Here is a 125,684-nt window from a genome sequence, read left to right on the forward strand (position 1 = left end):
AGAATGCTGATTCTCTTCATCAGCGCCATAAATATGGGTGCTTAAATGGTTAATGCAATTTCTAAAAAAGCAAAACCATAAATGGCACAAACAAAATTCAATTTGTTTTTCTGTCTCTCTATGTGTTTTTACCCAGAAGAACTGGTTTTATTCCACTTGCCCACGTGTTCAAAATTATCCATTTATTTAAAACAAAAATTTAAATAATTTTTACCATAACGAAAACTTTTTTATTTAACCATTTGTTCATTGTTATACTTGATGTATCCTTCCTGTCTAGGAAGGTTTTCTTTTGGAGCTTTAGTTTAATACTATGTTGCAAATTTCTATTTCGTACGTATTTTTTAAATTCCAAACCACACCGTTTACCCATGTCTATTTAGAACCACTTTTATTCCCGTTGAAACCTCAGTTTAGTGTCACACCCTAACATCCTTTAAATATACGATAGTTTTAATAAAGACATTTTGTTTTTTTTATATAAAATCATTGATAATAATAGTAGTAACAAAAATACATTTTGTAACCTAAAGAGTCGGCACTCTTAGAAATAAAAAAAAAACATCACAAAAAAGAAATACGTAAAGTGAAAGGAGCTGTCGGATGTCTACCGTAAAGCTTCTTCAACTGTCGCGCAGCGGCCCCTGATGCTTGGCGTGTGAAACCCCATCGGCCTCTTCTTGCGGCACCCTAGCTGAGAACGGTGTGTGACTCTGGTTGATCCGCCGCGAAATCTCTAATAATACCTTAATTTGTTGCTTTCTGACGTGGTTGTCGTCTTGTTTGTGTTTCAGAAAAATGCCAGCGAAAGGTCCACTGCAGTCTGTCCAGGTGTTTGGACGTAAAGTAGGTGTTTTTTGCTGAATTGAATCCACATGTGGTAGTGTAGCTAAACTGCCTCGCTAGCGGACTTGAGCTAAAATAGGAAAGACGAAACACCAACGTAGCCTCGATTTAATAAATATTCCCCACTCCTGTGTTCGACCTGTGCTCTTATCTAACCCGAATACATTCCCGACACTATTTTTCAACTTAACCCCCCTTAAAGGGCTCACTTGTAGCTGTTATAGCCGCTTGGTTAAGCTAATGTAGCTTAGCTTGTTAGCCTTGTTGTTACAGGTTTCCTTGTGGCTCAGAGTGACAACGTGCAACACTCATGCATCGGCCCATAAGTTTGGGTGTTTATAACTGATCTAATACGGTTAAGAAATCAAGTTTCACTGAAGTACAGTTTAAAGCTTGTAAGGAAAGTCGTAACATTTGAAGATGCTTAGATTAAGTATGATGGAGAGTTAGCAGAAGCTCGTCAATAAAAGTGAATGTCGATTATTTAATCATGTTTTCTGGGAGCAAAATTAGCTTAGGTGTGTAAGAGTCTTTGTGATCCATGATATTTGCTAATAGTATAATTGATGCATTTCCACTTTTGAATATATTCTTAGAATAATTACTAGCTGGTCGTTATTTGGCCATTTTTTAAGACCTGTTCACGTTTCTGAAATTGAGGAGAAATCTTTGCAGTTCGCTGCTAGATTTCTTGGGTTCCCTTTGGTTGACGTGCCACTGACCTGTGGTTTGCTTCTACAGAAAACGGCCACAGCAGTCGCCCACTGCAAAAGGGGAAATGGCCTGATCAAGGTGAACGGCAGACCCCTGGAGATGGTGGAACCAGCAACCCTCCAGTACAAGGTAAGCCCCTGGAGAGGACCGAGTCCTCAATGGAAGCTGGAGCCTGAGTGAGCGGCGCGGCGTCTTCAGATTTTGTTTTCCTGTTAACAGATTTAGATTTTTGTGATGTTTCAGTGTAAATTAATCATGATTTAGTTAGACTATGAAATGTGTAAATTACTTATTTAAGTCTTTAATTTTTTCATTAGTGCGTAGAACATTTTTGTCTAAATTCCAGCTGCTTTTGTTCTCGTTGCTGAGAAATCAAGCTATGAACCGAGGGCTTTGGGTTTCTTTCTCTCAATGAAATCTTTATGTTGTTTACATACAAGGTTACATTTAAATCCCCAATCTATTGGAGTTTGGGGTTTGACACTGGCAGAAGAGCTCTGACTCTTTAATTAGAATTTATCTGTATATAAAACTTATAAAGAGGACATGGGTTCACCCAGGCTGACTTATTTGGGTAAATAAAATGTTCCTTTGTACATTTCAATGAGGAATTCTCGTTTGTATTGTTTCCAGCTTCTGGAGCCAGTGCTGCTGCTTGGAAAGGAGCGTTTTGCTGGCGTTGACATCAGAGTCAGAGTGAAGGGTGGTGGACATGTTGCACAGATCTATGGTGATGCTCATCTTCTGCTTGAGTCCTGCGATTTAATTATATTTATTATGTCTAGTTATCCTTTAATCATGTTTATTTATTTTTTTCTGCAGCCATCCGTCAAGCCATCTCCAAAGCCCTGGTCGCATACTACCAGAAGTGTAAGTTTCTTCCCCCCACATGTTAATTTGGTCGCATCATTATTATTATACTTGCAGACAAGTTGCCCTTGTTCTCAAATTAGAACAGGAGTACGCTTTGAAAAATGGAATATAACATGACCGACATCTGTCCTGTGGTGCAGTCTTGGAGCTTTAGAAAATATTAGTTTACAGCTGAGTTCAAACACACATTTTTCCAGAAATATTTCAGCTGAGATCTAAACTCTTCAGCCAAAAGAAGTGGGGTTTTATCATAAATGTTTGAGCAGGAAACAACTTTACAAACAGACAAATCGTCCAGTTTTAAGAATTAAGGACTGTGTATTCATCTGGGGGCACAATCTCAGGCATGGCTTTAGGCAGATGTGCCTTTTAATAAAATAGGGAGATTCGGACTGAATTCAGGCTTTACGAATGAAATGAGATGTAGAAATTCAATGACATTAACGTTAAATGTGGAGTTGTTGAAAGAGTTTCTAACCTGTTGGGTTTTCCTTGGCTGTAGATGTTGACGAGGCCTCCAAGAAGGAGATCAAGGACATCCTGATCCAGTACGACAGGACCCTGCTGGTCGCAGATCCACGTCGCTGCGAGTCCAAGAAGTTCGGTGGACCTGGAGCCCGTGCCCGCTACCAGAAGTCCTACCGTTAATGGCTCTGTACATTTGGCTAATAAATTGGAGGAACACGAATGTTGGAGTTTTTCTTTTGCCTTCTAATACTCTCCTCACTGCGTTAATGGTCCAGTTCATCTTAAAGGCAGGGTGGTAATCTGGTTCCACAAACAAACCTTTATATCTGGAATATCTACCCCAGCAGTAAACTGATCAGGCCATGCGTAACATCTCAAGGCTTCATATTCCAGATATTTAAATTGCGTTCTGGGTTTCATAATGTTTGGGGAAATTTTTTTCCTGCCTTTGATTCAATAAGCTGGATGCTCTTACTGCAAATTTTTCTGATTTTAAAAACAATCAACCATCTTGGATCTAATAAGTGGGGGTAACTTGAAGTTGGTTGAAGTAAAGGAACATGAGAACATGGTAAAGTGTTGGATGATTGTGGTTCTTGGGAACCAACAACCTGCAGTTGTATTCTTACAACTTGCTGGACTTAAATGGATCAAGTTATGCAGAGCATGATGCTGCATGGAGGAGAGGATTGTGTTCATGTATGTTTGGGCGACAGATCCAGAATTCTGGATCTTTAGCAGCCATATTGGGTTAAAGGACTTTTGAACAAAAACGTCCAAGGTTGTTCACGGCTACCAGTAAATTGAAATTAAAAATATAAATTGTTTATTTTTGTTAAAAGCTGATGTTTATTGCTAAAGAAAAAAGTAAAATTTAGTTAATCAAAATATCTAAATATTAGATAAACCCAATAAAGTCTCCCAGTACAGCTATATTAAAAAAGAAAATCTTGAAGGGACTTTGTTTCTGAATTCTCTTAAGGATCCAGTTATGTTTCTTGGACCTCTCACTACTGCACTTTTTTCTTCCACTCAACTTTGCTACTACTGTAAATCAGCAGTCCCTATGATTTCTGTACCAATCATTTTTCCAGCTCAGTCTTTTCTGACAAACTGAATTTGGTGTTCGTTAGCTGTGAGCCAGAATCAGAGATATTTTAATATTCCCAGAGGGAAATTACTTTTGTTACACGCTTATATATATATATATATATATATATATATATATATATATATATAATGTGTGTAGAACATTCCACACAAAAGTAATATAACTATATAGATGTGTAACTATCTATCTATCTATCTATCTATATATATATATATATATATATATATATATATGATTATAGATCTAAAATAAAGTGATAGTGACATGAACGGAAATAAACACCTGGGTTGTGTCACTGTAAACACATTGATTTTTCAGTAAGACATCATCAAGAGCTCTAATGATAAATGAATCAATGAATGATCATTGAATCAGCAGTTAGGGCACATACAGGCATATTCAATAAAGTAGAGTATTATTGAAATGGTGATTTTCTTTTTAGTAACTTTGTGCCCTACGTGAAACACATACATTAACTATACACAGAAATATCTTGGTATGTCTTTATCTCTTGGTTATGATGACTTATCGCTATTGAGCCTCATTAGAACCCGTATTGTAATTTATTGAATACAACTGTACCTGGTGCAGCCAGCAGCCTTTCTGTCACATAGTCATAGGACAGTTAATATGAAGTAAACTAATTTAATTTCTTGTTGGTACTCTGGCAAAACTGTAAATAGTTATCCACGCAATCAGCTTCCTGAAAAATCAGTTTTGCTGTTCTTGCAGTTCCCAGGTGTCCCCAGCAGGGGGTGCTACATGGCAGTGTAACAGGATGATGTGAGGGATGCACATCTGGAAGCTGTTAGAAAAGTGTGTTCAGCTGGCTCACCTCATCGTCTCTCATAGAACAGTGTCACTTACCAAAGGAAAATATAGAAAATCAGATTTTGGTGAGAAAAAAATAATCATGCACTCTTGGCTGATTGATTTAAAAGCATTGCTGTTTTTTTATTTCTATTTTAAGAGAAAAGACTAGTAAGCACTGCGGTAAATGTGTCAGTCCTACATTGTTTTGCTTTTTTTCTTCTAGCAAAGACCACACCCTTCACTCCAGGTGTGATGGACATCGTAGCAAATTTCATTATTCTGTCTCTATTTAAATGTTATTTTAGAATTAAATGAACTGCATGTTCTTTTTGATCAGACCCAGTGTGCCGTTTCACACAGAATCTCCTTCTTCCCGTCACAGCAGCTGATGTACAAACTCACACCTCTTCATCGGGGCAACAGAAGCCCAGTGGGGTGGGCTCAGGCCCAGATGTTCCTGGACCTCTCTGTCGATCGTCTGCGTTAGCCGTTCCCACTCGCTGAGCTCCCAGGGAAGGACAACGGCTGTTTACGGCCCCTGATAATCAACCCAGCAGGGGAAGCCCTGCTCCCCCACTGCTGCCGTTGTTTACTGCTGTTTATTTTCTGCCCCTGCTCCACCGCATCACCCTTGGAGGCCGTAATGTTACGCAGGGGACATTCTGCACCTGTGAAAATGGCTGTTTTGTCCTGCAGGAAGCCGTGGTTGGGGCAGACAGTAAATTAATGCAGTGTACAGCAGAGCTAAAACAACAACAACAACAGAAAGAAAAAAAAAACTCCTCTGAGTCTTTGTTTTTGCACCTTGTTGTTAAATCTTTGAGAAATGCTTAATTTTCCAACAAACTTAATGGAACTGGAATAATATAGCAGTAGAGCCGCTCTTTAGCTTGTCAGACACGTTCTAAGATGAAGTTATAAAACTCTTTTCATTATTTTTTATTAGGAGACCAACAAGTCACGCACAAGGACCTTTTATACGACCTGTACTTGCAGAGATCGTCATCATATAAACTGAACATGAAGCTCATTAAGATATTGCAGCCTAATCATAACGGAGAAGTTTAACAACATGATTTATACATGTTTCCCCCAGTATCCAAAAAAAAAAACATCTAAATGGGGCTAATAATGAGCTGAAAACATTTGCAAGAAAGTCTCTAGCTTTGGCCCCCAACAAAGAATTTAACTCTCATTAGACATTATGCAAACTGCTTAGTTTTTGAAGGGAATCCAATTATAAGCTGCAGGAAATTGAGCAAAATGAAATATCAGTGTGGTACACTGATAAAGCAAACTGGAAGGATTCAGTCAATAAAACTGATTTGCATAAATTCTATTTGGGTAGGATTAAATCAACATTACTGAGTAGAAACTATATTAGTTTAACTGCTAAATTATAAGGAAAATTGCCACCAATTTTTGAAATGCACTTATTAGCAGCATTACCTCCAGCTCATTGAACAAGACATGAAATATGGGATCGGAAAAATGAGACGGCACAAAATTTCAGCAAGAGAATAAAGAAATTAGTCTAAAAAAAAGTCCAGTTCAGGTTTGGCTTGCCCAAAGTATGTGTTTTTTGTAGTTTATCTAATCCTAAAATGTTTCCTAAGCTGAAAACAATGCTGGAGAACTTTATTTATTTGCAAGCACAAGTAAAAAATGTGATAAATCTCAAACCATCTTCTAAAAAAGAAATCCCTGAATTATCAGATTTTGTAGTAGAAGTGTAAAGATTTTCTAGAAACAGTGAAATAACGCTCCAGTTTGGTGCCAATGCTGAGCCCAGAAACACATGCCAAGATAGAAGCTAGCTGGATTCTGGACATTTTCAGCTGTTCACCCAAACGGATTCCCCATAAAACGATTTAAAAGAGCTCAAAGCTTCTTCAATGCTTATGTTGCAGTTTTTTCAGCCAGCCAACCTGCGGTCTTCCTTTGTTGTCGACTCCATTGAACAACTAAAGTTATTTTTATTCTTCATTATAAGAAACTGATACATAAGTCCCTTTCACAAAACATTTTAAGGTGGGACATAGACACCCTTTATACCTGCCATTACACCCCGACTCACTGAGCAGTCATAGCCCCATATCAGCTAGCAGCTGGATTTAAGGCAAAAACACAGAGAAACCACATCCGTGCTTGATGCATGTATGTGTGTGTAATTCATCCAAGTACTGTATAGTTTTGCTGGGAACCTGAATCGTCACAGCTGCAGACAGCAAAAGGTGCATATAAAGGAAGATAATGTATCATATCTATCATGATGGATATCAGTTTAGCCGACGTCCTCCTCTCCCCCGCCTCCACTGTAGAGTCTAGGGGACAGGTCATGACTGCACTGGCCCTCCGGACCAGCTTGTCCAGTTTATTCCTGCCCCACTGTGTGCAGCAGCTCCGCCAGCAGACCTCTGAACACTGCATAGAACATCATCAGCAGAGCCCTGCAGACACTGACCCTTGTTGTATAGGGAGTTGGGTTGTGTCGCCACTCTAGCTCACAGTGTAGGGAAACACCCATGGACTGCAAAGGATCCTCCGCAGTCTCATTGTCCAAGCCCTCGATGTCCACCGGTGAGACGGGATTGGCCTTCTTGTTCCATACGCACCAGCCAACCAAGTCCGTGACGACCTCCGTCATCTCTAGACCCTCGCCCTCAGACAGTGGAGAACCTTTGAAGGTGACACTTGGCAGTGTTGTGTCTGATGTCTGAGGTGTAGAGGGTGAAGAGGAAAGATGAGAGGACCGTTCCCTTAGGAGCCCCTCGGCTGCAGATTACCACATCTGACACACGGTCGCGAAGTCTCACCGTCGGTGATGTAGTCAAGGGTCTGCACAGTGAAAGAAGCGCCCATTCCCAAACTCTGCATTTTCCCTTCAGCAGTGAAGGCTAGTGTTAAAAGCACTGGATAAGCCAAAAACCAGCACTTTTTTGAGTGGCTGTTATTCTTTACAAAGGAACAAAACCAATACATCAATGATGTGTTGAGCTCTCTAACACGTATTTTCCGTGTAACCCTAAAAGACCCTGCTGAGCTCCACTCCGTTCCTGTTTCAGCGATGTCGGCTTGATTTTAGAAAGCTCTCATGTGCGGGACTCGGTTGAGTTCATTTGTGATTTGTGAAAGCTCGGAGAACGGCTCATTTGGCACGTTTATGACTGCAGTGTTTACCGAAAGAGTGTGTTTTGTATCTAGGAAGCCATAATTCTCAGTAGCAAGACCTGACAGAATAGCTAGCGCTTCATAACAGACTTACTTTTGGCGAGAAATGTCACGGCGATGATCATATACTGTTAGCTCCTAATATCCTTGACCAGGAGCTTATGACTTCCTATTGTACTCACTAAGTGCATGTATTTTGTTGTATAGTTTAATTTAGTTTTAACTTTTTGTTTATCAAATATTACTGACAGCCTCAGGGTTAAGTAGTTCAGCTTGCTAGCAAGTTTCACTTTAGCATTAGCATTTTTGCTAAAGTAGCTAGGGCCGTTTCCAAACCTAAACTATTGCTCCAACACAGACACTTTCTCAGCCACAAGTAATATGATAGTTTTTTGTTTTAAATGAGCTGATACTTTCATTCAAACGGCAGGATAATATTTTACCTACCTGCCTAAATGCTAATTCTTAGCTGGACACCGGCGCACACAATCTAAAAATACTGTAACTAACTGACTAAACCCTCATCTTCAATTAAATTTTGTATCAAAATGTTATTGGCCATTACATGAACAATGATTCATTAGTTTAAATAATTGTAATTGCCAATATCTAATATCCTCTATAATTACATTTTACAGCGCACTGCTTCAGCTGTTTCCCAGTGCGTTATTAGCAAAATACAATAAGAGGAAAATAAAGGAAACAGGTGCCTTTCTTTCTCAACAAGTGGCTGTTTTGACTTAATTTCAATTTAATGGTCATCAAAAACAGAGATGCAGCCAGGGTTCTTGGATTTGCTCCTTTTTAGCAGATCACACACACACACACACACACACACACACACACACACACACACACACACACACACACACACACACACACACACACACACACTGAAAGCTGGCACCTGCCTTTCCTCTGTTAACACCTCTACCTCCCCAGGTCTTCTAGTCCCACAAACACTGAAGTGTAAGGTCAGGATGCACTCTGTCATCACAGTTACCCCCCCCCCCCCTTACACCTCTCCTCTAACACCTTTATGAGCACACACTTTTCAGTTAACACGTAAAAGCAAATAGTCACACCCATTACATCAGCCTCAGATATTAGAGCAACGCCATTTCAGTGTCATTTTTGCACGTCGAGAAGTGCACGAACAGTTGGTGAAAGGTGCAAGGCCCTCAGGATCCAGGGACTGCACAGGGTACCAAATGTTGTATTTTTGTCAGGGGTTGCAGCTCAGCACGACGGCACGCTTCTGTTTGAGCTGGGAGTGCTAATGAGGATGTTAGAGCTCATCTAATGCCTATGAGCGAAGATGATCTCTTCAGAGTCGTGCGTCCCTTTTTGCGGGTGCAGTTAGAGAAACAGCTGGCTCTGAAACAAAGCTGGAAGTTTTAACTGTGACTTATGTCTTTCTGCTAAGTTGTTATTAATTTACCAGAGAAGTAGAAGTAATTAGACACAATACTGATTGATTTGCCATTTGGTCTGTAAGAGAATTATTTTAAGGTGATAAATGAAACAGCAGCTGCTGCAAATGCAACTAATGGGGCTCCTTTCTAATGTCTGTACACTGAAGTCGCAACTGAGCACACGTTTGGACATTTATCATCACTAGTTGCTTCCTGGAGTCAGAGCCGGTTGCTTAGCAACTGTTCCAGTTAAATAAATCTCCCCTAATTCAAATAAAGTTGCCAATGACTGTTTTTGTATTTCAAGTTTTATATTGGCAGACTAAATGAGATGCAGAGTGGTTGCTTGTGAGCTTCAGATGCCATTAAGTTGGTAAAGGATCCTGAAAGAAGAAGAAAAATAAACCTAAACCGTACTATACTGGCATGTATATAACAATTCATGCCAGTCAGAGGACAACGTATAAAATGTTTAGATTTGCATGAAAAAGATGAACTCTTTATTTAATACTATCTCTCAATAATATATATATATATATATATATATATATATATATATATATATATATATATATATATATATATATATATATAGAGAGAGAGAGAGAGAGAGAGAGAGAGAGAGAGAGAGAGAGAGAGAGAGAGAGAGAGAGGAACCAGAAAATTGCAAAGTAGCTGTTTATCTTTGAAGATTGTCAATCTCAAGATGCAATCAGATCTTTTTAAGGAGTAATTTAAAGTCTTCATTAGCAATCTATATTGCTAATGAAGCTTAGACTTAGCCTATTAAAAAAACCTGATCTCAATAATTTTGATAACTTTGATAATGGGGTCTTCCAAAGTGGTCAGATTGTAATGATTCTACCTGATCCTGTCTACGAGATCCCTGCCTGCAGTGACGTCACTCTTTGTCTGCTCAGCTCAGAGCAGTTACACCTGGAGCGGCTCTAATTAAGCCGAGTCGCTGCACCTGGGGAGACCAGTATATATTCTCACCTCTCCCAGTGTGTAACTGCCAGATTCTTGAAAGACTTCATGTAAGTAAACCATCCAGCATTCCTTGTTTGCCTGCCTGTTGTGACCAGTTATCGTCTTGTGGATTTGTACCTGTTTGCTTTGCCCGTGTCGGATTCTCCAGCTGGCTTTTGATTCCGGACATTGAACCGCTGAATCGTCATTCGACCAAGCTTTTCTGCCTGAGCCCCTTTGGAAACCGCAAATCATTCACTCTGTGACTCGGTCCATTCTAACAGAGCCCTTGGACCCACCTATCAGGACCAGTGCAACTTCTTGGCTTCTGAAAAGTGGTTCCAGCATGCGCTCCAGTCAGTTCCCGATCCAGCTACACCAGCTTCTCAATAACCTTTTTAAATCCATCCTGTTGTCTGATCCAGCTTCTGGTTCGTAACACAGATATTACTTATCCTTTATTATTAAATCCCAAGAGAATAACCCCACTCTTTGAATATCACCTCTGATTGAGAGACATTACATATTCCCTTATGTTTGCTTAACCTTGACTCCTGTTTGGTGATTTAATGGTTGTTGAGGCCAAAGAGCAAAATATTCCAGCAAAAGAGCCTCATGTTGTGGGTTTAGGGTGTGGTAGTATCATGGTTTGGGATGGTTTAGCTTCTTCAATGAAAAAGAGATGTTCTGCTTAAGGAGCCTTGAGCCAAACTTTTTCTGAGCTGACACAGACTAATTAAACCTGCAGGCTGCATCGTCAATTAAGCAAAAAATTCTACATGGTCTTTATTTTTATAATTATCTGTAAAGTCATTTTGTTTTTCCTGTGTCTTCATATATAACTTCTCAATAACAGGGACTAAAATGACTGCTGTTTTTTTTTTTCCGCAGGTCCTGCTCCAAGAAAGGAAAACAACAATTTTCATTTCCCCGGGTGATCTTTCACTGCAGCTGCTAACCTTGTTCGTTTTTCCTGCTTGCTCCACACTTCGCTGAAGACAACTGCTTCGTGTAGATTTACTCTTCTTTGTCATCGTTTTGTTTCTCCGTGAGTGAATGAAGACTTTCAAGCCACATTTTCTTCTGTTTATGCCACACTCCCACGCTCCCATTAGTCCCAGTTCCCTTAAAGCCCCTTCGTTAGCGTCGAGCTTTGAGAGGGAACATGGGGCTGATGATGGATTTATCTCATATGTTTCACTCTGAGTCTGCTTTTGGTCCGAAAACAGCCAGAAAAGGGCTCCCAGTGACTGACCCGTTCTGTTAGTCACACTTTCTGCGCCCAGCATTGACTCATTCCCAACGTATTTAACCTAGACTTGAACTAAAGCAGAATTAGTCCCAGAAGACTCACACGGCTGAACCTTTGTCTCCCATTAAAATATCTGTCTCTACTCTCAGCCTCTTTATATGTTGCATGTCTCTTTCTTCCTCCACGTTTGTGCGGGGGAACAATAGCCGTGGCCCTTCGGTACTGGACACTATGAGCCGGGTCATGCAGGGGTTTCCCCCCTGAGAGCTCGGCTTTTACGCCTGAGCTAAATCAAGGGTCATAGGCTACCTCGCACACCCATCCAACCTTTAAACCTCGGCTCAGGCTGATGCCCTGTGACAACCTGCAGAGGGCCGGTGCTGATGCCCCCTCAGGGGTCAGACTGGATCTCCTTTACCGAAAACACACGAGAAACCTCGCCTCCTTCGCTGCGCCAATGAGAAGATGAAACAGGATGAGATTAAAGACACCTTTGAAGTGCGGAGGTCGCCAGCTTTCACTCGTGGCGTATTTGTTGTTGTTTTCCGTTAACGTAATGATTAAAAGAATATGTCAAGACTGTCACTGAGAGGAAAAACGGTTTGTATAAATTTAACAATATGCCACAAAGCACAATGTAAAGCAAACAGTCCTCACATGGGGTTTTCTTTTGCATGACTGCCATTTAGAGCTTGAAATGTATGGTATTGCTTTAAGTATTGATGAAATTGGAAATAATTGTTCTTCCAAATTGATGGACTCATCATAAACACGAGTTCCACCAAACAGGCTGAGAAGAATCATTTGGCTTACAGCGCTTTCTGAAAAAAAGGTCTAAATAATTGTACGCTTGTTGGGGTTGGGGAAAAAAAAAAATCCAACCTTAAATCTAAGTAGATTTATTTAGCGGTGGGAAAGCAACACATCCGTCGTCTGTACCTGCTTATCCGTGCTGGGGTCGCGAGGGGGCTGCTGCTAATCTCCAGCAGTCATGGGGCATGAAGCAGGGTACGGCCTGGACAGGTCGCCAGTTCATCACAGAGACACACAGGGCAGAAAGTAACGTGAACTCTCTCATTCCTAAGGGAAATGCGGAGAGACAACTTAACCTGACAGTCGTGTTTTTGGGCTATGGTGGCTTTGCCTACAGCACAGCCGCACATTTGAATTAGTAATCCATAATGACGCTTTTTTAAAGGGGTTCGATGTGGTACGTCTCTTTTTTTTCCTTGTCACTCTTCAAAATGGGAATTACAAAATAAAATGCCATTCATTTTATTTTAAGTGTTCATCGGCATAAATCAGCAACTGGCTGCAAGTAGCTCTCGGCGGAATATCTACCATCTTAGCAACAAAAACTATTTAAAACAACTGAAACTGTGACGGTTTTTCATCCAACTTTACATTAAAAAAAATCTTTAACAAACATTACATGTCAATACATAAAACATTGCAGACTTTAATCAAACATACATAAAAATAGTGAAATAACCGGATACAATGAATGCAACATTCAAATTACAAATTACAAAAAATGCATTAACATTGAAACGCTGGTTAAAGGTTTGGTTGTAGAAAATCCTCAGGCTTAAAACAGCAATTTTACTGAAACAGCATTTCTCTTAACAAACATATTTGCACTTTCCTTTAGTATATTTTTTATTGTATTATTGAATTGTAAATTCATACCCATCTTTACAAGGGATGCAAATAACTGCACACAGTGCTGTTAATGTCATAGAACCAGACAATGAATACTGAAAAACTTGGAAAAAAACAAAAACTACAGAATACACATTCAAAAAAGAAAAAAAAGTAAAACAAAGTGAACAAATCATAGAAAAAAGGTCTCTGTGACAAGATAAAGAGCTCATCGTACGGCTCTTGTCACAGAGCCAGCTGTTTTCAGCTTTGACTAATTTATTTTACAGCTGTTTCCTACCTCAATACATATCTGCCTTGATTAAATGGCATGTTCTCTTGTCTTTGCCATATAAATAAATGGCTAAGAGAGATTATCTTCTGTGTAATGCCATTTATCAGTCCCAGAGAGATACAAAGTCATGGATTGGGATTATACATTTCTAGACCAGCTGATCAAATTTAAAAAAGTAGAATTTGAATATTCAGAATATGAAGAATATTTTCCTCCACTGAACAAATGAACCGAAATGAAATGTTGGATTCTTCAAAAGATTAATTCAAAAACATTTTGTATTACCTGTGTCTGTTTCACATCATGATAATGCTCGCACTCAAGGACTGTCAAGAGACTCGTCGGTGCGGCTTTCGTGCCTCTGCAGAAAGCTTAGGATGTGTTTAAAGGAGCAGTGTATCTAAATCACTGACACCTAGTGGCACAAACTGTGAAATGCATAGTTTCTCACCTTTATCTCCTTTTTTCCTGCTTGTTTAGAAACCAGAAGTCCATTACTACCAGTGGTGTCCCGCTACACCGATACCACCATCAAGTACTCCTACTCCTTTTGTGCTTGATTTTCCTCCTGGGCTACGAGTGGCCACATACCACTCTATACCATGCAGTGTTGCCGTACACCAGGAGGTTGTTTGCTGACCCTCCAAAAGAAAAAGAAGGAGAGAAGATGACTGAAGCTCTAACTGAATTCATCGCCCTCATTTTCAGTGATCAGTGATATTGTTATATGGGATCTAAGTACCAATTTATTAAGTACTCAGTATCGGTACTTGGAATCGGCAAGTATCTAAACCAGGGGTGTCAAGCTAATTTCTACTTTGGCATCATGAAGTCACTAAAAGGGCCGCTTGCATGTATAGAGACGATACTTTTCATTTCATAATTTCATTCCAGTTCACATAGTAGTATAAAAAAATGCTCAGTAACATAAAAGTAGCACCCTTAGGCCCAGTTTATACAGTTTATCTGCAAAAAAAGTTGATATTGGGGTGAGTTACACTTACAGGAGGCACAGTTTTAGCCACTTTATACACTTTAAAAGGATATATGCCTTTTTTTTTTTGGCTCTCGAGGGCCCGATAATTTACCTTGACGGGCCGGATTTGGCCCGCGGGCCTTGAGTTTAACACCTGTGATCTAAACTGATGTACTTGTACTTGTACTCTGGAAAAAAAAACTGGTATCTGGACGTTTCTAATTAAGACACAAGGACTAAAAATAAATCCTGGATGTAAATGACTTAATGTCTGAAAAAAAACCAACAGTGAAAAAAAAAAAGAAACAAAGAATTGGCAACCTGACAAATTAGAGTAAAAAACTTGTTTTCTTATAAAAAAAATATATATATTAATTGAGAAGCAAAAAGCTAATATTTCACTAAATGGCATAAACTGATAGGTTTTGCTTTCTGATCATCTGTTAAAAAAAGAGTTTTTGAAAGAAAAAAAAAACACAAAATGAGATTTGAACTTATTTTGTCCAACAACTGCAACCGAGTAAAATGTCTTCCCCATTTATTTCCCCTGACGCCGTCATTAAAAAGTCATCTTTTATCACATTACATCTAGAAAAGCATTTACAGCATTAGGGGGGACAGGTGAATTTTATGGTCATTGCTCCCATCACGCCGTTGGCACCCCTCCCAAAAAACCTGCCGTACCACAGTGAAAGATTTGATCCCGGAGTCAGCTTCGCTAAAAGCTGTGGAAAACACGAGCGGCTTTACTCGGACCTGTCAGGAAGTGCCGTGAAGAATGTTACTGAAAGCGAAGGCTGTGAATTGATTGCGCTCCGGCCGCTGCCAAAAAAGGCGCTCGGTGTGCCATCCTGTGTTGAGTACGTGTGTGCGTCGGCCTGTCATGCCCCCTATATGTGGAGATATTGGGGGGGACATGGCTAATTAAATGGAGTAAAAGCTGTTGAAAGGGGCTGGACACTGCCAGCACGAGAGGACTTGACACCCATGTGTTTCGAGAGGCGGAGGGGGCAAGCGTGACGGAAGGAGGAGGCCTACCTTACTGCACCCCGCCTGGCTGCAAGAGCTCAGTCATGGGGCAAAGACCCTTTGGGAGCAGGAACAGGCGGTAAACCATATTGTCGGAGGCTGGTGTTTGCATTAACTGCAATTCCAGACACTTTTAGGGCAGTCTTCTCTATATTTTGCCCTATCCAGCGCAGAGCTTTAAACCCCAACACCCTATCCCGCTGTGACACAAACACACATTCCAGGAGAAGGAGATGGGAGCGTGTCAATCGGGAAACAACGGCTGTTAGTTACAGAAAATGCATTACGGCGTGGGCCCCGGCGAAAGAGCGAAGGAGAGGAAGTGGTGAGATTACGCACGGGCCTGTACGAGAAGAACACGGGGAGATTTCCTCCCCCCCTCGCTGCCGTAAACTGTCCAGATTTACAAGGACTCCAGGGATGGGGATATCTCATCCTCGTCCTATCAAACTTTGACAGTTCCTGATTTAAAAATAATCCTAAATCAGCGTGTGACGGATGTCAGTGAGGAGGTCAGAAGAGAAAAGGCGCCCCTATTGCTGTCCTAACTACCTTTCCAGCACTAAACCTGGTAATGTGAACTTAAGTTTAATACTTTACATATGGGCAAAGAAGAATTTATGCTTTTTTTTTTCTTCCTTTGGCAAGAAAGTTTATCTGTTACCTAATGTTTAACATCCATATTATGCTTTTGTAAAGTGCTTTCTTTTTCCCCCCCTATTGTTTAATGTTCTTTACAGCAGTTATAAAACACATCCATACATTTTTTACTGTAGTTTCCCACAAGATTTCTTGCTGGCACCTCAAATAAAGATATGCAAAAACCCTTGAAATAAAATTGTGCTTTAAGAAAAAAAAAACGATTTGTAATAAAAATCGCTGGGGCTGCAATTACTAGCAACCCATACAATTCCTCTAAAATACATTTAATTGGAGCATTTTTCAAGCAATAAAGGTGTCTTGGAACTTTTAATTAGTATGCTGGGACTTCCTGTTTACCTGGGGAAGAAATAAAACGTGACGCAGAGGCCCATTTGTTTAAGCAATTCTTTAATAAGACAGGACGTGACATTCAAGTAAGGCTGATGTTGATTTTACTTATCCAAACTGGCCTATAGCTACTGTTCTTGCAATGATTAAAACGTCTGAGATGAGGGCAGAATACGTGGCGTTTACTTAGAGCTACTTGAACTTTACTCGGATCCATCTTCTTTGGTCAGATGAGACTTTGGTTCAGCTTTCAGGCAATAAACACTTGGAGGATGAGTATGTGGAAAAGCACTGTCTACAGTAATTTAAGGTAGGAGACCTGATGCTGAGGGCCCTTCTTCTCTCCACAGTCCCTGGAAACATATCAGAGTGAACGGCCTCATCAGCCTAACATTGTAAATACAAATCTGGTGGGCTCTGTCAAAAAAAAACCTGAAACTGAATGCTGATTTTGTATCACCACCAGACATGAAAACCATCATTCTTTCACGGCCATTTCTTAGTGTTTTTTTTTTTTTTTTTTTTACCTTTAAAACCTTTTTTTTAATTGGCAAAAAAGCTTGACATTGTACTTCAAGACATGTTTTTCTTCAGAAATGTCAGTTGAAGTGGACACAAGTTGACAAATATACACAATCTGATTGCAGTTTCAGAAATCTTCCATGGCCTAAATGTGTTTTAACACTGTAATCTATTTTTTTCATGGAAAGTACTCCTAGCTCTGGCCGTCTGTGTATTTTCTGCGTCTCCTTCCTCTCCTGTCAACCCATGGCTGGTGATGGTGGACACTGAGCTCATACTGAGCCTGGTTCCCTCAAAGGTTTGTTCCTGTTTAAAGGGAGTAGTTCCTGTTCACTGTCGCCACATGCTTGCTCAAGAGGAGCAATTGAGGGAAGGTCAACAAGTCCATGTAATTAATTAGGCTTATATAGATAGATTTCCCCCCTACTGGCATTGTGGCATTGTTTAAGTTTGAACATGCTTTATTGGAATTGGTTTGAGAATCTAACTGTAATATATTGAAATGAGTGGAATTGATCACAGTTAATTGAGTGGAAGTGTTGTCATAAGATGGCGGAAAAAGTTGATCAAATCAGGATTTTTTACGCTGATATGACCTTTTGCTGACAAAGCCCAATGCCATTTTGATTTTTGTATGAAACTGAATAATAAAATAACAGAAGCACTAAAAAAGCATTAAAAACAATCATAAGCACTGTCAGAAGTAGATAGGATAAGATAAGATAAGATAAGATAAGATAGACTTTATTGATCTCACATTAGAGAAATTCACTTGTCACATCGGCTCAATAGTCAATCAATAGTCAGAAGAAGGTGCCAAAAGTAGGAAAAGGTGCATCAGTTATATACAGTGTATCTTCATATATACAGTGGATCAAAAAGAAAATGAGAAAAAATAATAAAAATACAAAAGAAATCGTAGTAGGCAGATGATGTCATATGTACATTCACAGTTATATATATATTATTGTGACAGATACATTCAAAGAATAATTAGGTTCATTTCAATGCAGATACTGATATAAAGGTAAAAAAAATCTTAAGCAAACAATACTACTACACGTTGCAGACCGACGTGTTCCAGCTTCAGCATTTGCGTGATTACTACCAATGTTTTAACTTCTCTTTTGATAAATTGAGGGATAACTAAGGGAACAACATGCTTTCCAAACATGTTTTAAACTTGATGTTATGACTGAAAGTAACAAAGTTTTAGAAACTTGGATAGATGCTACACATTTCTTGTGTAAGTACCGAAAAACATTCCTCCTTCAGCCGCTTGTTGAAAACTTCCCCCTCATCTGGTGAAGATATTTCTCCCTTTATTCCACAAGGCAGTAAATAACAGTAAATAACTGTCTCCATTCTCCCTTGTTCCAGCTACTGCTGCGCTGATGTATGATTTTTTTTTTTTTTTTTTTATTGCGCCGGCGGCATCACCCTAAACCGGATGTTGCTCACCTGCCTCTCCTGTGATCACCGCAGGCCTCTGAAGACCCCTTGAAGAGAAACAGGAAGCACTTCATGGCTCGGGTCGCGACCCCTCTCACTCAGCCCCATGAGTCAAGGCAGGGCCCACCCCGGCGAAACACGGGAAAGTTCCGGTCCCATCAACAAGGTGTGGAAGGATATTCACGGGGGGAGGAGGCGCACGGGGCTTCACTCCGTCTCTCTGAGCGTTCGGGAGTCAGACAGCGAGGGGTGCACATCTGTGGAGCGGTAGCCGTGTAATACTATTACACACACGGCCCGGCGAGGCACATCTAAATGACGCTACAGCTGCATGCAGTACAAAGCTGGACATCTGATTTAAGGCTGTTAAACAGCGGGAAACTGTATACAACGTGGATGCCTGTAGTAAAACTGTATTTAAACACCTTTTGCGTTTGGTCCTAATTTAGATCACTTATGTTCTTTCTGTGAAGCATTTTGGGCTTAATGCCGGCTCTGATGTGCGAGTCAGCATTACCGCTGCAAAAACGGATCTAAAAACAAGTAAAATGTTCTTAAAGTTAGTCTATTCGTCCTTGATTTAAGCCAGTAAATAGGATTATCTGCCAATGGAATGAGTATCTTTGCCGCTAAAATAAGATAATTAGACATCCTGCACTTGAAATAAGATGATGGAGATGAATTGTTCCTATTTTAAGTGGAAAAATCTTACTTCCATTGGCAAAGCATATGCACTCATTTCAAGAAGATTTGACTTATTTTTAGTTCTGTTTTTGCAGTGCATTAACATGTTGGACATGTTAAATGGCTTTCTAAGTCTCCAATGATCTTGTTTTTGCTGTAAAACAGGAAAGTGAGATATCAGGCAGAACTAAATATATTGCAAAAAAACAACACAATGAACACAAAGGGCCGGCTCAGAATAAGTGGCTGTGCCTTGAAAAGCAACAACGCATGGAACGAAAAAGTCAATCTAATTTCAGAAAATTAGGAACTTTTGAATATATATAGAGAGAATATAGAATAGAGAGAGAGCATATAGAAAAAAAATGTGTTTTCCTTTTAAATGTACATCTTCAGTCATGTTGTATAATATGGTCATTTCCAGTCTGATGCTTTTCAGTGAAAGGGCAAATATCATGCTTTCACATCCTTCCTTTTCACATTCAGACCCTTCAGTTCAGGTCTATAAAAAGTGAAACTTCAATGCTTTGGTCTGAATTCTTCGTCAGTGAAGAGACCCCTCGTGTAACCCTTTACCAGCCGCCTCTGAGACCGCGTCGTCTTCATCGCGTTTTGATGCGGCCCTGCGCTCCGCCACCACCTTCCACAGCGATCCACTCCGCAATCCAGCCGCTTCACCATTTTTGTAGTTTAATGGCTGAAATACTATTATCTAACCCAAAAGAAACATTTTAGTCCCAAGTTTGTTAAAAGATGTCAGCGGAAGATGTTTCCATTTAGCCTTACATGTTCGAGCCAGAGTCTGACCCAGAACAAGAGAAAACAATGCTGCTTATATCAAAATGCTGCTCGAAATAGGCCCTACAGTTGTGCTCTAAATAAACTACAGCACACAGCAAGTGCTATGATAGCTAAAATAAAGTGTTGAAATTTCAGAGCTATCAGCAGCGCAGCGCTGTGCTCCGTCCTTCGTTTCCATACTCGGAAGGAACTGAGCCCTCGATCAGACGAAGTCCCTTTTCATTACTGGCAAAAATTACTGAAGCTTTCATCCATGAAGGAGGACTTTCCCCACCGATGCGGGTACACTCCCACAGAAAATAAAGTTTAACCAGGCACTTCGACAAGGTTCTGATAACACCCAACAATACAGCGTATAGACGTGTTCACTGACGGCTTCGGCATGCTTAAACATGGCGAAAACAATGGTGGGACGCTGTAATGGAGATAGGTTCCATTACGTCAGGAAATTAGATTATTGGTTTAGTTACAGACCAAGCAGTTGAGTTGTTTTCTTTTTTATTGTATTTTTATTTAGATATTTAAATATAGCTTCTGTGTCTAGGAAGTGTAAATATAAATGTCAATTTATGCTTCCTTAAATTTCTGGTTGTTTGATTTCTTGCTTTAACAATAAAGCTTGTTTAGTTAAAATCATTGACCTCTTCCTGGTTTGGCTCCTCAGCAGGGCCTGGCAGCAGAATGGAGAAAGAAGCTGCAGGCATTGCTGAAAAGCTGCTGGAGCAAAGCTTTGGATGGAAGGTAGAGCTTTAAGGAATTATGTTATTAAGTATTCTTTTGATTGACTTTAGATTTGTTTAATTAAAATGATTTGTATTTATGCAGATATTTATTATGTTTCATTTATTGTCTTGGCTGTTAGTTTTGTGGAAGTATTGTTTATTTCTCATTTTCTGATCATCCCCTTTATTGAGTCCTTTGAGCAAGACACTCAGGTTACACTGGTATAAGACATTGTTGTCGGTCAGGAGGGTATTGGTGCAAGTTTTTAAACTTTAAGCCACCTCCAATGTAATTTATTGTCATGCCTCTACAGTCGACTTTGAGCCTCTACCGGCCAAATGCTGACAGACGCTTGTTACATTATTCAGACGTTCCACGAAAAGAGCTGAAAAACAGAAAAATCGGAACGCTAGCAAAATATAACCCACAAAGAACCCAAGCACGCAAACAAAGGTATTTAGGACTGAAAAGTGTTTTTTTTTTGCATGTTATGTCCCTTTTGAACATCAGCAAAAATCTTATTAAGGTTAAACAAATGTTTCTTGGTATAATCTTCAATTTTTGACATTGGGGTAGGAACTGGATTCTTGGCCAAATCTGCAAAAACAAACTATGGCAAGTATAGTGCACACTACATACTTTACTTTCTTATTGGGATTAGATCATAAAAATAATCAATAAACTGTTTTGCAACTAGTTGGTGTCTGTTTTTAATGGAATAATCCAGGAATTGTGATATGAGGTTGTGTTGAAAGATCATCTTACTTCCGGTAGGGGATTAATTTTGTTCAAATCCAGATTATTTGGTCCCAGAGATTGAGGCTAACAGCTAGCCGTCCAGTCTAAAAAAATGGCTAACAGTTTACATCAAAGCTGTTCCACGAACATTTCAATCATCTTGACATTTACACAAGACTGCAGCTGTTATTATGAACACCAGAGGTGCCCAAACCCAGATGCCAAGAGCTACTATCCAGCAACTTTTATGCTACATGCAAAACCTTCTAATAACAGCTCCTAGCTCCTGTTCCTAGAGCTTTTCATGAGGTCAACAGAAAAAAGAGCTTTGGACTGCTGTGCCAATTTTGGACAACCTTTAACTCCAACATTACTTGACAGAAACATTCGTTCTAGCTCAAGAGGTTCCCGTGCTATAAGAGCTACAGAGGCCCCTTTTTCCTATTTTCTTATTTAATGACGGCACTATTCGGACAGCACTTATTATGGCGAAGACTGATGTTCTTACCAATTAGACATTTTTAGATGCATCCCTGCCCCTACACACCTGAATCAAATCAATTCATTTGATTGAACGGCTCATTGCTGATGAGGGAATTCAGCTATTTGATTCAGGTGTGTCGGAGCAAGGATGTGTTGACAATTTGCCGGACGGTAGCTTTTGGCACCCCCTGATTTACTTAGTAGGTGGCGAAGCACCACTAATGATCTTCCTGTCTGACACGTGCACTGAGAGTTGAACATGCAAAGTATTTCCAGTCAGGATATCTGTCTGGTAAAAAAGTAAAGCGGTAAAAAGGACTGAAAAGTTATAGCAGTTTAAGTAAATTCTGTTTAGCACTATTTTTATCTGGTAGTTACTCTGACCAGTTATCCCCAAATTAACCCATTTCAAACCCACACGATGACATTTTGTCCCCTATAATACTCGTAAAATTTACTGAAATGTCATATCAGTTTATTTATCTTGGTAGTTGAGTAATTTGTTGAATTAAAAAAGGAAATAACATGTTTCTCGGCTGGTCTGGGAACGCCTTGGGGTTCCCCCAGAGGAGCTGGGGAGAGGAAAGTCTCCCTACTAAGGCTGCTATGGATGGATGGATGGATGGATGGATGGATGGATGGATGGATGGATGGATGGATGGATAAAGGTAAATAATGAAAAATATTCATAATCATAATATCAGATTCATAATCAAATCTTATCAGACTTATGACTTAATTTATTTGCAATGATTGCTGCACTGACCCTTTTCGGGGAAACTTGACTCTTATGAAATATCACAGAAAAAATGTCCAGTGATCAAACAAAAAAATATACCCATATACAGATATATATCTGAGTACATACAGGTACGTCTTTTAATTCATCCATTTAGATTTAGGAGCTGAACTATCTCTGAATTATCTCTGTTATATTCAATTCAATTTATTTATATAGCGCCAATATTCTTTTCATTACCGACTGTTTCCAAATGTAATACTGTCTGTGCTGCATTTTACTTTTTTTTTTTCTTTAAAATTTGTATTCTGTACCACATCCCCCCCATAATAGTGCTCCGATGTGATGATGCAGTAAATTAAACACGATCTCTATTAAAGGATGTCCTGAGCATATCCCCTTGCTGGCCATTTTGCATTTCTATCGCGACATGACTCTGACCAGGTTGCCTTCCCTTTATGCATATTAAAATGAAGTGAAGCCCAGATTTCCTGAGCACGTCCCCTCATGTAACATGACAAGTTTGGACTTGCCAGGAAAAAACAAAAAACAGAACCAAACACACCATTTGGTGCCTCACAGACTAAATTACTTTTCAGTAAGTACATTTTCTCTCTGTTTATCCTCACACAACTATAGTTGCAATCTTTTTGAAGGATTGAAGCTTTTTGGCCAAAACACGAAGATGATGTCATGCGAGCAGCGAACCCTCTAAAAGCTCAGCTCACATCTGATTTTTCACTTTAAAAGACGGATGTTATGGGTGTAAATGGAAGAAAAACGGAAATCATCGGGCTTAACAAAACAAAGCTATCCTCCTTCCAGTGTAATTTTCTCCGTGACCATCTGACAACATTATCTCCCCTCTCTTGCCGGCAACTTTTCAGATAATCTTTGCTTAATGGGCTCCTCTCTGGAGGAATTATGCAGCCATCTTCCTCTGACTGCAGCCAGGTTTATTATAACGTGCCTGAAAAATGTGTGAAATCAGTTCTTGGCAGCAGGGCACTTTCACTCATAATAAGACTCAAGTCTATTTAAAACATGCTGGCTTCAGTTATCACAATGTTTCCAGTTAGAGATTTTCCTAATAAACATTATTTTTACGTTAACTGTAACATCCACAACTCTATGCAGTTAAACACATGCTGATCATATAATAAAGCTAAACAAATGACCTCCAGTTTCTTCAATTTCCTTGAACGTCTTTAAGATGGCACATGACCCAGCTGATACCTAATGTTGTGTTTAAAACAAAAATGTCCTTCTGTTTACACAGATTATTCAATGTAAACACTTTCTTCTGTATTTAGATACATTTCAAATGCTTTTAGCTTGTTTTAGTCTAATAAGTATAACAAAAATTGATTTTGTACATGTAAAATCCTCTTTATAATGCCAAAGTTGGATTTTTGGGACAAAATTGATTTAACATACCAAAGGGGAGCTTAGAATTATTATTTATAGTAGCACATAAAATAACAACACAGCTAATATTAAACTTATACTCTTTTTTTTTATATTTTTTTTTACCCATTGAACAAAAATCTGATTAAAAAAAACAGCTGAATCTTCTTCAAAAACATCAGTTGCATGTATTATATAAAGTGACATCTTTCATGTAGGCTGTGTTGTATATAGTTTTTTTTTTAGCATCAGTTCTTAGTTTCGTTTTAAATGACAAGCAGTTATTTGCATTGGACTTTATTTTAATTCAATTTTATTTATATAGCACCAATTCACAACACCTGTCATCTCAAGGTACTTTACAAAGCCGAATTCAATAAAATCATACAGACAGATTGGTCAAAAAGTTTCCTATCTAAGGAAACCCAGCAGGTTGCATCAAGTCTTGACAAGCAGCATTCACTCCCCTGAAAGAGCGTAGAGCCACAGTGGACAGTCGTCTGCATTGTTGATGGATTTGCAGCAATCCCTCAAACTGAGCATGCATGAAGCGACAGTGGAGAGAAAAGCCTCCAGCAGAACCAGAAGCAGGCTCAGTGTGAACGGTCATCTGCCTCAACTGACTTGGGGTAGAGAAGACAGAGCAGAGACACAAAAAGCACAGAAGCACACATTGAGCCAGGAATCCTTTCTATGTTATATGGTAATGACAGATGATCCATGGATGGTGTCACAGCTAACAGAACGCCAGACCAGGTGTACCTACTATGTAGGGAAAAAAAAGACGGAGAACAAAAAGTTTAAAATTGTAAACGACAGACAATACGAAATCGGGAAACAGTAGGACAACTCAGCAGTGAGAGAAATAGGCCCTGATGTCCTCCAGCAGCCTAAGCCCATAGCAGCATAACTATAGAAGTAGCTCAGGGTAACTTAAGCAACGCTAAATATAAGCTTTGCCAAAAAGGAAAGTTTTAAGATTATTTTTAAAAGTAGGCTGGGTGTCTGCCTCATGGACCAAAACTGGGAGTTGGTTCCACAGGAGAGGAGCCTGATAGCTAAAGGATCTGCCTCCCATTCTACTTCTAGAGACTCTAGGAACCACCAGTAGACCTGCAGCCTGAGAGCAAAGTGCTCTGTTAGGAATATATGTGGTAATTAGAGCTCTGAAATATTTATAGGCATCACAGTGAGGGGGATTAAATACAAATGCACACATCACTTTACAGATGTTTTTATTCATAAAACACTTTGAAAACAATAATTTTCCTCCTACTTCACAATCATGGGGTAAGTTGTGTTTGTCCATCAAGTAAAATAACCAAATCCATCTGAATTTTTTTGGTTGTTACATGTCAAGATGTAAAAATACTTAAGAGGTGTGAAAGCTTTTGCAGGGCACTGAGTGAACTAACAAGGAAATGGAGAACTGGGTGATTTTGCATGAATGCAACCATGCACAAGCTGCTCTTTGCCATTCCTATAGTTTTTTATTGATAGATTATACGTTTAATGCCAAAATGAAAATATATTTTTTAAAAAGCTCCCTTTGTGCATTCACAAATAGGAGAAAGGTTCTGTAAATTTCATACTGTGTTTCAAAGAATCTCTCTTAACGGTAGATCAGTCCAAGCACTTACATAGAAAAGCACCTAATTTAAACATTTTAAGTAGGTTCATTTTTAATTTTTAGGAAAAACCTTCTGCTTTTATTGTCGCAACGCCACATATTGCGTAATCCTATCATGTATCCACCTTAGGAATCCTCTTTTTAACAAATGAGCTGGCCTTTCTCCAGCTAAATTTATGCCTTGCCAGTTCTGGTATCTGTCCTTTTGCCAGCTGTTTTCTTTCCTGAAGTAAATCTCTATAAATCAATGGGAGTTAATCTGCTGAGAAGACTGTGTGCTCACCCTGGTTATGGGTGCACTCCTTCCCCATTGGTTACAGAACATCCATCAAGTGCTCAATGAAGGCTCCACGGAGCAGAGACACCCGCAGTCCCCTTGTAACCCCCGTCACCCCACCACCCCCTCACCCCCCCGTCGCCACCTCTCACTTTTTCATATTCTTCTCCTGATAACTGGATTATGAAAGCTGAATTGTTCTCGTGATAAAGAGTAATTGCTTCATGATTGGGATCAGTCGTTATCTGTTGCTGAGTCTCACACGCTTCAGCTGCTTCATCTTTATCTCGGTGTCCTTTTGGCCTCATCTCAAAACATTTCCTCCTGCAGCGCCGTCTCTTGGGCGGCGGTGTCTCTCTGCGTTGGAAAGTTGATCTGATCGCCCCATCATTCATCATGTAACTTTAACTCCGAGGGCACAGTGCGGCGAAGGAAAAAACCTTCGCAGTGACATAAAGCCACGGCCGCATGGGTGCAAATCATCTCCGTACTCTGTATTTGCTGAAAGAAGATGTTTTTTTTTGTGTGCAGGAATGTCTGGGTGGATGAATCTTACCTGCCATGATGGTTTCAGTTACACACAATCCAATCCTGCACACTGCCTTATTGTTTTATTAAAATGTTTAAAGGGGGCCTCATCGCATTTTTTGGAGGTTTCTGACATGCTGAGGCATGTTAAACCAAAAGAGGAGAAAAGCCACTCTACATGAACCCCAAACGACCCCTCTAGGCTAACCCGAACTATCCTACAACCCCTTCTGCTTAAACATGCATCCTAAATCTCCATCAAAGCCAAAATATGAAAAAAAAAAATACCCCTCCAGTCAGAAGTTTACATCTTCTCATCAGTGACATAAATGTCATCTTAATGTTTTGGATTTTCAGGATGCATTTGAACTATAATTTTTTTCTGGAGTAGAAGATTAAATTTACCGTATAACTTCTTTAAGGCAAGCAGTCAAAATTATAGATACATACACAATACCATACTGTCAGAAGTATTCATTTGTTTTCACAACACACTTAGGGGACAAGGTTTAGGAATGTCTTTATGATGATTTTTAACCATTATTCCTGAAGCGCAATTGTAAGGCAATACATTGAATTTGGATGAAACAGCCTGGCTTGCATTTCGTCCAATTCCAATCTTTTCACCCACAAAAAAAAAAAAAAAAAAAAAAACTAAATAAAACATCCAATTTGTGCCACCTCCATATGTGCTACTATGGTAAATCAAATACGTATGGGATATTTTTCAAAGCATCTGAAGTCTGAGCGGTCATGTTGCATTTCATCTGTCTTTTACGTCACTGTCCTGGATCTCACTTCGAAACAGAGAGACACCGGAATCTGCAATTGCATTTTTTTGTTTTTATTGAACACTTCTGGTAACAATTACATCTGCCTTTACTTCTGTAAACGGTGCGCTGCTATGTGACGTCTACTTCTGTTCGCCTTGAGGTCTTGAACCGTTCAGACAGGACTCTGATGGTGGTCGCGTTTCATTAGCAGTATGAATGACCATGCAAAAAATAAAATAAAACAAATTTTAGTGAAATACTGGAATTGCGCATCAAGACCTGCAGTGTGAACAAAGCATTGGATTCAGCTACTCAGGTTTGGAAACCAATTTCATGAAGCTCTTTGCACACTGTTCTTGTGCTAATCTTAAGGCCACATGGAGTTTGGAAGTCTGTAGCGACTGACTCTGCAGAAAGTTGGTGACCTCTGCACCACAATCTGTGATTGTATACAACCTACCACATGTTGCCTGAGGTTCTATCATTCCCACTCACTTCCACTTTGTTACAATACCATTATTGCTTGACTATGGAATATTTAGTAGCGAGGCCATCTCCCCACTGGACTTATTGCATCATGGCCTGAATACCAGTGGTAAATTACTTGAATGGGGAAGGACATTTCTTTGGCAATAGGTTGAATATACATATTCACTCACACTAATATCTGGTAAATATCCCTTAGGAAGTTGTCTCCCAACGACACACCTTTGTAACCTTCAACAGCTTTTATGTATGATGAAATACGCTGTAGTGTGCTTGATAGAGACCAAAACCAGTTTTACAGTGTATGCTTGAGTTCATCGTCCTGTTGATTCAGCAGTCTCACCCAAACTACCCCCTCCAATAAAATAGATTTGGCCTGTATGTTCATGGACCTTCAAGGATCAAGCTAATCATTAAGTGTCACTGTTCACCCTGGAGCCAGCTTTACACCATTCCATGAGAGAGTGCCAACCAAGAAAGAAGCCAAATCTGCTCCAAATCTGGCATCTTTAAGATGAACCGAATTGTGCAGGTGTCCCCATGGTCGAGAGAGAGGCCTTCTGGAAAACTGTTTTAAGTCCCCAGGAGACAAATATTTAACTGCAACAACAAGAAGTATGTTCCAAAGAGCCGTTGTGAGGCTTGAAAAACTTTACTTCCTGTCAAAACGTACAGTGAGTATTTTCAAGAAGTACCAAGGAATAAAACAGTTCCACCATCAGGCCAAGGAACTGTTTTGTTGATAGTGGTGCTTGAATGGAGTGGGGGAACAATAAAAAAGGCAGAATACTTTCTAAATTTAGGCGGAAATAATCTGGTGCTTCAACCGGACAGCGACCCAAAGTCCTCCTAAAATGTTTGGCTGTCCCAAGTCCCAGACCTCAACTCCATCAACAATGTATGACCTGTGAAACCAGCCATTTTAAACGAGCAACACCAATTCTGGGAAGTAGTTTCGTGCCTGAAGCTTGCTGATGGCCACGGAGAGTGTGTGGTTCAGTTTCAACTGAGCTAAGTGAGATTTATCCAAATAGCGGTGGGGGTATTTGTATCAATTTAAGCCTGTATGTTCAAGTTTGAGTCTGTGTGAACTAAAATACACTTTGGATTCAAACTTGTGCACCTAATATTTGTTTCAAAAACATCGTAGTTGTATGTTGCTAGGTTACTCATTCCGCACTTCAAAAAGAACCGTTCAAATAAATAATTTAAAATCTAAAAACATTATTATGCTGGAGTCATGCCATTGAAGAGTGTACTGCGTGTAAAGTTATGATTCGAGCTAACAAAGAAACGTCATTAGACATTATGCCCATGGATGCTGTTGTGGATTTTTGAATGAAATTGACCCTGGGGGAGCGTCTCCTTTTGTTCCCTGCCTTTCGCTGGCTCACACAGTACAGACACACATGCAAAACCAACAAAGACCGCACTGTGAAAACCTTTTTCCGATAATGGCAGAAATGCCCTTTGAAGTAAGAAAAATAAACTTGTTGAGAATTGCTGCGGCTACATCACCACAAGACAACTTGATACGGACGGAAGAGTCTTTTGCCATCAATGGATGACAGCTTTTGATGTTTGTTTATGGTTTAAGCTAATAGATTTAAACATTTTCTCATTATCAGACTCTGGAACCCAAATTAAATCCCTGCAGTATTTTTACTAGCATAAGGTTGAAATGTAGATAAGGATTAGATATAATCCAAAGTGAAATCGCTGAAACGGTAAACCAGTAGGGAATGAGTTATGGAGGAATCAGTGGCTTGGATTTCATGCATGCCTGTAAAACAGCCGTAGGCCTGCATGTGATTCACGTAAGTCAGACGGCTCACACTTTATTACAAAATGTAATTGGAATTCGTATCTGTCCTCTGAGCTCATCACTACTTGCTGTTATGCGTTCATTTAGAAACTCGGACTCATGAGGAACATGTTTTTCCTCGGAGAGCCTAGAGGTGGATGCTGGGATCGAGCCAGACTGAAAACAAGTAACGAGTGATGCAGCAGCAAATAAATGCCTGAAGGAGAGAGGAGAAAAGTGCATCTCATTGATTCCTGAAGAAAAGCAATGACTTACACGTCGTTATTGCTCTATTATAGAGGAGCAGATGTATTTATTTAACATATTTACATTGTTTCCGTCACTGTGAATGTGTTGATTTTTAGACTAATTACTGTTTGTGTCACAGAAACATCTACATGATGAACAAGACTCCTCAGAGCATTCTGGCTTAATTTGTTTTAGAACATCACAAAAGGTCGAAGGGTAAAAAACAAGGTATCTATCTTGAAAATCAGAGTAAAACTTTATTTGAAACACTATAGATTATATTGCTGTGACTGTACTGATGCTAGTTACTCAGAAAAGGAAATAATGGCCATCACAGTTGAATCAGGTCAGTTTGTGTGGCTCATTATAGTATTTTCAAGGTTATGTGGTGAGATTGTGTGTAGTCAGTATCTTATCTACAGAAGAAAGGTCTCTGAATTTCATTGCTTCGATTAAAAAAGATGAAATTTGGGCCGTAGGCACCAGCTATTAGCTAATCACAGGGTGGTCAAGTCCAGAGCGATAATCTACCCGGTTAAAACAAATCCAAACTGAAAAGTTTGCAAGCAGTTCCTGCAAAGCTAATTTCTACTTTTTTGACCACAAAGATATTTTTTGTATTAGATTCTGAGGGTTTTGCAAAACAGAATACGTTCAGTGTAATTTGGAACAGTAACGAGCTATAACACCAACAATTTAGTGAACAGATTGTGAGACCATATTGGGTCAAGCTGCTGTTTTATTGAATTTTTATTGAATTTTGTGCCACATTACTTTCAATCAGTTATCACGTTCCAATATATACACATTACACATGGTAGCTAAAACTGATAGCAGTGTCAGAACACATTATATTATAGAATTTTTCAGTTCCATTTATTTTTGACCAGTTATTGTAGTTTCTGCTGAGTTTTGCAACAGAGACCACAGAAGAAGAGCTGATCAGATTCACTAAACTTAACGTATGCTGACTCCTGGTTAAAAAAAAAAAAAAAAAAAAAAGCTAAATAGTTTAAAAGAATAAATTAAACTACACCTAAATAAATCTGACTTATTTAAATGAAAATGTCTTTAAAAAGTTCATCATACACGGTGGAAAAACAAATTTTACTTCCCAGGTACTCTAGGCCAAACTCTCTCATCAGTATTGGCGTATTAGTCTGGGTAACTCATGCATCTGGAGGGCGTAAGTAAACACATTTTACTGACTGATTTCATGTTTTCTGGGATTTGCACACACGCGGTGAGCTTTGGATTTTCATGCTTTCCTGCTCCAGGGGAGATCCTTGCTGTGACATCTTCCAAGTTGAGCCTCTTTTCTTATTCAAATCGCTGCCTCTCCCCTGAGCCAGGAGGCTGTTTGTGAAAGCATGGTCTGTGGGGACCACACAGGGAGAAGGAATCAAGAAAAACATGTCCGACAGAAACAACCAACAACCGCTGCCGTCACCTTTCATCTTCCTCAGGACGGGACAGAAAGCGTAGGTCGGGCAACAGGATCTTCTCTGGAAACGTGGATGACTAAACTCTTGAGTTATGAATAAAGCGATGGAAATACTCTCTTTTGTTACGAGCGGACGCTGCGAGCAGGTCGGCTCTGGACGGAAGTGGGTAGAGTGTCCATGTCTGTAAAATTGTATTCAATAAGCATAGTAAAAGAAAAAAGTAGTCATCTAGGAAATTACTCAAGAAAGAGTTAAAGAGTGCAGTCCTTAAAGTACTTAAAAAAACATACTCAAATAAATGTATCTGAGTACATTTAAACCTATTACCACCCTCTGCTTCTAGACAGTAGAGCCGGGGGGAAATAAGGGGAAATCACCAGTATGAGATGACTCAATTCCTCTGTATTGTTCATCATCCTTATATCCTTTCATTTGAGAGCCGTGAAGAAATGACTCAGAAGTCAAACATGACCCCTAAAGGGAGTCACTGGCAAAGAATGTCCAAATGAGCAAAAGCATCGCTGTCATCAGTGCTGCTTTTTGTAAAGTAACATCTAAAATCCCCCCAAAGTGGCTAACATGGAGATTAAATCGACATTTTAAACATTTTTTATTTATTTTTTTGCTGACTACATAATCTGGTTTGTGGGAAACTGGAAAACTGTCTAGAAGACGATTTGTTTGGGTAATTTGACTGGCCGGAGGGTTGTTTAGCCTCAGCGATCTGTGATCGGGGTACGGTGATTAGTTAGGGGAGTCAGAGATGAAGAAGGGGCAGCGCAAGGTTTCAGCTTCCCACCGGTGTGAGCGGTGGGTGGTGAAGAGATAAAACACAAGGGACGCTCCCGGCATTGTTTACGCTGCTTGTTTGTCTGCATCTACGCAGGAGTGTGTGTGTGTGTGTGTGTGTGTGTGTGTGTGTGTGTGTGTGTGCAGCCCTTATGTCTCTGCAGTTTAGCATCGGGATGCTAAAACCTCCCACCTAGAGAATGAAGGGGAATAACACAGCTTTTGTTGAGTCAACATTTGCAGTCAAGACATCCGGTCTATGAAACGGGTTTTTCTGATTATTTCTTTCTGCAAATACAACGAAACCGCAAAAAAAAGAAAAGAAAAAAGAAATCTACCTGAAGATGCACACTAGAGAAGACAAGTATGTCCTCCTTGCTGGGGGTCCATGAGTGAGTATTGGGGGGTCCTGCCCCACCTGTTTCCCTGCCCCAAGCAGCCAGGGTCAGCCACCAGAGAGGTGGTCCTGCTTGGCTCTATCCACACAACAAGCCCACCATATCAAGGCTAAACAGTGTGAAACAACACATTAACTAGCGGCCTGTCCAAATGTCAGCCAGGACAAGTGCTTGCTTTAAAAACGACCACCACTGATCCATTTGTCTTGCTGTGTGGTCCCCACGTTAAACTTAAGTCGGATTTTGTTGTCGTCGTCGTTGATTTGTTGTGAAAATCTGCATAAAAGACTCAACTGTCTAATCACTCTTCTGGAAATGTCAAAGCTGGATCAGTGAACCTCATGGATATTCGGGGAATCTTAACCATTACATGCATTAGTGATGCATTAATGCTGAAAATGCTTCGATAACAATGCTGGTGTACGGGCAAAGAAGGAGAATCGTGTTGGATGTTTGGAAGAAGAATGGATTTAGACACATTTTTACCTCTCAAATGTTGGCAGATTTTTAAACAGACATTTTTTTTATACAACTTTACATCCGCTCAGTACAATTCTCCACAGATTAGCATTAAAACCCAACTGATGTTGCCAGTGTTGATTCATATCAGTCTAAAGGTTGTTTTATAAACCTGCCCAATAAGATCGCTGTTAAATAAAATGCTCGTGTACACGTCAGCCACACACACAGCACCTTTAGACAGTGATCTGAAGGTCAGGTAGCCATCAATAATGGTAATATGACATCACTGAAGAATTGCGACGCAGCAGGATTCTTACAAAAAATATTAAAGATCCCAGTCTGAAGGCAATCCATCTATCTAACATAAAAAAACAAAATATAAAAAATAAAATAAAAAAAACTTCAGCTTCCAATTAGTTAAGCAGGGATCTGACTTTGTTGGGATCAATTGATAAAAACTGGGTGAACGAATCCAGCCTTCACCTCAACAACTTTTTCAGGTTGTTTATTCAGAGGATTTCCCACACGGTTTTAATCTAGAAAAAGACAAACGCAAGTTTTTTTTATCCCCCCGCAACTGCTAAACCTGCATGCATGCGGGAGGCAAATAATCGCAACAGACTAAAATAAAACATAAGCTAAAATTTAAAAGCTTTTGACACCAAAAGGAGCTTTAAAGGACTTGTTTAACTTTAGTCTTCATGATGTACAAAGTAGCAAAACAAATACGAAACCGAGACACAAAAAAAAGGCATTCAAAACAAACACCGCATGTACGCAGGTAAGGCACTCAAGAGCCAAAAAAGAACCAGGGAATAAACATAACACATTTTACCAGGTTAGAATAATCAAAATGCAGAAAACGTAACTAAATTCAGTTTATGTACATAGTGCCAGTTCCTAACAGATGTCATCTCAAGAAACTTTAGAAGATAAATAGGTCCAAATCATGTTCAGCTTAACAGTACTAATTTCAAATAGACACTGAGAACAAAGTAGGGAGACACTAAAAAAACTAACCAAAAAAAACAGAAACACTCGGCCAGGGGTACTTTCTATGAAAAGCCGTTATACACTGGACCTGTCACTGACTCTCTCCAAGAAAGAAACAAGGCAAAACACACCAACAGGTATAAATGTGGATGTTGCTTTCAAACAGAAGGTGTTATACCCCGAGAGCTCAATTATCTGTGACTGTGTTGTCAACTTGTAGCGGAGACGGAGTGAGCAATACCTTCTGTAAAAAGGAAAACAAACAGAATGGACAAAATAATGGCAGCAATCACTCCAGCAGTGACTTTGTGCAGAAAAGTAGAACTAAACACAGAAGAGCTGGGCCAGGAATACTTTCTATGGAAAAAAAAAAGATTATAGCTGAGAACAAACATAAACCACGGCAGCAATCTTATTTCAAATTTTCCAAAATCAATCCAACACAAGGGCAGCAGTGCTATTTAATAAAGTTATTGCTCTCCCAAAAATAATGTATTATTCTATGGGCTATTTAGGCTTTTAAAGTACGAAAGGTTCGATTGTTTTACTGCTTCTTACACGTTGTCCCATATAATTTCACTCCTAATTTCACTCAAACATTGAATAACCGAGAATGGAGGATGATGCAGTTTTTAAAAAGCACAAATATTTAGGCAGAATAACCTTACAGGTCCTGACATGGGGGCAACCCATGCCTTCAGATAATTAGCTTGCACACGACAGCCCAGAGTTACATAGTGCATCTTGTTTTGTTACATCTTCCAAACTGATGTTGCTTTGTTTGTGTTGGAATCCACAACGATTTGGATAGCTTGTCGGATATTTGCCGTTAATATAAAGTATCACCACGTGTAGACGTTGTTTGCTTCCTCTTGTCAAGTACATTTCCAAGGCAAGTCAAACCAGGGCAAGAGGTTTCCTGATTCTTATATAGACAAGCTGATTATGGGATGGTCCATTTCCAATGCACTTTGTAATTTTCCTATGGTGATTTAATTCCAGTTACTGATGGGTTTAAGCCTGGAGTAGAAGCTAGGGGGTTGTGCAGTTTGAGCCTCAAGGGGCGCAGAGTGCTGGAGCTCCTTTGCCAGGGGCCTAATGGATGTTTGTAATGTTCATATGGACTTTGATTATTTTGAAGGTTTCTTTTATTTCCTTTTCCACTGTTTTTAGTAAATATTTTACGCTCCATTCTTTGCACAGTTCCCTTTCCCTTGCTGGGAAGGCAAAAAAAAAAAAAGGAGAACAATCTATTTAAATGTGTGGCCAAATCCTACAGGTACAATAGACAGCTCAACCTTTCCTCTAACTTGCTAAAATTCTGTTAGGTTTTGTATGATCTTCCCGGAAGAAGAACTAATCATTTCTTATCAGGAACATCGAAAACACAATGATTCCAATTTTCTGAACTCTGCGAGGAAAAGAATCTCACTTTTTCTTTTACCTCTCCAAAGCGTTAAGGGACTGTGGGGAAATATATTTCTTATCACACGGAGACAGTTTCGAGCAGCAAGGGAAAAAAAAAAAAAAAAGTTAATTTAAGAGCAGAGGATGCAATTAAACTCTACATGTCTTGCGTCACTGACAGCGTCGGAGGGAAACTGAATTTAAGAAAAGTAATACGTGAAGCAAAAATGCAAACTCGGTTAAAAGCGATGCATTTTATTTATCTTTCCCAAACTTTGACACGCACATGCATCTTTGGCATTGGAAGTCCAGTCCTGCTGAGGATCAGCATCGCGACACTTTGGTAGTATTGTGCAACCCAAACCCTCACTACTGTTCCACACATAAATCTCGCAGAGCGTGACTAACCCGGCGGTAACAAGATCTGGGGACTGGCGGTCCCCGTGGACCCCGGCCTGCATGTCAGTGTTTCAGACTGCAGCGCTGCAAGAAGCGGCCCCAGAACCTCCCCGGGCCCCCGGACACCCTGTGAAACCAAACAGTGAGGTCAGCCCTGGGCTCCCATCTCACTGTGAGGATTACACAGTCTCATATGCACACACAAAGAACTCGCACCGCCAAGACTGAACTTGGATTAAGTCATTAAGAGCAACGATCCACTAAAACCTCAGCCTGGGGCTTTTTCAGGAGAAAAAAAAAAAAAAAAAAGGAGCTATTTTTCTCACAGCAGCCGATGTTCTGTTTGTACGCTAGCAGCTGGGCCTTTTGTAGATAAACACTTTCCGGAGCCGTTATTTCATTTGGTCGGCTTCTTTTACTGTAAAAATACGCCTCCTTGAATACTTCCTACAATAAGACCATGACATTTATATTAAGCTTATAAAGCCGGCCTTCTATCAATAACACTACAGCCGTCTGACCATTTTCCTGCGTGCACCTGCATCGCTTTTAAACACACTATGAAATTCAATCTCCAATAACTTCCACAACAGTAATACAAGATGTTTTATAGAATAAAACAGGTGGTGATGATCTTCATGCCCAGTGAAATGCATGACATTGGGCACGCTCTTCAAATTTGGACTGCCTGCGTGTGTGTGTGTGTGTGTGTGTGTGACAATGTGTGCTTGTGTATCGTTCCGTTGCATTCTGTTCCAGACCTGCATGCAACCGCACGCATTCGCCCTCCCTGAAATAAATACTTCAGCCCAATGCAGCGGCCCACTAACCAGGATGATGCGCATGCGTCTCGTCTGCGGATGTTGTTTTCACTCGCTCGTGTGCGGGGAGGCACGGCCGTCAAAAGTCGACGCGTTTCTTCGTTGTTGTGATTGTAACGTTAGTCCAAAAAGTCAAAAAAGGTTTCTATTGGGGGGGGCGTGGCGACAAAACCTGTTCAGAATAATTCATGCAAGTGTCAAAAGGGAGGATCTCGGGGTTTTCCTTGTGGGACCACACACGTATAGATGGAGCCCATTTGTCCACTTCCTAGAGATCAGCTTTAATTCCCATTTTATTTACTGCTTTCACATAAATAACCAGGTGAAGGAGGTGGTACAGGTTTGGGTTTATTTGATATGTACAATGCGTATGTTTATTGAAAGAGCCCATACTAAATCCATATTATATCCAGTAAAAAATATATAATTTAACATTATCTTATTTTATTTATTCAGTTCCTCAGAATTTGCAGAATGGCATGGAAAAAAAAGTCAATTTAAATTTAATATTGTAATCTAATCAAATGTGAAAGGTACATTTTTCTTTCTGTCTTTGATTTTTTTTTTTTTATTATTATTTTTTTGAGAGAGAAGGTTGAGACAGCGGTGTACCTACCAGGAGTTTATATCCTGTCTTCTTTTGACATCACCTTCTGAGCAGCTGTCAACCCAGTCTGTTTGCAGAACCCCGATTCTGGCTCTGCTCGTCTACAAATATGGTGACGGCTCTGGCAACATGTCTGAATTGCAATTTAGATGTCAACACCTGATATCCACACAGACGTTTGTTTAAAGCTTCTCTTCAGTTTAAACAGTGAGAAATAATTAAAATCTTGCCAGAATAGACAAAAAAACATAATCCTTTAAAGATCATTTGTATAAGATTTATTATATTATTTATTTGTGTGAATGTAAGCAGCTGTAGACCAGCAACTTAGGGCAGCAAATTTATTAGTATTATGTTATTATCTATTAAATATTACATCAAAGAAGTAGATGCATTTTAAATCACAACTTATTCAATTGTGATTTTAAGCTTTTAATGCAATTCTTCTTGCAAAGAAAGCAAATAAAAGAGGAAAAAAAAGTTAATTTAACAGAATGGTGGTACCTTGGCATTAACAATCACAGGTAACTGAATTACAGGACTGTACATTTCATAAACGTTTTTAGTTAACATTCATTTTTCAATTCCAAAAAAAGTAAAAAACAAAGCAACTGGACTTGTTTTTCGTAGTTGAAGACGTTTCGCTTCCTCTCAGGGAAGCTTTCTCAATTCATTAAACTTCCCGGAGAGGAAGCAAAACGTCTTCAACTATGAAAAACAAGTCCAGTTGCTTTGTTTTTTTTACTTTTTTTGGAATGACCATGACCTGGATGACTGAGAATCTTCACCAGCATTCATTTTTCAAGTTCAACAAAGGTTTAAAAACTGAAAAACTTCCTCATCTAGCAGCAAAAAATTTGCTTTTTTGGCCCGGTGGGCTCTACGTCTATTGGCAGTCAGCTGTGACCCTATTTGAACTGATGACGTAAGCCTTTATACTCAAGATAGACTGTTTTTCATTTTTCTAACCATGTTGACAACCCAAAAGGGCTTTACACGCGTTCATTGTGGACTAATACACTCATTGCGCGCTTCCATGGCTAGGGAAGAGTCTATCTCTGGGTGTTTTCAGATCAAATGCTGTAAATCATGTAAGTTTTGACTCACAAATATAGTTAGATAGACCGTTTATAGATACAAATCTTTGTTTTTTTACTCCAACAAGCCTCCAAATGTCTCACCCTCTGTGAGGACACGTTCACAACGAAAGCACATTGTATAATCCAAATAATAGGAAAGGATTTTTAATTAAAGAATGGCTTCCTAGCTGCGTTGGTCCCACTGAGGCTTCACGGCTATCGTATTATTACCCTCAGTCAGCAAAAGCTTTCTGCGGCCTTATCTGTTGTTTTAATGGCAAACCCCCGTATAACCAATTGTACGGCGCAGCAGTACCACTCTCCTCGCTCATCAACGCTGACATTTATCAATATCCTATTAGTTTCTCTTGGAGCCGGGTACTTTATCCCCCCCTGAAAAAAAAAGGCCTCCTCTCGTTTTTGCGGTCTAATTTTCATTGTAACAAAACTCGCTTTGTTCTGGGCTCAGACGCTCCGGGAAAAAATAATATCGGCGGATCACTGTCACAGGGGTTGCCATGGCTGCAGTCACACTCGCCGACGAATGGATTCATCGTCGTGTCGTCACTGGCGACATCCCCGGCTCCCATAGGCAGCGTGGTGCTCTTCATGTTAATGCCTCGTCGTATCGTTTACAGGCCGCCGCATCAAAGACGCGCTTCCCTTTTGATTTTGGATTTAGCTTCCAGTTTTTGGTGCGAGTCGCTTTTAACAAATGCCTCGCGACGGTTACCTTTATGAAAAAGCACACGGCTATAAAGATGGATGGAGGGCCAGACGCAAAGAGGGCACCGGGGGTCAACGTCTCACATCACCAGGCCAGACAGAAGATCTCCTATCGTCTGTTGCCGGGTCAAGGCCGGCGGCCCCTCCGAGTCCCCATCAGCGGCTTCGTCTGGCGGGCGCAGGGGTACGACACCAAGCGCACACTGACCGGCTAGCGAAGGGCTAATCCATCACTCTCCTGAATGAGGACAGAATCAATCAGGAGCGGCCTTCAGATCACTCCAGACTAAATTACCATTGGATGTCAGGTGATAAGCTGCGAAGGGTCACTCTCAGTGTTTGTTACAACCGGGGCAGCGGCAGGGCGGCAACGCGAGCAGCTGGGGGAAATCTGCCGAGCCCTTTGGGGTGGCTTCAGAAAAACCAAATAGGGTTATTATTATTCTTTATGTCCATTTGCGGGAACAACCCTTTAAGCCACTCCATCACTACCAGGCCATTTGCCAGAGGGCTATTGACGTCGCCTGACCGGCGTGCAACACAATCATCATGCCTCATAATGCAATGCTCTGAGGTCACGCAGAGTTTGCCAGCGATCGGGGAAGTTAGCGAGCTCTTTCCCTCGCTAATTGATGCACTTCAGCCGCTGTGCCTTTGAACCGAATCCTTGCTCCATCCGACAGAGAGAAGGCAGATGCCATCAGTCCCCCGCCTCCTCCTCTTTAGTCTTTGAAACCCAAACCCCCCGATCTAAACCACACAGCTCAGGGCACGAGTGAGAGGACCCGTCTGTTAGCTTAGCTCGGCAGACAGTTTCTCTCTGATTTGTTTGGCCACCACAGAGTCTGGGCGGCGGGCTCGAGTGAGCCTAGCGAAAAAAAAAGATTAGAAGATGGTATCACACAGACAGTCGGACCTGTGATACTGTCTGTCTCTGAGTTCCTGCTACCCTAAGACGAGGAGGCCTTTGTTTGCTTTAGACTTTAGCCCCGTCTGGCCCTCCTCCATGCAGAACGATGTGTGCTGCCCAGAAACAGGGCCGGTTTAGCTGTCTACGGGCGTAGACAATATTTTTTTTTCTCTGCTGCATTTCTCCATCTCTGCCAAAGTGGTCTAAAGCTGATAACAAAATGTTCATTTTCAGCCAAAGTCCCAAAAATGCAGCAGGAGCCCCAAAGGCTTTGGAAGCTTTTAGAAAACACAACTGATAGCCTGCTGTGGAAACGGCATATCCAGTTCACGATAGCATCAACTTTCTCATTTCTTGAAGACTATATGGGTTAAGTGGCTGGGCTCTGTGGCAGAATGATTTATGGACATAAACTGGGGGATCATTTTGGTTGAATGGCCACAACTGACCACACCGGGCGAGTATTTTTACTTCTCCATGAATACCGAAGAACATCCTGCATTTTTATTTACCGGCAAAAGGCTGGAAGGTGTAAGTTATCACACAACTTTTTCAGTTCCCACCTATTTAACACGTTTTATCGCATTACACAAGCACAAAATCCACACGAAGCGTTTCAGACCAGCAGGAAGTAGGAATATTGGTGAAGTGGAAAGTGGAAGGTAAATGATCAACATTTTGTACAAATAAAAATCTATAAAATAAGACATGCATTTGTGTTCAGCCAGCCTGGTTCAGCCCCCCTGTTGAACAACATTTTTTCTGAATTGCATCAAGTCTTTAGGCCACCGCTCTACCAGCTTTGCACATCTGCAGACTAACATTTTTGCCGATTTCCAATTTGCAAGCTTAATTGAATTGGATTGGAGAGCGTTTGTGAACATCACCTGTCAATTCGCGCCACAAATTTTCAATTAAATGTATGTTGGAGGTTTTAACATATAGATATAACATAACACATACACGTAGTTTAATCTAAACCATTGCATTGTTGCTCAAACTGTATGTTTAAGGGCACAGTTTCATGGCTTTTGCAGCCTCCGCCCAGGTTTTCTTCCAGGATTGCATTTGACTCTGTCCTTCTTCCTATTAACTTTGACAAGCTTTTCTGTCCATGCTGAAGAAACCAATCCCCACAGCATGATGCTGATGTGGAATATTAGCTTTTACACATCAATTTTTGTACCAGACCACTTTCTTCACTCGTTTGCTGTGTTGCTACATGGTTTGCAAACTGCAAACAGGAAATCTTCTGACTTTCTTTCAACAATGGCTGACTTCTGTTTGTTTGCCTGCTTATGTTCTCCAAAAATGTCTCAGGCCTTCCCAGAGAAGTTGGATTTATGCTAACCTAAGATGACACCGTTTACTAATGAGGTGACTTCTTTATTGAGTTGGTCGGACTGGAATGTAATTTGGGGTATCAGATATAAACGCAACCCACAGTTTTCATGTTTGTATGTGAAAGAAATATTTTTAAAACTTGTATAATTTTCCGTAATCAACCATAGTGGATTACATAAAATCCCAGCAAAATACATCAAAGCTTGTAGTTGCAATGAAACAAAATGGAAAAAGGTGTTTGGTGTTGAATGCGTTTTCAAGAAAATGTGGCTTCAGTTCACCAGCTAACAAAGCACTGAATCAGTTCCAGCTGTTAAAAAGCCTGTCTTCTCCAGTAAATATCAAACCAAAGTACACGTTTTAGGATTTAATGTGCATGAATGACACATTTGTTTTCTCGCAACGCCACCGACACGCAGCTCTTATGTAAAAGTGGCAGCTACTAAGTCTGAAAGTGACCCTGAAAGCAACACCTGCAGCCCCACTCTGAGTTTCAACACATGGTTTTTAGCCTTTTTCTCGCGAGAAACAAAGAAGCCATCGGACGTGTCGCGAACCAAACACTTCACACGGCCATAAAAGAGGAACATCTGGTTAATATCATAAAATCAAAATCCATTTATTTGGAGACACCAAAAATGTATAAACTGAACATATATAAGATAAATGTTTCCAAAATGCAGAAACCGCTCCTTCTAGTCTAGAAGCTAAAGATGTTTACAATGAGCTAGGAAAATGACCAATGAACACTTCCTATTAGTTCTTAAATACATTTTTGTTCTAAAGGATAAAAAAGTGACACAAAAAAACAAAAAATAAAACTCATTCTGTTTTAAAACCACTTTTTTCCCCTCTACCATTCATAACTGTATTGAGATATGATCCGCTTTCCTCTCCTCACAGCCTGAGTCCGAGGTCCGGTGACCCTGCAGGTCAGAAGGGTGCGATCTCAGGTGAAGTATTGTCATCAAGCCCATGACCAGAGCACTTAACCCCTGATTGGCTAATTCATATCCCAGGTGTGGAGCTGGGTTTTATGCTGTGTGTCCGTCACGGTGCTCAGCGTTTCCTCTCCAGCAGCCCGATGAGCCCGTCTGAGACAGGGCATGCTGTTAGGACATGGTGGGGGAGGTGGGGGGGGGGGGGGGGGTAGGAGGTGTTGGAAAGGGTAGAAACTGAGGTGGGAGTAGGGGGGCATGGGGGGGGGGGGTGTAGGAGGAGAAGAAGGGTCTGCTCGAGGTGGTCCTACAGTTCATGTTAATTATCAGTTCTTTTTGTGACCCTCATGTCAGCAGCCGCCCTAACTGGATCCTGCTTCTAACACCCCTCTGAGGGAGAAAAATCACATGGACGTGACATGTGCATACGGGGCGTTAGACGTCGGAGAACATGATAGGCTTGGAGGCCCGCATGCTTAAAAGACTGTGAACGGTCGAGAAACGCTAAGGAGAGGCGATAAAAAGAACTCTGGCGTCCAGCTGACAGATGCTGTCCTGATTTGTTCGGCGGGGACAAAAATTAATCGGGTTTCAGCCCGGCTCCTGCAAAAAAAAAAATATTCGGAGAACGTTTGGTAAATGTTTTAAGAGTAGGGATATTTTACGTCGCGTACAGCAGAAGTAGGGCCTCTGTCCTGCGGGTTGTGGATGAGCTCCTGCCGCGACGCACCTGCATTAAATAGTTAAATCCTTGTCCTGTAGTCCAGTGTTTCACTACAATGTTCTTTGGTTTATTTATATAGCACTGATTCACAACACACGCCACCTCCAGGCACTTATATTATATTTAGAAAAAAATCCAACATTATTAGTCCAATCATGTAGACAAATTCAGATTCAGACATTAAAATTAGATCCTAATTTCAACACACTGCTGTCATGTTCAGCTTACAATGCTAACTGGTAAAACGTTATCTATCGAAGGAAGCCCATTGGTTGTCGGTGAGCTTGTCTAAAACCCTCATCCTGAGCATGAATCTGGTAAGAGTGACATGGAATAGCTTCCTTTTAACAAAAAAGGACCTTCACCAGAACCAGGTGCAGCATGAGAGACCATCTGACAGGGGGATGAGAGTGGATACATACAAAACTACGAAAGGACCGGCCCAGGAGTAGTTTTCTGATCTCCATAATGACTTTATTTGGTGTATTCAAGAAGGTTAACATTTAAAATCTACAAAAAAAAGATTTCCTACAGGACAATAAGCGCTTAACTCTTGCAGGGGGCTTTAGTTTAATCTGCCTCCTTGTATTTCTGAGTGACTGGTAATATCACAGGAGCCCTGCTTTCCAAATTAAACGGCAAGTCTTTGCTCTTTCTTTGGCCTGTTATCCAAAAGGAGACTGCTAACCATGAAAGGACGGGGAGAAAACGCAATCTCAACGTGTCAAAAAGGTCCCAGAGGGGATATGAAAGTGGGAGCAAAAGCCACAGGTCCAATTTAAATCCAGTCATATTCCTTACAATTCGATCCCACCCCAATATAAAAAAAATACAGTTAGAATCAGTTAAAATTACAATCCTGATTCTATCTGAAGCAGCCGGGGGATGCAGGATTCAAACGGTTTGTTTAAAGGCAGTTGATCTGCATGACACTTTTTATCATAAAAGGAAGTTGTTAACTTAAGTCTGTTTAAATCTTGAATTTCTCAGTCAGTGTCGCTGAAGCCCTGTGATAGACCCTCGACCTGCCCAATGGTACGATGACAGCTGTAGCAGCGTGACAGCTGGCAAAGGCCCCAACAGCCCCCCCTTTGACCCTGAACAAGGTAATTTCTTTTTGGGAAAACAAATGCCGTGTGGTCGGATTGCTTTAACCTGCAGAAATATTGGCAGAAATGACTTTCTATAACCAAGCTAACAGGTTATTCTTCAGTACACAACTGAATTACTGGTGGGAAATGACACTGAAAATGGCCAGTCGCCAACATGTGACAGACGTGACGCTTTTCAGAAGAACCAAACCCCACAGCAAATCTTTTTCAGGACCGTTTCCTGCAAAAATGAAGCAAACAAGGTCCCATGATCTGGCATGCAGCGCTTCGCATAAGTATTTAAACCGCTTTGCATTAATTTTTCAACGTTTAATGCATAAATGCAAGTTCTGCCATGCTGTCTTTACTTTGAGAGCATTAAAGCTGTTGTTCTGTGAAGGGCTCAGAAGTTTGTTTGAGAACATTAGTAAACAAACAGGATCACAAAGCACAAGAAACACCACAGAAAGATTTAAACATCTCACAGAACTCTGATAAAATCTACCTGCACACCTTCCAAGACATGATGGCTGAGACTGACAGGCTATCTAAAAGGCCCATGGAGGAGGAGCACAACTCTACTAGCCTCGTGAGACCATCCTGATCTCGCGAGCTTTCAAGGTTTCACTCGCAGATCAGTCTGGCTACTCTCCGTTAAAGAAAATTTGGAGCCGTTCACCAAACGAACGTCCAATCAGCGTTGGCTTTGAGGCGGGTTGAGGTGTGACGCAACGGGAAGCGCGTCAGTTCAGTCTAAACAACATGGCGGTTTCAGCCGATGAAACTAGCGTTAGCGTGGCTATCGAGCAAGTTTTATCGGAATTACAGAGTATTTCTTTGCTGAGCTAACGAGCCTTTACCTGCAGCAGCAAGAGTAGCTTGGCTTGTGGTTGTGTTTTCGTCGTCGCTCGTAACAGAGCGACGACGAATCTGATTGGTTCATTTGGCCCGTCTATCACCAACATAGGCCAATCAGCTAACCAGTATTTTCGCCCCTTCCCAAAATTACTTCAACGGAAGGTTTCCAGATGGATATGCGGAGCAAATCTATCTGGCGGAGTCAGGTAACAACTCTACAGCTCAGGTGGAAGAATCTTTCTATGGGGCAACTATTGGTTGTGCCCTCCACAAATGTTGCTGTTACTGAAATGGGGAAAAAAAGAAAGCAATCATTGAAAGGATACCATTAGAAGTTTTGGTCATAAGCAATGGAGGGGAGCCAAAGTAAGTATGTGAAAGAACATGGTCTGACTACATGAGGACTAAAAGCTGAATATTTTCTGCTAGGTCCAGACACTAAGACTGCTGACTACCAGGAACACATCATCCCCAAGCTTAAACATGGACACTGCATGGTCATGTTGGAGGTGGGGGGGATTACTTCAGGCAGGATAGAGAAGCTGGTCAGAGTTGATAGGGAAATGAATTGGGTTAGACACAAGGCAATCCCAGAAGAAACCCTGTTAGAGACTGTAAGAGACTTGACACAGGCGCAGAGGTTCACCTTCCAGTCCAATAACGCCTAAACTTACAAATGCAGCAACAATGAAATGGTTTAGAGCAGGGCATATTGTTGAATAAGAATGGCGATGTTCCATTGCAGACATATTTAAAAAGGCTTGCAGCTATTGCTGCAAGGAAAGGTTGTTGCATAAAGCATTGACCCAGAGGTGGAAGGTTGGGATTGCTGGGGGTGCTGAATCCTTAAAAAAAACTAAACTTTATAGATTAGAACTAGAGAGAGTCTAAAAGGTGGGGACTTCTGGCAATCAGGAAAGCCATAAATAAAGATTAATAAATAAAACCTGGCAAACCAAAAAGATTGGAGGCTAACTTATTTTTAACTTAAAAAGTAGGTATTAAATCCTTTTAGATAATGACGTTTATTCATGCAACTTGCTTCTGGGTGTACGGTCACTAGGAAACTATTCATAACTTTTGTTCTTATTGTTCAGTCATTTTAAAGCTTTAAGTGGCTGCTGATGCTGCTTTAATACAGAAGATTAATAGCTGCTTCAGCTAAGGTTCCTGAGCCCGGTGGATCAGTTGGAACGGGAAGCTCATGTTGCAACAATGGATTTTGCAGATTGTTTAGGTTAAAGCCCCCCGTTGAAAAGTTGTCTTCCTGTGCACCTGTTAATTTTGAGAAACAGAGATCTGCGAGTCGGCAAATGTCTTTATCCTTGGACAACGCCGCTGAATTCTCTCGAAAAAAAAAAAAAAGCTTTAAATAACAATAATCTGTCTTTCCTGTCTCTTAGGCTTTTAGTTTTAGTGTGACAATTTATTTTATTTTATCTAAGTTTAAACACACTATGTCTTATTGAGAAATTTTAAACACAGACACCGACTGCGCTCCATTGTGACACATTTCGCCTGTTATCCAGATTGCAGAAGCGCCAGCGTCGTGGCTCATTGGACGGCAGACTGATTTACACTTGCTGCAGTCCTCTTTGACTCCTTCCACCCAAAGAAGCCGGATCCTCCAGTTTGAGTTTCTTCGCCAGATAACACCATGATTCTTCCTGACAGCTGAAGCGTCAACCCCTTGGCACTGACGGTAAATTTATGATCAGGCTCAGGATGCACAGGACAGCCCTGGGGAGAGCATACACAATTGTTGCGCAGCGGGGACACTCTCTATTAATCTCAAAGATGTGTTCAGTTTTCCGCAGCACGATGAAAGCTGAATTTAGCCTGACACGAGGCTCAGTTTAAAACATTCTATTTGTAAACCACTTTCTTCATCACCGCTCCTGTTGATCATCATTTATCATCTTAAATACATGCAAGTGCTTATTTTATAGGAACCTGAGGAGGATGCTTTGTTGGCAGCTATTGTTGACAATACATTGGGAGTCAATTATTCATTTTAAACACAACAAACTTTAGGCTTTCTCCAGAGAACTCTCTTTTGTTGCGCATATCACTTGTGCTGCACGGCAAGCTTATAACATAAAATATGTATTATATTGCACGCTCTTTTGAGTGATTAATATCTAAGAAATCTATGACATTTACTATTTATTATGTAATATACAGCCCAAAATGTTGAATTCTTGGTGAGCAAGTGAAGAGGTTTTGACTAAACAATTAATTTTTTTTTATATATGTTTGCAATATTAATGGTTGTACAAGACAATTTAGATTATTTATCCAGATAAAATGTCTCAATCAGGGGCATATGGTTTTAAATGTATCCTTTTAACATTTCAATTATTCAGTTGTATTCTATATAAAGCAACTTGTCAATGCGTTGGGCTGACTTCCTTGTCATTGCAGCTCTGCAGGCGCCTCTTTTACCAACTCTTTTTGGTGCAGTTTAAAGGAAGCACTTCCCACCCCGCCCCTCTCCAGGTCGCAGAGCGTTCCGATCCACTCCGATCGGCCATTTTTGTGTAGTATGCTGGGGGACAGCGTAATGAACAGCCAAACATTTTGATGTATGCACTTGTAGTTTCAGCATCCTTGAGCTTGAAATGGATAATTGCAGCAAGAAATAAGAAATGGCAGATTTGCAAAATTGGATATTGTTTGCCAGTTCCACAGCAAATGCTGTGTATACCGTATCTACATTGTTCAAAAACGTAAAAAGCGGAATATAAAGCTATCTACTTGGGACATGGAGAGACTAAATTAAACTTTTCTGTACTTCAAGAGACTCCAAGTACAGAACAGAAAGATTTTAAGGGCTAAAAAACTGGATTTTGAATGATATGTTCCTTTTAAGACATAACTAACCACAAAGGTTAAATTTGGAAGAACAACTTCAAAATAAGACTGGAGAAATTTGAAAGTTTGAACTGCTGCTGCTGATGATGAATGATACTATCATCAGCATACAAACAGAATGCAGTGCTGTGAGGCCTGCCTTCATGGGCTGCAAACTTTAACCTACATTAACTGCTTCTTAAGGCTGCTTTAAAATGTCCTTGTGGAATCACAGGTCTAGACAAAACAGCAATTCCCAAAGCTGTTAGCCCAGAATCCCCCAAGATGAGAAGCACATGACCTCGCTCAGTTGCTATGCTCCAATACCTTTTGTGCAAATGCTGGGTATAAACCTTCTTAGTTTGATGATCATGTATTGCTAGACTCAGATCCCAGCAATATCTTTATAGTTTATGATTAATAGTTTGGACTAATGATCGCCGGGGGTGTCCATTTTCAACAGAATGATTACCCTTTCAAAAAGGTATGTAAAAACACCCCCTGTAATGAGATGACTATTATGTATAATGTGATAACGGGCTATTTTTAGAACTTAGAAGAGTCTCTCTGACATCTAACAAATATGTTTTAGAAGAACAATCTGTTTTGATTGGTTGATCAGTCCTCTTGTTGACTACTCACCAAGAAGCACGTTCTGCAATAAAACTGAGCTGAGCTCGGAGACTTAGACTGAAATTTAAAATTATTTAAGAAGAGTTCTCCGATATAATCAGAAAAGGTTGATTAAACAGAACCACTGTTGAAACTTAACTGAATGAAAATTAATTTCTATTTTTTAAATTGGTTACACAGCTCACCTGACCTGACAAAACCCTCTTTTTTAGCTCCATTGTTGAGGATCTGGGGATGAAAGCTAACTGATCAAGGCTGGTTAAGATCTTGGTTTCTACATCGTCATTTCTTTTCTTGGATTACAATAGGGTTTAGATTATGGAACCAGGCAATTTTACCACTTTTCTTTGCACTGTAGAAATCTTACAAGAAATTTAAAAAAATATGGCACATCTAAATGCCAGAACTTTGAGGACAGCAAAGATACAATGCACATAGGCCTGATTACCAAGCATGGGGGCAAAACAATCAGGGAGTCTGCTCCTCCTTATTCTCCCCCCGGTTGAGCTTGATGAGCTGCAGCTACAGATTGATTGGAAAACCTTTAACACTCTTAATAGACCTAAGGGCTGCAGTAAGATTTGACAAATCATGACAAAGATTATTTGTGAAGTGAAGAGCAGGGATCCTATTATGAAGCCCTGAGGAACTCCTTTTTGTACTAGAAGAACTGACAAAAACGACCAAGTAAAGTATTCAGTGTTGATGGGTAATTTGTCAGCACTTACAGAAAAACAAAACAAACAATCAAGATGAATGTTTTCACCAATGTTTTTCAAACCAAAATAATGAGTGATTGGGATTGCTCGAGTACTATTTAAGTTTGATTCATTCAGAAAAAATGCCAAATAGCCTCATAGGGGAAAAAGCTGCCTGTGATCAAGGCTCTGAGAACACTTAAATAGCCTCTTCCTTTCAAAAGCTGCTGCCCAATCTTGTTTTATTTCAGTACACAAGGTCATGCAGCTGTGCAAAAACAGGAATCTCTCACATTCCCGCCTCTGAAGTTCCCAAATGCAGCCCTTTAAATTTGCGACAAATATGCCACAAGCAATATATCACCTTCTCGGGGGCCTTTTCTGTTTTTCTCTGATCTAACATGAATAAGGCAAGTTTCTATATATAATGTCCTATGTACACATTTCTTAAAGCTGCTTTGATGCTGTACATTCCTATCTATTTTTTACCAGGAAGTTATGTTGGCTAGAAATACCATTCTTGCTGGTTTATAAAGGCAAAAACCAACAAGACTGTCTTTTTCCCCCCAGTGTAAATAATCAGTAGCAAAATGTAAGATATGTAAATTTGCCAGAATAGTATGGATCGTTATGGCATCTTTAATTGGAAACTAACATAGGTAAAATCAACAATAAGAGGGACAAACTGCTTCCTAATAAGTATTTAGAATAATAATATGGAAAAAATATATAAATATGACTGCATTTTCATATTGCTAAAAATCTGCTTGATTGCTCCATTTTTATTTAATCATATAAAGTTAACGTTTGATTTGGGATTTCATTTAATGATCTAAAAAAATAACCTTTACTGAATCAAAATTGTATTTTTCTTATTAAAGGTCCATTGAGTAACCTTGAAAAACTACCAGGCGTAATACCAGAGCAATAAGTCAAAAAGAGAGACCTAACAATCTAAAATAGACAATAGATTTCTACAGAAAGATGAAAACCAATAAAAGTGAACTGTATCCCTTTATATATCTCAGTCTTTGACATCAGAGGTAATTCTTCATTTTCCCCCCTTCCATGTCAGGCAGCTCTTTGATTTCCAAAGGTAACCTTAAGAAAGATGTTGAAAGTCAGGCATGGTTAGCCAGTTTCCCTTGAATGAATGAAACCTTTCAGCAGTTTCTTAAAACATAGTCTTAGAAAAGCTATGGAAGCAAAAAAAAGGTCAACGCAAAGAATGACTAAGCAAACGCCTGCCTAAAAAGAAGCAACTTACACAGTTTTTTTTTTTTTTTTTTTAATAATCCAGTGTTTAGCTTTGAAGTCAGAAACTACTTTTTGGGGCTCATAACCTCAATGCTAAAGCTCCTTTTGTACTCAGTCTTGTGTGGGTGATGAATAACATGTTGTGAATTTGAGAAAATCCCATTTTTCATATGTTTCAGCTAGACTGTTAGTCACTTTAAGTGTTAGTAAGTCTAGTTAAAAATGAAGTGTAAACTCCACACCGAGCCAGTGTGATGCATGCAAACAGGGGTTGTGTAAGTTTGCTCGTTACATGTTAACGTAGCCACAAGATTGTCTATGATTTGTAATTATACCATGGTCTGGGTGACTGTTCAATTCTGATTGGCCGCAGGGTGTCCGTTACAAAGTGGTATAGGACATCATAAAAAAGTTAGCCTGATTGTTCTAAATTATTGCGCTGGCTCAAACGTTAGCTGGTAACGCCAAGATAGTTGACAAGACATGAACACTTGATCCGATTACCTTGGCAATGCGCTACAAGATATTTTAAATAGTTCTCACAGCCGCTACTCATGAAAAACTGTTAAAAAAGTTTTAATAATTGAATTAATATTTCTTTCGTAAGTGACCATGGTATAAGCAGGATAATGCCTTTTGAGGTTTCTGTTATCAGAAATTAATGGACGTCGCCAAAGCAACTGTGTTCGCGTCAGACGGTACATACCACCGCCTCATCCAATAATTTCTGATAATTAACACCTCGTTGAGCACTATCCCTTACATGTTTATGTGATTTTTGTTTTGTCTTGAACAGTAAAAAAAAAGGTGTTTTAACAATCCGAACAAAATAAACTGTTTTTTTTTTTAGATCAGGGGATGACGCAACAAGTATTTAAGATATGAGTTCAGAGTTAGGCTGAAATATTCTGGTCGAGCTACATTTGTTGTTTCAGTTTCATTTTAAATTAGATTATTTCATTTTATCAGCAAGTGAGTAATTTATCATTGGGAGGGAGCGGATTAAGTTAAATGACTTATTGAACTGCTTTTGTTAAAAAATAAAATAAAAACATGTCCGCACTTACAACCTTACTAAATAATACCTGCTGGGGTTGTTCATAAAATGAAAATAACAATGGACCGAGTTTTGAACCTTGAGGAACCCCTCGGGAATAATAAGCTGTTACAGAATAGGAAAAGTGGCCTAAAGCAGAGCCAGAAATACAAACACTATTGACTGAAGTTCTGTGGACCAGAGTATCAAATATTGCGTTACGAAAAGTACAAAAAACAGGCAATTTCCTGCTTTGGCCGTCAGCACAAGACCTTTAAAAGTGTAGTCCCTGTGGAATCATTTGGATAAAACCAGAAATTTAAAAAAATTTAATTTTAAAAAAAATCTGAAATCTGGCTAATGAAAATTTCAATCAGCCTCCTACTATTTTTTTGTTTCCCCAATAAATAGCAGCGTTGAAACGGTCTGATAGTTGCAAATATGCTATTTTTTGGTTCCTAATAATTGGCCACAATCACTCATTGTCCCACCTTCTGTCCCTGCGCTGAATATGCCTAAATATGGCAATCCCATGTTTTTCTAACCTGGAAATCCCTAAGCTGGTTATATAAAATAAAATCGAAAAGTGTAAATGATTTTGTATTTGTGCATTCGTGCACATGCATTCAGTTATAGCACCTGTCATGAAATTTGAGGTGACTCTTTAATAGCTTCTGAATGCCGCAATGTGTATTTATTCCCAACACAAAGTCAGTGAGCAGCAAAGACCCATTCAAAACTAATATGCTTGTTGCAGTGTGGCAGCAAGTGTTGGATAGAGTTTCACATTCTATATATAAGCCTGTTGACTGCGTCCCCACTGCTCTATTTAAATGCCAGAGTTCCACTGTCAAAACAGAGCGAAGGACGCAACAATATGATGGACCTTTTTGAGACCAGCACTTATCTTTTCAGCGATTTGCGTTACTTGGAGGAAGGGGATCATGTATCGCTACAGCACATGGACATCGCGGGGGTCTCTCCTCTGTACTCCAACAGCAATGACAGCCCGCTGTCCCCGGGCCAGGATAATGTTCCTTCAGAGACGGGGGGGGAAAGCAGCGGAGAGGAGCATGTGCTGGCCCCTCCGGGTCTCCAGCCACACTGCGAGGGCCAGTGCCTCATGTGGGCCTGCAAAATCTGCAAGCGAAAGTCCGCACCCACAGACAGACGCAAGGCCGCAACGCTCCGGGAGAGGAGAAGGCTGAAGAAGATCAACGAGGCTTTTGACGCGCTAAAGAAGAAGACCGTGGCCAACCCCAACCAGAGGCTACCCAAGGTGGAGATTTTACGCAGTGCCATAAGCTATATTGAAAGGCTACAGGACCTGTTGCAGACCCTGGATGACCAAGAGAAAATTCAAAACGGAACTTCCTTGAACACCAAAGAACTTAACGTAAGCTTCTACCGATTTAAACTCCTTCTAGCTTCCTCTTATTCTAAATCTGTGTGCCTCAGGGACTCGAATGACTTTCAAATGACATCAAAGCCCTTGCTTGGACTCTAAACCGCGTTTTCGTCCTCTTGTTACCGTGTGCTATTTATTTATCTATCTGGGATTGGCACCAGCCTTTAGGAATTTCAGTTTTGTGCGTGGGTTGTGTGAGTAAAATGTGTTTCTGTCGTATTTCAGCCGCTTGCCAGTGATGAGTATCAATGGAAGAAGTCCTCTGAGACCTGGCGGACCTCTGTTGATCATTCCAACGCCGCAATGAACCAGAGAGAAGGTACATCTGTCAGCAATTTCTCGTAATTAGCAGTAAATTAACAGATTAGAGCCATGACTGCCAACGTGCAGGTTTTCATCTCTCTTTCAGCCTTGGCAGAGCTAACCAATGTGACTATCTGCAGGCCAAAATAGACGAGCACAGCTCATTCACAAGCGTTGTACGACTGTCTGACTTGATGCTAACCTAGACGTCTATAGCTTCCAGGTTGTGGAACAGATTTAGCCATTTTAATGTTTTTTTTTTTAGAGGACAGAAATTAATTATCAAAATTATATCATCTTTGCCTTTTACACAAATTGACATTTTACTACTTGAAGGTACACACCATGCAGAACAGTCAATGTGGTTTGCGAGAACCATTGCACTGGACAATTAGATTCTTAGATATTTTATTCTTTATTTCATTTTAGATTATTCCTACCATCCGGTTGATTTGGATCAGGGTTGTGCATCTGCAGTTAATTTTATTTTCTGGTGCCAAGGTTCTTGTCTTTAAAGCCACATCTCATAGGCTTAGAGGATGAGGATATAAAGCGGCACATTTTAAACTTTCTTGATAATTTGTACTTAATTCCTATCAGAAGCCCCAATGCGTTGCAATATTTGATTATTGGCCTAAAAGTAGGATGATTTTAGTTAACATTCTGCTAAGCCCTATATGTGTCAACATACATGCCATTGACTAGACATAGAAAAAAACAATTATGCTTTCTGAGTAAACAACATGAAATTGTGGTTAAAATGTAAGAAAATGAAAGGATGCCTACACCAAGGTGTCTATTGCTGATCACATTTTAAGTGTCTTTGGGCTAAATTTGGACAAAAAAGCCCAACTTTCTTTGTCTGGACACAAATCAAGAAACAGCCAACCTTGATTAGCCATATTCAGTTCAATTCAATTCAATTTTATTTATATAGCCCCGATTCATGAAACATGTCATCTCAAGGCACTTTACAAAGTCAAAGTCAATCATATTATACAGATTTGTCAAAAATGTCATATATAAGGAAACTAGTTGATTGCTTTAAAGTCCCGACAAGCAGCATTCACTCCTGGGGAAGCGTAGAGCCACAGGGAGAGTCGTCTGCATTGTACATGGCTTTGCAGCAATCCCTCATACTGAGCAAGCATGAAGCGACAGTGGAAAGAAAAACTCCCCATTAACGGGAAGGAAAACCTCCAGCAGAACCGGGCTCAGTATGAACGGTCATCTGCCTCGACCGACTGGGGTTACAGAAGACAGAGCAGAGACACAACAAGAGAGACAAAAAGCACAGAAGCACACATTGATCTAGTAATCTGTTCTACATTAGATGGTAATAGCGGGTGATCTGTCTTCCCTGGATGATGTCACAGCTAACAGAACGTCAAACCAGGTGTACCTACTATGAAGAAAAAAGAGAGAGAACAAAAAGTTAAAAGCCGAAATGACAACATTCATAGACCTGTTTCAATGCAATGAAAAATTGTATTGAAACAGGTCTATGGAGGTTTAGCTCTTAGAGAAGATTTCCAGTCGATAGAGGTCATGCGTCCAGGACTGTGTGACAGTAAATGTGTTGAAATGAGCCAATCAGACCCACAATGTGCAGCACTGGTAGTGTTGCACACGATAAAGGGAAAAGCTTTAGAACACGTTTAAAATCAATGTGCAAATTAATTTGAAGGTAATGATATGCATTAAAGTGCTTCTTTGATTGACCAACTCTGTTGTCAAATAAGCCTTTTTTTGACAGAATGCCTTTTTAAACCAAAAGCATTTTGGAACGCCATGGATTCATTTTCTCTTACCGAGCAGGTTTCATTGAACTTACACCACCCTCACAATCATTGCAAAACTTTGGTAGAGATGTTTGCATGAATAAGAATTATTTGCGAGCCCAAGGAGCCCATCTTTTCAGAGGTTCCCTTCCCGTGAACTTTGGAGGATTTTTTTGTTTCCTCTCCTTTACCGTTTTCCTTATAGTTCATAGTAAAAATGTAACATTATAATTATAGCCCCAATTGGAAATACTGACATGTTTGGGTGAGAAGATGCTTGCTGGTAACCATTTCCTGACTCAACACACATCTGCCATGTTTCTCAACACAGAATAGATGTAATCAAATTAAGCCACAGCAATAAAAGAGTCACTTATTTCACGGATTCTTGCACCTCTTTTACCGGTGTGGCTAAGAATAGCAAAGGCCATTTGAACTATCAATAATAAACCAATGCAAGTATATTAATTGGGTTTCATGTCTTTTGTGATTGGAAGCACCGCTGCCTGTGTAAAAGTAACGTTCCACTTTTCTTTGCTTGCAGTGACCAGTGAGTCTTCTGCATCCTCCAGCCTGCTGCGTCTGTCCTCAATCGTGGACAGCATCACAAATGATGAGAAACTCAACTTCTCAGTGGAACCCTCAGAAAACTGAAGTAGTCTAGGAAGTTTTGTTGTTTCATTATTTAAAATCTTCAGTGTTCTGATCTAATTTTTCCAACTATAATGCATAATTCTGGCTTTTCCTCACTTGTACCAGTAAAAAAGTAAAAAAAAAAAAATTGTACATATTTTATATTGACGGGATTTATAAATGTATTTATTTTGTTTTTAAAAGCCTAACAGATTGTTGAAATTTGTACACATAGCTGACCAACAAATAAAACAGTTTCTCTGTTACAAGCTGTTTGCGCAGTTTTTCGCTTCCCTACTTTCGGATGCGTGCTGAAGGCTGTCCCATTGACTATGATTTTCCTCACAAAGATCTTTGAAAGGACATTTCCTTTCCTTTCACGATATGCAGCATGCCGGTATTTACCTTTTCGGTTGCGTTTAAGGATAAGCGAACCCAAGCAGTAAAAGATCTAGCACTTACACCAGCATTCACGCCTATTAGAAGACCATAAAAACGTTCGAAGCTGCTCTCGAGCAGTTTCGCTGCCAAGAGTGCTCGTCTTTGTTCACCAGCAGGCCTGATCCCACAACAGTAACCCGAGTCCCCCCTCCAAACACCGCGTGCCTCCACACTCCTCCCCTATCACATGTTGGGAAAACAGAAACTTGGGCTCCAAGCACGAGTGCAAACCCCCAGCGGGTTAATACAGTTATTTTAGCCGAGGGGTCTTAATTCATCGTCACTCGGATCTTCATCACATGACGAAGCGTTTACATGAAATGTGTGGCCTGACGCCAGTGGCTCGGCAATCCAATCAGCCTGGTTTGTCGTGTATTGACGTGACAAAGAGGCGGGGGGGGGGGGTTTGGTCAGTGTTCAAAGCCTGATGTCATGTTGCACAATGATCTCGCTCTGATCTCTGCGGACGACTCAAAGTGCTTTTTGACCTTTTGGGACTCAGACAGATAAAGCCTCGCGCAGAATGTCACAGCTGCTCATCAGGTTTAAGGGCAAAAAAAAAAAAAAAAAAAAAAAAAAAAGAGCGAACAATAACATGAAATAGGCAAGGAAGGGAGCTGGGGGAAACGTAACCCCAGGTTTCAGTTTACAGGACGTTTGTTCAATCCACGCTTACATGTGAAGGTCATTTCCTCTGCAGGGACCTGTACTGTAAGTTTGGAGTAACTGACAGAGGATGTTATCGGTGGTTTCCAAAGACTTTTTAGAGAGACTTTTGTAACTTTAGATGTGACATTGTTAATTTTACAACAGTGTCTTTAAATAAATGATTCATACCCCTATATCTTTTCATTTTACTAATAGTTGGGTATCGACTTGGAACTGATGAAGATGTTTTGGGAAAAGCTACAGATAAGGCAGAGCTCTCTAACTCTGGTCATTGAGGTCCAGTGTCCAAAACTTTTAGATGATCCTTGGTCCAACACACCTGAATCAAATGGCTGAATTGGCTCTTCAGTATGAAGTTCTCCAGAGTCCTGCTAGCGACCTGATTATTTGACTCTGGTGTGTTGAAGCAGACATATAAAAATGGCAGGACACGGACTGGAGCTCAAGACTCCTGGTGGTTATGGCACAGATGCCTTCAAACCCCAAAGGTTTGACCAAATGATACATAATCAATATACCAGCGGAAGCACGTAAAAGGTTTTGTATAATAGCTATAATGCTCATGATCATTTTCCTTGGAATATTCAAAAGGGTACGAATAATTTTGACAAGCTATTTTCAAAATAAGATTTTAAAAATAATAATTTTCAGCATTTATGTTCCTTGTACATTATTTTATTATTATATTTGTGTGTAGTGTTGCAAATTTACGGAAGAGGATTAGGGCCATTCAAAACAAAAACCAAAAAAAAAGTATTACATTTTTACTTTATTTTCAGAATTCAGACTTTAATCTCAGCATTCTGAGAAAAAAAATCTAAATTCTGAGAAAGTCAGAATTGAATACATTTATTTTTAAAATTTTTTTTTTTTTTAATGGCCCTAATCCTCTTCCATACAAATATGGGGCACTTGTTGGTCAGGTCTGACCCTCTTTACCATACTGAAATGATTTTTATCCCCTTTCTTCTGTGTATGAAATGATTTTGCAAACATTTGACTCAAACCTGAATTTAATTAGACGCATTTGTTTCTAATTATGCGACAGTTCCTCTTTTCAAGGGACAGTTGGCAACCCTGTGTGTCATTTACTATCAGAAACAGTTTGAATGAAAATAATGACAAATCATTGGTATGTAAAACCGAAAGGAGCGTGAATATCTTCCGTCTAAGCTTCATCTAAAATGCGCAGATTTTGTCGGCCTCTTCGGGGTCATTGTTCCGCTGACAGCTCGTAAGGATACAATGCGGATATTTCTCACAATGTGCCAAAACGTTTGGCAGCCATGCTCTCTGGGAACCGCTCACACCTAAGAAAACACGCCGGCTTTCTCAGCCCCCGAACTGCAGTCGGACTTTGTCCGAGGGGCCACAGCTGAAGAAGACATCGGCGCTGCTGCGGCTTGTTTGGCCGCCCTTTAGGATCAAAGGCTTGCTTTGCTTTAGAGGCTGAGAACGACGTGGTCAATGAGAAAACCTGCCTAATTGAGCGCCGGCTGTTGATTGGCGCAGCACATGGCGCTGCTCTGGATGCGCAGAGGGAGAATTACGCGGGCGCACGGAGCCCGCGATGGGATCTCCGGCCCAGACTGGTCTCTTGGGAACTCTCTGAGGTTTGCTTTTCTGTTGTTCTCAAGGGTCAAAGGCAGAGTTAAGTGAGGGGCAGGAGGTGATCTTTTATGTCCCACCTCCCTCACGTCTGAACGCCTTATTTCCTCCAAAACGGCCTGAACACGGTTAGGCGTCACCTCAGCACATTTAACAAAATAAGTTTTAATTCTACTACTGTTATATATATATATATATATATATATATATATATATATATATATATATATATATATATATATATATATATATATATATATATATAAATTTTTTTATATTTTCGAGCAGCCTGCAGTATGATGATTATTTCCCACTCGGTATGAAGTCCGACGAGAGAAACAAAAGAAAAAGGGAGGGAGGGGGGGACAACAACATTTTGAGTGGCAACGCCATTTGTTTGGCAGTGAGCAGGGAGAAGTGTGCTGCCAAACCCTGCAATTCTGCGCGCTTCTCATGGCAGGATGTTGAAGGAAAGTTTGAGCAACTCGCAGCACTCAGCTTCCAGGTTTGATCCCCCCCCTCCTCCTCCTCCTCCTCCTCCTCCTGTGATGGCATTCCACCTTTCATCAGCTCTGGCTTTTAAAACACTGCCTTCACAGACTAATGACAATTATATGGTGTCATCAGCAACACACAAATCCCAGCAAGGTCAGGCAGGAGAAAGCCTGAACACAGTTTCCTCTGCTTTTTATACAAGAAGCGCGGATACGGAAAACGGGGAGGAATAGGAGAACGGGGCTCACAACACATCTCACAAGACATCAGCAGCTTTAATGATCCCACAAGGAAGATAATCCAATCATAAACAAAGATTTTCTTTTTTCTCCCATTGTGGAAAATATTTAGTTCTAATGCAGCATTTTTCCCAGCGCTGTTGTAATATCAACACGTTTTTTTTTTCTCCAGCAAAAAGCAGCCAGAAATGATCACGGTTTTGGATTAGGATGTGCTCGTGTCCTCTCTCCTGAACGGCCAGGACTGTAGCCTGAAGGGCGTGGCCCTGGCTGAGCTACCTGACTAATCTACCTTAACATAATTAAGGTGCTCTCTGACTCCATCTGTATACCCTTATTGGGTAAGGACTCTTTAGGCAAAGCGGGATACAGCGGAAGTGTATCAGTGGTCACCACGATAAGTGCTGTCCGAATAGTGCAGTCCGTAGGAAGGAGGTAGGAAGAGGAGCCAGTATGCTTCCTCTTGGGTTCCCTTAGATAGGAAATATTTTGGACCAATCTGTATAATCTGATTGAAGTTGACTTTGGAAAGTGCCTTGAGATGACATGTTTCATGAATTGGCGCTATATAAATTGAATTGGAGCTCGTTTAACATAGGAACCTCACGATGTGAGGGAAAGCCGGAGAGAATTGAGCCCGCATTTTGTAGTTGATTTTCTAAAGGCTGTAGGCCCAGATTTTACTCTCATCATCCATGTGCGTTTCCGTCCCACATCGACGTTGGAGTAAAAAAGGCTGTATGGCATCGGCCCACTAATCCAAAGCTCCTTTCCTCCCCACAATAGAGTTTTTACTGTGGTCAAGGAGCAGGAGCTAGGAGCTATAATTAGAGGTATTCGGATGGAGCCTCTGACTCCCATTCGGTCAACTAATACTAATCAGCGCCAGTGCTTACCTGACAGAACCTCCTCGAGCGATTGCCTTACAAGCTGCTCCTGTTACCAGTTTTCTTCCCTCCAGCCAGACCCTCACCCTCATTAAGCTCCTCTAAAACCTTCATCGGCCTCCTACCAGCTCCAACCAGCACTTCTTTCAACTCTCATCCTCTGGGGAACACCAAGCACAGAACCTCCAAGTCAAACTGCACCTTTCCCCCCCTCAGATCATCTTTTGCCTACAAGGATGATCCCTGACCAGCCTGAGTCCTACAGTTTCTGTGGCAGGGTCGGAAAACTGAGACAGAACATGACAGAAATCTGCCTGACAATCGTTTTAAGTTTCCTCCTTTCTGACTGAAAACACAACTAGGTACAGCTGCAGATGATCTCAAAGGTAAAACCCGCCCATTCAAAATGTGAAGAGTGAATGGAGGCCATGATAAATCATTTCAGTACTTCTCATCCTGAACAATTCAACCGGAAAAAAGATGTAAGAAAGCAGGAAGTAGGCACGCGTTTAGACTAATACTTTGTTTTACACACCTTTTGAACCTGTTACAATGTTGTCTTTTTGGGTTCACACCTAGCATCATTTACTTTGAATCTGATTAACGGAAAAACAAATAAATAATTTTTTTTAAAATAAATCAACTCGCCTAGTGTGACGTTCCCAAGATTTGCTCATTTCTGTTTCGTTACACGTGGTTAAAATTATCTCATCAGTCAAGAGAAAGGTCCTAAAAGGAAGGGGAGTATGTTTTAGAAACCACATTGACAACATGGTGACAACATAATATGGGGTTGCTTTTCATCAAATGCAACTGAGGTTTTTGTCAATATATGAAGTTATGAAAAAGATCCAGATTTTGCCCAAATGCCACAGGCATCTGATAGAAACTTGAAGGTGAAGAAAGATTTCCGTCTTTAGTGCCACAGCGATAACAATCAATGGCAGGACAGCTTCACAAGAAGGAAATGAATGTTTTGGTAGTGAGTGTAGCCCAGCCCATAACTACATCTGCCATTAAAGCACTGAGGTCACCTTAAGAGGGAGGTGGACAGGAGATATCCTCGCTTTTAGTTAAATTCCTATAAAAAAATAGATATATATATTGCAAGGCAGAGTGGCCGAGTATTAACAAAATCTAAATAAAAAAGAGCCCTCTGAGCCCCTAACCTGCACCAAAGATCACAGAGGAAGATGCAAATAGGCTTTTTCGTGTCAAAAGACCAGAACCTCAGGTCGACATGTGATGCAGTCAGCTTGGGGCTAGGCTTCATCCTGCACCACCTTGACTATTCAGGGATGCACGCCAGGACCCTGTTTGTGGACTTTAGCTCGGCCTTCAGCACCATCAGCCCCGACGTCGTCCTCCAGAAGCTCACCAGGCTCACAGTGTCGGCCTCTACCTGTCGCTGGATCACCTGTCGCTGGATCACCTGTCGCCTCCTGACTGACCGGCAGCAGCAGCAGGTGAGGCTGGGGAGCATCTTCTCCTGCTCTGGTGCACCCCAGGTGTGTGTTCTCCCCCCACTCTTTGCGTGCTGTGAGGACTTGAAACCAAAGTCAAATTGCTTGATCATGCACGCAATACTAGCCAATGAAGCTGATTCTGAAAACAGAGGCTAGGAAATTTTGTTTTGTTTTGTATATGCCGTTACGCAGAACCTGCCATTTTAACAGAGGTGTTTCAACTTTTCAGGGCATTGTAGAGCATTTACAGTATAACTAGAATGTAATGAATAAATCTAATTTTCACACATTTTTGTTAATATTTGGAAAACTTTTTCCCATGCTTAAAAGTATAAAGCGTTTCCAAACACAAACAAAAGTAGTATCTCATTAGTAATTTGGAAGGAAAAGTGCTTCATTGGCAATTTTCAAAATTTTTATCCACGTCAAGGAAAGCTGAGATTTCCTTTGCAGTTGATTTAAAGTTAAAGAGAAATCTACTTTCAGTCTATGCTTTTAATGCCGTTACAATCTAAGACAAAATTAATGAACATCGTTTTTTATTGAAGATACAAATTAGATTGTAGCACTGTTATGGTAATTCAAAGAAGGGCTTTATATTAACTTTTCTTTCCTTAAAACAAGCTGAAAAGCAAATAATTAGTGTTTCGTGGGCACATGTTTTATTGTGATAAAGTCATTTGCTAACAAAACGTACAATAAATCTAAACAGTGGAAGCATTTGCAGCAGCGTATTGTAATAAGTACAACTAGTCAATTTAATTGATCAGATTTGAATTAAAAGCAGAATCTAAGAGGGGGAAAAAAAGAGTATTGTTTGTGAGACACTTAGATCCCTAAACAATAACAGTTTGTTGCATTTAAAGCACTTGAGGAAAAAGGATTGCCCCATTGTGGCCATCTGTTGGGTGCTGTAATTGGGTGCTCAACCTGAGTCGTTACCTTTTAACGGCTAAAGTTTGGTCAGCGGAGCTGAGCTGCACAGTGGTGTCATTAGCTCTAATGAGCTTTGGCAAACAGGGGTCGGCTCTCCCTTGCAGCACCTTAAATGACGAGGACGGGCATTCGGACAAGGTTTGCTGCTGTTTGCAGGGCTTGAAATGTTACACCTTCCTTTGCAGCTGGGCTGCATCTGCGACGCCGTCGTCTGCACGGTAACAACGGGCTGCCGCGACTGGTCGCCCTGCTCTGCTGCGCAGTCGTACCAAACAAAGGGAGCTCTCGTGTCTTCATAGCGAGGTTTATCTGTGAAGGTACAACAAGAAGTCTCAAAGGCGTCTTACGGATTAGCTAAGCCAAATGAAGACCAAAAAACAGATTTATGACCATTTCAAACGACGCCAAGCTGCAAACGTTCATCCACACCTTTGAAAGCTGCCTGTCCGGCGTTCATCTTGCCCTCACAGAAGCGGGACGGGAGAAAACGGGGTTGAGTGGGAAAACACCAGTAGGTGCAGATGTGGGAAACTCTGCAGGGTACTTTGGGGGGGGGGGGGGGTGGTAGGGATGAGGCAGGGAGGGAACTGAGCTAACTCCAGCCTGCCTTCTGGCTGGGCCAATGGGCCATGGTAATTAGATCTGACCAATGTAGGCCCTGGGCTTTGGCCTGGGGGCATATAAGGGGGGCGTGGGGCAACAGACCCCTCATATCACTCAGAGGTCTCCTCTCTTTCACCCAGCAGCTTTACCCTCTTCCCCTCTATTCTGACGCCTTTTCTTTACCAAGCCATGGATGTCTTCTCCCCGTCCCAGCTCTACTACGACAGAGCGTGCGCCTCCTCTCCAGACAGCCTGGAGTTCGGTACCAGCATGGAGCTCACAGGCTCCGAGGAAGATGAGCACGTCAGGGTCCCCGGGGCCCCTCACCAGCCTGGACATTGTCTCCAGTGGGCCTGCAAGGCCTGCAAGCGCAAGTCCAGCTTTGTGGACCGCAGGCGGGCCGCCACGATGCGGGAGCGCCGGCGGCTGAAGAAAGTGAACCACGCTTTCGAGGCCCTGAGGCGCTGCACCTCGGCCAACCCCAGCCAGCGCCTGCCCAAGGTGGAGATCCTGCGCAACGCCATCCACTACATCGAGAGCCTGCAGGAGCTGCTGCGGGAGCAGGTGGAGAGCTTTTACGGCCTGCCCGGAGAGAGCAGCTCCGAACCGGGCAGCCCGCTGTCCAGCTGTTCTGACAGTATGGTAAGGCTTCTCGCCCATGTCATCACCGGGGTTAGTCGTGACTGTGAAACCAGAAGACATTCGGTTAGAAAAGCATTGCACAGAGATTGTGGCGTTGCAGCGGCCGTTGGTAGATTTAATTCCCTGGACAGTTTTATACTGGAAGGCAACACAAACTTTCTCATATAAAAGCCTAATAACCTCTGGAAATCATTTTCCAGGATCTTTTCAGGTTGTGCTCTTATAATTCGCCTATTCTTTGCCTTTGCTCTGTCTTTGCTAACCTCTCTTTGCCAATTCTGTTGACTTCTTTTTATACTGCAACCAACCATGTATAAGGTTATCAAAAATAACAAATTGGACTAATGGCTTTCCCACCACCCAACCCTTTATGGCCCCAATAAACCAAACTAAGTCCACCTTACTGAAGTCTGGCAGCCAAAACCCGCGCGCTTTCCCCCCCCCCCCGCATTCCATCCTGACTGCATGTATCTGCACCACTGCCAGGATTTTCTGCAGATTTACTCGGAGAAAGTGTCATCTTGCACAAACCGGTGTTGCTTCCACTGATACAATCGATTCGCCACACTTTGGAGCCAGGCAGGGGAGGGGGAGCGGACCCGCGCCACTTTGACTTCAAGGTGGACGTGAAATAAAGGAGCCCCAATAATGCTGGAGTTTAGGATTTATTAGCCCGTCCAGAATATAATAAAGGCCCTGCGCTTTTGTTTTTGTCGGCCTCCTCCTGTTCAGTGTTTCTGTTTGCGGCCGTAACTCGGCATGTAAATTTGTTTTTGTGAGGTGTTTGTTGGCGCTTAAGGGTAAATTTGATTTCTTGTGTTCTTGCAGGCTGGAAGCAACAGTCCAGTGTGGCAACACCTGAATGCAAACTACAGTAATGGCTTTGCCTATGCAAAAAATGGTAAGAAACTATTGATTTAAAAGACTATTTACTGTTTGAATAATTTAAATAGCGGGAAGCTGCAAGAATTACATTCATGATTAGAAAAAGGGGACATTAAAGCAGCCTATGTATGATTTTACATTATCATAAAGGTTAGATGTTTCTTTTGCAACCTCTTAAAACAACCTGTGAGCCAAAATCATTTTTGGGATGCAAAAGTGATCAATGTTTGTCTTTTTTTTTTCATTTTTTCAGACAGTTTGGATGACAAAGCCCTCGGCGCCTCCAGTTTGGAGTGCCTGTCCAGCATCGTGGACCGGCTGTCCTCGGCAGAGTCCGGCTGCGGTCCGGCTGCTCTGAGGGACCTGCCCAGCTTCTCCCCCGGCAGCTCCGAGTCCCAGCCCAACACGCCAGAGAGCCCGGGCTCCAGGCCCGTCTACCACGTCCTGTGAAGGGACACCCACGCTTTGATTGCCACGGCGGGCGGGCGGGCGGGCAGCGCGACGGTTTCTTCAGACCACCGCTGCTTTTGCAACAAAACGATAGTAAGAAGATGTTTTTGTGCAAAGCAGATGAGGACAGTGAAATCTGAGGACCTGTGGCAAATATCGTTCATACTGTACATGTGATTTTTGTAAATATGTAATATAACACCAATTTATTCTACATGGGCTATAATACCCAATGTGATATATTTAATGATGCATTATTCAATTTAAAAAAAAAAAAAAGATATTTAAACAGTGCCATAGCGTACACTCCATGTTGTTTTGTTTATTAAATATTTTTGTTTAAGCATTTTTAAGAGTCTTTTTTAAGTTTTCTGTTAATTATCTACTTACATTCAGTGATTTTTCTTTCTCATAAAGGTCAGAGCACAGTTTTTGTTTTTTATCTTTTGTTTTTGTGTGATTATCAGTCCCAATTTTTTTTTTAGAAGATGAACTGTTTTCCACTTATCTTGTAATGTAATGTTCACTTAAAACCGCAGATTTTTTTATTTTTATTTCAACGCATTCGGTCCCAGCATGGCTGCTGTGGCAAAAATAAAGAATCAGGTTATTTATTTCATACTATATACAGAGTTTGTTCCAGAGAATCTAGGCTGTCTCCAGCTAACAAGGCTTCGGGATCCCTTTACAGGTCAGCTGATACCATTTGTCATTTAGCGCTGCTGCAATCCCTCATGTGGCCTTTTGTTTGCTAATTATTACCAAAAGCCATGTTTTTATTCCTGTAAAAGGAGAAAAAGGGCCTTTACACCAGTCAAATCAAGGGAACAAATGGGAATTTCTCATAATTAAGGTGCTGGTGTTGATTTCTGCACGTTTTGTACCTGTTTGCTCTCTCTAGCCAAATGTGAGTAATCATTAGCACCCCCCTTTATACCACCAACACTAGTGTGGAGAACAGATGGCCTCTGATGGTACTTATCGGGTGACTGAGGCGGTGGAGGGGGGGGGGGTCATTGCTTAGCCTGTGCTCCAAGAAAGCTATATTTTCACTAAATGCAACGCTGGCAAATTCAAAAATAAAACTTTTGATCTCTCAGATATACTTTTTGCTACTTTTCATTTACGCATTTGATACAGAAAATAAGAAGAGCAGATCAAATTGTGTACACTTAAATCCACTCTTCACATTTAAAGTAACTTGAAATAGCTAAAGGATTAAAATACCACTTCACATGCTAATAAAACTTTTAATTAAGTCTGACTTTATTATGTTGTTCCTGACACTAACAAAATATTGCACCGCTTGTAATATTAGAAACTTAAAATAAATTACAGACTGTGAGTGAAGGAAAATCCCTACTAAACAACCTTGTTTTTTTACTCAAGTACTTATTTTTTTAATAAGATACCTTAATGGGGTGGTATTTTTTTCTGGTCTGTCCTATTTTGAATGATGCTTAAGAGAAATGTGTTTCTGTGTCATGTCAAATTTATATTCTAGGGAAACATGAAGCCATGGATTGTGAATTAAAACATCCTACTTTACTTTAATCAACATGAAAAAGTAAAGTGGAATCGTTGGGGTTGCCAATAACAGCCTAAACAATATTAAAATAAATATTTACTCAATAATACATTTTTTTTACTCCATTAAATACATGTACTTCTCAGATTCAGCCTAGCATACGGGAGGTAAGCATGACTTTAATGCAGGATTTCACACATCTTTACTGGGCTGCCAGTAAAGGTACAGAACTGTACCACAGAGCACAGGTAAACTCCTGCAGTCCTGCATCTTTTTGTCTTTGCGTCAACACACCTGACTCACGTAATTGGGTTTTTAGCAGGACTCTGCAGAACTTGAGTGGATGAGGAGGTAACGCAATTATTTGCTTCAGGTGGGTTGGACTTGCCGAGGCCAAAAAAAAAATATCAACTTTCACTACGTCGGTCCTAGATGACTGGAGTTTGTCCCTTGTGATCCAAAGGATAATGGTTGAAAACTACAGAGACATACAGTTAAGTCCACGCTTGCTTCTACTTGTATTGTTTTCCTTTGCAGTGAGTTTCAAGCCACAACCGTATTTTAGCTCCTTCCACAGATTCTCTGTCAATTTCAGATCAGGGCTCTCCAAAATGGTAACATTACTTTCAAGCAGGAAAAACATTTTTATCACTGCAAAAAAGGAACTAAAAAAAGTACAATTTTCTTGAAATTATTGTATTTTTCCTTGATTTGAGCAGGTAAATAACACTATTTGCCAATGGAATAAAATTTTTGCACTTAAAATTGGAACAATTCATCACCATCATCTTATTTCAAGAGCAGAATTCCTAATTATCTTATTTTAGGGGTAAAAATATTAATTCCATTGGCAAATAGTCTTATTTAGCTGCTCAAACCAAGGAAAAATACACCAATTTCAAGAAAATTTTACTTGCTTTTAGTTCCCTTTATGCAGTGATCAAATTAGATAATTATTATTAAAACTAGATCTGCCAGGAGAATGAATATGATTCCACCTGGGTCTAAAATAAAGGCAGAAATTTCTCTCAGAGGTTCTGGAGCTGGGTTGCCTTCTATGTTTCTTCGGATTTGGTTCCTAATTTTCATTTTCTCGTTCCTTTTTAGTTAATTAATTTTAGTTTTGTTGAATCAGAAATGCCTGAAGGGTGACTTGGCATAACTAGCATCATTGAATTATCTATTTTGAGGTACGATCGATAATCAAAAGTTCTTTAAAAAAAGAGATCATATGTAATATTTTCAAGGAGAAGGGTGAGGAAAAGCATGAAAATATTCCAGATTTTATCTGGATGATGGAACACAAATAAACTCACCCTGTGTCACTTTTGTTTTTTAATAGTGGTAAACCAGACTTTGAATTTAGATGATTTGAGGAAGAAAGATTGTTGCAGATCAGTAAGTCATGTCTCTTTAGTCAGCTTTTAACAATTGGTTTGTTAGTAATTGAAACTTAGTTTGATTTTCAAACCTTTACAGAACATTTGTACCTATTTGACAGATTAATTTTGAATCAACCATGTCTAAAGTTTTCTTTAATCTCGGTAAATGCTCTGCAAATCCGCTTTTGCCACTGAGCAGCCAGTCCTTCTTTGCTCTATTATCAAATGCAGATTTCTGCTCTCCGTTTGTGAGCAGATACTAGGAGAGCACAACCAGAGTAACGGGGCTCTTTGCTGCTGCTGCTGCTGCTGCTGCTGTGTTGCTATGAGACAGTCCAGCAGGGGCTTGTGTTACAGTACTCTCCATGGAGGTATGCAGGCCTAAGGAGTCACCTCTGACTATCAGAGGTCACTGGAAAGATGCTAGGAGGAAAACTTTGAATTTGAAAAGCATAACATTTGTGATTTCTCACTCGTCTACTGAACATCAGCTTAAAAACAACAGTATGAGCAAAAGCTGTGAGCCCTGTAGTGCTCTGCCACGCCACATGGGTGAGGTGTTTCATGTGGGTCAGACGTCGAGGCGCGACTCGTCATTTTGAGCCTAGCGAGAACCTGCAAAAGAGACTTGTCCTCGTTTTTGAAGGGGCACAATGAACCAATTAAGGTCAATTAAGGCTATTCAAAGGCAGACAAGGTGAGGCTTGAAGCCAAGTGTTTGCATACAGTGAATAAAGGTCACATGACTTATAATAGATGACATCATGAGAAAATGCCATTGAGTGGTCAAATAAAACCACTAAATCTAGTTTGAAAGTTAAAACTTGGGCACAAATGGGTATCCTAAGCATACTGTTAAACTATTTATAAAGGGCCAACGGTCGACGGCAAAGTCAATGTTTTTAAGTGGCAATAAAAAAAACCCTGACCTAGGCACTATAGGATTTATGTGGGTAGAGAAAGAAGGGTCTGTGTGAGCATCATGGCACACAAACATGTTCTGTCAGGAGGAATGGGCCAAAACTTCAGTAAAATATTGTTATATTTGTGGAAGGAAACTACCAAAACCACTGACTTCAGTCATACATTTTAAAAGGCAACCATAACAAATATAGCAAATCATCTTTAAAATTTTATCCTGACAGGAAAGGTTCAGACAGATTTAACAGACAGCAAGGATTTTTTTTAGTGTATTTACACATTTGCTGTCAGGTTTTTTTCTCCACAACCTTTTTATGTTCTTCCTTGATAACATCTGTGAGCCTTTTAACATGGTTAGAAACTATGAGCATACATCTATTTTATTTAGATCATAAGAAAACCAAAACGAGGGTCTTTGTCAAACCTCTGTTCTCTGATTCCCATCCGGAGTTTGGGGTCTGGAGGAGGAGCGGGCTGCCTGGTCGGGCTCAGAGCTGGGGATGGGCATTGGGTCCCGGGGGTCAGCTGGACCTGGGGCTGGCACTTCTGCTCTCCCCCGGATTATGGAGGGCAGCGTGTGGGGGAGGCAGTGTCTTAGAGTTCGTGGGGTGGGCTCAGGTTGAACGACGCCTTCGGTTCATGTTGGTCGCATCTCCAGGCGGATGGGCCCGTGGGACGTCTGGGGTGAGGGGTTAGGGTCTGCTCCCATCCGTTGGCTGGCGCCTCAACCCCTGGTGTGTTGGTTGTCTTTGGTGTCCGGGGCAGGTTGCTCAGGTGTGTGCTGACTGCTTTGCTCGGCCTGGGCCCCCTGGCTCTGGCGGGTTCCCCTCGGCTTCTCCATTATCTGGGCCCATGGCCGGATCTGCTCTAGCGTAGCTGGCTGCCGGCGGAGCACACGGGTTTGTCGCTGCAGTTCCTGGGTACTTCGCTGTTGGGGGGGGGAGGGGTTCCGGGGTCTCTGTTCTTCCCTGAGATCTGGAATGCAGCTGTCCCCGTGTTGGTCCCCTCTTGGGCACCTTTGCTCTGGGGGTCCATTCAGGCATCTGGGGATTTGGTTCCCCTGTAATCTGCCTCAGTGCTCTGAGCACTACTGAGCATTTGTTTTATGGATATGCCTTAAATATACAAGCACACTCTCACAAACACCTACAGGTGCTTGGATCCAGGTACTTACCGACTCACTTTTATACAGAAAACCCCTATTATTAGCTTAGCTGTCACTTTATTAATCTCGTATTAAATAATATCGTGTATTTTTCAGTGATGGTATTGAGACGTTGGTTGTTTGTACCTATAAAACTTTACCGGTTTGTTTAGCTGTTCTTTTTATATCCCTCTTTGCAGCTGTAGAAGCAGACTCTCAGGATGTATATTGCTCTCTCCTTTTCCACTCATTTCATCTCATCTTTTTTTCTCTTCTACCTTTCCGTTTTTGTGTCAATTGATCTTAAAATAGTCCCAAAATAAAGTATATCAATCAATCAATCAATCAATCAATCAATCAATCAATCAATCAATCAATCAATCAAGCGGAGCACTATAGCGAAAGCAGTAAGTCCCCTTTTGTGAAAGTGAAATCTGTTGGGCTCTCTTTGGCATTTAGACAGCATTTCTTAAAGCTACACTGCCGGACAGGACACAAAGAAAAAAAAATAACAGGGAAATAGAGTTAGCCTTTTTTTCTTTTCTTGCTTTTTTAAGTTTAGGGTATGTTAGTTTTACACAAAATAACTTGTATATCAAAATCTCCAAGACAAATGTGATGGAAGAGACAACGAAGCAGTACACTGTACACAAGGACATAGATTTATTTATACAAATATAGTATGTATAACAATTGCATATCAACAGTTTGTTGTATTTTTGTTTTGTCATCTTTACGGTACAGGACTATCATCCTTTTTAAAGTGTAAATCAATTACGAAAAAGTACCTGTGTTTTTAAAGATACAAAAATGATATTTTACTTTTTCATGTTTTTGGAGAGTGATTCAGGGACAACTATGTTTGAGTCGAATATAAAACCACTACATGTCGCTATAATGCGTCAATGTCCCTTAAGACCTCATTGCTTTGGGGAATGCCCTTATCTGTGTGTAGCAGTCCTTTACTCATGAAGGGAGATCTGTAATCTGCAGTATTTTACTGTTGGGGTCAGACGTTTGCATACACTCATCATGCACTTTAATGTCAAATTATTTTGAGTCTTTTACTGATTTATTTTGACCATAGTCTTTTCAGAGTGGAATGATCATAAGACACATTAATGGATATTGAAGTCCAAGAACTGGGATCAAAATAGCTGATGCTTTGAGGTCATTCCAAAAGCTTAATGTTGGCCTGATCCATCCAGCACAAAAACTATTTGAATGTGTGATCCCTGTTCTGTTGGAGCAAAAAGCTCAGAGTGAACAGGAACCATCCAGAAACCAATAAGGCTCTGGTGTCTGGCCAGTTGTAAACTGCAAGTCTCTATCTACAGATAAGCAAGATTAAAATATATCCAATTAGACTGAGAGTGTCGACAATGGAAGAGTATTAGAGCCACTGGGGAAAAAAAAGTCAGACATCTGGCCCTAGTACTCTTCCGTGGGCAACCAAGAATGGAGACCTGCTGCAGAATGAATGCTTTCTAGCTCATCTGAAATTCAAAACTATGTAAATGAACAAGCCAAGAATTTTATTTGGATGAATCAAAACCTGAGAAAAATTAACTGTCAGCCATGGTAGTGGCAGCATCCTGTAGTGTGTGTGTGTGTGTGTGTGTGTGTGTGTGTGTGTGTGTGTGTGTGGGGGGGGGTGCTGTCCATGCTCAAAGAAAATACAACATGCAAAGATTTGACCTCATCCCTGTTCAAATTATGTGGACTATGCACCATGAGTATGATTTCCAGCATGGCGGTGGAAGCATCATGCTATGGGACTCTTATGCAGGCGAGTTCATGAAGAAAAACTTTTCTTCTAATAAGCGGCTAATATTGGTCACAGTTTCTCAAACAAATACCAAAGCTGATTTGAACTGGATAATGTCCGCTGATATGTTTATCCCTATTTATGGACAAGCTTAGAAGTTGAGTCCATATTGAAGGAAAAAATTAAATGCACTCTAGCAATTCGCTAAAGTTGTTAAATATATAGTCAGAGTTTAGCTCAACGCTTGCTGCTGACAAAAAAAAATGGCTGAGGTTCAACTTGCTAAAGAATATTGAAATACTGTAAGTGGGGATGTTTGTATGTATTTATGCCCATTTATCTATTTTGACCCTGTTGGATTAAATTCCAATTTATGTACTCAATGCTTTAAAAAAAGCATTGCAGGTACATAGTTTTATCATTAAACATTTTGAAAAAGAAGAGAATCATTAAAAGCTCAAATTGAAAGAGATTCTTGCATATGGCGAGTGAGTGTAAACCTCTGACCACAACTGTAAAAGAAAATGCAACCTCATGCTTTTTTTTTTTTTTTAAATGTGTTCATTGATTATGCAAAACATGTTTAGAAAGGGATTCTTTTAAAAGTGGAGGATTTGTTTTGTAATTAATCGTCTGACAGAAAACCCAGAGGCAAGCTCGCATGGTCAGCGAATGAAAGGAAAGATTTCCAACAACAGGAAATGGAAAACATAACAAATAATAATATTCATAATAAATATAATAAAATATATAATAAAGATATATAGTAATATGATATAAAAGATATAATATAATAAAAGGTAAAATTGGACAAAACATGGGAGCACTTTGCAGCAAAGGAAAAAAAACAAAAGTGAAGACAGGCCTAGTGGAAAGGTTTCCACTTTATCTTTGTAATTTAGATACTTTTAGATAAAAAAAAAAAAAAAAAAAATCATTTTAAAGAGGCCGAGAACTACCTTCCACTCAGTCTCACACTGTTGTTTAAAGATTCTTTAAAAACCGTGGGAAATACACATCCGTATCTATGCACTAATATTACACAACAAACATATTTTAAATAATAATCTGTATGTTTAACAAAGAATATACATGAAATGATAAAACTTTACTTTTGCTCTCTAATCTAATATACAATATTCAGAAAAATAAACATAATTCTAGCATGTTCTGAGGAATTTGATGACATTCTGTTTATCTGTCGGGAACAGAGGATGGACATAATCTCTTGGTACATATTTTCTAGCTAAATTTCAGGTGGGATTATTCATTTATTCATAATTATTGCACATAATTGTACATGCTGCCAGTAAACCAACCATTAATCTCTTCAGAGGGTACAGAGGATTTGAACGTGGAAGCTGCCTTACAGTAAACGAGACTGTTTGCTTTGCTGTGTATTCAACCCCGCATTAACTCTGCGCATGTCTTTAATCAGGAACTGAGCCGACGAATGTGTTGTTTTATTGCTAAAACTACAAGATATAAAATCTTCTCTTGCTACAGTATAGAAGGTAAAAAACTGTGTATCGAAAAAACGGGACGAGAAATCATTCATGAGACACAAGCACCAGAATTGAGGAATTTTGATAGAAACACCACGGTACAAATGATATCTATGGCAAAAAAAAAAAAAAAACGGCAGAAGCTCTACTGCATATCGGATGGAGGGATTAAAAAATGAATAACGGGGGGGAAAATAAGACTGACGACAAACACAAGAAAGGGAGCTTTGGGAATCCACAACTGGGGAACAGAAAACTAGAAAAGGAAGTACAAAGTTAAACTGGACAACGTTCAGTGTGTGTGTGTCAAAGCACCAGTTTCACACCAAATTCTCTCTTTGCTCAGTAATCGGTGGTTCACTGGAAGGGAGCGCGAGGAGGTCAAGAGAGTCTTATTGTTGATTTTGATTTTTTTCCTCCGGTACAAAGAGATTCCTTTGGGATCCTCGGCGCGTGCAGGTGATCTCTCGGATCCACCCTTCGGCGCTTTTACTTCTTCTTCTTCTGGAACAACCTGTGGATCACAAAACAAAACGGGGAAAACAGACAAGCTGAGAGTCACGACTTCCCACTCGCTCACAGAGTCCTGTACGGCATCCCCCCCCCCCCTTCCCCCGCACAGCATCCCAACAGTGGCTTATGTTGAACTCCTGTGTTGTCGGGTGGCTTCGGGCTTGACTACTGAAGCAAAGCTTGGTGCACGACAAAAACAGGATCTCTGCTCAGATCGCTCACTGCAACGGCGTGTTACAAGCTCCCACATCCCCTTCCAAACAGGCATTGTCGGGTTTTACAGAGCAGATGTGCTTCAGGGATTCACCATCAAAAGAGGAAGGCGACAGAAAATCTGGGCATACCAGACAGACGTTCTAAAAATTGGCGGCGGCTTTGCAGAGTTGGGCACTGCGTGGCTCGATTTCTCTCAGCGGTCTGAATATTGTTTGGGTGTCACATTCCCATAGTTTGACGGAAGGTTCAGAGCTTGGTTCTATTTTGCAAAAGGCGTGTATTTCACTTGAATCAGTTTTACTGAAACCTGCATGTCAGACCAACACATAGTGTATACGTATGAAGGGGATGGGTCGTTGTCCTGCTACATGGTGAACATCAAATGCAGTGTTTTGCTCCCTCTAATGAGCTTTCTTCCAAAATGTTCCTGTTTATTTAATCCATCTACAATCCCATCAACGTTTGACAAGCTTCCCTGTTTGTGCAGAAAACAATGCGTGCCCACAGCATGATGGTGCCACCACCGAGGGGATGATGTGTGTGTTCGGTGCTATGTGCAGCATTATGTAACTTTTAAGGACTGCTTATGCTTTAAAAAACGAATTTTTTCCTTTCTTACATCTCTATAAAGCTCAGATTTGGAAAAGGCTAGACTGATGGAGTAGGATTACATTTGCAAGGCGTTGTACCTGCAGACCAAGAGCCACAAATGCAGTCGGTTTTATTCTGAATAATTTAGACTCCTCACTAGGCAAAAGGTGCTGGAAAGGCGGAACGTTGATGTGTTTGCACAAAGCTGGGATGCTGCTTAGTTTAACAACGGAGAAAAACACCTTATATTTTCCGGTATTTATGCTGCTTTACACTTCCAGTAGCTTCAAGGAAAATGGATGAGGCCAAAACAGGAAACACTGAAGGACAGACTACAGATGGATTAAAAAAAAAAACTGCATAAACAGATAAAATCAAAACTTGAATCCTGAAAAGATGTTTTAGAATGGCATGTTTCGGCTTCTGTGAAGGCCATGAGAAGTTTTTGGTTTGGTAAAACTGCAAACAGATGGGTCTTCCTGCAAGTTTGAAGCCCTTTCCTGGCAGCTACAGCCACATTGTATGCAGACCTAAGTCAATTAGCCCTTTTGCTGGGTTGTCCCATTTTGTACCCAGTGGTTGCCATTTATTTCTTACCTACTTGGTCATAAAGTGGATTCAAAATGTATCAAAAAAGAGAATCAAACACAACAAAGAACATCAAAAGAGCGTAACGTCTTTTACTTTCTTGCACTTTGTCGTAGGGTTACTGCTAACTGGCGCTGATGTCAGCGATAAGTCCCCCTAACCCAAAACGTGTTTCGGGCCGGCCTTGTAGTGCCAGTCGAGGCTGTTGGTGCCATTAAAAAAAAAAAAAAAAAAAAAAACCCACCCCCACCCTTGAAGTAATGAAGCGCCTCACCTACGACATGTGGTTTTGCTGAGCGGCCAGGTTCTGCTGCTGCTGCTGCTGCATCAGGAGCTGCTGCTGCTGACGCCGCCGGGCCGTGCGCAGCTTCTCGAAGCGAGCCTCCATCTCCTCGAGCACTTTGGGCGTGTAGCGCACCACGAGCTTCACGCTGTCTTTGGCCGCCTTCAGCAGCTCCACCGCCTTCTCGTGATGCTCTCCTTCGACACTCTGCAGGGAGGGGTTACGGAGATGAGAGAAATTAAACCGCCACTTATTTCATTCTACTAATAAAAAAAGGCACAATCTTCATGTTCCCTTAATTTTAATACCTTGGTATTATGACGAATGAGCATGCTCTGTTTTTAATAAACCCTCCAGTGAGGAAGGACGTTTCTATTTCCCACCCTGGACATTTACAGCATTTTGACCTTGATACAGTTGCTCTCCCTATCGGTGACAACTGTCAGACTTGAGATCATGAAAAGCTGATGAAAGTACACCAGGACAGAAAAAAACAACCATAAATGTGTGCGGAGAAGCTTATCTAAAATCCATTTATCTCGTCCTCCTGTGCAGCACAGTAGCGTAAGGCCGGCCAGACCTACCACGCCGTTGACAGACAGCAGCTGATCCCCTCGTTTTAGGCCGCCGTGCCTCTCGGCCACTCCTCCGGGAATGATGCGGGAGATGTATATAGGGGAGTTCTGCTCTTTGCCGCCCATCACGTTAAAGCCGAGCCCTTCCTCTGTCTTGGGAAGCTCGACCACCCGGGGGTGCGAGTGACCTTCGCTGGCTGCGAAGGCTGCGACCGTGGCCTTAAGGAAAGAGAAATGAGATTAAACGGTAACTAGTTGTGAGAGTTTGGTTGCAAAGAAGCGGGAAACGCAATTATTCCCTATATGCTTTGTCATTTAGTGGGTAAGATTTTCTGTTTAAAATATTAGCGATTAACATTGATAACAGTACTCAGGAATTGTTTTCCAATACGTTTTTAATCATATCCAGGCATAAAAACATTTCTCCACGTCAACTAATAACACATCATTTTGTTCAAAGAAACATTAAAACAAAAATATTCATGTAAAACTAATGTGGCTAATGTAATACTTTCCTGTGCAATGTAACTAAAGTTACTAGTCTCTGACTACTCAGCTACAGGTCCCTACATGTTCCTGTTTAACCCCTCCATCATTAAATTATTCGTCTTAACTCTTGATATCCTCTGGTAAACTGTATATTTCAACATATATGGAGACCTAATTACATCAATGTGTTAGTCTGAGTAAATAACACAAATACAATGCTACACTGAGACGCGTTCATGTTGAAGTGCTCAGCTGCCTCAGCATCTTTACCAACTTGAGCATCCTCAGCTTAGCTGTGACTATCAACCATATGCCAGCCCTTCACATCAGATAAACAGTTACTATTAACACCCTTATTTTACCTAGACATTTATGCCGCTCTCCCTGTGGGGCCTTCCGTTACTACTAAATATAAAGAAATGTAGACATCTGTCAGTATAATTTAACTGTTAAAACAATTTCTGTGATTGAAATACATGTGAATTACAATAAATGAGTATCAGCATGAGTTATTTAACATTTTGATGTTCATTTTGACGGATATATATATATATATATATATATATATATATATATATATATATATATATATATATATATATATATATATATATATATATATATATATATATATATATATATATATATATATATATATATATAATCTCATCTGTTTGTTTGTTTTGGTCTACACGAGTGTAAAGTTGAGTGGACGGTAAAAATGTGATGGGAAAAAAAGAGTGCAAAAGAAGTCCTGACCCTGTCCAATCACTGAACAGTACATGGACATACTTTACAAAAAGGCTGACATTTCTGGGTTAAAAAATATTAATGGATTTATTTTACGTTCTCAATTTCTGTGAAACAAAATGTTTGGTTTTCTTTATCTTGCAAGCAGTAGTACTGAAAAACGACAAGAATAAGTGTAGTTTTGTAGTTTATCTAAATTATTATTGTGGTTATTTGATTGAACTTGTGTTCTGAATTACTAACACACCTATGTTCCCGAGAAGAATAAAGTTGCAGTAATGCTATAAATTCCAATTAAGGCATTTATCCAATTTCCTGCCTACATTTAATCAAAATCTTAAAAACATTTCTGTTTTTAAATATTTTTACCTGCTGGGATGCAATACTATGGAACTGCTAAATACTCGTGGATGTGCTTGGCATTTCTGTTTAACCTGACCCTAGCCAGCTGAATTTCGTTCCGCCTAGCGCCACTTACATCCATCTGGGACATCTCCCATAGAGAGTGATTTCTCCAACCAATTTTATTGTCCAGCCAATCAGGACGCAGGGCTGGAGTTTCATAGATGTGACGTAGTGGAGAAGCGACCGTGACGTGAGACTGTTTTGATAGCAATGGCGGCTCGCATCGAGGAAGCAAGCGTTAACATTGATGCTGCTATTTCTTCCGTGTTGTCCAATCTACCTAATATTGTTTCATTAAAAGAACATCAGAGAATGGCTCTGAAGGCTTTTGTTGGTGGAAACCATGTTTTCGCCCTTCTCCCGACCGGATTTGGCAAGTTTTGTTTTCCGGGCTCGCCCGTGGCGGAGCGTTTAGTGCAAACCATGTTAGGAGGCCTTTAGTCCTCGACCCGGTCGGCCCGGGATCGACTCCGACCCGCGGCGCTTTGCCACCTGTCTTCAGGTGACTGTCAATAAAACGCGTGCCTCTAGAGCCGCAAACACATTTTAAAAAAGTTTAGTTTTTTCCTGTGTCGCTCTCATAGCGCCACGGGTTAGCTTCAGCGTGAGTGGTTGAAATAGCACGTCGATAAAGATGACAGACAAGTGGCTTATCCAATCATATGCAAGGATTTTTGCATATGAAAAAAGGCCCAGCCTTCAATAAAGGCAATTCCTATGGAGAGGTCCCAGATGGATGAGTGGAGCTAGGCGGAGCGAAATACATCTGGCTAGGGTCAGGTTAATTTCTGCTACCTTCTGTTAGTTTTTTTCTTTTTTCTGTACAGTTTGAGTGGTAGGTAGCAGCCTGTGGGGCGACACACTAGGATTCAACTAGCAAGAAAGTTTATAGAGCACATATGCAGACATTATTTGATCTTTAAAGACCTATTTGACATATTTTCAAGGAAACGGTTATTAATAGATGTCCGCCACAGAAAGGGATGAGGAAAAGAAAAACCCAAATGATGAAGTACAATTTGTGACGTTAGGTTTTATTCTGGCAAAGATCTTCATGACACAGCGACGGGATTTAGTCAGGGACGGGGATTTTCTATTCGGCGTGAGAAGTTTCTGGCTTTCTGTGCGCATGGATTAGCACATCTAAAAGTTCAGGACGGAGGAGCTGCCAGACAGCCTTCCCCTCGTTATCTCCACCAGCTGTGGGGTTTCTTTGAACCGCAAGCCTTCCGCTTTCAGAACAAAGCGGCATGGATCTTTTTAGCCAAGCTTTAGGGAAGCTAATGGCAGGAACACGGTGAAGGAGACTCTCCCTTCCCACTGGTGTCCACGGGTGCCGCGTTGAGTCGGCTCCATTTATCACGGCCCGAGACGGATCATTACAACAAAAACACAAAGCGGGGCCGTGTGAAATCTTTGCAGATGTCCGTCCACTTCTCCAACGGCACACAAGCGGTTAAAGCAGGACTTTGAGGTGTCACGGCCTGCCAGACTTTCCTTATAATTTGATTTCCAGATTTTACAGACCCAAATGAATTTCCAGCTTAGTTTCTCTAAATGTCTCCCTCCCCGCTGCCTGTTTTATCAAAGGGGTTATAACGCCACAATTGCTGCTCCTTCTTCCTGTTTTCTCTGTGTTCTTCGCTCTCTTCATCTTTCGCCCTCCGCGTCCCACTGAGCAGGCAGCTTCTCAGCATGCGCACCGTCGCCTCCCCGAGCTCGCAGCGCTTCGACCTTCACAACTTTATCTGGATTTCTGCAAACAAAAACATTTTTTGGCCTCTCACACACGGGGAGAGTTTTAAAACGAAAAAGCTCGCCGGAGGGCGGACGCCCCCTGAACGGCGCATACGAGTACGGCGCAACGCAGCCAGAGTCACTTTTTTTCTCGCCGCATTTCTCTTTGCTCGAAGGATGAAACGGATGAGTTAATCGATTGGAATAACGTGGCACTGAAGGAGGACAGTACTGGTTAAACACAAGTGCTGAATGACAGATTTGCTATCTTGCTTCCTAAAATAAGCGGGAGGCAGAAAAATTCAAATTGGCTCAGTCGGGGCCTTTTTTTTTTTTTTTACATTTACAATTCAGCACTGAGTTTGAGCTGCCTGCTTTTAAATGGCTGCCCCCCTTTTTTTTTTTGGCTCAATCAGCACAGTTTCACAGGCATCTGTATCTTTTCTTGTTAAATTCTTGCTCAAGTAAAGTTGTGAACGCTTCAGGGAGTCTTTTTCTGACTCTGAGAGGAAAAGACGATTTCAGTGCAATTTGTCCGTCTGGGAGCAACATTACTTTAAAACTAGACGTGATTGCTCCAAGTGAGGTAGCGGGCTCCTTTGCTTCAACTGGGATTCTTCCACAAAAGGCACCACAGTGCTAAGCCAGGGCTGGTCACTTTAAAATTGGTTCTCTTTTAAATAAAACGTTTTTGTTTTGTTTTTTGCTGCAGCCAGAAACTAAACTCAGTGCAACCTTCCTTAAAATATCATTCTCAGTATTTAAAAAAAAAAAAAAATTGTATGCCGTTTTTTTTTTTTTCTCTCTGCTCAAATCACATACTGATTTTTTACCACCAAACAGAAGTCTAAATAACTTCCAGCCTATTTTTGCAAACGAAATTGGACAATAAGAAACCTTTTTTGAAGAGTGCTCTAATTAGTACGTAAACGCTAGGATCGTGGTTGGATTATAGGCAGTGCGTTTAATCTAGTTGTTGCTACAACTTTTAAAAAACAAATGATGGGACCCTTTAACTTAGCAGAAGATAAGCAGCAGTGCTGAAGTTAAAATGTGTCAGCATCCATCCATCCATCCATCCATCCATCCTGTCTATCGCAGATGTGTCGGGATATTTCAAATAATAAAATTATCGGTTTCTACAAATATAATGTACTTACAATAAAAATTAAACTCTTGTGCTGCTTGTGCGCCGCCTTCCTTCCCCTCCCCTCGACCACCGTCCCACGTGGAGCGTACACTCAGACTCGTTCCCAAACAGTTTTAATGTATCTTAGTCCTGCTGTTTATTAATGTACGCATGTGAATTATCCGTTGGGGGCATTCTATAACTGTGTAGTTTGCATACCTGCATACCTGAAAATATCTTTAAAAAAAAAGCAACACCATGGTTTTAAACACAATTCACTTTCTATTGAAACATAATTTGTGAAAATATCAAGCCCACCATAGGCCTGAGCCCGCCACATCCGGCACGGATAAGCGGGTATAGACGTTTTTAATATCGTTTTTGAAAAGGAAAGCTGCCTGCTTTGGATGTCATTTCAATTTGGACAAAATACATCACTGCAGGCGGATGCCATATGCTTAGTGTAGCTATTTTTGGTGTGAGTTCCCCCTTTCATATAGTTTTATGATTAGAAAGACATGTAAAATTACGTTTGCACACAAAATGTTGTGCCCTCCCCCATTTAAACACTTACATGATCAAACTTGGAAGCAATTTCCACCCTTCACAATGACTCTCGTCGTTAAAGAAGACTGCATTGCCTTCTGGAGCATGCTCCTTTTGTGTTATAGGCTTAAATTTCTCCAGAAAGATGTGGTTGCAGGAAGAGAACTGTAGAAAAACTGATTTAAATCCATACAATGGCTAGATTCCTAACCCAATGATTAGGACCATCTGTAGCAGTATTGCCTTCTAAGGAGCCATTTTCTGTAGGACGTTATTAGTTCCTTCCATTGTTTTTGATGCATTATAGACCATTTCTACACAGTTATCCACTCTGTGATGTTCTCAGTGTGAATATGACTTTTAATGGACGACAGAGGAGCTTTTGAGCAGCCTTCATTATTTAGAGCAGCGTAACAATTTTAACTGCATTCATGCTCAAAACCACACTTTCTTTGTTTTTGCAATCCCACCCTGTTCACTCATTCCACCCACTCATCATGAGAGGAGTGGGCTCAGCTGGACACTGAACTAATGAGGGGCTCAGAGAATGGCTCTTATTTCATGTTTTCGCCTAGATTCATTATCCTCTCCCTTTTTACATGAAATCAGAGGCATCTTCCTCTGTTTTCCTCAGTCTCCCTGCTCCTTGTTTATGCACCAGGTGTATAAAGCTACTACGGACAGAAACAGTTCGGGGCCAGAGAATGAGATGCCTATTATGTAAATGTGGACAGATTTGAAAATGCAGAGAAACTCCTACTCTCCTCATCATCAGATAAAAAGTTTTGAGTTTCTATCACCTAAATGGGAGCTGATTTTCAAAGGAAGTTTCCACTTTGCTGTCATTTTCGCTGCCCTGTGGTTTGAGCTAATCTGGTGTTATTGTGGGTGGAGGAGCGTATCATTTGTGTTCGTGTGTGTGTGTTTTTTGTGTAGTGGGCGCTCTTGATTCTCAACCCACACACCTCTCTTCCATTTAGTCACAAATCAGCAGCGTTTCAGCGCCCTTTTTTTCTTCCTAGTTTCCATTTTAATATATTTTTAGGTCACCTAAATGGGGAAAGTTTGCTGCTCTTAGTTTGCATACACTTTTAATCTTTCATGGTGTTTCAATTAATGCAATAGTAGATAGTGGATCTACTGCCTCTTTATCTTTCAACTCAGTCCTCGGTTATTCCCAGGGCTTTGACTGGAATCAGACCTGCCTTTCCAACCAGCCTGTCTGCTTCCTATTCAGCCAGCAACCCATATTCCCTCGTGTAACTTCCTGTCCATCTCCAGTCAAAGGCTCCCATCGAAGTTCTGCCTTCACTTGCCTTTATCTTCACCCACATAAACATCCAGCCACATTGTAAGTAATCTGTTATTCCCTGGATGCACATGTCCTGCATTTGGATTCTCTAAATTGACTGCAACAATGTTGGGAATCAGCCGTTTATTTAAGCATGACCTCTCCTTACCATTACCAACGTCGTGCATTTTGATTTAGTTCAAAAGAGCTGACGACTTCAGTCATGGATATCCAGTCAGTTATTATTTTACCACTTGGCGTGAGTTTACCATTAGAACATTTTCAAGGCATTCTGTGGACAGGACCCAGGTCCTGCTGTTGTAACCCTGTTCCTTGTTTCTATGCAGCTTCCTCAGATGTGGAGTGAACCATAGTTTGTTTCTGTCATACGTGCAAAGGGTCTTGGTCTGCACACGCATGTCCTCACAAAACGTGATGCATGAAGGGACAGTGTCCGCACGCTCATTCAGGACAGTGGCTGACACTCCAATCAGTGCTGTCAAAGCAGACCTGCAACATCTGCTTTGATTCCTTAGTCCCCTTCCTGACAGTCCCAACCACGAGCTTAGAGGTGTTCGGTTTGCGCTTGTGAGTCAGGACGAGATGAAGCAGACGGCGATGAGAGCGACCTAGAGCTGCCTGGAGAACCGTGCAGCATGCATATTTTAAAAAATGTGTGACAGTGATCCAGTGTGTTTTTTTTTTTTTTTTTATCCCTGGAGGGGAACTTGATATGCTGTTTGTATTTTGGAAGCTCACTGGAGAGGTTTGCGGTGTCAAAACCCCCCCAAGAACAAAGATGAGGGAATCTGTTTTTATTTTTATTTTATTTTTCACATCTTTTATCAGGTCAGAGAGCTGTTTTTGAGCCTCTGTCTTATGGCAGTTTACGCCGGCCAGAACAAATGAGGAGAACTTTCTCGGAGAGTAAAAAGGTTTATGGTCTCCACACTCCAGGCGAGGACTGCTTGTCTTCTGTAGGACTTTGACATTAGCCCACCAAGCTAATGTTCGAGTTCCTCTGTAGTGAAGCTGATCACCAAAGGGGGCGGCAGAGAGCAGAATAAACGCACAATAACACGCAAAAAACAAGAAAGTTAAGCACTAAGGCTGACGTCCGTGGCACCATTACAGACTTAAACCCTGTTTTGAATCATTTTCAGTTGATTTATCATCTGCAGTTCGGTAGAAGTTCCCTGATGTTTAGTTTGATTTATGAGAATGTCTTTAGAGTAAATATTGCTTTAATCAAACATTGTGTTACAGCAGAACATCATAAAAAAGTTTCATCTAGCAGGGTGACTCCTGAGTTGGCTTAAAGTGTGGGTACCTAATTTATAACAGTTCATTTCCATATGCAGGAACTGGGATGGATGCAATTTACAGCTTTTTCTATGCATCCAATCATCCTCGGGTACTGAATTACTTAAGATGGTGCTTTATCATATGATGTCAGCACACAGCCTTTGGTTCAAACACTTATGCTTTGGCCTAATTACACACAATCTCTTAACGAGGGTCATTAAGACGGAAGCTAGTTTGTTAATTTCATTCCAAGTGGCTGGAAACTACTGGCGATATCAGTGGCTAATGTGATTTACAGATAATTCACCAGTCATTATGTGCTGCTATCAGCCGTTATACGTGATGTTTTGATTTCAAATATTAGACGACGTAATAAATCTCCAGGGCAGTTCTTACCTTAGCCGTGGCTCTCGCCTGGTACTCCGGGCAGCCGTTCACAGTAATCGTTTCGTGCATGTACTGATAGACCTGAAAGAAAACGAAGAGCGGCATGTGGCGTAATTACACACGACTCAAACATGAAATCCCTGCTTTCCACAACCGACTTCCTTCAGTTCACAGGCTCACACTTCACTGCAGCCATCTGACTGATGGGAAAATAGTGCTCTATAGTACCTTTTTAAAACGTTTAAGTGTGTGAATGACAGGTAGTTACTTTTGCCTTAAATACAAAAACAAGCAGATTTGTCAGAAACAGTCACACCACGCAATATAAAATATCAGGACGACCTTCAAATGTATATTTGTACTTATATTACACCTTTTATCTGATTTTGGGTTGTGGGTATGGCATGAAACTAACTGTTTGTAGTATTTTTAACTCTATTTTGATTATTCTTAGTAGGTGTTTCAAGACGGGAAGCGATTTTCTGACCTCAGCTACTGACCCATGTTGCTGAGTTTCCAGGTGAATGAAGAAATAAAAGGATTTCTGCCGGTTTTATGAAGCATACGGAACCAAGGCAGACAGCAGACATCTACAGTTAAAGTCTGGCTTCAAAGACTACTTTAGAAGTTGAATAAATTAAAAAACTAAGACTGATGAAGGAAAATAAGTGATTATTAAATCACGGTAGGAAACTGACTATTTTTCTCTTCTGTGAATAGAAGAGAATAGAAAAGAAATATCATTTATTGTCCTTCAGTGGGGAAATTCATGTGTGTAAGCAAGAAAGTAATAATCCTATAGAAGCATGTAGATTCACACAAAGGTAAAACATAAAAAATAACAGACTGTACAGTAAGTGCAGATTTACAACATAAGAAAACATAATGTACAATAAGTAAAAAATACCCCAAACATGAATCTGAGTAGAATTAAAAAAATACAAATGTGCTTTGATATTTGATGATGTCTGTGATAATACAAAGTCCTTTACATAACAAACTTCAGCCTTTTTATGAGTCCAAGTGAAAATGCAAACTGACAGTTAATATATATGAATATATACCAGGGCACCTTTTTCTAAAAAGGACAGACTATAACCAGAAGTGGGTAGTAACTATTTAGTAGTTACATTTACTTTAGTAAAGATATGCTAAAGCAGTGCTACACTTACTTGAGTACACATTTTGGCTACACCTCCGGATATAACTCTGCAAGGTAGCGCTGAAACGTACAAAGTCATGAACCAACAAACTTAAGAAAATTTGCAGCTCAATTTCTAATGCAAAGGATGCACAAGACAAAGCCAGTGGTGGATTTTCTATTAATATCTCCTCAGCAGAAAGACACGTTCCTGAAGAGAACAAGCCAAACATTTCTAGGTTAGGCACCAAGTTTTTCAATTTCAATTATTGATTTACAAAAAGCTTTAAAATATCCAGACAAAAAGAATGGGGAAAAAAAGATCACAGAAAACAAAATCATTCTGTTAAAAAAAAAAAGATCTGCGTGAAAGACGAACGCTAGAAGAGCTAAAATGATAAGTTATTTAAATGGTAGGTAAATATGAACATAGCGGTGTTTCCCACATGGACATTTCCACATGTAATATGGAAGCCATAGACAAAACTACCACAGTTCTCACCATTCGATGAGTGCAGAACGTCTAATTCAGATTTACCTCAAACCACCTCCTCCTACAGATCTACGCAGACTGCTGCACGGCAACATTTGCGCTTTAAACACTTTGAGGTGTTATAGCAGACGTAAACTGATGCAGAGCAGGGAAAATTGATGTCTCCATCATTGCTGCTGTCAGATAATGGACAGTCCAGGCATGATGGATGCGGCAGCTTAAAATGGTTGATGAGCTGGTGATAAAACCTCACAGATTAAACACGTTTTGCCTAGCTGGCGCCACAGACTTGATTAAAAATGTACATTTTGGATAAGATTAGACGATTTCTGCGGCGCTGCACATCCTAGTTGCTTTTCAAAATCACATTGACATCAGCTGCAGCCAGGGAAGCAAATAAGCCAGCCAAAATCGGTTGTAAATAGCGAAATAGATAATTTCTCTGAATATTGGATTTGTAGCCTGAATACAGATTTTAATCACTTTTTTTCCTGCTCACAGGCGCCGTATGTTTCACATCAGAGCAGAGCGGCTTATTGGAAAAGAACAGATGGGGCAGCTTTGACACAACATCACAAACCTCTGTTTCCTGAATCATCAAAGGCGCTTTTACTTAAAGGGTACATACACTGGGATATTTTTCTGCACACATCTCAGAGTGGGAGAAAAGCACATCCCCGAGCTTCTGTTGGCGGGTTTGCTTACGAAACTCAAAGACCTTAACGAGTTGCTTTTGATTGTGCAGCGCTACATCTCCAACTGCAACACGTTGTGTGGATTCATGGCGCCGGCTCTGTTTTGAGAAAAGGAGCCTTGCAGCTCACACATGCACACGCGGCTTCAAAATAATACATTTTTCCTGAGGTCTTTTTCCACCTCTGCACTTTTTTGAGGCTGAGCACAGCTTTATAAATGCCATGAAAGGTTCACAGTTTTTCTTTCTTCATATAGAGCATAGTTGGTCCTCTTATTTCTCCCTTTCTATAAAACCGACTTTGTCCTGCCATTTAGAGCTATTTATTTAGCTCTCAACAGTTTTGCTCCTCTCCCAGCACTTTTCAGACACTAAATGCAAAACAATGGCGGCTTCATGTAGCTGTTACAGTAATGCCTTTTGGGCCTTTAAATCTCGGTCTCTGTTGTGCAAATGTTTATTAACGCCCTTATTCAAGCAAACAGGTATGCCACAGATAAAGTTTGAGCATTATTTGGCATCTCCGGCATTAGAAAAGGCGGCACAGCAGCGAACTAAAAAGCAACGACACCAAGAAAGGGCCTTTTCTGTTTTCTCTCTGGGCGCATCGCCGACTTCTAATTTTAAAACAGCCACATGCTCAATTCGTAAAGAACATTTTCTCACTCATTTCTTTGGTATGCATTAAATTATTTAGGAGACTGGAATGAGTCCCCCCCCCCCCCTCCAAATAAAACCCTTCAGTTCAAATAACTGGCAAGGGATTAGAGTTATGAACTCCGACATGCTGTCAAGGTTTCTTCTTCTCTCCTTGTAAAAGCGTGCATGTGGTGATCGGAGCAGTCTGAAAATTTGGATTGCATGTAACCAGAGGAAGATTGCGCCATATTTCGGATCAGCGTTAGTTTCCTTTCTGATGAAAATGTCCGCGTCTTCATTATGGCGTTTTACTGTTTCCGCCTGTCAGTGGCCTAGATGAGACATAAATTCTGAAGCTGCCCATCCTCAGTAAAAGCAACAGTAAATCTAAAGTCCAGAAAATGAAGAACGTTGTTGAGAAACCCTAAGAATAGATAGCTAAAAGACACGTACACAATAAAAATTTTCTTTCATATACTCCAGACGTTGTCACCAGAAACAGGATGACTACTGAACAAAGAAAAGTTTCCATCTGCCGTTTCTGCAGCTTTGTGGCCAAAGTTTTTGGGTTTAGAGACAGAGATTCCTTGGTGCACCTCAGTTGCTCAGTCCAGAAAGATCTTCTTCCCAGATAATTTAGTTAATCAGAAGAAAAAAATAATAATTGCAAAAATACTTCCCCCAGAAGACCGGATCACTTCCCTCTACAGTAAATCCATCAGAGTAGCAGGTCGGTTATTTTCTCTATTCCTTCTCCTTTCCACCAGCTTTCGGCAGAAGGTATTTTTCTCTATCGGTGTAGCTTAAATAGCTCTGTACTGTAAAAAATGCCATGAAATTTGCTCTCGCTTAAACAAATCTCCATTCTATGAGTTGAGTCTCTCCTGAATCTGTGCATAATGCCTCATTTAAAGCTATAGTTGGTAATCCTGTTCAAAAACGCTTTTTGTTATACTGGGTAAAATCGTCCTTCCATCCTGAAAGTAGTCAATACATTAAAAAAAAAAGGTTTGCGATAGACTGGCGATCTGTCCAACCCGCCTCTCGCCCATTGATAGCTGGAGACCAGCACCCCTCGCGACCCCACAAGGGACAAGCGTGTTGGAAAATGGATGGATGGATGGGTTTGATCTGTGTGAGAGCTGTAGGACTGTAAAACTCTGCCCTTCGCACTGAAGAGCAGGGATTTGTCAGAGTTTTGGTCCTGCTCCTCTTTCCCTCATGTTCTGGGTGTATCACCTTATCTATTGGTTGTCCCACATGCCAATCATTCTGACGCACTCACACGACGCCAGTGTCTGGGCTCGTTCCTTGTTAGTTTTCAGCTTGCTGCGAATGCGTGTTTCTATTGTTTATGTATTCGGTTAGCTTAGTGGTTAACTTCGGTGTTAGCTGTTAGTTATTGCTCTGCTGATCTCCCAGTATACTTTGAACATGGCTGAGAGTTGCAAGAAGGGAACCGCATCCATGTTTATGAGAAGAAGAGAAAGGCCTCAGTAGAAAGAAATAAGACCAGAGTGGATTTGGGAGGTTTTTTTCACACGATCCCCCCGAGGAGCAGAAGGACAAGGCCTTGCACAAGCGCAGTTATTCAAAAAGGGACATAGAGAAACTTCCGGAAAAATTGCCGACTCTACCTTTAAATGTGGGCTAACTTTCTTTCTGAAGCTTTGAAGGAGCTAAGCTGCTTTTCCATCTTTCTTTAGAATTACAAGCATATGCAAACTCAAGTCTGGTCAAATTCTGGATCCTTACTTTCATGAATTTGCGTGTGCCTGTTCTCTGTTTTCAGGACTGAAAACATGAACCCATGGTACCTTTCAAAGAGATTTTTAACTAATTTCAATTAAAGGCTCAATTAATTGCAAAGGAGAGTTAAATGGGATTAACGAAGCATTTTAAACTGAACTAAAATTCTTCAGCAATGTCTTACTTGCTTTGCATTGTTCAGAAAAGTGCTTGTTCTGTTTATACATTAGCTCAATTAGACATATACAGTGTTAAGAAATAATAGTGATGTCAAATATGCTAATTGGAAATGTCCGAGGTAATAAAAAAATCAGAGAATTTAAAGCTAAAGAGATATTTTTTTTTCAGTCTGTCCAACTAATAATTTCGCCAATGTTTGTGGAGTGGGAATCTCCCACATTATCGCCCTAATTCCCTCTCCTAAATCATTTCTAGAAGGTTATCTTTTCCGGTCTTCTTGTCTTGCGTCCTTCCTATCCCATTTGCAAGGCTGATTGACCCAAGAACTCGCTCATAGTGACTCTGCGCTCCTAAAACACACGGCTGCCCCCCTCCTTCTTGTCATAGCAGAGTGTGGCGAGGAAAGACAACCACCTCATCAAACTCTATCTCTTTGTCATTTATCCAAGCGCTGCTGAGGCTGCTCTTTTCCCTCCTCATCATTCTTCATATTGACAGCGAGCTTGTCATCTTTAACAGGGCTGAATCATGTTTTGCAAATTCTTCTGCTTCACAAATGCAGACAGAGACAGGATTTTGGAGTGGACCTAAATGCAGGATTAGTGCTTCCATCCTGTCAGCTTTTAAAGGTGCTTAACCACGTTATTTGACTTTTTATTAATTTGTCAGTGGCTCACTCTGGTTGCATACAACGTTTTGCTGAAAGATTACCACGTCCTGCTGGCGTATTATTATTTTTGCCGTTTTACGCTTTCTTTTACCATCTCCCAGCGAAACACTGAAGAATGGTCTAAGATCCAGTGAAAAAATGCAAAAAATATGATTCCAAGAGGGAAAAGACTGGGATAGCGCTGGGAATATAGTATGAACGTTGGTGTTCACTGAAGCAGATGCTAAACCTGCGCATTGCCCAGATGTGTCCTCAGAGATGGCAACTGTTATTTTATTGTAAAAAGAGTTGATTTTACTTTTATATGTCTTTGAGAAGGGCACCAGAAAATGTGGCAGTTAAAAAAATGTTAAACCTGATTTTTGCCTTCCACTGACTACAACATATCCATTATGAACCTGTTAGTATAAACTTATTTATTCAGCAATTGAATGAAACATTTACAACCAAAAATGCACTGGTTATTTTTTAAGGGTTTCTGATATGTTAAATACTGTCAGTCAATCAAAGATTGTCACAGCACATCAGATCTGCTAAAATTTGGTTAATATTTGTAATGAACTGTAAAACATTGTGGTCAGTGTTTAGTTATCAAAGTAAGGATCTAACATACAACTGAATTTATTTGTTTCTCCAAAACCATAATGATATTTGCCCTAGGGCTACTCTATGAGGACCCCTGATGGTTTCCTTGACTGTGTTTAGCCAGCTCTCTGTAGGTAAAGCTCATTGCCTCTTGGGGAAGAGCTGCAGGACAGGTTATTGTCAGTGGTTTTTAAAAACGGCCATGTCACGACACTCCTGTGACTGGCACCGGAGTCAGTCAGTCAGCTGCCAGATGAGCCTCTGGTGCCAAGACGTGCCAGGGTTGAGCTGACACAGAGCAGAGCGCCAGTTCTTTATTCCTTTATATCACTTAGATGATGCCAGCAGCTGTACCTCAATTTACGACAGATTATACTAGAATGGCTCTGTTTTTAAATCTAATAATTTCACACATTTGCAAGTTGAAGAAATTTATGACTAAATAAACCATGTTTATAAATATCCATGTGTCAACCATATGGATGAATGGCCTTGTTCATTGGTTTAAGGCAATGATCACAATCTGCTTTGAAAATCTACGTTTAATTTAATGCCAGTTTTCACTATGACTCTATTATGTTATCTGTCCCTGAATAGTATTTCCTGCCTTTCACCTTCTGGCTGATTGTACAGGCTCCAGCTCAGTGCAACCCCTTAACAGGATGAGACAATTACAGAAAATTGGAGAAATACTTTTTGCCCTGACTGATCATTAATGAAACATGCTCATAAAAAAACACAACTGTAAAAAGTATATTGGTCTAATAAATTTATGACAAAAGAAAGTGGAAAAACCTTAAACTGATTAAATCAAAGATAAAGATTGTCTGAAGGTTTCAGAGTGTAAAATTGTCAACAGTAGTCTATATAAATATGTACTGCTTTAGATTTGTGATATAATGAAGGAAGCGTTTACCTCCTGTTAGTTTCTGTGAATAAAGAGCATCTTTGGTTTCTGTTACAGGATATTTGTTGGTCACCAACCCTTCATCTTCTCTGACCCTCAGCTCAGCAGCAGAGATTCTCCAGCACCCCTCACCTTCATACAATTTCACACAATCAGCATTTTGCAATCTACATAGAGGCACGTAAAATGGATAGACTTTCCCTTTAATGCATGCATGATAATCAAATCGGGAAGTCAGCACCAAAACATGCAGAGCTCATTCAAAGCATCCTGGAACATTTCAAGGCATGCTGCCAAAATGTTACTCTTGAGTCCGAAAAATAAGATACATCTAATAACACTGGCTTTGTACTGAAACAGCTGCAAACGACAACAGGGTGCCAAAATTCTAATATGTCCAAAGAGTTTACAGATTCATTCTTAGCAAGGCCCATTAGGTTCCACTCAATATGAAAAATACAACTTCCGGATAATTAATAGTGGCTGCATGTTCTGAGAGCTTAAAGCACCCGGCTAAGGTTGCAGGAAGGTCGACTTGGTAGATAATGTGAAACTCCCTCTAACATACTGATCAACTCCAAGAAATGCTCTTTCACTCCAGGCCCAAATTACATTCTGACTTTGTTTGTAATGAACTCGCAGAAAGAGGCCATTGCAGCACCTGTCACCAGTTGTTCTTTAATGCTGCTATTTGCCTCACAAACTCACGTCCCTATGTGATGCTGCGGTATATCACAACAGACAAAACAATAAATATACAAGATCTGTGGTTATCAGCCTGTGTGGGGGGTGCCGCGAGTAGAAAATGCTCGTGTTTGCCTTTGACGCCTGTCCTGTTGATAAATGTGGTTAAAGCACTGAGTCAGCAGGGGGGTATTTTAGACGGCTTGTGTATGACAACAGAAAACCAAGATTTAGAATACCCACTACATTTTGCTCCAGTGAAAGGAGATTAAAAGCGGCATAATTAAAATTACAGGTAACAAGCCTATCAAGCTGTCATTGTAATGAAAAGCCCACAATGTTTCCAGTGCCATCATCATTGGCTGCCAAAAATAGAAATAATCAAATTAACCTCATGGTTTTTCCGTTAAGCTCTGGCTGTAATAAGGTAGAGGTATGAGCTCTGACATTTTCACTGTGCTGCACCTACTTGATGATTGATCTTGCACAGCAGCGACTTAAAGTTATAATACGCACTTTTGTCATAGTCTCCTAGTGCAGGCTGGAATTGAACATCATGATCAACCCTTTACCACATTTTAGTAATTAATTCAATCAACAACCACTAAAATTGCATCACTTCAACATCAGCAACAGCTGTTGCAGTAGAAACGAATTAAATAGTTTACTCTGTTTGTTCTACAGACAAATGTAAGCCAGTATTAACCCCACCCCCCTTTTGGGGTTTCTAAATGATAAAAAAAATTAACAAATTGTTACACTTATGATAGACCTCTGTTTCACATTTTGCCCAGGTACTATGATGAGTATGTGAAATTAACAGTTTGTAGCTGTGTAAAGACCCAGTAAGTGAGTTCTTGCTATGATGTAATTGTATCCATTTTAAAGTTACGTTTAAAGATTACCTAACCATCAGAAGTTCAATATTTATTAGATGCATTAATTGGAAAATGGGTTGGGCTGACCTGCTGTCGAAGCTTGTTGAGGTGAGTGAGTCTTCATTAGGGCAGACAGAGAGCCTGCATAGTTTGGCAAGAGATTGATTACTTTTTATTTTTGGGTCATTACAACATTGGAGTATAAATTCCAGAGCAGTGCCACACAATCATGATGTATATGGAGACTCTGATTAGCAATGTTCATGTCACAGAATTGATGGAAATTTATTACTTATCAGATTTGTAAAAAGATGACACTGGGGTGTCATTGATGTGAAGCCAAGTTTCTTTGTGCCAATATATACAACCAAGATACAGGAAAGTAAAGGCTAGTGAGGGATGTTTACTATTGAGCAGCAGCAACTAAGGTCAACATGAGGAGAGTGAAACATCTAATATGGAGCTCCTCTGTGAATTTCATAGATTCTTAGAGTTTCGCAATAATGCAGGTCAATGTATTCTCTGAATTGATTAATTTTTAAAAGAATTAAATAAAAATTTTGTTACTGATCATCATTTGATCATCTCACAGCTGCCATCAGCATTGTTTTTAATTTGAGTCACAGCAGCAGTTTCATTATAAACTTATTTACAGAAAGGGTCAGAGCAGACTCTTCCTCCTAAGGAAACTAAGGTCTTATGGAAGGCATCGAGTGCCTTTTTTTTATACTCTGTATCAGCCATCCTCTCTAGTGCAGCTGGTAGGAGCTACAGCTTATCTACAGATGAGAGGAAGCAGTTAGATAAGCTCATCGGGAAGGCCAGCTCTGTCCTAGGATGCCCACTTGACCCAATGCAGGTGGTGGGAGACAAACATCCCTGTTGGACTGTGTCTCCAAGTCTATGCATAAAGCTGCTGCAGATCTCCTTCAGTGACAGACTGCTGCATCCTAAATGCGCTAAGGAGCGTTATCGCAGATCCTTCCTCCCAACTGCTGTTAGGGTTCATAACTATCATCCTCCTCAGTTGAATATATATTTCTTTTTGTTTTTTATGAACTACAATATTTTTTTCTATGCTGTACATTTGCCTTTACCACAAAGTATTATTTTTAATTTTTTTTACTTTTGCGTGTATCTACATGCTTTCATTTGCCTTTCACTTTACTGCTGGTACCTCTGAGTTTTCCCACTGTGGGACAATAATGGATATTTCAATTCTATTACATTATGTTCTAAGCAATTTTACAGAGTTAGTAGTTAAATAAACTGAAGCTTTTCCCAGAGTCTAATATTACTTCATCTTAAATAATTTTTCAATCAGTAGTATCTGCTTAATATTTAAGTTCTATCTGCTTGTGCTGACTACTGCTACTTTGCCAACAAAACACTTTATTTTTAAAGATTTTTTTTTGCCTTGTGAGAGTGACCAAAAATCATCACAATACTGAGAACAATCACTAAAAGAGCAGTGTGATAGCACTTTTATAGGGAGGCGCAGTACGAGAAAGGTCAGCCACAAAATGAGAAATCATCTCACAGCCATTCTGACTCACCTCTCTGATTGCTGTGCAAAACTCGCTCTGCAGAACCTTCTTCAGAGACTGCAGCTTATGACCAGGAACATCCCCTGATTCCTGCAGCTTCTCCAGCAGCTCGATAGCTCGGGCAACATCTGCCAGGAGGAGGAACAAAGAATTGGTATAAACGAAACTGTGCAGGGATTCGTAGCGAGAGAGTTAAAAAGAAAAAAAAAAAGGGGGGGGGGGCTAGTCAATTACATTACCAGCACAGCAATGACAAAGGCGCTGGAGCAAATCAATGAATGCTATAATGGAAATAGACTCAGTCAAGGCCAGTGGTTGCAAGGGTGATGGAGTAGGAATAAAATCTGTGAATCATTTGCATTGACTCAGGGTTTGTGCAAATAAACAGAGAGCAGAAAAAAAGTAAAGGATTTCATTTAAAGCAAACGCTTCCTTAAAATTCTGAAACCACCACTTGGTTCCTCTGAGAGATTACTGACCCCGTTAATCTGATTCATGTTGGTCAAAGAAAACGGGAAAAGGTCATGCGAAATTAGAAGTGAATCACAAAACGTAACAAGATAAACAACATAGACCCGAAGAGTAACCCTGACCCAAATAAGCTATCTCTGCTAAGAATGCAACACATAACATTGGATTTTGAGGTTAAAATGTAGAAATCTGCAAAATCTCATAAAGAGCTTTGCTGTTATGATCACGTTCTCCAGGTGTTTGGGATTTGGTTTTTCCCTTGTGTTTGTATTTATCTTCAATTTAGTCTTGCCTTATTGAGTTACTATTCCTATTAAGGTTTTTCCATACTAATCCATGCTTTTGCATTTAGTTTCATAGTTTAGTCTGGTCCTCTATCCATTTGTGGTAATTTGGATTTATTTCTCTTAGATCTATGATTATTTTTCCACCTTGGTTTGTTGTTCTTTGTGTCTTACTTCAGCTTGCCTCTGTGTTAATTAGTCGCCGTCCCTTAGCTTTCCTACTTTCCTTTTACCACAGCTGATCCACACCTTCTCTCATTGCTTTTCAGGTTACCTCGTCATTTTCTCACCCCTGTCTCCATATTTAAGCTCCCTGCTTGCCTTTGCTAATCACTGGATACATCCATTGGGCTGTCCATTCCATGCCCCTTTTCACTACCCATTACTCTGCTCATGGTCCGTGTCCTGTTCTCCGTGTGCAAGACCGACATGTAAGTGCTTCTTATTTTATTATTAAAACTCTTTTCCCTTTCAGTCATTCTCTGCATTTGAGTCCTTCACCAAGCCGAAACGTGACAATATTGCATAATCTGCTTACAAAATATCAGGAATAAACATGATTTCCCTCACACTTAAACAAATTTTTGCACTTTTGATTAAGCAATCCACACTATTTTTTTTTAAAGAGTTAAAGTCAGTTGAAAGTTGCAATGCAGATAAAGGGACAGTGTGTAACTAATTTGACTTTTAATTATCAAAAATCAAGTATCGCTTTCATAAATACATTGTCAAGTCAAATAACTATCACATCAAAAATGAAATCGTTCTCATAGATTAATTTATAAATACATAGGTGGAGATGCACCCAATGAAAGATGCCATGTTGCGCCGCCATTTTTGATTACAGTGGCCAAAATGGGACAAACTTGTTAGCCTTATCCTTTTTTACTTCTAAATGAAGATGTGCTGTCAGTGGAGGAGGAGTATAAAACAAGCAATTATGGCCGTAGATCTTTCTATTTGCTGGTTTCTGCTGATATGGAGGACCCAGCGAGAGGGAGGAGAAAGTAACCAAGAAAAAAAAGAAGTAATAACCAGGAGAAAAAATGAGAGTCTGCGTATCTATTATGACTAGGTGGAGATGATTCATGAGGGAACACAGATTCAAAACAGGTGCAGAGGTCGCAGGCTTTCTGCTAGACAGGTAAGTTAATTCAATATAACATTGAAGTTTATTTTGCCGTTAAGTTAGAAACAGGGCAGTGTAGTCCAGCAACTACTTTGTTTGTTTGTGTTTGTCTCTCTCCCCCCCTCACTCTTACATCGTATAATCTCTGAGTCTGCAGGTGACCGTAGTTGTTAGCTGTTAGCAGTAGCTTAGTAGCAGATGCATGGAGAACACACTTGTTGACATTGTCACATTTATGACACTCTGTAGTAGTTATTACGCACTTAATGGTGAGGTTGTTTGTCATTCATTTAGCGCACCACAAGATGGGTGAAAATCACTGGGGCTTTAAAAATATTATGTGGCCTTGTAACTTCATTTAAAACTCTAAATAAAGAGATATGTTTGCAAACTGGTTATTTTAAGTAAAGATGTACTACACTACCAGAATATGACATTCTATCAGATTTATAGTAAAATAAATATATATTTTCAGTCCATCACCCCATCCACCCCCCCCCACCTCCACACACACACTTTTTATGCTCATGTGACTAATAAATAACATCTACTAGCAGAAAGTTAGACTTATTTTGCTTTAAAATGTGGGTTTATAATGTCTTGCACGTAATAAGAGTCAAATCAGCAGCACCACTGAAATGCTTGAACAAAACAAGCCATCTAATGTTTAGGTTGGAATGGTTTTACCCTCTGAATCAAACAATGGAAAATTATAGTAGTACAAGGTGAATATTTTGTTTTTGATCATAAATTACTGAAAATGGCAACAATCTTTTCTGGTCAGTTTGTATGATTAGACAGTGTGGATGTAAACTGTGATAACTAAAGCACGTTTTACTCTATTAACTAGGAATACCACAATAGCAAGTATTCCCATGACAACAACAAAGCAGCAGCACAAAAGGGCCTACGGCTTTGATTTCATTGTGTTTTTGATTAAAAAAGCGATGTGCCACTGATGTTTGGTTGTTACACACGCTTTAAGTTATTTTCTCTATTCATTAGGAACAGCAGCCCGTAATAGACACTGTGGACTTGGTTCTCCCGCTGCCCAAAAGCAACTGATTATTTATTCAAAATTACTTGAATTGAATATCCAGGGTTTTTTTTTCACCCACTGTTGCTTACAAGTTCTACAAAGATGTCACTGCAGCTGCAATAGGACTATTTTCTAGTTGACCGCTATCTACTTTAGTATCCACAGGGGCTCTCCAAAATCTCCAGAGCACTTAAGATGTTTTTATTTGCAGCCAAGATCTTGATAAGCTTGAACCACTCATCTGTTTGGCTGTCTTTGAGATTTAGTTTCATGTCACAGTAAGAGTGGCACAGCATATTGAATCACCGCATGCCTTGAGACATCTTTATGTGCAATACTGCACTGACAAAAGTCTGTTTGGATATAATTTATGATGGGTTATAATATTTCTGGTATCATGCATTCAAATTCTTCTTGCCAAAACTGTATTTGCCTCCTTGTATGGACTTTTATGTTGATAGCTGAAACAGTGAGAGAAACTAGGGTAAATCACAATGTATATTGTTATTGCAAAATGTAAAAACCAATATAGCAAGTAGCTATACTACTTCCCATTTGACTCAGAATTTGGAAATTTGATCTTAAAATGATATCAAATCAAATTAAAACTTGTTACAACTGCAATTTGGTAAAACCAGTGGGATTTGCTCAGTGCTGTCTACATTTAGCACTTTAATTGAAAGCATATTTCCAGGGAGGTTCAAATATGGAGGCAGCATTCTCTAGTTTAATGTAATAGAAACCAGTTAGAAACTGCTTTCTGCAACTTAAACCGTGTTTTACACGGCTAAAACAAAATCAAAAAATAAAGGGACGACTGGGAAACTCATCAGACCTCAACTGAAAAAAAAAGTATCCTGCTGGATGTCCATACTAATGTTAAATGGGTAATGTTAGAGACATTTGATGACAATGAAAATGATCAACCCAAAGAGGTCTTAATCCAAAGTCATAGAAGGAAGTGAAACTTAAAAAAAACTGGTCCAATTTGCTGGAATCTCATTACAGCCACTCAAAATGGTTTTCCAGAGTTCATAAGGCCGCTACAAGCTTGTGCGCATGCCTGAAAACGCTTGCCTGAACTTGCTCCCTATGAGAGGATGGATGATGTCCTGGGGTACATCTTCCCTGAGCTCCTGGACAGTCTGTGTGGAAATCTGGTGGCGTTGGATTGACCTAAACATGATGTCCAAGAAATGTTCTGTTGGATTTAGGTCAGAGTGTGGAAGCTAGTCAATGGTATCAATTCCCTCATCCTCAGGCAATTGCCTGTATACTCTTGCCATATTAGACTGGCATTATCATGCCACCAGGAGGTTTACAGGACCCACTGTACCAGCAAAGCGTCTCACAATGAGTCTATGGATTTCCTCCTGATACCTAATGGCAGTTAGGGTGCCATTATTTATCCTGTACAGGTCTATGCATCCCTCCACGGATAACATCAACCTACCACCAAACCACTCATGCTGAACAATGTTGCGTGCATTCTGAGACATTCATGCCAGTGGACCACTGGAGGTCACTTTGTGGGGCTCTGGCAGTACTCGTCCTGCTCCTCCCTGCACAAAGGAGCATATACCAGTCCTACTGATGGTTAAGGACTTCAGACGGCCCTGTTCAGCTCTCCTAGAGTAACTGCCTGTCTCCTAGAATCTCCTCCTTGCACTTGAGACTGGACTGGGAGACACAGCATGTCAAAATTTTTTCATGCTTTATTGGCATTAGAGCAATCAAACCTTGATTATTAACTAGCTTTTTGCAGGTTCCTACTGGTATTTTGATAATTTGTCTTGGTGACGAGCTCCATGTCTGTGAGGTTGGAAAAGCTCCTTCCCATCACCCTATTGCAATTTGGGACTACGACAGGGCCCCTCCACTGGTTGAATATTACATCCAGTGAGAAGAAATATGTTTGTAAAACTAATGATTAATTTAATTCTAAACTGATTTAACTAAACCCCAAATAGCAGTGCTGCTCCAGGTGTATTGTACAGAAGCTAAAAATTGTGCCAATTGGGGAACGGAAAGTTCTCAAACTTTAATGCCTAGTTCAACAAAATAACCAAAAACTGTAAATCATAAGAGCATTAATTATTTCAAATCATTCTGAATTAGGAATATTTGTTTTTTCCAACCAGCAAAATACACACAACAGGGGATCCATTTTTTTCAAACGTAATCTTTCCACGTGTGTTTTGGGGCATTTGCTTTAACATATAGGAGACATAAACACTTGATGTGGTGCAGGTGTTGCAGAGACGGGGGTTCACGTGGGTGCACAGGTATGGATGTGTGTGAAAAGGTGCGCGCTCACCTGTGAGCCAGATGAGTTAGGTCACAGGTAGCCGTACTTTTTCACGACCACAGTTATATCCATGCATCGTCATAACTCATTTGATCACAGTTTTACCTGTTTGGTTTGATCACTTCATAATCCACCATTTTACGCTTTGATAACTGTGTGTTTGTAGTAAATTCACCAAAATGCAGTTCTGGATTTCAGAACGGCACCATCTCCTCTATGCGTCACAAATCTGCAAATCTCGAACCGACCTGTATACTCTCAGCAGCGGCTAAAGATTTGCAAAGGAAGCCGCAATAATACCTTAAATAATCTTTTATTAGATGCACATTTAGAGTCTCGGTTTAAGATAAAAACCTAAAATTCAGTCAAACATCACTGGGCAGAGGGTCTATACTGGGCAGAACAGCCAGTCTAGTCTGATTTTTCTCAATCCTATTATGTCTTTTGACCTCTATATCCCTTCCTGAACATGTGCCAAATTATTTATGACCCTTTGTAATGGTCCATTTTAACCTGCCTTTTATTACAGCCAGTTTGAATTACTGGGAATGATCTATTTTACGCTCTCTGTTCTGAATCACAGACCATATGGTGAAGATTTTTTGCGAAACATGAAGTTATATCCTTCCTGTAATGGATCCTCGTGGTGTTTGGAGTATATTCTCCCTGCAACATAAACTGCGCAGATGTTTTTTTTAGCCGATATCATACGACCTAGCAAGAAAATCGGTTCCTCTTTGAAAGACTTCAGTGAGAATAAAGTTGCAAACCCTTTTCCTCTGCATGATGTAGTCAGAGGAAAAACTGCTCACAGCAAGGTCTGTGGGTCAGAAGGTAACATAAAAACTCCTGTTTTCAGAGTTGTGCGCAGCTGGGAGCAGAAATGTCAGAGAAAGACATCTGAAACTCTGTGGGAAAATAAAAAGCTAAAAACTTATATCTGTGGCTAGCCAACACAAACTTAGCTTGTATCATCTGGAGGAAGAAGAAGCTTCCATGAGATTTGCAGTAATAATACTTTCAATCAAGGTATAAGTGTCACATTTTTAACCCTTTCTCTCAAAATCCCCAAACTCTTATTCTCAAAAGCGCTTTAATGAGCTGGCATACCTCCAAGCACCAAGGATAAAGCTGTCTAAGAGGGTTCTGAGTAATTCTGTCTCATTAAACAAAGGTGAAAGGCCAACAAGATTTTTTTTTTCTTCTTTTTTGCCCGCTTCTTTCTGCTCATTAACACAGTTTACATAATCGCCATCAATATCCTCGAGAACTCAACTAAGAAGAAACAGAACTTCAGAGACGGATACTGCAAACATTTTTTTTTCCACTGATGATCAAAAGTGACAGTTGAACATTTCTGGATACAGTAGAAGCCTTCCGAATAAAAATAGGATAGTCTTGAAATTTCATGAGCCTTGCATCATCAAAGAAGCTGTGCAAATTTAACAGAGGGAGTTTTAATATCCTTTATATCGTAGAGAGTGATCATTAATTCACAAACAAATTTTTTTTTCAAACACATTTCAAGGTTCTTAATTCCCAAGTATGGATGGAGTATCTAACTAAAGCACATGCACACAAGAAGCTGTTCACACTAAAATATGCACTGAGGATCAGAGGTTTACAGTCACTCGTCTCTTACATGATTTAATCATTTATTTCAAACGTTGAAAGGAAGGACTTGGTGCACGACTTCAAGATATTGTGGATTTTCTTAAATACATACAGGATCAAAATGATGTATATATGTAACCACATGGTGTCATGATCCATGGGTGTTTTTTGTTTTAATTCTATGCTCCTGGATCATGCTTTCTTTAATTATTTATCCTTTAGTGCTTAGTTAGTTCATTCTGTAATTAGTTTTGGTATTTTTCGATTTTTTTTCTTGAGTTTCTTCCCTGTTCTGCCCGTCTTAATTACTTTCCTTCTTCCTCAGCCCTATTTGCTTTCAGCTGCTGTCCATTACTTGCATGATGACTTACACCTGCTCCCCATACCTTCTCTCTTCTTTCCCTCTGTATGTAAGCTGCCTGGTCTGATCTGTTGATTTGCTGTTTCCTCCACTGTGCTACCCTACCTTTGTTGTTTCTGCTTTGCTCTGTGGATTATTCCTCCCGCCTCCCTGTTTATGCGTTCCCATTTATTCGCTTCCTGTGCAATGTTTATCTGTAAGTGTTTTTCAGTTATTAAAAGCTCTCATTTCATAACCCTGTGTCCTCCTTACCCAAATCATGACCTGCACCCTTCTAAAACTTGGGTAAATGTCCCTTAGCAGGTTACATCTTAATAATTAGCTTTTGGAAGTTCTCAACAACCCTCTGGCATATTTTTTGGTGGGATATTGAATCAGCATTTGGGACAGAATTGGTAGAGTTTATTTTAAATGGTTGATTTCCTTGCACATACTGTACATTTATTGCTTTTAGGCACAGTCATGAATTTTAAATTGAATTTAGATCATCTTAATGTTTGCCTGCTTTTTCTGTTATAAAATCTTTTCTGTCATCTGTTGGGGTCACTCGGCTGTCTCCAAAATGTTAGTTGTTGGTTGTCCTGCAGTTAAGCTGTGGTGGTTCCTGGTTGGTTTTGAACAACTTAAAAAATCTGCTTTCATTTGTGGATGACAGTTTGGGTTAGATGGTGGAAACCTAGTTATACCAGGGTGCTGGAAGCTCAACCCCAAATAAAATTTGAAGGCTATGTTTAAAAGCCAGGTCCACTCCAGGAAACCATCCAGTTTAAATGAACCCTTGACATTCTGCCTAGAAAAAGAGTAGCCAGATATCTAAATAGTAAGAGGGAGATAAGATGGACATCTGTGTCCATCTTATCTCCAGATTTTGGCAGTTTTCTGAGTGGCTTATAATCAAATAAATAAATGAATTAGTGCAAAATATATTGTGAATTGGAACTGTGCACTGTGAACTATCTTGTTTTTAAACATTTCTTGTATTTTGTCTACTGGTTCAATCTTTGAAAAGAAACATCAAGCCCATTAATTGTTATGAAACTTTTAACCATGATGAATGTCAATTTCTGAATGGAGCTATGAATCATGGTTGCTCTGTAACAGTAATAGTTTATGCACTCTGACAGATTTTAGCACATAATTACAGTATTCATTTTAAAACAAGTAAATTACTGAAGTTGGTAGATCTGGTATTGTTAACTTCTGTCTGGCACAGTGATTGTAGCCCTTCAGCCAACAGGCCTAAATAGTCCATCAAGTTTGCTGGTTATTAAATCACTACCAATCCAATAAAGCAGGGTTATTGGATTGGTAGTGATTTAATAATAGTTATAGCCCAGCCTTGAAAGGGGTAATGATAGCAAGACCTAAGCCAATCGCTGTTCTTTAATCAAGCCCAACTCATACACCTAGATATGGCAGCATTCTAATATTCTCTATACTAGCAAGCTCAATCTAATCTAAAAGTGAATTTTCCAGTTTTGTTTATGCTCTGACATGCTGATTCAGATTGTTTAAATCCAATATACCATACAGTTAATTGTATTGTTTATTTCCCAGTATTAGGAATACAGATCAATGGTTAAAGCCATTCTAGGATAATTAACTAATTCTGATTCATGAACAACTGACTGGTGCATCTCTACAAAAAATGGTCACCTAGCAGCTTATTTTTCCAGTAAAACTGTGAATTTCCTTTGACAAGTGAAGTGTAAGTCAAAACGCATAAAGGGAAATAACCAAGTGCAAGCGATTACACATTCCAGTTGAAGCCAATATATCTGCAAAGGTTAAAGATAAAAAAACAACAACAATGTTGGCTGTGAAGATGTCAATTTGGTAGCAAATATAACACAATCCTGCACAGTATGTGGCACCACATCTCTGTTTTATTTGTGTATAAAAGCAAATGCCGCTTAAAGGCAGGTGGCCAGACTACAGTAGTAATAAACTCTGTGTTCCTCGGTAACCAGCTCAGACATGGTTTAATGTCTGCTGGCACCGCACTAGTACATCTTCTCCTTAGCACAAAAATATCACTGAGGATTTAACACCACTTGTGTTCACACAGTACATGTGCCTGAAAGGATATGCATAAACAAACCCTGACTCGTGTTACAATCTGTAATGAGCTTTTAGATTTTTTTTGTCAAATTTTACCCTTGATGTTTGTGTTTATATTTGTAATTATGGCTTCGTTTTTTGGCTTTTTGACATGATTTATATAATTAATACTTTTGCAAGGCAACATCCTGTGCCATTCAATAGAAAAACAAAATCTGTTTCAGGAAAAAGCATGAAAGTATAAAAGCTACACACCTTCAAAGCAATACTTTGCTTTTCAAGGACTTCAATTCAAACATTCGGTCTTCTTGGATAAATGCCTGTTATCAGTTTATAGAGAATCTTGTCAACCATACCTTTTAGATAATTCTTCAACATTTGGTCATATTTATCCTTCACCTGAAGCCACAGTGTGCAGAGGGATTAGACATTATCAAATATAAATCAGAGTTTTAATATATAAATTAGGAGGAGGGTAAATCTGCAGCAATATATACTGATGATCCTGGCACCCACTGTGAAACATGGTGGCATTAGCATCATTATCAAGGGTTGCTTTTTGCAGAGGTAACTAGCAGAGGGAACTTTTTTTTTCATGGCTTGAGAAAATCAAAAACACTTCTAAAAAGTCGCTTAAATCCATCAATTTTAGTTGTCTTCAAGAAAGCTGAAAATTAGGATTTCATTTCTCACCATCACAATGAGTCCACACATACATCAAATTCAATAAACACTGCCTTCACCAGGAGCAAATTAAAGCTGAATGGTCAGAATTAAATTCAAAAGAAAACCTACGGGTCACATGTAGACAGATTTGTTAACAAACCAAGGGCTAGCAGGCACTTGAATCATTGTAACGGCACCGCTGGACACCCTTAAATCCACTAGCTCAGTTTAGCTAAACTAAAAGGGACTCCACCTGTGTTGCAGAATAGCACGTTTATTTCAATTGATGCACAGCCTCTTCCAGGAACAATCAGCCTCTCAGAACCAAGGTTGGGGAAAATAGCAGAGCTTTTCCTTACAGTAGAAGCTCAGCAGCCATAACCTTTTTATTACCAAACACGAAACTGTTGCACCTTCTGAGTCATACACTCAGGAGCTAACGTCTCATACCCCCATGTTACACATGTACCAGCTCCACATAAACAGAGACATATATGCCAGGTTCTGCCTGTAACAGCTTTGAAACTACAGCTGTGTGCACAGTTTGATAGGCTTAGAGAATTTTGAAGGGCAGTGTTGTAAATATTGCTAAGACAAGACGTAGGGTTCTAACAGACTCCTACCAAAGAAGGAAATCTAATCAAAACAAGTATTTGTTCAAGGGGTTGTACACTGCTACAAGCAGATTGTTGCATGTGTTGTTTTTTTTTAATTAAAATTAGTCTCTTCAACATATTTGTCTAATTTTTAATAACATTTTATGGGAGATTAGTGACACTAAATGTGGAAAAAGCTTGGAAAACATTTAACATGGTGTAATTATACTTGCGTCACAGAAACCTTTAAGGTTTCATAGCGATATTTAGCTTTTTTGACTTTCAGTATATTTCAGAACAAAAATCTCAAGGTGGACATCCTTGATTGTTAGTTTTTGACATAGAACCTTTTATACTGGACATTGCATGTTTTTTATAACACGACAAGTCGAGTGATTTAAAAAAAAAAAAACAATTATTTAATTGCAGCTCTCTTACCAACAGTCAGCTATGGACAACATGCTAACTTTAGCATTAGCATATTTGGTCTGTTGTGGCGGGAGGACATGATGGTCTATCTTAACTGATTTAGGTCACTACTGTGGTCCACTACTCTACCGTAGAATGTGTGGAAATGGGAAATCTGAATAATACTCCAACTGTATCTCCTTGCTTGTTTGTCTTTGTGATTGATTTCATTGTTTCCATCTCTCTGTCGTTAATCCTTGTGTTTGTCTGTCCCTTCAGGTGTTGGTTCCCTTTCTCTTCACCTGCTCTTCAATGAGCTTGAGGTTTGCATGTTTTTAAAGGTAATTATGTTCCTATTTGAACTCTTGTTTTTTAGAAGTCCTGTTGTTCATGGTAAGTTTGACTTAAAGTAGTTTATCTGCACATTTTACCCAGTTATCAAAACCTGCTGTACAGTATATGTGGGCACAAAACTGTAAATTAAAGACCGTGCCACTATTCCTTGATAGGTTCAGTGGCTTTGCCCACATAACTAATAAAATGAAGAAATAAAAGATGGTGATAAATAGATGTTCATTTTAGATTTTAAAGTAACTGTGCAACAGCACATTGATGTTCAAGAGGCTAAAACTAACAAGCACACCTGAAATGTATTTTCTTAAACAAATAAACTCTTCGCAAATGTTGTGTCATAGCATACTGGTAAAAAATAAGTGTTAAACAGTTGCATTTTAAAGGTGTTCAAAGATGTTCTGTCTCTGCAAGCCTTTAGACCCACAGTACACTGCAGAGCATCTAATCACTGGTAAATTGAGAAACCTATCTTAATTTCATTAATATTTAGCAGAACTGCCTTTAAACTGCATGGCTTTAGGCTTCTGACAAGAATGGACTAGTCTGCTGACATCAGGGCTTTAGAACTGACTTTGTTGTCCTTAAGCCACTTTGTAACTGATTTGGAGGTGAGCTTAGGGTCATTGTCCATTTAGAAAAGCTATTTGCATGGCCAACAGTGCCTATCCCCAGCCTTCAACGAGTGAGCGGTAGGGTCCAACCTTCAAATGGGGGCCCGCCTATGACAGAGACACACAGCACAAACAGCAAGGCACACACACGTACCTAAGGGCAATTGAAAGAGAAAAATTAGCCTAACAGTCATGTTATTTTGGACCGTAGGAGGAATGGGGAGAGGAATGGGGAGTACCTGGAGGGAACCTAGGAATACACATGGGAGAACATGCAAACTATATGGAGTGGAACCCAGGGGTTTCTTGTTGCAAGATAACGGCATTAACAGCTGCATCACTGTGCAGCTGGCCATAGGATACGTGGTCTGCAAAAATAAAGATCTTTGTTACTGTATGTATTTGCCAACTATAACTTGGCTTTTGCCGATGTTTTTGGAGTAATGGCTTCTTCCTCACTGAGCGGCCCTTCAGCTTGCACAGGACTCAGTTTGCTGTCGATAATGACACGCTCTCACCAGCACTGTTAATAAAGGGCATTCAAACAAGATATTTAAACTTTGTTCTGGGGTTGATACTCATATTTTGCACTAAAACCCTCTCTGTGACACAAACTTTCCCCTTCCCGAACGATATGATGGCTGGACTTTCCCATGCAGTTTAGATTTCACATTTACATTTTATTGGTACAAATAGCATATTTCATGTATTAAACTTCTTCCATGTCTATATTTTCACCAGACTTGTTATTGTAAAAACTGCTAAAAGTCATATTTGTTTAGCAATGATTGCTTTATGTCATTGGGTTGGGGGTCAAACGACACTTTTCAGCTGTTTTATTTTTGATACATTTGCTCAATTTCTTCTTTGCATAAATGTTGAATATCAAAGAAGGGGGGTTTTAGTGACTTTAAACGTGTAATTTTTTGGAGGATATTTTTTGACACGCTTTGGGCAGCTAAAAGTTAATTAGGGTTATAATGTGATTTATTTTAAATTCTGCGAGAGAATATTCCTTTTTAATGCAATGTCATCAACGGTTGGTGAATAATTCAAGGATTATAGAAGTGCATGGCTGGGCAAATCAATTTACCCAAAATAAACTGTTGATCATTAGTTGTGATCTTGAACAGCACTGCTTAATATGATGATAAATCTAGCATCTATTTCATTTATTGCTTATCTACAATTATATCTTTCAAGAATATTAGTAAACATTGAGTCGTTTTTTTTATACCCCATCTGCACTACTAGCTCTATAATACACTGGCTGGTGATGCAGGTCTATATCTGCTTTAAACCGTTTGTCCACCTGTAAACAAAATTCGGAAAAGTCTCTTTTTGTCACTTCGAGTTGTTCAGTTCATGAAGATTATTGACCCTGCAGCCTTTGCTAAAGTACTTTATGTAACACCTCCCTGCCAAATGGTTTTGCACAACCATGACCCTTTTCCTCTGTTTATTACGTTGCCTATTGTGGGACTAAACCTTTTTGCTTCTGATTGCTGTCACCTCACAACACTCCAAACATGTCTCTAAAATCTACCTTTAAGTATTTCTGTTCTCAATTTGGCCACAGCGAAAACCCACAAAGCTCTCTACTTGGCATTTTGCAAAAAAGAAAATCAATTTGAGCTATTTATTGCCTCACTGTACTTTACTGACTATAGTTCAGTAGGGGATACTCACGGTGGGATAACCTAAAAACACAATGCTTTAAAATTATTTTGTTTTTTTACAAAGGCTTACAGAAAAAATCAATAATATGATTTCTAACATACTTCCAAATAGCTAAATAAAGGAAGCATGTTACACACTTTCAGCTGTCTTACCAACAGTGCACAGCTGTGAAACTGGCAATATTTAAAGAGCTGGCGAATCTGTCACTTTCTCTGGCATCATGCTAAATGGACTTTAATACTGACTTTTACAGGCAAAGACACTTTTGTCCTGCCAGTGAAGTTTTATTGTTAATGCTTAGATATCTTTGAAGGATGCGTTGTACCCTCTTGAGGCATTTTTATGACAGAGATTAAAAAGACTTTAAAATATGCACCAATTCCTTTATAATTTATTTGATTTCAAGAACAATGACCCAAAGGAATATCAGGATCTACAGAAAAATCCAGAGTTGAAACTGAAAGTCACTGAGCTCTGTGACACCCATAATACACCACATTAAGCTACAGCTGTACTCAGAGGTCCTTTCTTGATTTTTGAATGAATCAAACCGAGGATGTTGTTATTCCTGCTGATTAAATCATGCAGATATTTACTTGTATGAATCACATGAGAGCCTCAAGGCATTGCTATATTCAAATGAAGATCTACATTTTTTTAGGCTTTTCCTGTGGTCGGATTACACTGAATTTGGAGTGTTTGGCCATAATGATAAAAGTTACATTTGGAGGAAAAAGATGAAGCTTGCCAGAATAAGAACATAATCCCAACAGTTGAGTACAGTGGAAGCAGCATGATGATGTGTGGATGTTTTTGGTATAGCTGACATCATGAGAAAAGAATATGTGGAAATATTGATGTAACTTTTCATGATGTCAGCAAGGAAGGTAAAACTTGTGAACAGATGAGTTTCCCACGTACACAGTAACCACAAGCACACCAGCTGACAAGTATGGATATTTCAGTTTTTGCCATTTTTCATGCAAAAGTCTTTTCCAACTCAAGTGAAAAGAATAACAAAACATGGGAATAGTGTGCTTGCTGTGTTAAAAAGAAGATCAAAAGGAAGGTGCAACTTTCAATGTTTCTCAAGACTCTGACTTTGTGGATGAAGCACATTTAAATTTCAACTTTTTTGCCTCATCTGTCTTGCTAATTTGGTGATTAAATATTGAATACAAAGACGTTTTCCAAATGTAAACAAGGACAGATCTATTTCTGCTGTCAGTTGCTTAGCAACAGTTTTCATAAGCAACAAGAGATTTGCATCTCTTGAATGCCAAACATATTGTAGTTTTCCCTGTTGGAAACATGACCTTATGACATCTGTCTCATTGAAGCATTAGCAGAAGAATAGCAATCATTCTTTAAAATGTTGTGCTCTTGCATGGCTGCATTAACTAGCCGTGTAAAATGTGGGAATAAAATATTTGTAACTGTAACAGGGGAAAAAAAGTTCAGCATAAAGGTGTCATCTTGTCTATTCAATTTAATTTTATTTATATAGCTCCAATTAACAACACGCCATCTCAAGGCAGTGTACAAAGTCAAACTGAATTAAATCATACAGATCGATCAAAAAGTTTCCTATCTAAGGAAACCCAGCAGGTTGCATCAAGTCTCTCCAAGCAGCATTTACTCCTCCTGAAAGAGCGTAGAGCCACAGTGGACAGTCGTCTGCATTGTTGATGGCTTTGCAGCAATCCCTCATACTGAGCATGCATGAAGTGACAGTGGAGAGGAAGAAAACTCCCCTTTAACGGGGAGGAAAACCTCCAGCAGAACCAGAACCAGGCTCAGTGTGAACGCCCATCTGCCTCAACCCCCTGCTCTGGGTCCCTGTCACCCACCGGGGCACGACGTACAGTGTGAGCACTCCGGTCGCGTCCGAGCGCCGCGCCAACACAGATCGTGAGCGGTGAACTTTTAAACCCCGCGGTTCCGTCGCACAGTTTGAGATGTATATAAGTACCACGACTGAAAAACTCGTACATTGTATGCCCGGCTTTAGAGAAGACAGAGCAGAGACACAGAAAGCACTTAACCACACATTGAGCCAGGAATGCTTTCTCTATAGTAATGGCAGATAAGAGGGAAGTGCTCTGTTAGGAACATATGGTGTAATCAGATCTCTGATACATTATGGAGCTTGATTATTATGGGCTTTATACATGAGAAGGATCATTTTAAATTCTATTCTTGATTTAACAGGAAGCCAGTGAAGGGAAGCTAAAATTGGAGAAATATGATCCCTCTTGTTGATTTTCATCAGAACTCTTGCTGCAGCATTTTGGATCAGCTGAAGACCTTGAACTGCATTGTGTGGACTTCCTGATAGTAAAGAATTACAACAGTACAGCCTTGAAGTAACAAATGCATGGACTAGTTTTTCAGCATCACCCCTGGACAGAATATTTCTACTTTTGGCAAAATTCCGGAGGTGAAAAAGGAAACTCTGGAAACCTGTTTAATATGGGATTTAAATGACATGTCTTGGTCAAAAATAACACCAAGATTTTTTACTTCATTACCAGAGGCCAAGTTAATGCCATCCAGATTAAGTGATTGATTAGAAAGTTTATTGTTTAAGGACTCTGGACCAAAGATGACAACTTCTGTCTTGTCAGAATTTAAAAGAAGAAAATTCAAAGTTGTCATCAAGACATGCCTGTAGTCGAAGGAAGTGATTGGATTCATCAGGATTTATAGATAAATATAGCTGAGTGTCATCATCATAACAGTGGAAATTAACTCCATGCTGTCTAACAATTTTACCAATCTGAAGTGTATATATAAAGTAAAGAGAATTGGCACAAGGACTGAGCCCTGTGGTACTCCACAAGTGACCCTAGAGGAATATGTCAGATGAGATTTAAACCAGACTAATGATTTTCCCTTAATCCCTACAGTATGTTCAAGTCTTTCTAGAAGAACATTGTGATCATCTGTATTAAATGCAGCACTGTGATCTAACAGGACAAGTACAGACACAAGTCCATTATCTGAGGCCATGAGAATATCATTAGTGACCTTCACATGAGCTGTTTCGGTGCTATGATGAGCTCTGAAGCCTGACTGAAACTCCTCAAGTAGGTCATTACTTTGTAGATGTTCACATCCTTGATTAACAACCACTTTCTCAAGGATTTTAGTTAGGAAATGAAGATTAGATATAGGTCTGTAATTTACCAACTCATCTTGATCAAGATAGGATTTCTTAAGTAAAGGTTTAATAACAGCTACTTTAAGATGGGTCACTGCAGATTGGAGACCCAAGGTGAACTCGTTGCTACGTAATATCTAGATCTGTTGAATAAAAGTTAGAGGAACACCAATTAGGCTGACTCATCTAAAAAAAATAACACTAAAACAATGTAAAATAAAAATAAAAAGCATGATGTGGTATGAAAAATCTGCTGCTGTTATTTCTACAAAAATATATCCGGATCCTTTTTCTTTATCATCACAGTGACTAACTTAAAAAAAGGTCAACATCATTATGTGTTGGTTTACGGAAGGCTGAGAAGCTGAACAAAGCCATGCAGTGGTTTAATGAAGGCTTCGGTACTCGACAGGTCCTCGCTACGCTGTTGCTGAGTTGTTGGCGCTTGGCTGCATTCCAGTTTCCTGGAGTAATTAGTCCATTTAGAGCAGAGAGCAGAACACGGTGCAGTGCATTTGCAGGACTCAGAAGTGTCATTTTGTCACAGAGCTGCAATGATGTAAACAAAAAAAACATCCCCATTAGTGGCCATGCTCAATAAACTGGAAGATGTGGCAATATCTCTGCAACCTCTTGAAATGTCTGTCCCTGATATTGATTGAACTCTTGTCTTTCACCTCAGCAGATGTCAGGAGGTCTAAATCACTTCCTCGGATTCCCGTCACATCGTTTCTACCCTGCAGGAAGCCGTTTGAATGCCATGAATGAGAATAAAGTGTCCTGAAAGAGGGTCTTATGATCTACATCTGCCACTTTGACCGGACTGTCCTTGATGCCCTGAGCATCTCTGCTCCTAAATCCCGCCACAGAAACTGAAATGATCACTTTCTAAGCGTGTAAAATGGGCCAACGGGGTTTTACCAACCAAGCCCTGTCCGCATGCCAAGGGAATTAGCTCCAATTTACCCGGCTGTGACTACGCTCTCATAGCTCGACAAATCTCTCCTGGAGGGCTAATGGCTCCAGCAGGAGCCAGGGTTGAAGACAGAGACAGAAAACGTCACACTCCTAATGTCCTCTCCATCCTCCAGTAATGACGGGGCAGTGCCCCTGCAAGACAATTACTTGAGAAACCGCTTATTTGTGCATTAAGGGCTATGCGGGATGTAAACTTGTCAGCAACTTTTTTTAATCGCTTAATACGGATACAGAGATATGTCTTAAAACTGTAACTGGGGAATAAGTCATGATCTCACGGAGGTAAAAGCAGGCCAGGCAAGCAAAAGGTGTCGCTCTATAAAGCTGCACTGGCCGTATGACAACCGCACAAGTAGAAGGTGCAATGTGGTGAATTCTTTTTCTCAGACTTTCTCTCTTTCTCAACTAGAAGCCTGAAAGCATTTCACACATTTTTTTCCCTCAGTAGCAGCAGGCTGGGCTACAAAGATTTCTCCCTCTCCACCAGACAAAATAAACACATTTTGAGTTGTAACCAGACAATTTCTTTGTCTGCAAAACCACGGGATAATCCTGCATTTGGTGTAAAAGTCTGGGTATATTCCTCCACGTGGGCACTTTATCTACAACTGCTGTTGAAACACGCTGGATATATCAACAATAAATCGGGGAAGAAATCTGAATGAAAAATGTGGACCCCCCCCAACAAGTCTGGTTCAACCTTGGTTACAATTTGCAGCTGCCTGAGGGTGTCGCATTCATCTGCTCCTAGTATGCAGGTGAGAACAGTGAACAGCCCGGTGATGTCCAGCTGTCCCACACCTCAAGAGGTTATGTGTACAGAATATGAATGTGGTTTGATGTGAAATGTGGGTATCAACCTCAGAACAATAGCAAAATGGCTTGTGAAAGATGCTGACTGAAGCTGGTAAGAGAGTGTCATTATCCAGTCTTTCTCTAACACATGCTAAAAGGCCGCACAGCGAGGAAGAAGGCATTACTCCAAAAGCAACTTAAAATACAAGTTTATAAAAACCTCCACTTTTGGACACTTGTAATTAGGGTTGTGCATAAAAATCGATACAAAGAGTGATATTGATGTTTTTAAAAACAATTTAATATCGATATTCTGGCTTTCAATGTCGATATACTTCCCAACCCCTAGGGGGCGTTATTGCAGCGCGCCATTACTATTGACAGCGAGGAAGAGCAAGTGAGACGAATTTGTGGAATGGATGACAGGATTTTAGAAGCGCCTTCGTCCCTAAAATCAGACATTTGGGCACATTTTTGCTTTCTGTGATACGTTAGAAATGCATTGAACCAAATGCACTTTACTTTCCTGTTAATATCTCAATATACAATAGATTGAACATAAATTTAATATTTGGGCGGTTTCGTTGGTTGAATAACTGGGCATTAATTTGAAAGTAATAAATATCGATATTGGAATTAAGTCAAATCAAGCTGAGCTATATCGAGAGTTGTATTGCATCGTGAGCTATGTATCGAGAATCATATCGAATCGGCTCATCCTAGATGATACCCAGCCCTTGTGTAATGCTGTTGACCATACTGACTAAAGATGTCGATCGTTAAATGTTGGTGGGAAAGGGGGAAACTTGCAAGCTTGACAACACACTCCCAAGTTTGAATTACAGAGGTGGCAGCACCAATGTTTTGTTTTTTTGGGTGTTTTGCTGCAAGAGGGAATGGTGCACTTCACAGAACCGCTAGCATCATTATGAAAAATCTAATTAGAATCAAGGGGGTTTAAGGACTATAAAGTCAATGTTTGGGAATCTCAGTCCAGAAATCTCTGTCCCATGGAAGATTTGTGGGACAGAGCTGAAAAGGCTTGAGCAAAAATGTAAACTTTTGAATATGAAAATGGTTTCACAGTAATTATAAAAGACCCAAAACAGGAACTGTTATGTCTAATTTAAAGAAAAAAATTGTATGCATTGTTTTTTTTCTAAAACAAATTTCAAATGTACTGTAAATACTAACTCCCTAGTCTGTTTCAAATCTTCACCTTTGTTAAAAAGCTCAGACATATACTTATTTTGACCTGATAACGTTTTTTTTAATACACCCTAAAAATTCAGATTGCATGTAATATTTTAGATAAAACAAGTAGTTGTTTAAGATGCATAACTAGGACGTTGTGTCTGTGTCTATTTGCTGGGAGTGTCAGGACAGGTATAATGGCACAGAGAAGAGGAAATAGAAATGGTTGGCCAGCTTTGAGTGCACAAAACAAACAGTAAGTATGACATCCTCAATTTGCTATAAAAGGCAGTTACTACAGTTAGCAGGGTTATAAAATAGGGAAATGCAAAATCGGAACTGCAAACACTACAGGTTTTACGTTGAATAAAGATATTGTTCTGAAATTGGGAGGTGCCTTATGTTTACCAGTGGAAGGATTTAAGTCAAGAATGAAATCTGAGACTTTAAATCCCATTAAGAAATACATCTGTTGCCCAAACACCATCATTTGTGTCAAAATAAAGTGTTTGGAGAAGGTTTCTGTGATGGATCATTGAGAGCTTTTCAATGCAGCTATTCAAAAAGATAAGGATGGGTTTCCTTATATTTAAAAAAAAAAAATCAACACAAGCCATCACGCCTGACTACAAACATCTCCCCATATCCTATTTTTCAATCTGTTATGTCATTCCTTTGAGAAGCTGCCACTTTCAGCGTGAATTAATGATTGAATGGGTACTCTGGGTACTCCGGTTTCTTCCTAGTGGTTTTAAACCACCATTTAAAACCACAATACTTGCTGATGTTGGCAAGTTGGCTGCATTTATATCCCTTTTAACTAACATTGTTGTGTTGCATTGTAAAGATTTAACAGCCTTTTATGCTGCTGTTGAACACCTTTTGTAAAAGATTAGTTAGATTTAGAGAAATTAGGTGTCTGATTTAGTTGGCCTGTATCATAAAGTCATTGTAGACCTAGGAAGCAATAAGTAAAATGCAAGACATTGTGTGCATCGGAAAATAATGCTGTCCCTCACCCTGAACTCACTGTGAAACATGGTGGTGGTGGTGGCATCACGCTGTCATTTCAGAGTTGATAAGACAAATGGAGCTAAATACAGAGCACTGTGCCGGATGTTCACCTTCCAACTGGACAATAACCGTAAACATACAGCCAGAGTTACAAGTTTGATCAAAAGCATGTTCATGTGTAATAACAGCCTAGTCAAAGCCCAGATCTAAGTCTAACAAAATAGTCTGTGGTACAAGAGCAAAAAACAAAAACGAGATGCAATTCACAGATGCTCTCTGTCCATTCTGAATTTGCTGAACTGATTTTCAAAGTGTGGTATGTCATTTTCTAGATGTGCTAAACTGCAATTGTGCACCTGCAACTGTGGTCCTACAAAGCATGGACTCGGGGGGAACTACAGATGCACGCCACACTTTTCAGATTTTTATTTTTAACAAAAAAACAAACAGAAAAAGCATGGAAACCTTTGGTTTCAAAATGACAAAACGTGAATAAGCTGACGGGATATAAATCTTATTTGCACTACATATATTTTGTAGACTTATAGTGTGGAATTATTGCCTATTTCAGTTCTGAAAGCTTTATAAGCTAAAGGTACTTCTAGAAGTTTCTGTTACAGTGCCCTCTGTTCTTACGGTTTCCTTTACGGAAGGGTTGGGATTCATGGGGCATCCCTTTTTAATAATTAAATGCACGCTTTGCTGAGAATGTCAGTGGTTCATGTCCATTGTTCTCCGTGGTATGTGCTAATCAGTCATTTCCCCTCCCAATAACAGGAAGGAGATTTAATTTGAGATCTTTTTCATCCTGCAGTGACCCAACACGCTGTGTGGGCGCTCTGGAAATGAAAATATGTTGTTCATTTCCTCCCAATGAGCATTTGTCAACCTCAGCAACCTAACAGCTAAAGCCTACACTCAACACGAGACGCGAGGACCTTTTCATTAGCAATTATAGTGTTTTCTCCAAATTGGCAGCACATAGGCAAAAGGCAGCCTGTAATGGAGCGTCTTTCTGATGGCTCCTATGGAGAACTATCATTACTACTACTCCTGGTGTTACACAGCTGCCAGCAGCTGACTGGTCTAATTCATACCCCGGCATGTGAGCTCCCTCCCCCTCCTCCCACAGTTACGGCAAGCGCACTGAGGTCACAAGTGAATCATTGCCCCAACAAATGACTCAGATCAGACATGGCTGAATGTAGATATTTGAAGCTTTGAGACACTCTTTTTGGCTTTTGGTTTAAATAATTGTTGTTTGCCAGGACAAAAAGCCTCTTCCTATAAAGTCTGTCAAATGCAAAGCAAGCAGGAGAAGCACAGCTTGTTTTGTGAATGCGACGGCCTTGTGCAATCTTGTGCTTATTTCATTAACTCAGCATGCATTAGTGGCTACTCCTGCTACCTGCAGACTGAGCATCAGCACAGCTTTATGGCCTACAAACAGTAAACAGGATTGGAGAGCTAATTGCGGCTGTACCAAATGCATTCGGAACAATTTTAAAGCAGAGCGGCGTATTTATATCTCTCACCAAAAACGGGACATTGATCAGCATAGCTCTTTCATGAAAAGGTACACTTCAAACTTGAAAAAGTCCTTATTCGTATATTTGACATAAAATAACTTCTGCTGAAGATATAGTGAGGGAAGGTTTCTTTCTTCCTCTAATCAAATTATAACCATATCTCACTCCGTGGTGATGCAAAATTCCATACCACCTGCTAAATGTTTACCTATAAAATACAGTTTTAACCAGATTGCCATTTATAATAAGCTTATTTGTAATTTTCCTTAAAAAAGAACTATGTCCATGTTCATTAACAAAACAAATTGGGCTTCCATTCTGAATGCATTTGCACTCCCTTGCCAAAGTACGTAGTCATAAACTTTGACTTTAATGTTTTGTTGGGATTTTTTATTCATACTTATACCCTAAAATAAAATCCTGTGCAACCAACTGCCTTCTGAACTCACCAAACCAGCAAACACGATCCACCAGTACGTAAGTCAAGCTCATACACTGCAAAAACGGAACTAAAAATAAGTTAAATGTTCTTAAAATTAGTGTATTTGTCCTTGATTTGAGCAGGTAAATAAGATGATTTGCCAATGGAATAAGATTTTTGCACTTAAAATAGGAACAATTCATCTCCATCATCTTATTTCAAGTGCAGGATGTCTAATTACCTTATTTTAGGGATCAAAATACTCCTTCCATTGGCAGATAATCTTATTTACCTGCTCAAATCAAGGATAAATACACTAACTTTAAGGACATTTTACTTATTTTTAGATCTGTTTTTGCAGTGTAAACCCAGCCGTTACGTGAAGGCTTCCTGAGTGTGTTAGAGAACATTCCTGATAAAACAGCGTCATGAAAACAAAGGGACACTGCTGAAAGGGCAGGGATAAAGTTCTGGAGAACTTTACCACAAGCCCTGTAAGAGACCCAGCAGACAGAAAGGAGTGCGTGATCTGGTTAGATTACATAAAATCAGGAATTTTCTGACCAACATGAAAAAAAAACTTTATCTCCTGATACTTGGACATCTCTCTGAGCACACGGCTCCCACAGTGATGCATGGTGGTGGCAGCATGGTGCTGTGGGGAAAATCTTCTTTACTACAGAAAGGGAAATTTGTCAAAGGGAGCTGATGGGAACAAGGAGAAACGCCAAATTCAGGAGAGCCCTGGAGGGAAATCTATCAAAAGCTGCAAGAGACTGAGTCGGAGGTTCCCCTTCCAGCAGAACAACAACGCTAAACATACAGACTAGAGCAACAAATTAAAGTTTTAGATCAGTGCTTGCTGAAGTTTCTCCCATGTGGGCCAAATTTGTGAAGCTGAGAATATTTGCAGGCTACAAAATTTAAGAAGCAGTGCAAAAATAGCTATTGACACGAAGCAGTCCCGTTTTTGTAAAGGTTAGCACGGTTAGCCTTGCAGGGAAGAAAAAGGTTCTGGGTTCAAATGCCAATCTGGGGTCTTTCTGCATGGAGTTGATGTTTCTCCCCCATGCATGGTTGGGTTCTCTCTGGGTACTCCGGCTTCCTCCTACAGCCCAAGAACTGTGGAAGGTTAATTCCCCTCAGGTAAGTGTGTGAAATCTTACTCTAAGAAGTGTAAGAGTCCTTCAGCATGAACCTTCTAACCCAGCAGAAATTCGCAACCTAGGCCAAGTATGCACATTCGTTTTGCATTTAAAGTCCAACATTAAATCCAATCGAGAATCCCAGGCCCTCTGCATCTAATATTACTGAGCTTGAGCTACTTTGCAAAAATGAATTCAGTCTCCAGACGCAGAACGCGGGTCGAGACAAACCCCAAAAGCGCTTGCAAATGTAACAGCAGTGAACGGTGGTTCCATGAAACATTGACTCTGTGGGATGAACACATCCAGTAGACGTTATGTGACAAATGGGTGAACGTGGCGGCCTGTCACACAGTCCCAGTAAGATGCACTGGAGACGGTGTAAGGGGTACACAAACTGCTGCAAGCATGCATGAGGCATAAACAGAGAAAACGCGTTTAAAAGTGTGAATATACATTTTAATAAACCCAACAAAACCGGGCTCTGACAGGCATCATAACTACTGTTTGCCTGCATAATGTGCACTTCCATAAGGAGCACTCTTTTTGTCTGCGCGCGTGCGTGCGTGTGCGTGCGTTTGTGTGCGTGCGTGCACCTGCGCACCTCCAAGACAAACTTGTCTCCTGCTCTACAAAGTGGACTTCCAACAGCCCAGCCCTCCTGTATGCAGATCATAAGGCGATCTGTGATGGGACAACATATTACCGAATCGGTTACATAATAGAGACGACGACGGAGGCAGGCTGAGCGCTGTACGCGTACAGTGGCCACATTGGTCAGATGTTTGGCTCCACGAACGCCACAAACGGCGGCAGAAAGCCGGCGCTCCGTTCGGCAGCCGACGCGGACCGAAGCGGCGCCTTTCGCGTCATTTACGCTGCGCTCATCTCGCCCTGAGACGACAACCCGTTCAGACCACATTAGGAAATTCGAAACGGACGCGGACGCTCCCATCCGAGCCCGATCGGCACCGCTTTGAAGTTGTGTGCCTTTAAAAGAAGAGGAAGAAGAGAACCGAAGCCCTCCAATTAAAAAAAAAGGGAGTCCAAATCGCGAAGCTCCGAGCGCCTTACCTCTTTCCAATGTGAGCGGCTGGACCACTGTCGCCATGACTGCTGTTTACTGGAGACTGAGGAGAGTACAGGAGCTGCAGCATCACAGACAGAGCGAGGGAGCCACAGAGAGGGAGGCTGGGAGTGGTTACAGGAGTAGGATTGTATCTGCCTCCATCCTCCTCCTCCTCCTCATCACCTGCCTCTGTTTGCAGCAGCAGAACTGTTGAATTGGGCAAAACTTGTTAAAAATGTACATGTGCGTTATTATTTTGTGGGCTCCTATGTTTAACTAAAATATTTAAGAGGAAATATGGTTGAATAAAAAAACAGGTGGTGTTTTTTTTTTTTTTTTAGCAAAACCAACACATTACATCGATAAACAGATATCACTGCAAATAAATCCGAGACTTTTTAAAGAGCCTTGCAAGAGTATTAATGCTCCTTGCAAAAGTTATCAGAACCCCACAGCCTCGAACTACAATGTATTTTTGTAATATATTATGCAATAGATAAGATAATATAATATAAGATAGGCTTTATTGATCTCACATTGGAGAAATTCACTTGCATTCACAACACAAAATAGTACATAATGGCGAATAAGAAGGAATAGGATAAGTGACTCTCCACAATATTTACAAGAAGAAGAAAAATCTGAAAAGTGTGGCATGCATTTATACTTTGCAGAAGCCAGTTTTGCTGCAACCAGAGGTGGGACCAAGTCATTAGTTCCCAGTTTACAAGTCTCAACTCAGTCACAAGTAGAGAGTAACAGGTTCCAAGTCAAGTCCGAGTCCTATGGTTTCAATTTAAAACCATAAACAAGTCATGACGAGCCTTCTCTGAAACACCACGCACAAAAGATAATGTGTTTGTTGAAATGTCACAATGTTTGTTTGTTGGCAGCTTTGTTGGCAGCTGGGAAAGACTCCCAACCTTCTGGCTTAAAAGACCCTATACAGCTATGTTTACATGCACAAAATTTCACAATTGGATTAAAATGTATTTGGATTAAATAATCGGATTATACTGTTTCTATGGGCACACGTGATCGGATTGATTGTGTGCCCATATAAACAGTTTATGCACCTGGCTTCATTCAGAATAGAACCACTCTGACATGCGCAGTTATCAAATTCCCCTAAAAAAATACAGAAGAAGAAGTGCTTCTGTCTTTGCAGCCAGAGCTAAAAAAAAAACGGTATTATACGAGTTTGTCTTACAGTTGAAACGTTACTGAGAAAGCAACAATTTTGAGCTCTTTTATTTTTTAGAATAGAAAGGTTTATCGGGTGCCACGACTGTTTTGGTTCGTGACGTATTTCCGCCACTCACCAACACGGAAATGCATCACGTTTATGTTGGGCGCTCATGCGCACTCGGATCAGTTTGCCACATTCGGAATAACTTGAGCCTAATAGTGTTTATATGTACGTTGATTGGGATATCAATCGGCATAAACTCCCCCTCTCATTCGGAATACAACTTCATTCAGATTGAGCTTAATCCAATCATAATACTAGTCCATGCATTTGTTACTTCAAGGCTGGACTATTGTAATTCTTTACTATCAGGAAGTCCACAAAACGCAGTTCGAAGTCTTCGGCTGATTCAAAATGCTGCGGCAAGAGTTCTGATGAAAATCAACAAGAGGGATCATATTTCTTCAATTTTAGCTTCCCTTCATTGGCTTCCTGTTAAATCAAGAATAGAATTTAAAATTCTCCTTCTAACGTATAAAGCCCTTAATAATCAAGCTCCATCATATATCAGAGCTCTGATTACCCCGTATGTTCCTAACAGAGCACTTCGCTCTCAGACTGCAGGTCTGCTGGTGGTTCCTAGAGTCTCTAAAAGTAGAATGGGAGGCAGATCCTTTAGCTATCAGGCTCCTCTCCTGTGGAACCAACTCCCAGTTTTGGTCCGTGAGGCAGACACCCTATCTATTTTTAAGACTAATGTTAAAACTTTCCTTTTTGACAAAGCTTATAGTTAGAGTGGCTCATACCCTGAGCTATCTCTATAGTTGTGCTGTGATAGGCCTAGGCTGCTGGAGGACATCAGGGTCTAATTTTCTCACTCTACTGATTTCTACTGTTCTTCAGTCTACTGTTCTCCAGTTTTGCATTGTATTACATTGAAATGACTGTCGTCATTTCAGCTTTTAACTTTTTGCTCTCTCTCTTTTTCTTCATAGTAGGTACACCTGGTCTGGCGTTCTGTTAACTGTGACATCATCCAGAGAAGACGGCTCACCCGCTACTACCATCTAATGTAGAACAGATTACTAGATCAATGTGTGCTTCTGTGCTTTTTTGTTTCTCTTGTTGTGTCTCTGTTCTGTCTTCTTTAACCCCCAGTCGGTCGAGTCAGATGACCGTTCACACTGAGCCTGGTTCTGCCGGAGGTTTTTCCTTCCCGTTAATGGGGAGTTTTTCTTCCCACTGTCGCTTCATGCTTGCTCAGTATGAGGGATTGCAGCAAAGCCATGTACAATGCAGACGACTCTCCCTGTGGCTCTACGGTTCCCCAGGAGTGAATGCTGCTTGTCGGGACTTTGATGCAATCAACTGGTTTCCTTATATAGGACATTTTTGACCAATCTGTATAATCTGACCCAATCTGTATAATATGATTGAACTTGATTTTGTAAAGTGCCTTGAGATGACATGTTTCATGATTTGGCGCTATATAAATAAAATTGAATTGAATTGAATTAATATTCCTATTGGCTTGTTTACATGACGCATTTTTATTCCGATTGGCCCTTTATTCCAATTGCTTTTGTGCATGTAAAGGTAAAATATGGATGGATGAAGGCAATCATAAAACAACTTTTAAAAGCAAATTAAAAAAAAACATCATTTACATAATAGAATCACAATTGCAAATAGAAACCAGAAAATAAACCCTTCCCAGTGTTTATTTTCAGTCTTTTATTTTCATCAAACATAATCAATGTTGCAAAACGTTTATCCCTTAATAGAACTATTCCTCGTTATACCTGTCAACACAAAAGGTTAGCATGCTTCTGCACTGCTAGAACAAATAAGGCATTTCTGAAAAGCCCTTGTTGGGCAGTACTATAAAGCTTGGAACTCCCAGTACTCCAGACATTTTGAATTGAGAAAGCTTTCTGGATGGGAAGCGTAAAAGTTGTTTTTTTTTTTACTTTTTTTTGGTCTAACATCAAGATTTGCAACAGATTTACAGTAGGTAGGGCGTCTATTAGCAAACCATTATGCTTTGACATTAATCAACCACTGGTACCTCTGGTTTTCGTTTTAAGGTTGTTGTCCCGCTGGATGGTGAAGCTCTATTCCAGTCGCAGCCTCTTAACTGGGTTTGTTCCAGGAGTTGTGTGTTTTAGGCGCCATCCGTCTTTTCGTCAACACCGACCAGCGTCCCTGTGGCAGTGAAGAAAAACACCACCACAGGCTGCTTGGTTTGCTGTGTTCAAGATGATTTGGATGTAGGGGTAAATGTTGAGTTAGTTGATAAGCGCACTTTTATCCGTTTGTGTGTTTGCGCTGAGAAGAAATAGGAAAAATAATTAGAAAGTGCTTTTAATTACAGTGCTGTACAGAACTATAAAAGTAAGGACAAGGCTAAACATTAAAAGCTGAAAATTAAAACACCAAAAATTATTTAAAAAGACACATCTTAAGCTGGTTGATTAAAAAGGTTTTTCACGTAGTGTTATTGGTGTTAACGTGGCTTATTACACGTGCACACCACAGTTTCCTTTTTATATATGTTAAAAACATGGAAACTAAAGAACCCTTTCCTTTCACATCTATACTATAAAATTCAAATTAATTATATAAAAAATCTTGTGTTTTTGGCCAAATGTAAACTGCTCGATAGATTTTTTTTATTTTTTTTTTCCCCAAGTAGTTGCATGAAGAGCCCTCTAGTGTCATTCTGCAACCACGTGTGTGAATTCAGACTCATTAGAAAGTCAAGATGTAAGACGCACGTCTGCTGCTTTAACAATTTTAACTCTTCAGGATGGACTCTCCACATGACTATTTCGGAAATTTGCACTTATTTAATCATACAAGCACAGGGCAAGGTCACGGACGCTTGTGAATAACGACAAACTCAGAGCAAACGTTCCTGGTTATCCACTTTGATTTTGACTTATAGATGGGGCTTCAGTTTGTTTTATAAAACAAACTGAAGGTGGCAGTCATTCAAGAATGTCTTTGTTTTGGCTAAATAATAACTACCAGACCAGAATACCTGACAACTACACACTGTACATGTGACCAAAGGTTGTATTAAAGCTTAATTCTGAAACAAAATTTCTGTTTATTTTACTAACTTGTGATTTTGTTAGCACATTCGGCAGGTTTGCATGTAGGATATTTTTACGTGTGCATGCATGATGTTGTTTTTGCCCATCCAAGTGAATAATTACAATCCAAGTAATCTGTTCAGGTACTGCACCTCCATAGCTGGGGAGAAAAAAAAAAGGTTGCTATTAAGGTATTATTGCGATGCGCTGAGCCATGCTTCCTCTTATCTGCTCGCTGGGCGACATGCGCTGCGTGCAGAGCTGATAGGGACTAAATGATGGCAGTGAACCGGAGTTGAAGGGCTTAAGGATTAATCTTGATGTTTACGCGCCGCCGTAGAGTCAAACCCCTGACTCTCCTTGGTTACTGTACATCAGCTGCCAAATGGTGCGTGCAGCACTTACGCCGTCGATATAGAGCCAACAGAAGTCGTGCTCAGCAAACGACACACGATAAGAAAAGTCGGAAATTCATGGTTAGCGAGAAGCCGTGGAAGCGGGAAGCGTCGCTGATTATGGCTTCACCATCACAAATGGTGATGGTGAAACAGGAAACTGAACAGGAAGAAAACACCTGGGGCAAGAGCCAAAACATGCACAGCTGTCCGGACTAAATACAGAGCCATACTCACACTATGCATGTGTCATTTATCTTACATTACATGACAGAAACCAAAATGTCTGTGGACTCATCATACCCCTGGCGGTTGCGATAGCTCCCACTACACAGAAATGAAATAACGTTGCTTATATTGGAGGGCTACCACGTGATCAGAGTCTGCTTTTAACTTGCAGACTCTGATCTAAACCTGCAGCGTGTGCTGTTGAACTCCAGCCGTGCCACCCAGCTGTTTGCTCCGCTGAAGCAGTTAGTGGATGGATGGATTGGTGGATGGAGGGCGAGGGCTTAGAGAGCACGCAGAAGGAGGCCACAGCGAGATTACAGGCTCACTTCCATGTGAGCTGTAATACAGTTCTCCTTTTTCTTTTTTCTTTTTTTTAAAGAGGTGGGATTATGTTGCCTCCCACCGCAAGAGAACTGATTTCTCAAAAGCGTCCCCTCATCCTAAAGGACACACAGAAAGCCCCGCAGACGGACCAAATGCTGATTATGGTTACAGATTAAATCTTGTAGCATTAGTGCATGTTGGAGTTGGGTTTGCAATCCCGACTTCCCGTCAGCATCCTCTAGATTCTGAACGATGTCTTGATGTTTTGGGAGTTCATCCCCAATGCACTGCAAAAAGGGAACTAAAAGTAAGTAAAATTTTCTAGAAATGAGTGTATATTTTATTGATTTGAGCAGGTAAATAAGCCTATTTGCCAATGGGATTAGTAGTTCCACCCCTTAAATAAGATAATTAGATATTCTGCACTTGAAAAATGATGATGGAGATGAATTTTTCCAACTTTAAGTGCAAAAATCTTATTCCATTGGCAAATAATCATATTTACCTGCTCAAATCAAGAAAAAATGCACTCATTTCAAGAAAAATTTACTTAATTTTAGTTCCCTTTTTGCAGTGTGAACGTCAAGTCATGGATTTCAGTGGGCATTTCGAAGGGGGAAACAGCTAAAGAAATAGTGACTTTAAAAATATTCACTCCACTTATACTTGTTCATATGTTTTTTAACTTCAGAGTCACAAAGATTTTCTTTTCTTGAGATTTTATATGTGGAAGTTGAACCTGTCTGCATAAAAAATGCATCCCTACAGCAGAATGCTACCATGGGGTATCATAACTCGCAATGTCAGCTTTTTTCGTATGGTTGCACTGGATTTTATTCCAGGGCCACGGAGTACATGGGAGATTACACTGGGCCTTACAGTAACATATTTGTAAAACACAAACAAATAACGTAAATCGATATCCTTCAACTTTTTATGCACTTTGTCTTGGTGTGTCACAATAATCTGGTCAAATACGTGTAAGTTTGTTGTTTTAACGTGAGAAAAAGTTCAGTTAGGGTGAATACTTTTCCAAGGCACTATATTGATTCTGTTCCGATGCTTTTAGCTAAAAATAAATCCACATGTTTAAGCCATAGCAAGGTTTTATGTTATTATATTTCCCCGAAACTATGCCGACTGAAAATTGTTGCATTTTAAGCCCCTTTCCAATTTAAAAAGGCAATCTTTATCTTAAAGCTAATTTGATTATACATCCGTATTCAGGCACTCGAGAGGATAGAGATAGTGAATATGGATCAGTTGTTTGCTGATAGAGTTCAGCTTCTGAAATTGAGCTTTACTAATCTCAGCTTGGTAAAATTCAGACTCCTGTGATTAAATCAGGAAAGAGGGCAAAAGGGGCAGCTATAATAAGTAATTAGCACCTCTGTTAAAAGATTAGCCTGAAAAAGCTGCTGTTTATGTAGTTTCTGTAGTTAGCGCTGTTTGCACGTCTGCTGCAAGTCTGCAAGAACGTGGCAAGTCCTGCCAGTTGCATTGGTACTGCTGTTCAAACGAAATTAGCGCGCTGTCTAAAGGAATAATAATAATGTGGGAAATG

General features: G+C 40.2%; 4 protein-coding genes and 1 long non-coding RNA gene across 6 annotated transcripts; 4 read left to right on the forward strand and 1 right to left on the reverse strand.

Annotated features, from left to right (window-relative positions):
- Positions 1 to 612: 612 nt before the first annotated feature.
- Positions 613 to 3,121, forward strand: rps16 (ribosomal protein S16). Its single transcript, XM_012879010.3, has 6 exons — positions 613 to 703; positions 795 to 846; positions 1,588 to 1,689; positions 2,194 to 2,290; positions 2,383 to 2,430; positions 2,936 to 3,121. Exons 2-6 carry the CDS (start codon positions 799 to 801, stop codon positions 3,079 to 3,081), a joined length of 441 nt encoding a protein of 146 aa, XP_012734464.1. The 5' UTR covers positions 613 to 703; positions 795 to 798; the 3' UTR covers positions 3,082 to 3,121.
- A 49,025-nt stretch (positions 3,122 to 52,146) lies between these two features.
- On the forward strand, positions 52,147 to 55,718 carry myf6 (myogenic factor 6). Its single transcript, XM_012878981.3, has 3 exons — positions 52,147 to 52,723; positions 52,961 to 53,054; positions 55,364 to 55,718. Exons 1-3 carry the CDS (start codon positions 52,205 to 52,207, stop codon positions 55,471 to 55,473), a joined length of 723 nt encoding a protein of 240 aa, XP_012734435.2. The 5' UTR covers positions 52,147 to 52,204; the 3' UTR covers positions 55,474 to 55,718.
- Positions 55,719 to 58,054: 2,336 nt separating this feature from the next.
- myf5 (myogenic factor 5) lies at positions 58,055 to 66,032 on the forward strand. Its single transcript, XM_012878977.3, has 4 exons — positions 58,055 to 58,175; positions 62,940 to 63,438; positions 64,267 to 64,339; positions 64,577 to 66,032. Exons 1-4 carry the CDS (start codon positions 58,078 to 58,080, stop codon positions 64,771 to 64,773), a joined length of 867 nt encoding a protein of 288 aa, XP_012734431.3. The 5' UTR covers positions 58,055 to 58,077; the 3' UTR covers positions 64,774 to 66,032.
- A 646-nt stretch (positions 66,033 to 66,678) lies between these two features.
- On the forward strand, positions 66,679 to 112,360 carry LOC110369548. Its single transcript, XR_004933122.1, has 4 exons — positions 66,679 to 66,794; positions 95,018 to 95,179; positions 105,210 to 105,271; positions 111,421 to 112,360. It is a non-coding gene; the product is annotated as an uncharacterized LOC110369548 (long non-coding RNA).
- Positions 72,055 to 118,992, reverse strand: lin7a (lin-7 homolog A (C. elegans)). 2 transcript variants are annotated; one of them, XM_021324750.2, is made up of 6 exons: positions 118,889 to 118,992; positions 94,003 to 94,121; positions 83,836 to 83,907; positions 75,797 to 76,006; positions 75,208 to 75,419; positions 72,055 to 73,535 (listed from the first exon to the last, which is right to left on the reverse strand). In XM_021324750.2, the coding sequence occupies exons 1-6, from the start codon at positions 118,923 to 118,925 to the stop codon at positions 73,511 to 73,513; spliced, it is 675 nt and encodes a 224-aa protein (XP_021180425.1). In that variant the 5' UTR covers positions 118,926 to 118,992; the 3' UTR covers positions 72,055 to 73,510. The 2 variants fall into 2 exon arrangements, with proteins under 2 accessions (XP_021180425.1, XP_012734455.1); XM_012879001.3 differs by having other exon boundaries at positions 75,204 to 75,419.
- Positions 118,993 to 125,684: the final 6,692 nt, after the last annotated feature.

The sequence above is a fragment of the Fundulus heteroclitus genome, chromosome 17, assembly GCF_011125445.2.
Source record: "Fundulus heteroclitus isolate FHET01 chromosome 17, MU-UCD_Fhet_4.1, whole genome shotgun sequence".
Lineage (NCBI taxonomy): Eukaryota > Metazoa > Chordata > Actinopteri > Cyprinodontiformes > Fundulidae > Fundulus > Fundulus heteroclitus.

Bases quoted from the DNA above. Each gene is read 5' to 3' on its own strand.
- rps16 (XM_012879010.3), top strand. From the start codon at position 799: ATGCCAGCGAAAGGTCCACTGCAGTCTGTCCAGGTGTTTGGACGTAAA. The intron at 847-1,587 runs GTAGGTGTTTTT...TTGCTTCTACAG, and splicing joins TCCAGGTGTTTGGACGTAAA to AAAACGGCCACAGCAGTCGC. The intron at 2,291-2,382 runs GTGATGCTCATC...TTTTTTCTGCAG, and splicing joins ACATGTTGCACAGATCTATG to CCATCCGTCAAGCCATCTCC.
- myf6 (XM_012878981.3), top strand. From the start codon at position 52,205: ATGATGGACCTTTTTGAGACCAGCACTTATCTTTTCAGCGATTTGCGT. The intron at 52,724-52,960 runs GTAAGCTTCTAC...GTCGTATTTCAG, and splicing joins TGAACACCAAAGAACTTAAC to CCGCTTGCCAGTGATGAGTA. The intron at 53,055-55,363 runs GTACATCTGTCA...CTTTGCTTGCAG, and splicing joins CGCAATGAACCAGAGAGAAG to TGACCAGTGAGTCTTCTGCA.
- myf5 (XM_012878977.3), top strand. From the start codon at position 58,078: ATGGCGCTGCTCTGGATGCGCAGAGGGAGAATTACGCGGGCGCACGGA. The intron at 58,176-62,939 runs GTTTGCTTTTCT...TTCACCCAGCAG, and splicing joins TCTCTTGGGAACTCTCTGAG to CTTTACCCTCTTCCCCTCTA. The intron at 63,439-64,266 runs GTAAGGCTTCTC...GTGTTCTTGCAG, and splicing joins CCAGCTGTTCTGACAGTATG to GCTGGAAGCAACAGTCCAGT.
- lin7a (XM_021324750.2), bottom strand. From the start codon at position 118,925: ATGGCGACAGTGGTCCAGCCGCTCACATTGGAAAGAG. The intron at 83,908-94,002 runs GTGAGTCAGAAT...GTTTTCTTTCAG, and splicing joins TTTGCACAGCAATCAGAGAG to GTCTATCAGTACATGCACGA. The intron at 75,420-75,796 runs GTAGGTCTGGCC...CCCTCCCTGCAG, and splicing joins TGCTGTCTGTCAACGGCGTG to AGTGTCGAAGGAGAGCATCA.